The sequence below is a fragment of the Panthera pardus genome, unplaced genomic scaffold (genome assembly GCF_024362965.1).
Source record: "Panthera pardus isolate Hobbes unplaced genomic scaffold, ASM2436296v1 HiC_scaffold_7, whole genome shotgun sequence".
Classification (NCBI taxonomy): domain Eukaryota; kingdom Metazoa; phylum Chordata; class Mammalia; order Carnivora; family Felidae; genus Panthera; species Panthera pardus.
Genome location: NW_026527002.1, coordinates 78,495,318 through 78,639,496, shown reverse-complemented (window position 1 = coordinate 78,639,496; position 144,179 = coordinate 78,495,318). Strand labels below are relative to the sequence as shown.

General features: G+C 46.7%; 1 long non-coding RNA gene across 1 annotated transcript; it reads right to left on the bottom strand.

Moving 5' to 3' along the window:
• Positions 1-98,821: 98,821 nt before the first annotated feature.
• On the bottom strand, positions 98,822-102,468 carry LOC109273255 (uncharacterized). The gene is made up of 3 exons (XR_002082944.2): positions 102,237-102,468; positions 101,264-101,358; positions 98,822-99,385 (listed from the first exon to the last, which is right to left on the bottom strand). It is a non-coding gene; the product is annotated as an uncharacterized LOC109273255 (long non-coding RNA).
• Between the last annotated feature and the right edge of the window lie 41,711 nt (positions 102,469-144,179).

Sequence of the window (144,179 nt, the reverse complement as noted above, 5' to 3'; positions counted from 1 at the left end):
AGAGGAGAATCACTTAATCAGGAGAATTCTGTGCGAAGGTCCTCGGGTTGGACTCTGACTGATTTGTTCTAGAAACCGTCCTGTGGCCAGTATCTGTACAGTGGTGAGGGGAAGGAATTAGGGGGCGCGGCCAGAGAGGTTACTGCCAGGGCACCTGGGCCCTTAAAAGGCTTTGGCTTTTCCTTTATGGGATTGGAAAGCCCCAGAAGGGTTTGAGCAACAATCTGACTTACACTCTCAAAATACACACTACAAAAGGAGTTTTCAACATGCGTGTGCTCCCTGGATCAGCAGAATCAGTGGAACCTGAGAATTTATTAGAAGGACCCATTCACAGACGTCACCCCCGACCCCCTGATTCAGGGACCACACAGTGCGTTTGTCACCAAGCCCTCTGGGGAGGACATAAAACACCGCACGCCCAGGTAAATTTGAGTATGTCTGAAAAACAGTGAATAATGTTTATGTAACCGTGTCCCATGCAATATCGCATACTTCTACCAAAAAAAAAAAAAAAGACTTGTTTACCTGCAATTCAAATTTACCTGCGTGTCCTGTATCTACTAAACCTGGAAACCCCCCCGCAGATGATTCTGATGTGTGCCGAAGTCTGAGAATCACCATTCTAGAACTGTTGATGAGCCACCCTGGTGCCCTTCCCCTGGATGCCGGGGCGACCATCCCTGGCCCCGCGAGTGCTGATGGCTGATGGTGCTCAGCTGCTGCCCTCCGTGGCGTATTGCCCACAGCTGACCACAACCGCCCTCGGGACAAGCAAAGGGCTCAGAGCGTTCTTGTGCCCAGGAGTGAGGACTCTGCTATGCGGTTCATTCTTCCCAGTGCTCCCCCACTGCGGATGGGCTGAGGCCACACTTCACCGAGACCCCGTCCTGGCTCTGATCCGTCCCCTCGTGCATTCTGTGCCCCCCACTCCCTCACCGACGTTTTCCCCTGAGAGAACTCCTTCAGTCTGTCCCGTGCACCCACACCCGCCTTGCAGGCCCTGCTTCGAGGGGCCGGGCGTGAGCTGCAGGGTCACTTTGTCTGCTGTTTCGAGGACAGCCTCTTGAAGCAAGAGAAGCAGTGAGGGGTTAGCGTCTTTGTGCACGGACCCACTGGTCTGGACATGGATGTGGTGGTGTCGGGCTTAGGGTAAGTCTGCAGGCGACTGGGCTTGCCGGTGGGCCGGAGGGGGTGTGCAGGAAGGACGCCAAGGGGGCCGCAGGAGGTTGGCACTTCCCCTGGGCGGGTAAGACCGGGAGAGGAGCAGGTGTCTGGGGGCAAGATCCAGACTTCGGTTTCTGACCTGGCAAGTTTCAAATGCCTTCTCCTGCTCTCACACACTACACTCACACACGTGCTCACGCACACATTCCCACACATTCCCACACATTACATACTCACCCCACACTACACACTCACTCAGGCTCTCACACACCACACTTGGACATTCATACCCTCACACACCACACGCACACACTCATGCTCGTGCACACCACACTTGCACACACACACACATCTCTCACACTCTCCATGCTGATGACCGCACCACACCCAAGAGCACCTCCTCGGGCGGCAGAGGCAGAGAAGGGGCAGTAATAGGATGACGGGGCACAGAGGAGAAAAGGGAGGGGGGACAGAGGCAGGGGACAGAGAGATTTGAAGGTGCTGGGCCACTGGCTTGAAGACAGAGGAAGGAGCCACAAGCCCAGAATTGCAGATGGCCTCCAAGACCCGAAAGAGACAAGGACAGGGATTTGACCTAAAGCCTCCCGAGGGAGGACAGCAGGTGGGTCAGAGTTGGAGAAGAAGAGATTTGTTGTCAGCAGTGGAGATTAGCACGCTGGGGCCGAAGCCAAGGGAGGCAGGTGCCTCTAAAAGCTGGGAAAGGCAGGGAACAGACTCTCCCCAGAGCCTCCGGGGGGTGGGAGGGGGCGCGTCTGCCAGCACCACGTTGGAGCCCCAGGAGGTGCCCGGTAGGACTTCCCACCCCCAGAACTGTGAGAGAGTAACTTTGTTTCATTTGAGGGCTCTAAATTTGAAGCTATTTGTTACAATCGCAAGAGGAAACTGATCCAGGAGGAGCCAGTGTTCCCCATCTGAGGGCGACGATGGGAAACACAGACCTGGGCACCGCATCAGAGGTAAGTAAGGCTGCTCTTCTGGCTAATTAATTGGAGAGGCTGGTCCTGCCTCGCACAGGCTGGTTCGCAGTCTGCCTGCCCTCCCGGGAGCTGGCCTGGACTTTCTCGTTCCGTGGCCTTTGGTTTCCCTCTGCAGGGGGCCCGAGCCTGGTTTGCTTTGCCGTCTCACGAGGCTGATCTCTGGTTTCTCAGTGGGTGCCCTTCAGTGGCTGTTTGAGGATTCCCTGCGCTCATAACATGCATCATTTCTGCTCCAGGTATTACAAAGCTGAACCGCTTCACCTCGGAGGAATTCAGCCTTGGAAAAATAGCCAGAATACTAATTACCACCAATTTCTGAGGACGGCTGTCTGCAAAATAACCCAAGAGGACTTTGCCTGCATTTAACACCTTGTCTCCTCAAGTTTCCAGGGGGCTCCACGAGCCGCAGAGGGATGTTTTGAGGGGCAGGCCCGTTCGCTCGCCAGTTCGGTACGGGTCTGCAGTGATAAAGGGCCCGATGTGGAGCCCGTGAGGACCCGTGCCCTGGCGGTCCCGCACACGGGAAGGACATAAAGATGGGACCCAAGAGGAGCTGGGCTGGAATTCTGTATCCTCAAGACTCACTAGTTTGGGGCGCGGAGGCTCCAAACGCCTCTCTGTACCTGCTCCAGAGCAGCGTGGACGCGTGCGGGTCAGGGGTCAGCCTGCCCTCCCTTTAAGAGGGACTTGGCCACGGGGAGCGTGTCAGCCTCCAGCCTCCGCACCTTCGGGACCTGCTGCAGTTTTCACCCAAGGCCCTCCTTTCCTTCCCTCTGTCACCCCTATCACACTCCCCCTGGAAAAGCCCTTCTTAGCGTCTGCTCCCTGAAGGCCTGGACAGTCACGCCTACACGTGGCAAAGTGCCTGTTTCATCGGGGTGCAAATCAGTGAGTCTTTACAAGGGGGATGCACCCCCGTAAGCTACACAGATCAGGAGAAAGACATTCCCAGTGCCAGGCAAGTCTCCTGGCATCTCCTGGCAGTTTCTACCCCCACCCAGAAGTGACCACCACCCTGACTTTATTAGCATAATCTTGATACTGAAGCCTGAGAAAGATATTACCAGAAAGAAAAGAAAACAACCAGAGGCCACCGCCTCTCCTGAAGATAGATGCAAAATCCTTGACATATATTAGAAGATTGAATCCAGCCATATAGGCTTTTATAGCCAATAATACATCTGGAGGCTTGGCATCTCTTGAAACTATTGTTTCGTTATAAATACAATTTGGAAACTTCACTGTGGACTTCGAACGCTCCCTCACCGGGGATCCGTGATGGTTATGACAGCCTCTTGGCTTGTCACCTTGGCTGGGCGGAACAACTCACCCATCACTCAGTGAAACGCTAATCTAGATGCGGCTGTGCAAACGCTACGACGTGGTTAAAGACCACACTCAGCTGCCTTTAAATTGGGGGGATCATCTTGAGTGGGCCTGACCTAATCAGGGGAGACCTTAAAAGAGGGCTTCTGCTTTCCCTGGGGAGAAGGGGGGGAGGGCAACTCCTGCCTGTGCACACGTGCCTGTGGGGCCCCAGCCCACCCTTGATCTTCTCTTCCTGTGGCCTGCCTGTCCCACTGCCTTCACACTGGTTGGCTGGTCCTTGGAGTTGTGTGACCATTGTCCTCGCCCCCTCTGCCTCCCCTCCGTCTGCCCCTTGCTTCCCCTCCCCTCTCTCCCACCCTCCCATCCCTCCCCCTCCTCCCTCCCCTCCCCACCTTGCTCTCTCTCTCCTCCTCCATCCTTCTCTCCCTCCCCTTCCCTCCCTCTCTCCCTCCATCTGGCCCTCCCTCCCTCTCCCCCTCTGCTCCCCCTTCTTCCCTCCTTCTCCCCCTCTGTCCCCCCTCTTCCTCCCTCCCTCTCTCCTTCCCCCTCCCTCTCCCTCTCTGTCCCCCCTCTTCCTCCCTCCCTCTCTCCTTCCCCCCTCCCTCCCCTCCCATCTTCTCCCTCCCTCTCTCTTCCTCCCTGCCCCTCCTCCCTCCCCTCTCTACCGTGCTCTCTCTCCTTCTCTATCCCTCTCTCCCTCCTCTTCCCTCCCTCCCTCTCTCTCTCCACCCTCTCTCCCATCCTTCTCCCCCACCCCCTGTCCCCCTCTGTCCCTCCCTGCCCCGCCTCCCTCCCCACCCCTCCCTCTGTCCCCCCTCTTCCTCCCTCCCTCTCTCCTTACCCCCTCCCTCCCCTCCCCCCATAGTCTCCCTCCCTCCCCCTTCCCCTCTCTACCTTGCTCTCTCCTTCTCCATCCCTCTCTCCCTCCCCCCTCTCTCCTCCTCTCTCCCCCTCTCTTCCTCTCTCTTTCTCCCTGCCCCTCCTTCCTCCCCTCCCCCTCCATTTGCTCCTCCCTCCCTCCTCCCCTCCCCCTCCCTCCCACTTTCCCTCCTCCTGTCTCCCTATCTGCCCCTCCCTCCCTTCTCCCACCCTCTCATGCTCCCCATCATGCTGGCTCCGACTCTCAGATTGAACCTTGACTGATAGAATTACTCTGTTGCTGTTGCCAAGTCAATTACTCTCCTTGCAATTTTCTCAAAGCCTTTGAGCAGAGATACTTTTATTTTAGACAAAGTCATACCCTGAGTCACTGGGTTAACAAGGTGGCATTGTGGAAAGCCGTCAGGAGACAGAAGTTCCCAGCCCACCAGTTTCACTAACTGAACATGTGATCACGGACAAGTCACTTAAATTCTTGGGTCTGTCTTTCGTGGGGAGCACCGAGAAGGTGCTGGCTGAGCTGTTCTCTCCCGCCCAGCCCCCACGGCCAGAGCCTGCCAGAGGACAGAGGGCAAAAAGATGCGATTTTGCAATTTCACTTGGCTAGTTCGAGGTTTCAAGGTTGCTCTTTTCTTCGATGACCTCTTCCATTCATCTTGTCATTTTCGACTTTTGGCTTTTTGCCCAAGCCAAAAAAAAAAAAAAAAATTTTTTTAAAGGTGAATATAAAGGGATCAGTTTGAGGATGTTAACTGCATGTCAATGGCTGGTGATAAATAGCACATCTGATGCAATCGATGACGAAGTTATAGATCTTATTGTTTTATACTTTGGATTCACTTGACTTGCTCAGAGTTTCCAGAACATGAGTAATGACCCTTTTACAGTTAAGTGTCTAACCTTTATTTGGTAAATGGGATTGCATAAAGAATCTTAGGGATGATTTGAGCGACAAAACAGGAATTTTTGACTTGAGTTTGGCGACCCAGGAAAGGGACAAGCTCCCGCCCTGCACATCTTCCCAGATTTCCAGGAACTTTTTCCATCTGGGGCTTTGCTCAGTCTATTCCTCTGGCCTTTCCTTCCAACCCCCTGACTATGGCTGTGGGCAGGTGAGCTAACGTCTCACAGCCTCAGATCCCTCCCCCATATGACACGGGGGCTGGGGTGGTGACCCCTGTGGCCCCTCACTGCAGCTGGGACAATGGCTGAGCATGAAATCTCAATATGAAATCTCAGCACCACCTGTCTTTGAAAAGTGGAAAACAGAGTGATGAGAAAACTGCTTTGGCTATTATTTGAAAATGAAGGATTGGGAAGGTTGATGTGTTTGCCCCAAAGGAAAACAAGCTTGGCCGTAGGGTAAGGTGTGCCCTTTGTGGCGCTGTGAGTCTTTCAAGATAGAAGACATGACACGCTCTGGGGCTTGTTGGTGACTCGAGGCATGGGATGTGTTCCTGGCCCATGGCAGGACTGAGAAAGCAGTGAGGCAGGCGGCCCGCAGTCCTGGGTGCACCTCTTAACACAAGCACACACAACACACACACACACACACACACACACACACACACACACACTGGACTCCCACGGTCACGGCCATCTTGTTCTTTCTCCTTGCCATCTGGGTCAACCTCCTCACCCCTGTATTTGAGCCTCCACCCGCCTCTCCCCTTTGTCCTGTTGGCTCACTCTCTTCTTCTTCGGGCCAAGGGAAGGATGCCTTCTGCCAAGAACCCCAGAAGTAATGGCATAGGGAGTGAGTAAAATGCCAGCTGAGTCCGCAGAGATGTATAAATGGATGTAGACTCAACCACTATTTATCATACACTCACTGGGGGCTGCGCTTCGCCGGAGCTATTAATCTGCTGCGTCACAGCATCCCTGTGGTGGGGGCAGTGGGCTGAATGGTGACACCCCTCCCTGTCGAAAAGTTCTATCCACATCCTAGTCCTCACAACCCGTAAAGCTTATCTTAGCTGAACAAGGGTTTGTTGCGGACATAATCAGGCTAAGGGTCTCGGGATGAGCTCATCCTGGGTTATCCGGTGGGCCTAAATCCAGTGAGCGTGCCCTCATGGCGGGAGGGGGTGCAGAGAGAGGGTTGGTCCAGACAGAGGCATGTGGCCAACGAGGCAGAGCGGAGTGGTGCAGCCCCCAGCCCAGGAACTCCAGGAGCCCCCAGAAGCCAGTGGAGGTGAGCAGCAGGTTGTCCCCTAGAAGCTTTGGAGGAAGCGTAGCTCTGCCCACACTTGGATGTTTTACGCAGGCCTCAGAACTGTGATAAAATAAATTCCACTGTTCTGAGCCGCACGCCGTGGTAACTCCTGACAGCAGCCCTGGGAAACTGACGCACAGAGATCTCGACAACCAAGAAGAAGCCTGGGCATCACTGGGGTCAGTGGTCTCCTGACACGTGCTTGTAATGGGATCCCTTTTCCCAGCCCTGCTTCTTCGTAACGGAAACCTGGTGTTTTGTGAGTGCTGTCCTCCCCTAAGCAGCCGCAGGACTCCGGGATTGCATTTATTTCTTGCAAATGAACATATGGCCTCACCCTGCCTGATGAGTTACCAAGTAAAGGCTGAGAAGCCTTCTGGGAAAGCAGTCTTTGGTCCTGATAGTGAAGCAAGAGGTGACGCTTTTCTTCCACAAGGTGTCAGTGGATCACGTGTGAAGCTTGTAAGATTCTAAGCATCTCGTCCTCCTGGCTTGAGGGGGAAATCAACACCGAGGATGGCAGAACGGACAGAATGGAAAGACTTGGTCCTCGTGGCTATTTTCAGGCACCGAAGCCTATGTTACTGCTGGACTTGGTATTGAGTTGACAAATGTCTCTAGTGTTTATGCCAGTTTGACTAGAGATTCCTTTATGGGCTGCCAGAACCTTCCTGATGGGTTGAAGGCTCCCCACTGGTCTCCTGTCTCCTGGCTGGTGTCGCTGATCTTCACGTCAGCCTCGGAAGGAACTTTAAGGATCATCCAGGCTCCAAGAAATACCGCTGGAAGTCATGGACTGAATACACTTCTCCATTTAGGGATGCAGCAAGGTGGAAAAGAGCCCGTGTCCTCCGGGTCCAGAGAACTGTGCCAATTATCCAACCGTATTTTATAGAAATTTTGAAGGGAATATGTTTCGTTTCGTTCTGAGGATGAGACCAGTGTCTGTAGCCTATGCTACCCAAGTTTGACTCAAAATGGTCTGTGTACCAGGAACTGTACAGAAACCACTTAATCTTCCTAATAGCCCAACAAGGCATTAGCTGTTCTACGTGTGGGAAGATGTAGGTTGAGCAGTCCCCTGTTGTGTGCAAGTTCACACAGCTAATAACTCGTGGGGCCCACCCAGAGTCAAGGCCAGGTCTCCGATTCCCAGGGCTGCCTGCTAATTAGCTGAATTAAATAAGGTCGGCGCTCCTCACTTTCTCATCAGACCGTTGCAATTTGTCAAATGTGTATATCTTTTTGAGTATGACTTTACGGGAAAACATTTCAAAAGAACCGAGAGATTTCGATCAAGTTCAGCATTGTGCTGAGAAAAATCAATGAAGACTAATTCGATATCTAGCTCAGGTTGTTATCCTAAAACAAAATAGTGGCAAATAAATTTTGAAACAGTGTATCTAATGAGGGGCAAAGTTGAATCCCGGAGATAGCTAGGATTTGGTTCTGTAAATCTGGCCATTTAAAAAAAAATTTTTTTTAAGTTTATTTATTTTTGAGAGAGACAAAGGCAGAGTGCAAGCTGGGGAGGGGCAGAGAGACAGGGAGACACAGAGGCCGAAGCAGGCTCCAGGCTCTGAGCTGTCGGCACAGAGCCCGACGCGGGGCTCAAACTCAGGAACCGCGAGATCATGACCTGAGCTGAAGTCCAACGCTTAACCGACTGAGCCACACGGTCACCCCAAATCTGGCCATTTTTATCTGAGGAAGGGGAACTGCCTAGAGAGATTTTTGTGGGCACTGTTGTGAGAAAGCAAAATACCAGCAAAAGGGCTCTGTGAAAGACAGCAAAGGACCAGGGGAGTCAGCAGACTGGGGCTTTGAGTTCTTCATCAACCGGCACCTGCAGCCAGTCAGAAGACAAAACCCACACAAGATACTTCAACAGAGATTTTAACAAAGACGACTGCTAGGTAAGCAAAAGGATAGAAAGGGAACTCGAAGGTGTACAGAAGTGGCGACTTCAGGGCTCCAGGATCCAAGGGAAAAGGCTAGAATGAGTTACATTAAAATTTAGACATGAACAGGAAGTAGACAGGAAGTGCGTGGGAGCAAACAGGAAGGAGCAGGTAGCCTCTGTCTCCCCCAGCCTTACATTCCTTTCTAGTGTCCTCCCCCCCCCCCCCCCACCACTGTCACCAGCGCATAACAAGGAACCAGCAGAAATGTGGTTTGCGGTCCCAGCCCCAGCATCACAAAGCAGAGCCCTGATTTAACAGTTGATGCTTGGTCCCCATCCCTAAGTCCTGCAAGGTCCCTGCAAAGGAGTTCTTGTCATTTCCATTTCATGCCATAGGAAATTGTAGTTAGAGACGTTACACTCTGCTCGAGTTCAGCCAGAATGTTCTAGAACCAGGATTATAATCCACTTCTGTTTGACTCTGCAAAAGTCTCTGAGGGTGAGCTTCTGACTCATTTTACTTCATATTCAACTACAATATTCAATAAATATTTATCATGCTCCTAGATGCCAAGCGCTATTATATGGAATGGGGATATGGTAGTGAATAAATCATCATCCTTCTCCTCCTGGAATTTATAATCTTTGTTAAGCATTACAAACACATACACAGAGGCACGCTATTTATGGTATGAGTCTCACAATTTTAAGAATTTAATAACATTTTGAATGTATGTGTAAAAAGAAAAGTAACAGTATTTTACAAATGGTACCAACTAGGAAGGAGATTTTAGAGCAAAATATTAGTGGACTCTAAATTCTACCTCTTCGGGGTGCCTGGGTGACATGGTCAGTTAGACGTCCCACTCTTGATCTTGGCTTGGGTCATGATCTATTAGTTCGTGAGATCGAGCCCCGTGTCAGACTCTGTGCTGACAGCATGGAGCCTACTTGGGATTCTCTCTCTCCCTCTCCCTGCTTGTTCTCTCTGTCTCTCTGTCTCTCAAAAAAAAAATAATGTTAAATTCTACATTTTCAACAGGCTTCTCTGTTATATCCTCCTCTAATTTTTCTAGGTTGTTGAACACTTAATTTGCATATATTTACTCTTTCTTATTTTTTCCCCCTGATTTCAAAGTATACATTTTTTTGAGGGGGTGGTTTCTGTTTGTTCTACAGTTTCACTGTTGGTTTCTAATTTACTATACATCAAGAGATTGATAGTTACAAACTGTCTAAACTCAAACTGTTGAAACATTTTTATGAGATTTGTGAGGGAGAGAGTGTGTGTGTGCGTGCACACGTGTGTGTATGTGTGTGTGTGTGTGTTCATTCACACTTCTATTGTAATCTTGTTACATTAAAATATACCATGGATTTGTCCATTTTTTTCTTTAATTTTTATTGCACATACCTTGAGGTTATGTTTTGTGCACAAAGATGTAAGCAAGGTCCTGCATGTGATATAGGTTGATGGGTAGTTTGTTTTATCCTTTTGTTGAGTTGACCCTTTTATTCTTTCTAAACATTTTTTTCAGTAAATTTTTTTTTAATCTTGATTTTATTTTAGAGAGAGAGAGAGAGAGAGAGAGAGACAGAGAGTGCACATGAGAGTGGGGGAGGGCAGAGGAAGAGAGAGAGAATCTTAAAGCGGGTTCCCTGATGTCAGCACAGAGCCCCAAGTGGGTTGGATCCCATGACCCTGGGATCATGACCTGAGCTGAGATCAAGAGTCAAACGCTCAACCAACTGTGCTGTCCAGGTGCCCTGGTCCTTTTATTCTTTCAATACTTTTCTTTTGGTTCTCTTTTTTAAATCTGGTACTAATTGTTACGAAAATAACTTTCTGGGTGATAGGACTGGAAAGCTGTTTTCCATATTCATTGTCAAATGAGGTCTCTTGAATTTGTAACTAACCCTTAAATAGCGGTTCTATGTGCCCCGCGTGTTCTGAGCACCAGTGCATACACCCACCAACTCACTTAGTACTCACAGCTCCCTCTGTGGTGTTTATAGCCATGCAACAGGTCAGGAAACTCAGGCCGACTGTGCCCCAGGCCCCATAGATAATATGTAGCAGAGCTGGGTTGCAAATCCGTGCATTCTAGCTCCAGAGTCATGCGTTTATCCGCAAGTTTTCAACTTTTCATTGCATATAAATTATGGCTTAGTGAGGCTTTGGGATTGAAAGTTACTTTCCTTTGGCACCTTGAAGATAGTATTCCATTTCTGTGCCTTTTTTTTTTTTTTTTTTTTTTTTTTGCTGATGAAAAATCTGTCCTCAAGAGGATTTCTTTGTAGGTGAACTATTCTTTTTGAAAAGCTTCTGGGATTTTCTGTTTTCTTTATGTTTAAAGTCTCTCGAGACACCTATGCCTTTTGCTTGGAACTCAGTGTATCATCTTTGAACAGGAGAGACTATGTCTTACAAAAGAAAAAATCTTCACTCCTGGAATATTTTTGGTTATTATCTCCATTGTCAACATCCGTTAATTTCTTCCTTCTGGCACTATTGTTGCAGGGACATCAGAGGCTCCTGATCTAGCCTCCCTGCTTCTTGCCAGGCCCGTCATTTCTTTGTAACCCTCCATTGCATTCTGGGCGACTTTCTCAGTATCATCTTCCCATGCATCACCGGCTTATTCTCCGGCTCTGGTCAGGAGTTAATCCTATGGGCTTACTAAAACTCACTTTATTATTATATAATTCACATAGTATAAATTCAACCCATTTAAACTGTACATTTCAATGTGTTTACATAACCATCACGGTTTAGCTTGGAAACTTTCCTTTTTGTATTAAAATTTTTTTAATGTTTATTTAATTTTTTAAATTAAAAAAATATTTTTAACGTTTATTCATTTTTGAGAGACAGAGCATGAGTGGAGAAGGGGGAGAGACAGAGAGAGACACAGACAGACACAGAATTTGAAGTGAGTTCCAGGCTCTGAGCTGTCAGCACAGAGCCCGACGTGGGGCTCGAACTTACAAATAGTGAGATCGTGACCTGAGCTGAAGTCTGACGCTTAACCGACTAAGCCACCCAGTTGCCCCGGCTTGGGAACTTTCTTGGCACTCCAAAAGGAAATCCCATACCCGTTAGTATGGGATTCCCCTGTTCCCTTCAGCCCTCGAGTTCCCTTGAGAGGAACTAATCTTTCTGTTTCTATCCATTTGCTTGTTCTGGACATTTCATATAAATGGAAACATAGACTATGTGGCCCTCTGTGTCTGGATCCTTTTACTTAACATAATGTTTTAAGGCTCACCTATATTGTAGCATGAGTTAGTACTTCATCTTTATCGTGGCAGAATAATTTTCATTGTGTAAATGTTCCATATAGTGTTTATCCATTCATCAATTGAAACACATTTGGGCTGTTTCCACTTTCTGGTTATTATGCATAGTGCTGCTATGAACTTCATGCACACGGTTTTGTGGACTGTTTTCAAGTCTCTTGGGCAGATACCTAGCTGCGGGATTGCTGGGTCCCGTGATAGCGCTATGTGTGACTTTTTGGGGACCTGTCAGACTGTGCCAAAGTGGCTACACTGTTTTACATTCCCACCGGCAGCCTGTGCATCACCGAGTGTAACACAGTCTCCTTGTGGTTTTGATTTGCATTTCTGTAGTGACTAATGATGTTGAGCACCATTTCGTGTAGTTGTTGGCCACTGGTATATCTTCTTTGGAGAAATATCTACTCATTTTTGGGTCTGTTTGAAGTGCCCCCCTTTTATTATTGTAAGAGTTTTAAAAAAATATTCTAGATAAAAATCCCTTATTGACACATGATTTGCAAATATTTTTTTCCCACTCTGGGTTGCCGGTTTACTTTCTCAAGAGTGTCATTTTCACCACCAAAGTTTTTCTTTGTATTGAAATCCAGTTTATCTATTTTTTTTTTCTCTTGGTGCTTTTCTTTGGTTCTGTATCTAAGAAACCACTGTCAACCCCCAGGTCGTGAAGATTTGCTCCTTCTTTTCTTCTAAGATTTTCCAAGTGTTAATTCTTACGTGTAGATCTCTGATCTATTTGGAATCTTTTTATTTTTAATGATATGAGGGAGGGGCCATATGCCTTTCCAGTTGTGATGGCACCATTTGTTGAAAACACAAGCTTCTCCCGTTGAGTTTTTCTGGTACCCCTCTTGCAAACCAATCAGCTGTAAATGTAAGAACTTATTCCTGGGGTCTCTATTCCATTTATTGATCTCCATGTCTACCCTTATGCCAGTACAACATCACCTTCGTGACTGGACCTTCGTAGAAAGTTTGAAAATTGTGAATCATCTAACTTTGTTCTTTTTCAACACTGTTTTGGCTATTCTGGGTCCCTGGCACCTCCAAATGAAATTTAGAATCTTCTTGCCTATTTCTGCAGAATAAAGCCAGCTGTGATTTTGAAAAACATTAAATAAAATCTGTAGATCTCTCTCTAGGGATTATGTTTTACCAATATTATGTCTTCTGATCCATGAACATGGGCTTTCCTTACCTTTATACTGATCTGTAAGTATCATCAACATTTTATACTTTTTGGTGTATAAGTCCGGTACTTTTTTAAAGTCTGTTTTTAAACACTTCAGTTTTTAATGATGTTAGTAATGGAGTTGCTTTCTTAATTTCATTTTAGGGTTGTTCATTGGTAGGTAAGGAAACCATTACAATTTGTGTATTGATCTTGTATCCTGCAAAGTTGCTGACCCCATGTATTAGTCCAGTGGATTTTTAGTGGATTCCTTCAGATGTTCTATTTAAAGATAATGTCACCTATAAACAAAGAAAGTTTTTATGTCTTTCTTTTTTCTCTTTTTCTTGCTTAATTATCTGGACTGGAACCTCCAGTGAAATGTTGGGCAGAAGTGGTAAGAGCAGACATGCTGATCTCATGCCTGACCTTAGAGGCAAACATTCAGTCTTTCAGCTGTAAGAATGCTGGGTGTCTCCTAGATGGACCTTCTGCCATGCTGAGAGGTCTCCCTGTATTCCTACTTTATGGAGTGTTTTTATCATGAAAGGACATTGGATTTTTGTCAAATGCTTTTTCTGCATCAGTTGAGATGACTGCGTGGTTTTTGTTCTTTATTCTATTAATATAGTGCATTACAGTGATTGACAAATCATAGTCCAGATGATAGTTTCATCAGCAGGACTTTTAAGCCTCTCTTCATGGCCTGAGCCTCCCAAACCCAACTGCAGGTCTGAGCAGTGAATGGCTTCCTGCCTTCCGAGGGGACTTGGGAATATTCTCTCAGCCTCTTTTATCTCGGTATCCCTGATATCTAAGAGCAGGGTTCATGGGTCATACTTACCCAAAGAGAACAAGGATTTTTGTTCATTTTTTCAAAGATGGATTCTAGTCACCTAGAGTCATGAAGGAATGACCAAATAAATGAAACACTGAAATTGGTGGGGGGTGGGGGGGGGGATGTGAACATAGATGGGTTGCCCCTGACCCGCTCACTCAGACCTCTGCATCCACGGAGTTTGGTTGGTTTCTTTGAGCTGAGGAGGGTTTCTGTACGTGTGCACCATCAGCATGAGTGGTGTTTCTCAGCTCTGGCTTCTGCAGTGATATCAGGTCTGTTTTGCCTCACCTGGGCTCACATAAAGGTTTTAAAATGCCAGGAATCCGCCTTCCTCTGGAGACACGGGAGAGTTTAGATGCACAGAGTGAAGTGATGGTTCCGGGGTTATGGTGTGGGACAGTGGTTCTCTAAGTGAGTCAGACCAGAAGCAGCAGCCAGAGAAGCAGCCTCCTCTGGGAGCTCATTAGAGACGCCAAGGTGTGAGCCCCACCCCAGACCCCAGAATCCGAATCTCTAGATCTGTGTGTCCAAAAGCCCTCAGGTACCTCTTGTGCAGACCCGCAGGTGCGTGTCCCTGGGAGAGATGGGGAGAGTGCCCAGAAAGGCCAGCGGACTGTTGGAGGTGGAGGCTCTATTTAAATCAGGGGAGATGAAACCAGAGAGGAGGAAAGAGACGTTTCGGAAATAAAGAAGCAGGCCGCGGTGACTGTGCACGTGGGCGGGGAGAAAGGAGACAAGAATCGAGATGGTTCTGGTTCTGAGCGGGGGTGACTTGGCAAGGCCATGGACCAAAATAGGGAACAAGTAAAGGAAGAGGAACAGGTTAGAGAAAGAACAGGATGGGCTGTGTACCTGACTCACCCATATATTTTGGAGTCAGGGGAACTTGCTGAAAATCCCCAGCAAGCCACTCTGGAGCCGTATGACTGTTCAGTGAGTCACTTAAGCTCTCTGAGCCTCCGCCTGCTTCAGCTGCACGGAGGCTATTAATAGTAACGTCTTTGTGTTGTCTTGAAAATAAAAAAAAAAAAGCAAATTGCTGCCTGCAAAAGGTCGTGTTAGGTCTAGAACACCGTGTGTATTTGCCACGTCTCAAGAGTCAGAGGGAATGGAGGTCGGTTCCCTGACTTACCACTTGTTAACAGGAGCCTCGGTTTTTTCCTCTTGTGTTCCTCGAGGGTACCACCTCCATCACCTCCATGGCCGTGTCAAGAGTTCAAGAGGTGATATGGGTAGGCCACTGAGCGCGGAGGCTGGCGCTGGTTAAGCGCTCAGTAACTATGAGCCGTGATTGTTATTACTGAAAGTGACATCGAAGACAGCTTACTTTTAAGTTTACGGTATTGATTCCCAAAGCTTTAGTTTTTACCGAGAACTCGAGTTTAAGTTCAAGTCAGCTTCAGGTTGGCGTTTTCTTCTGAGTGTATTGAGGCTTGGGGCGCCTGGGTGGCTCAGTCGGTTGAGCGTCCGACTTCGGCTCAGGTCATGATCTCACGGTCCATGAGTTCGAGCCTGCATCGGGCTCTGTGCTGACAGCTCAGAGCCTGGAGCCTCTTTCGGATTCTGTGTCTCCTTCTCTCTCTGACCCTCCCCCTGTTCATGCTCTCTGTCTCAAAACTAAATAAACATTAAAAAAAAAATTAAAAAAAAAAGACTAGCACACACAGAAGGTGCCTCAGAGCCCAAACTGGGGCCTTCACCAACTATGCGATTCTTCTCTTTTGAGGTGAGTATGCTTTTGCATCCTATGAAATGGGGATAACAGTGTGAATCTGTGAGTTTGGGGAGGGTATCCAGCAAAGACCCTAAAATTAATTCTGATTATTTTTGCCAGAAACAGGTTGAATCACGGGTCTGTGGCAGGAGCTGCCCTTCTCCAGAGCCCTGCCTTCTAGGACCCATTCAGAAATCACGCTGCACCCATGACATCCATCACCGAAATGTTCTGTGTCTCTCCCGTTCACCTCCACGGCACTGCCACTAAAAGTCACCCAGAAAGCAAAGCCGAAGCCCCTTGTGTAAGCCTCTAATGAGACCCCCAAACTGGGTCTGCAGCCCGAAAGTTTCATTTAAGCCCGTTGTTAATCTGCGTTCCCATCGACACCGTGAACACAACACTCTAGTTTTCCTGCACTCAGGCTGTCTTGTCTCCTGATCTGGAAGAAGCAGGTAACAAGGGTTCTCCCTTGATCCCTTGGGGACCACCGGGTTCTGCTGATGTCCCCAGTCGCCTCTCCCCTCCTGGGCCCTCCTGCTGTGTGCAGTCTGGCTGGACGGTGGCTCTTCTCCCTTGACACCCCCTCCACCCCTCGCTGAGACACACAGAGGGGCCGCCAGCACTTTCTCTGTCTCCCCTTCTGATTGGGCCACTGCTCCATTGCAACCCCCCGAGGGAGTCTGCACTCCCTTGGGAGTCAAATCTAAACTTCCCGGGGAGCGTTCTGGCCCCGCAAACTACTTTTCCACAACTCACCTCCACCTTCCTCTTTTCTTTTATCCTCTGCTTCTTCCGCCTGGATGATTCCACCCTCCCTGAACATCCCGCGCGTGTCAGTTCTGCCCCTTTTCCGTGTGCTTCCACCTCCGGACCCCCACGCTGTCTCTGGGGAATATCACAATCCCAACGGCCTTTAAGACTTGGCTTAAATGCAATCACATTCGTGAGGTCTCGCCTCGTTCCCGCCTCGACCACGGGATTTACATGCTGTTCTCTGCCTTTATGATACCAGGAGGAAACCAGACAGGCCATAAAACAGTGATGCTCACAGAGTCTCAGCCACTTGCCAGAGCTATCTGGAAACAAGAACCATAACTCCTTCCACCTTATACGGTTCTTGGCTCTGGTGGCGGAGGACCCGTTTGCCCTGCACAGACCAGTTTAGACCCAACTATATTCGCATCCTGTTCATTTTAACATTTATCACTGTTTAGCCTTTTTAATGGAGTACGAGTCTTATTACGAGTGGCAACAAAACAGGCCCAGGAGAACCGCGGTCTCAGACATTCTTCTGGGGCGGGTGGGGTTCTGATGCCGGGCAAGGCTATGGAGGAAAAGCCTGAACCCCTTGCTCCCCAGCCCCAAGGGCTCGCTCAAAGACACTGAGCTTGTGGATATAAACAAACTGGCTCAGGGGGGCAGGACTATGGCCCAGGCGAGCATCAGAGGGCTTAGGGTCATCCTTTCTAGAAGGGCCAAGCACGCCTGCCCTGGAACCCGACGGCGGGAACGTCAAGGAAGCAGTGGTTAAGAAAGAGGGCTTCACGCAGGCGAGATGCAGTGACCCCGCAGTGGCGCTCCAAGGGGGTTACAGTGTGGGGTGGCTGGGTCTCTCCACTCCTTCCACCTTACTTAGTAGCAGGGCTAATTCTGTTAGAGCAACTGAACCCCGGGACAAGAAGGAGGTGCTGGATGTACTGGAAAGGCTGCCTTGGGGGCCTCCTGGAGCTGGCCTCACTCAAATGTCCCGAGCTGTGGGCGGGGTCTGGCTGCCTGTACCCTTGCCTCGACTTAATCTCATAAGGATCCCATAAAGCAGGTGCTTCTGGGTACCACTTGCTTTCTAAATCCAGGCCCAGACTCTCCCCAGATTCCAGCTCTGGCTTCAGGCAATGACAGGGGTTAAAGGAAGAAAGTTAAGGTATAAATTAAACAACAGGCGTCTTTCTTGCCTCTACTATAAAATATTTAGAGACGAACAGGGCTGGCTCTGCCTGAAATGTAAATGAACAAGTGAAGGCCTGAAGACCTGCCATTTGGTCAGTGTGGGGGGAGCTGGGGAGGGCTCTCCCGCTCTTGGGAAGCAGCTTCCTGACTCCAGCGTGGCACTCGTCAGGCAAATCAGCCGACCGCGGACCCACCAGAAGGACTGCAATCTGGCCCGACACCGCAGAGGCGACTTGGGCACCTGCCGTTCGCCGCTGGCAATGAGATCTGTGTCTGCATGAAAGTGATCCCTTTGCTAGCACTCAATACTTTTCAAAGTCATTGCTCAATCTTCCGAGCCTCAGAGCCACTTTTTATAGGAGGTGAGTGTGGTTGGCTGCCTTGCCCACACCTTCTGGCCTCTGGAAGCGGACTTTCTGGGCTGGCATCTGCTTCTCACCAATTCCCTACCGGGAGGCCTTGAACAAAGTCCTCAATCTCTCCTGACCTGTTTTCTCACCAATAAGATGGTGGGTGTTTGTTGTTGTTGTTGTTTAGGATTAAATTAGGAGATACAGGTTAAGTGCTTACTACTATTATGCCTGGTCTATTGTAAGTTTTCAATAAATATCAGCTTTTATTAATATCGTTGGGTTGGTATAAGAGTCAGCTGGGAAGATGTATTTGGAAACATTTTGCAAACACAAGTATATAATGAATCAGTTATTATGATTTGTCCTGTTTTCTCCTTATGTGGAGCTGGCACAGATATGACAGGTAATGTTTCTACTGGACACACCAAATACCTGTACACGGGGACCTCGAGGCCCCTTGTCACCTGGCATCTGATGGAAGTGTAATTCCCACATGGTTGCGGGTTCTCTTAGCACGTGACCACGGAGCCCAGAAATCCCAAAGGCCTGAATCTCCAACACCAGAGGCTGGTTTTGGTGGCGCCCCCCCCCCCAACATCTATCATGTCTTACTGTTAACTTTCTCATGACCCCCTCTGTGCGCACCCGCACATGTCTGTGTGCAACAGACCCTGGCCCCTTACCATTTTTCTCAATGAATTAATTTCACTCGAGAATGGTCTTGTTGTAAACTTTCCTATGGGTCTGAGAAGTCACTGGGGACTGCTTATAAAGCAGCCCATTGGTTCCATCCCCCTGGCTCTCGAGCCCCGCACTGGGCTGCCTTGGCAATGGCTCTTATGTCATAGATGACATTCAGATGACATTCACGCCTCCCGCAGCCCCCTGGGAGATGCAGTCCAGCCCCACTGCCTCACCTGGTTAGAGGCGTTCGAGACAGTCAAGGCTGCTAACCTGAGCTCTCCTTCCATGCTCTTCGAGTTCAAATCCAGGCCCTTCAGCTTTACCAACAATCTTGGGCAAGACAGTCAAGTTCCCTGAGCATCTGTTTCCTCCATCTGAAAATGGGACATTTTCTCCTCTGAAAATGGAACCAAAATCTGCAACAGAGATCGAAGCCTGCTTCCCGGTTTCTTCAGCCTGAGCCTGCACCTCTGCTTTTTATTGGAGAACAGCTGAAATCCCTTTCATAATCCGCTGTTATCTTACAAGCACAATTCCATTCCTTCTGCTCGACAGACTCTGAAGGCGGACACATTCCACGGCGGGGTAAATGGAATGAAATTCAGAGAGTTCGTAACATGTTCGCAATCACGTAAGCGTTACGTGTGGCAACCACAACTGGAAATCCCAGTTTCTGCCTCCTGCCTCCAGAACTGGGTTTCTTTTCTCCAGAGAATATAACCAGCCAAGCCAGGAACAACTTGACAGGTGCATTTCCCTCTCTCCTACTAGCCAGCTACAAAGACAGACACACACAGGTACGCATATAGACATAAACGTGTAGATATACACACCATTCACTTCTACAGGGGATGAGAGCATCCAGAGTCTTACCAGTTTACTCAGGGTAATACCTTTCTTTAACCTCTTGAAGTATCTCATTTAAAAGATACGCATTTTGCTTTTGAAATCCTAAGGTTCCAACCAGCTCACTCTAGGTCTCAAAAACTTATTTCGCATTCCCCTTTCTGTTGGAATTTTATCAGTTGACTTGTTGTGTGTGGGCGATAATCTCACGAATAGAACCATATTTACCGGACCCATTATAACTGGGACTGGTACCCGTGCTTTACATGAACCAAACTAATCTTTACAACAATGCTTTGGGTTGTTGCAAAATCTCTGTCCTGATTTTGCAGATTTGGAAAACGAGGCAAAGAATTCTTTTTTTTTTTTTTTTAAGTAGACTTCCTGCCCAGCACAGAGACCAATGCAGGGCTCAAACATATGAACATGAAACCGAGACCTAAGTTGAGATCAAGAGTCAGACACTTAACCGACTGAGCCACCCAGAGGCAAAGAATGTTTCCATTCTTGCTTAGGGTCACACAGCCAGTAAGCGATGGAACTGGATTTAGAATCTGTGAGTCTGATCTTGAGTACTGAGTAGCATATCCACAATCACTACATGCCAACCAGTTGCTGGCATTGTGGTAGTTACTTTCATATATTAACTTTGTAACTATACAAAACCCCAGAAAGATAATGGACCGGTTGGGATAAAACCAGGAAAGAAGACACCATTCTGCTGGGAGAAGGTCATGGAGAGGCCGTGACCACCAGCTGGCCTACAATCTGGCCCTGGGCCAGCAGAGGCTCCTCCCTTGGGACGTGCTCTCTGCCCTCCACCCCCCCCACACACACCCACCCCCATCCTTGTCCCACAGTGGAGCCATTTCCAAGGACTCCACCTTGAGAGAACATGGTGTTGTTGAGAACATCTCGATGGCAGATGTGGTTGAATCAATCCTGTTAAGGCCTCTCTATAAACTGCAGATTCTGGCAGGTGGGTGCAGAGACCTTCTCGTCAGGTGGCGCTCAAGGCAAGCCTGGTAAGTAAGTTCCCTTGCTTCTTAAACCTGCCACCTACTGATCAGGACTGGCCCCCCTTTTCCTTCCATCTCTGTTCAGAACCAACAATGCCAAGTATTTGAGAGGGAATTGAATGCAGGGAGTTGGTTCAACAGGTCATAGGACAGTGGATAAATCAGTAGGCAATGTTGAGCCAGCCCAGATTTAGCAACACCAGAAATCCACTTCGTTTCGTGTTTTGGAGCAAAGAGGCACCATTACTGGATCCCAGTGGCTAATGTTGCTTGGCCAGAACCAGCGTGGACCCATCTGGTGGGAGGTGTAGCCACGCAAGAGGCACAGCCGGTGCAGACACACTGCCCGAGCCACATCACGTGGGAAGAGACATGCGTGAGACGAGACTGCCTCTTTGTAATTGAACCTTCCCATTGTCACTATTTTTATAACGAACCGGGAGCACCTTCCTTATGGATTACACTGGGCCAAGGACAGCTGTTTGGAAATCAGTGCCGTGACTTCCAGGCCTGACATTCTTGGACTCCGGAGAAGAGTCAGGCAAGCAGCTGGTAGGAGATGTGCCTCTGCATGTGTTTGTAGGCTGAGCTCTTGATGGAGTATGTGTGGGACTGTATTACAAAGCACTGAGCAAGCAAATCTCCCTTTGAACACATTTACTCAGCTTCTGTTTGTACCTTCGATAAGGCGCAGATTAATCCTATTTGCATACCTCCTCCCTCACTTTGAACATTTGCCAGCATTCATTAAGGCCACGTCTTGGAGTTAGCAAAAGATCCTTTACTGAACCATTAGAGCTTGCAAGTGTCTCATCGGGTAAGAGGGTCTAGTACTCCTCCTCCGCCGCCCTTATGAACAACACTGGCTGCTGTTTGGGTATTGTGTTGACATGTAGGGTGTTTCAGTGCACACTGGAGGCTAAGCGTGTGTGGTCCACGCAGCAGTGGCCTTCTCCCCACCTCTCGGGTCCGTAGAAGACGGACCATCCGTGGACGGTCCCATGGATGGCAGCTCCCTGTTGCACACTCAGGAAAACCCCTACTTAAGATTCTATACACTTCCAGTGATGAGAGGCGTGTGTGGTGGGGTGGGGAGTGGTTATCTCACATGCTCATCTGTTGCCTCTGGCTCAAGACTCCTGCGTCTGCCGAGCTGAGTTGACACACCGCCTCTCTGTTCTTCCTCCCTCCGTTGCCACATGAGCACTCGCGCACACAGCATTGCACGGTATTTATACCTGGTGGCAACTTGCCTGAGCGTTGGGGAACGGGAGGGAGCCGGCTACACTGACACGGTGTGATCATGACCAAGATTCCCTGAGTGTAGGAGACACGCTGGCCGGCGAGCCTTACTTCCTGGTCTCCCCTCCCCCCACCACTCCTTCTCTGTGTTCCACGTCTTCCGCCTTTCCCTGGACTAAGCATGTAGCTCCCCATATGTTTTTGGACTCTGCTCCCCAAGACTTCAGTGTCTGAGTGTTGACTTCAAGCAGATTTTCAAGGTTTCTTCTGGAACAGAGACCCTTTATCGTGGGGTGCCAGCTGGAAGTCCCTCCTCTCACAGATGCTTATGATCAGTTTGGGTACGGAAAAGCGCAGGTATAGAAGAAGGGACAGATCCTATAGCAGCGTTCTCTCATGGAGGGCAGAGGGAACTCAGAAAACTGGAGGAAGTGAGTTCTGTGATGGTGGTGTGTGCAGAGGAGAGATAATCACCCAAGTTCAAGAGGGGTTGTCAGATAAATGGAAACACATTGGGATGGGATAGACGGTTTTTCGGAACCCTGTTCCATTATTTTAAGAGCTTAATTCTGGTGGGGGAGTACAATGAGGGAAGAGTAGAAATGGATGTGGAATAATGCACATGTTCTTACCTACATCCTGAGTGTGTTCACGGGCTTTCAGCTCAAAGATGAGAGCATCTCTCTTGGAGGGTCAACATGGTTGAGCCAGTGACAAGTGGGAAGTTTGGGGATTAATTTTGAAAACAGAGCTGGCAAGACCTGCTGACAGATTGCACATGGGTAAGAGGAGAAGGGAGCAGAGAAGGATGCCACCTAAGGTTCTGGTGGTGCCAGTGACTCAGTAGGTGAACCTTTGGGAGGAAGGGATGGGGAGTTAGACTTTGGCCTCGAGAAGTCTGTTAACGTCTCAGTAGGTGATGACAGTGAGCACTGAGAAAGTGGAGCTCATAAGTTAGCCCTGTATATAAATGTAAATGATGAGCCCTGGGGCACCGCCATTTACATGAGTAGAGGGAATAAGCAAAAGAGCCACCAGAAAGGCAGAAGGAAATGTCAAGAGAGTGTGGTCTTCCAGAAAATAAGTTCAAGGACACCACGTTCAACCGTGTCAAATGCTGACCAGAGTTGGAATACAGTGAGTCCAGAGAGTTGGCCACTGGCCTTTGCAAGATGGCAGAGGGGTTCCATCTCTCAGGGTGCTGAGGGCAAGGGTCTGAGAAGAGAATCAGAGGTGGAGACATGGAGAAATGATAATAATAGACAATAAGGTTGGGCTTTACCACCAAGAGGATGTAAAAATTATCTGTCTCTTCCAGAAATGATAAAAATATTAACGATAATTAAGAATCCATCCTTTCATTCTGAAATAATACCTTATTACTTTAACTGTATTTTACTGTGAGTTTTATATGCATGTAATTTATTATGGGCTTGTATATCAATATTTCAATGTAAGCCTTTGATTTTTTTCGTATGCTATCTTCATCTGGGTTTGGAAACAAGGTTATATACTGGGTGTAAAGTGTTTCCATATTTCTGTGTTTTAGCCCTGCTTATAAGGGATAAGAATTTTGAAAAAAAATTCACTTATGCCTTGTCTGAGCACTTTTACAGAAGTAATTCCTTAACTCCTTTTCTTTCCTTCCATTTTGGCCCATGGTTGCTGCCCTATTTAGGTTTTCTAATAACTTTATTTAATTGGTTACATTTTTGTATATAAAAATAACTTATATTCGGATTTTCTAGTAAGGCACCAGTTTTATATTGTGGTGTCCTCTGAACCTATTGCTATATCTTTGTTTTCAGATATTAATTACACTACTTTGAATTTTTGTGTTTTCATCTTTCTGCATTTTCTCTGCAATTTGGGGTGGTTTTGCAAATTTTTTATCCATATCACTTATTTTCACCTGCCCCTTTTTATATCCACTTAAAAATTATTTTATAGACTCTGGTCTGACTCTTAAGATAGTTGTTCCCAGTCTCCCTAGTCCCTCTCATCCACGTCTCTCTGTGATGCCTAGTTGACTCAACTTGTCTTATCTTTACGGTTTTCTGCTACTCTTTGTAAGGGGATAAACTTCGTTGTACCTTTTGAAAATTCCCAGACAGCCTTCTGGAATTTTCTACCGCACCGAACTAGATTATTCTTGGCAGAAGACTCTGCGGCTGACCTTGACCCTCCCTGCCCACACCACCCTTCATAGCACCAGTGTATCCTTTTTTCTCCATACTCACGAAGGAATAAAGTTGATATTTTTTCAAATTTCCTTTTTTCCAAAAGGGTGTTCACACCGTGCTTCTCTTGACGTACTGGAGTGATGGTCAGAAACTTCCCCGATCTGCAGCTGGTGTTGGAGTGACCTGTTTTCTAGCAAGCAGGCTCTCAGGTGCTGTCCGGGGCAGCGAGGTTCCCATGCCTGACCTCCCTGCTTCCCTTGGCCAGAACCCTGTCTGTACACATGACTCTTTTCTCTCTCAGTGAGACACCTGCCACTCTAATTACCCGTAACTCCTGTTGAACCTTCCCTCATCTGCCAGTATGGTTCTGAAAAATCAGAATTTCAGTGGCCTGTCTAGACCCATGTACTGTCCGTTTTGACCATCCTTTATACTAAAAACTGACCCTGGATGAGCTGTGTCCCCGATCAATTTCCTGGATAAAAGAATTGCTATCTCAGTAAAGCTGACTGTATTATAAAAAGAACACTCAATCAATATTCCTGTGTAGAAGACCAATATTCCTGTGTAGAAGATCAAATCCCCAGTGGGGACGTCTTAGCACTTACTTCTCTTATCATGGAGACCTGAATCGTGTTATTTACACCTAGTGCTTCAAAAGTGACATAAATATACCAATTCATATCCTACTTCCTACAGGAAGCCTTCCAAGATTACCCAATTCTAATTGCTCATCCCTCGAACCTCTATGTATAGTTTTATCTCCTCAGAGGCAGTATTTAAATTGCACATATTAACTTTTGTTTGGCATTCTATAATTTACAGACAAGATGTTGCATACATCATTATCTTAACACAGCATCTCTTTTAAGTACATAGTGTAAATTGTACTTTGCAGTTGAAGAAATTAGCAGTGAAGAAATTGCCCCCAAGTTTACCAAGTTAGCAAAATGGCTGAGGTGTTGGAAAGAAGTAACTTTGCCAGGTTCTGTGTTATTAACAATTCTGCTCTATAAATGAGGATATCAAGACTTACAGAAGCTAAATAAATCACTCAAATAAACACAGGTCTTTAGTGGGAGAGCCAGCCTTTGAATCTTGGTCTGTGTGGGTCTAGAACCCCTGCTCTTTTCTCTACGTTGGCAAGAACTCGGTCATGCATACAGCCGTGCTGATTTGTGTCTCTCTCATGGGTTTGTCTTTTTCCTTTCAAAAAAAATTCATACAAACAGAAAAAGTGGATATCGTTAACTATGAACATGACTATTGTCATGGTGACCTTCAAGGCTTAACTGAACATATGCCTACTCTGGAATTCGTGCGACTGTCTGGGTCAGAATGAAACGGTTGGGGTCGTCAGGCACTTTGATAGTTGCCTCGTCTCTCAAGGCCAGAATTGCACATGATGTTTGTGCATGTGTCTCCTCCAGCAGGCTCCTAGAGATCAAGTTCTGTGACTCTTTTTTTTTTTTAATTTATTTACTTATTTTGAGAGAGAAAGAGAGAGAGAGAGAGAGAGAGAGAGAGAGAGAGAGAGAGAGCGCACTAGTGGGGCAGGAACAGAGAGAGAAGAGAGAACCCCAAGCAGGCTCTGTGCTGCCAGCACAAAGTCCGATACGGGGCTTAATCTCATGAACCACGAGATCATGATGTGAGCTGAAATCAAGAGTCAGACGCTTAACTGAGCCACCCAGACGCCCCTGTGACTCTTGCCTTAATAGAATACCTTGAACACCTTTAGTGCTCCCTAAATGTACATTGACGGGATATTTAAAACTTGCAGAAACTTGCACACTCGTTCTTTTAAACGCCAGACTTCAACAATTTGATTGATGCCACCATATAAGGGATTTCTGACCACCAAGTCGATTTTGTATCTATGACAGTATTTTAATTATTCTCAGCTTAGATTGTTATTAACAACTAATTGGTAAAGTTCTTGTAAAAAAAAAAAAATAGACTCGGCCATCAGCCAAATAAATGTAATCCATAATTTGGCATCAGAACATCTTGAACAATTGGAATCCCCCCTCAGAGTCCCCAGTAGCTTGCTTTTAACCCTGGGAGACTCATTTCAGACTGGCCACCAGGACTGTGAGAGAATAAACTTGTGTGGCGCTCAGTCACTGCGTCTGCACCGATTGGTTCCAGTGGTGGAAGGAAGGGGACACAGGCAGATGAATGAGCCTGTGCTGACCAGTCTGTTTCGTCCCTAAGTCGCTCATCTGTGCCATCGACGTGACCCTCCAGCATTCTCTCCATCCACCTTCTTCTCCCTCGGGGAACACTGCTAAGCATCCAACTTCCGCGCGGGTCATGATCTTGCAGTCTGTGGGTCCGAGCCCCACGTCCGGCTCTGTGCTGACAGCTCAGAGCCTGGAGCCTGCTTCGGATTCTGTGTCTCCCTCGCTCCCTGCCCCTCCCCCACTTGCATTCTGTCCCTCTCTCTCTCAAACATAAGTACACATTAGAAATTATTTTTCCCATACTCTCTAGCGTCACTTGTTGTGTTCCGCACTGGCTAGTAAACGCTTCTCCTGCCCTCCCGCTAAGAGGATATTCAGCACGGCGCACCGGGGACTGCTGTCCTTTGCGGGGCTCCTCGCCAGGTTGGCGCTTGGCTGGAGGTGGAAACGTGGATTTCGGGAGGGTTCCCACCATCCCCGGAATGGATAAGAGCGGCCGCCGTGCAAAGGGGTTTATTCTCAACAGCCACTTTCCCAGCGGGCGTCTGCAGTTTGGTCTGAGTCATGGCTGGGCCTACACCGCCGGCTCCCAGGGAAAAGGCTGGCCACGGAGCCTCCAGTGAGCTCCCCTGCTAGATACTTCACGCGTGTTCACACCTCCCTGCTGTGGGAACGGGGTGCCTCCTCTGTGCGCCCGCTGAGAGAAGACCCTTGGAAGCTTCTGCCTGCTCCCCTCTGGATTTTGTACACTTCCCCTTGCTGACTTTGCTTTGGATCGTTTTGCTGTTGTAAAGCTTTGCCCCGGGCACATCTGTAGGGTGAGTCCTACGAGTCCTCCTGGGGAATTGTCTTGGGGGCCTCCTTAAGCACACTCACAAGTGGGGACCACATTTGGGGCACCCCTGCTCACCACCCAGCATGGGACATGCACATGCACACCGGTCTCCCCCCTGTTCTGTACAAAGGGGGATGTGTTGGTTACTGTTGAGGGGAAGGGCTGGGGCCCCAGGAGGACAGCAGTCGCAGGAGGGGCACCCCGACGAATTCAACACGCGCGACCTCCTTCCATGTGTACCTAGCAGAGTCCACACAAAGAGAACGATCTGTCTCATCGCTACATGCTAAGCACCTCATGCATATTCATGCGCCCACACTTTGGCTTATTCAGTTCTTTTCCCTGAAATGCTTTCCTCTGTTGGCTTCCATTCTGAACGCTTCGCCCGAACAGAGCTCAGGAGCACCTCGCCCTCTTCCCCACATTGGAACGAATGACGGAAGATTCTTGAGGCTTCGGTTCGGGCAGAGCGTTTGCGGGTTACGGACCGTCAAGGGATCAAGTTCTCTCACCCACCGAGGAGTCGTAGGAAGTAGAGGTCACGGCAGAGCCTGGACAAATGTGGGGATCCCGGGAAACCGCAAAGCCTGCGTGAAGGTAGCTCAGGGGGCCTGTGATGAGCGGTCATCTCCTTGACAAAAATATTTAAAATCATGTTGAAGGCGTTAAAAGCGCCTGAGACTAGGCACAGAAATGAAATGTTTGGGCTCATTTTAGAGGAAAGGGGACATATTTTTGCGTCTGCTTCTTCCAACTCATTATACTATCTCCCACAAGTTCAACAAATTAAAACTTGGCTTGTTTCCATCTCATTAGGGATCAATTTGCATGAATTATAGGTTTGCATTATTCAAGACTTGTGTTTAATTACAAGAATTAGAAAAAAAAGGGGGGGGGTGGTGGAAAGAACTAAGGGAAGAAGTAGCCTTCACCTTTACGTTCTTTAGGCCGGTTTCCCATTTGGCTTTATTAGCAACGCATGGAAAGTGTCTTCAGGGCTAAAAGCAGCTGAAAAAGTGAAGAAACAATCCTTGAAGTGGTCTGCAGGCTTCTCCCTTCTGCATTTTCAGCCCTGCCTGTCTCTGGAGGCCAGGGTCAAGCGCCCGGTCCTCGGCGGGATGCAGAACGCACAAGCACTTGTGAATTATTGGGACTGGAGTCTGACTCCTGGCCTTGCCCCTCTACTCTGACAAGCACCGTTCTAGGCGTCTCCACACGTGCTACACGATTTCATCCTCCCCAGAAGCCTGCAGCCTACGCACCGTTACTCCCGCGTCACGCACGCGGACCTGGAAGCCCAGAAGGTGAAATGACTTCCCCAAGGTCCCAAGAGCCCAGGCGGAAACCCGTGTCTGTGTGCCTGAAGGCAAGCTTCCAGATGGTGCCTGCAAGAGACAGATGGGTGTGCCCCGCTCTCGGGAATATCGCCCCCTCGCCCCTCTAGCTCACACCCGAATTGTCCTCGCCTCCTTCCTGTCCTCACCTGCCATATCCCCACTCTCTGTGCCACCGTCACCTTCTTTCCCTCTCCCTGGGGACGTGGCCTTATCAATAAGGAGAGTAAAACAAAAGCTGTCATCTGTCTGCTGGTTGCCGGCCAGATGGAAGCAGCAAGTAGAGGCAAGTAAGCATTCCCCTGCCTGCGTGCCCTCCGACCGCAGACAAATCCACTACTGCTACTCCCTTAAGCCTCAGAGTTTACCTCTGCACGTTAGCGTCATGAAGCCGACCTCACAGGGTTCTTGTGAGCAGTAATTGAAATGATATCTACAAAGCACTTAGCATAGGAACAGCTCAATAAACAAGAGTCAGAGCTGACGAGCACCCGATTTGAGCTCATCACTCAAACGTTACTGGTAAATGGTATACCGCCATTCGCATCTTACGGGAGAAGAAAAGGAAGCTGCGGGGAGGTTGAGAGATTCAGTGTCACGCCGTAAGCAGGTGGCGGGCCCGAGATTTGAAGCCCCGCTTTTCCCATTCGGCTTCCTCTACTGCCTTTTGAGGTGGTTGGCTAACAAGACCCACCTCCTCCTCCTTATTTGCAGTTGCCTCCTGCTACTGTGTGAAACTGACCTCATCATTCCCCTCCTCGGTGGGGGGACCCTTTGGCCTAAGGCCTAAGGCTTATTTTGTGCAATTTCAACTCTACATTTGGAACAATAATATGTGTGTGCGCACTTATATCAGTGGACTTAGTCCCACTGAAAATAAAAGCAAACACCTCCATGGGTCAGACACCAAAGATGCCCAGCTGTAAATAAGGAATCACTATGCACACCTCCTGCACACACGGATGATCATGTGTTCAAATTCTGCTGTGGCCACTAACACGGGGAACCCAGGCTTAGAGTGTGATAACGGCTCATCCGGGATCATCGCACAAAACAAGGGGCTCATAGTCGAGGGAGGTTTGCCATTGAAAAGAGGCAGATGCAATTTGTGATCGAGGTCCAAGGCTGTGGCCAGAAAGATGCTGCTTTCCCAGAGGAGCAGAAATGAGCAGAGGCAGCCCAAATCAAGAACTGGGAAGAACACTGAAACTTCCCAGTGAGATGACAATATCGTATGTGGTTTTGAAATGGGAACCCTAGGGGACTATGTGGAGAGACCAATACTAAGAAACAGCTGTTATAGGTGAGATAATTTTATATACTATAAAAAATTAAAAACCCTATATTTTAAAATAGTTTTATTCATTCATTCATTCATTCATTCATTCATTTAAGCAGGTTCCACGCCCACTGTGGGGCTCAAACTCACAACCCTGAGATCAAGAGTCGCTCGCATATTCTACTGACTGAGCCAGCCGGGAGACCCTAAACATTTTAAAAACGCTAAAAGAAAACAAAAATGAAAGTGGGCTTGCTTGGAAGTAAAATAAGAAGAAATCAAAAAGGAAAAATTCTATACAGACATGGAGCATTGTATGACAAAAGCAAGAGAGGAAAACGAGGCATCGATAGAGAAGGAACCAAAGCCTTTAGAAATTTGAATTAATAAAATTTCAGTCAACAGGTAGAACAGCTCTAAACTGAACACAGTCAAAGAGAGAATGAAGAATTGGAAGGTAATTGTGACAAACTCACCCAGACCCTGGTGCAGGAGTGTAAAATGTTGAGATGTGAAGCAGATGTTATAGGACATTAGGGACAGATTGTGGGATAACATACACATTATCACACTATTTCCAGAACTAGAAAATAGGCAGAGTGGCAAGTGTAGTAATATTCTAAGAGAAATCATTTCCAGAGTGAAGACAGACATGAATCTTGCTGAGTAGAATAAAACAAGTCCACGCCTAGTAACACTGTGGTAAAATTTCAGGAAGTTCAAGAATAAAGGGAAACTCTTCCAAGTTACCAGAAAGAGAAGCAAATATTATGTACAAATGAACAACAACTAGACTTATATGGGACTTAAAACATTTTTTTAATGTTTATTTATTGTAGAGAGTGCAGAGGACGAGCGAGGGAGGGACAGAGAGAGAGGAAGACACAGAATCGGAAGCAGGATCCAGGCTCCAAGCTGTCAGCACAGAGCCCGACACGGGGCTCGAACTTGTGAACTGAGAGGTCATGACCTGAGCCAAAGTCATATGCTCAACCAACTGAGCCACCCAGGTGCCCCTTATATAGAACTTTTAATCAACTATACTAGATGCTAGATTAACATCTTCAAAATGTAGCAGGGAAATAGATACCAACCTGGAATATTAAACCCAATCTATATCATTATTCAAAAGTGAAGTGAAATGAAGTTGTTTTCACATATACAAAGAGAGTTGACCTCAGTCTGACTCTCGCTGAAACACCCAGATCCATAAGGATATATTTGAGCATGAAAAGAGATGAATCTAGAAATTTGGCTAGGATACAAGTTAAAAGAAGAAGAAAGAGAGAAACCAGTATACTATGTTGGTAAATGTAATTAAATCTTACCTTTCAAAGGGACACATGCACCCCCATGTTTATAGCAGCACTATCAACAATAACCAAAGCATGGAAAGAGCCCAAAAGTCCATTGATGGATGAATGGATAAAGAAGATGTGGTTTATATATACAATGGAATATTACTCAGCAATCAAAAAGAATGAAATCTTGCCATTTGCAACTACGTGGATGGAACTGGAGGGTATTACACTAAGTGAAATTAGTCAGTCAGAGAAAGACAAAAATCATATGACTTCACTCATATGAGGCCTTTAAGAGACAAAACAGATGAACATAAGGGAAGGGAAAGAAAAATAATATAAAAACAGGGAGGGGGACAAAACAGAAGAGACTCATAAATATGGAGAACAAACTGAGGGTTACTGGAGGGGTTGTGGGAGGGGAGGGTGGGCTAAATGGGGAAGAGGCATTAAGGAATCTACTTCTGAAATCATTGTTGCACTAGATGCTAACTAATTTGGATGTAAATTTTAAAAATAAAATTAAAAAAAAACAAAAAACATTAACAACAAATAAGAATGTCACTTATTTGTGTTTGTACAACAGAGGAAAATGCTAGTCAAGTGGTAATAAGAGGTGCATGAATGCAGACAGAATCTGTAGGGTAATTAAAGCATGCCTGAGTTCCAACACTTTTGGCGAGGGGAGAAAGATGCTGAAAATAGTGACATTGAACAACTTCACAAATAGTTAGAAAAAGGTGTATATTTTGAAAATTTAAGAGTAACCACAATGGAAAAGAGATAGAATCATTAATGTAAGGATAAAGGAAAAACAGTAAATCTCCATTAGCCCCAGAGAAAGCAGAGAAAGAGAAAGCATAGTGGTAAAAATAATCTAATGTTATCAGTAATTACAATAAAAGTAAACAGATTATGTGTATGTATTAAAAGACAGAGTATATTAGATTTGATAATGCAAAATAAAAAATGCATCTATGCTGCTTACAAAAGTTCCATCTACAACAAAAGCAGCATATAAAAATAAATCAAAGTAGTTGAAATTGATGGGAAATAGTATCAAAAAACATTGTATCTGCTATTTTCAAGTTATGTGAAAAGGGGTGCTACATAATAATAAAAGGAATAACTTGTCAAGATATAATAATAAATTTGTATGCACATATTAACACAGCCCCTAAATACATACAGCACAGTAAAAGTCAAGGCTTTAATATGGCCCACAATATCCTGTGTGCTCTGGCCAGATAGAAGCTGTCCAGTTTACATCTTCATGCATGCTACATACTCCACCTGTATAAATGCTTGAACATATCAGGCAGCTGTTTCTGCCTGTCCCTTAGAGTTCTAAGCCTTTAAACTGCCAGGTCTCAAATCACTTCCCCTGTGAGAAACTTCCTTTAGCCAAAGAACCTGCTTCTCTAAGTAAAAACTTCCTTAGAAGTCGATTGATTTTTAAAATTTTTTTTTACATTTATTTATTTTTGATAGAGAGAGACAGAGCACAAGTGGGGGAGGGGCAGAGAGAGAAGGAGTCACAGAATCCTAAGCAGGTTCCAGGCTCCGAGCTGTCAGCACAGAGCCCGACGCAGGGCTCGAACTCACAAACTGCAAGATCATGACCTGAGCCGAGGTCGGACGCTTAACTGACTGAGCCAACCCAGGCGCCCCAGAAGTCGATTGTTTTTTTATGGACAGATATGAAGTTGCCCATTGGTGGCAGGAGAGAGAAACCTCAGCTCACTGGCCCTTTAAAAAGCCACTGGGAAGTTCCTCCTGGTCAGGATAGTCCAGAACTGAGTAAAGAACTATTGATCTAGTTCAAGTCTCTTACTCTGCTCATGATGAAACCAAGACCATAGAGAGAAAGTGAGTTTCCCAGGTCCATACAGTGATGTAGATACCAGCATGAGGATTAGAACCCCCACCTCTTGTGGCTCAAGATTCTCTCCTGCCTGCTAGTCTCACCCCAACCTTCAGGCACTGTGGAATGTAGACATTTGTAAATGGAAAAGGCCTTGAGCATCATCTCAGCCAGACCCTCATCCTGTAGATGAGGGCACCAAGGTTCCGAGAAAGGGATCCTCACACAGGGAGGGAAACTCCCATCACTTAGCTGTGATCAACTACCACCATTGGTTTTGGTTCTGAAACTCCACAAGCTTTGAGTCTATATAACCTTGTTTACATACTCAAGTGCAACGTGGCCCTTGTTACATACTCCTCTCTTTATTGTTTGAAAATTTTCCATTATTTTCAATACAAACTAATATATTTTAATTGTAAGACATCAAGAATGAAAACCTGTGTAAGAATCAGAAGCACAAATCCTCCTTTATACATTATCTCCAAAATGAATTCTCCAATCGAAAGGCAAATGCTATTACTTTTTTGTGTACTTTTAAAACATCACCTTCTGCACTTACAAACACACCTCCACATCTTACAAACACCCATGCACACACACGTGGACACTCCCCACATATGCAATGTTGGTGTCTGTTATGGGCTGAATTGTGAACCCCCAAATTCAATGTTGAGGTCCTAACCCCAATATGTCAGAACATGACTGCGTTTAGAGATGGAGTCTTTAAAGAGGTGATTAGGTTATCATGGGGACCATTAGGGTGGGCCCTGATCCCAGGTGACTCCTGTCCTTACAAGAAGAGGAAATTTAGACACAGGTAAGTAGGCACAGAGGGAAGACCATTTGAAAACATGGGGAGAAGACATCCATCCACAAGGTAAGGAGAGGGGCCTCAGAAGGAACCAACCTTGCCAACACCTTGATCTTGGACTTGTAGCTTCCAGAAATCTGAGAAAATAACATCTGTTGTGTAGGCTGCCGTCTTGAGGCAGCTGAGGTGACTAGTGACTAAGACACTGAGTCTGAGTTATCCCAGCTCTTCCAACAGAAGACAAGTTACCGAGCTTGAGTTTCCCCATCCGTTCAATGGAGCAACCATGTCTACCTTTCAAGTTTCTGTGAAGGCTCTCAAGCCAGAGATTGCAAATTTCCCTGAATGGAGAAAGTGTGCTGTCTAGCGCTAAACTCTCTTCTCCCACAGTGTAAAACTTACTCCTCTCCATCAGACGTTCAGCTGAGAACGAGGAATATATACAAAGATCCTTTGTATCCTTCAGTGCATCTTGGGTAGGGATTGATACATCAAATACACCACCCACATTTCCAGATCATTCCTTCTAGTACCTGGATTCACATCATTGCACTGTTAGTCACACTCCACCTTAACATGCTGATTCCTGAAAAAGGATTACAAGCACTCTCTGCATAACCCCAGCTCTCTTGCCCTTTCTTGCTAGGCAGTACTCTCTTGGAAAAGCCCCAGACATGTAAAAGAATTCTTCCCTACTCTGTTCCTGCACCCAGGTAGCTAAATATGGCAGAAGGAGCCCAGAACACCATGGACTTATTTGAATTTAGGACTGAATCTCTATGGTGTGGCCCTCGCGCACTCCCACAATGGTCCTACCTTCCCTGGCCCGGTCTCCCCAACTCAGGACAATGGCATGCCATGCTTCTCTCTTCGGATCTCCCAACACTTCTCCTCCACCCCATCCTCACTCTCGGGTGATGGCCTTTCTTTTTGTTCAAAAAATAGAAGTGATAAGAAAAGAAACCCCACGCACTTCTGCTCCCACACGTCCCCACCTGTCAGCATCTGTAAGCACACCTTCTGCCTTCTCTCCCAGTAGATAAACACCCTAAGAAACATTTGGTGGCCAGCCCATCCCCCGCACAGGGAGGCATCTGCTTTCTCCTACTCAAGGACATGGCCGCAGTAACTTTCTACTCCTTTCTACAGCATCAATTCCTCCTTGTGCTGGGTCATTTTCATGCACATGGATGCACTTCTCCAATCTTAAAAACCTGGTGTTGGTTTCACTTTTCCTTCCGTGCTCTGCTCCATTTCTGCTCCTGTTTACAGCACAACTCCCTAAAATAGTTGTATACCCTTGCTTTTCCAGGTTCCTCTCTTTGTCTCTCTTAGGCGGTTACCATCCCTTTGCCACCACCTGCTAAAGGCATCACTCTTGAAAATATCTGCACTTGTTCCGGGCTGTGGGCCCCTGTGGCCATGTTTTCAGTCCACATCCTAGTGAAACTACGGGCAGCACACGACACAGTGGATTTCACCCTTTTCCTTCAAACTTTTAAATCTTCCTTTCCTTCCAAGATGACACATTACATAAGTCAGGGTCTTGGCAGATCCAGATGAAATGCTCATCGGGAATTTTCAAAGGGGCATTTTAATGAATGGACTATTTGAAAGAGCATGACAGGGTAAAGGGATGTAGATTCACCTGGAGAATAACCACCCCCCAAGAAGCTGTCAGAGCTCCTACACCCCATGGGGTAGAGGATGGAAATGTTGGTACCAGGATCTAGTGGAGAGTTGGGGCCAAGGAAGGGGCAGCTGGGCACAAAGCTTGATCATAGAAGGATACAGTAGCCCCAAACTGCTTTGAGGAAGGATGACATGGGAGGAATAAATATCCCCACCTCTCTCCTGGCACCTTCTGATGTCCTGACAGGGACTCCCACTGGCTAAACCCGAAAGGAATCCCGAGGGCAAGGAAGCCCGTGAAATGCATCACATAGGTGACAGCCTTCCAGGACACATAACAGCTGGAGAGGACAAAGAGCAGAGGGTGGTGGTAGCACCATAGGAAACACACTAAATGCTCTCGCATTTTCTCCTGTCACTGACTGCCCCGTCACCATCTTCTCTGCTGGGTCTCCCTCACCTAAGAGCTGGACTTGCCCATGATTCAGTGCTCAGACCTCTTCTCTTTCCTCTTCACATGACCTTTTCCAACCTCACAGTCTCCAATAATGTCTACATGCTAATGTCTCTATGCTTATAGCCCAAATGGACCTTTCCCCAGAAACCCACCCTGGTATATCCAACCACCTGCTTGACATTGGCCCTTGAGTGTCTACTAGTCACCTGCTGTTTAACATGTCCAAAATTAAACTCCTGAGCAGCACCCCAAAACCTGTTCCAATAATAGTCTTCCTCAACTTAGTAAATGGCAACTTGACCTTTCTAGTGGCTAGGTCAACAGTTTCGACATCATTCTGGCTTTGGGTTTTAACCTCACCAAATATCCTACTTGTCAGCAAATAATTTCTACTCCACCTTCAAGATGGTTCAAGAATTCTGTACTTCCCTTCACCTTGTCTGCTAAGACCCTTGACCAAGCATAGATTATTGCAGTAGCCTCTGTGAGGAGCTGTGGTATGCTACCAAGACCCCTTCCCCCTAAAAACTGAGCTTACATTCCTAGCTGCTGGTAGGGTTGGTGGCTGAAGGTTGTCAGTGAGTCCCTCTCTGGGGAGTGTCCTCCATGGAGGAGAGTTGCTCAGTCCAAGTCACATCTTCACTGTGGGGTCAGTGTACATCCAGAGACTGGCCGCTGTTGGGTAGGAAGGCCCAGCCATCTTGTCTTGAGGTTGGACAGCACTAAAGGGCCATCCCAGCTTCAGAGTCCCATGGATCGGATGCACTTTTTTTTTTTTTTTTTGGCATCGGCATCTCTGTTCAAATCCTCCTTCCACCAAATCCCATTTTCTTCCCTCCCTGGGTACATCCCTCCCCTCAGATATAATTGCTGGTGCGCTGTCTACATGCAGATTTCCATCTTGGAGTCCGGCAGGGAAACATATCTAAGACAGCCTCCTCAGTGAGCAAGAGTGAGTTATCATTCTTGCCTGCCTGTAGTGTATCCCTAACCACTATAGCAAGAGTGCCCTTCTAGAGCTTAAGTAGAGCTTAAGTAGTCTGGCAGTTCCCCCCCACCCCCACCAACTAAACATAGAACTGCCATATCCAACAATTCCACTTCTGGATACATGCCCAAAAAGATTGAAAGCAGGGTCTTGAAGAGATATTTGTACCTCCATGCTCACAGCAGCATCATTCACAACAGCGGAACGGTAGAACCAACCCAAGTGTCCATTTACAGATGAAGAAGCAAAAGGCAGTTTGTTCATACGATGGACAATAATTCAGCCTTAAACAGGAATAATGTTCTGACGCATGCTAAATGAGGATGAACCTTGAGGACGTTATGCTTGCAAAATAAGCCAATCACAAAAGCACATTGTATGATTGCACCAGTGTGAGGTACCTGAAGTAGTCAAGTTGGTAGAGACAGAAAGTAGAATGGGGGTTGCCAGGGACTGGGGGGAGGGGGGAGCAGGGCGTTGTTTAGTATCCATAGAGTTTTAGTTTTGCAAGACGAAAAGAAGGATATGTGCATGTACTTAAGATCACCAACTGTACACTTACAAATGGTTAGGATGGCAAATGTTGTATGTATTTGATCACAATTGAAAAACATTGAACAAAACAAAAACTACTTAAGTTGGATTATGTCATCCGTGCTCAAAACTTCTTAGGGATTCCCCCTTTCACTCACAGCATGGTCAAAGTCCTTACAGCCAGGGTCTGTACACATTTACACATTTCTCTGGTGTCCTTCTCAGCCTCCCGGGCCTCCATGAAGGCCCCCAAACACGGCTGGCACTTCTGAGCACTGCCCTTCTGTTTCCTCCAACAAGAACCTCCTTTCCCGGCAGTATCTGTGTGGCTCATCTCCTCACCCCCTTCACAAGCCTCCACGTGGGCTTTTCTTCTCTAGCTGATTGCAGATGCCCCTTCCCTGCACTCCCTATCTCCATCCCATACTTCCCTCACCTCCTCAAAACTGAGGATTTTCTCACTTGCTTTAAGACTTACTTATTGTAAGTATTGCAGGCTGGCTCTGCTCTCTAGAATGTCCTCTACAAGGACAGCCATTTTTGCCTCTTCTTTCATGGCTATATCACCAGAGCTGGAAAAGTGACCAGCACATAGTAGGTGGTCAACAAATACTTGTAGAATGAGTGTGTTAGGAGCTGGCCATGAATTTTGTTAATGAAACAGAATCTGTTTGCCCCTTTTCCATATTTAGGATAGTTAAGAAGGCTTGTTTAAAAACACTCTGGTGTTTGGAGCACGTTTTTCTTCCGTGGATTTAGTTTCAGGAAGGATGCAATACACAAGTAGTTTTCAAGAGGGACGCTCCTGAAGGTAGACGCTTCGGTACCCAGGGTGGAGACGCTCTTTGATTTTGCTTCCTGGGATCGAAAGAACACAGCTTGTGATGTTTTTGTCCCACTTTTGGATGCATTTGGGCTAAGTTCCTGGAAAGGGAGATGTCCTAGTTAGAGAGGTATGAGTGATGTTTCTAGCAACATGGCAAGGTTTCCAAAGTGAGTGATCCAAGTAGGTCCCCATGAGGTAGAGCGGAGGGAATTGGTGGCAGGAACAAAGAGCTTCACCTCTTACCTCTGGGCCACTGCGATTCCGCAAATCTACTCTTACCCATTTATTTGGCAAATATGACCATTCGAGGGACTACTGTTTACTAGGAACCATGCCAGTCATGCCTTTAAGACTGGAATTTGGTAAAAGGACTCACTGAAGAGAAGACTGTACCATGATTTCAGCTTATTATATATCTTCCAAGCTGTAGAGCTGAGGGAGCAAGGAGGACGAATTATTTAACTTCAAATTATTGGACCATTTATTAAAAAAACTGTAAAGGCATGATGTACGATGCATCTCAGTTTATTACACGTAAAGGTGTTAATCAGTTTTTCTAGATTCAGGGAATTTCACCTCTGTTGGCTGCAGTGTTCAGCCCATGTTTCTGAACCGAAACATCTACATTGAGGATTCAGCCCGTGGACCTGGGCAAGGAGGACTATGCTCTTTGCTAAAGCAGGCTACTTTCATAGTGCAAAGTTTTTCAAGTATTGAGTGAGAAAATCTTGCAATTTCATATTTTGCCCCAAATTTGTCCCCTTATCATTTTTCCCCCCAACTTCACATAGAGGAGAAATTTATCTTCTGGGTTTTGGGGTTTTTTTGCCCTTTTTTTTTTTTTTTTACTAATGAAGGCATCCAACTTATCAGTGTTCCAGACCCTTCTGTTCTAGTCAATAGGGATAAACATGGGGCCTTAAGATAATGAACAGATCCATCACCCCCCAAGCTTCCTCGTGCATCCCTTAGTGAGCTCTCCTTACATTCTTCTTGTTTTCTCAGGTTCCCAGGCAACCACGCATCTGCTCTCTGTCATTAGAGAATAGCGAGTTTTTTAAATGGACTCACACAGCATGTACTTCTTTTGTTTGGCTTTCTTCATTCAGTATAACTATTTTGAGATTCTTGCATATTGTTGGTCACACGGCTTGTCTCTCTCCCTCCTAAGTGGGATTTCATTGTACAGACACACCAAAATGAGTCTATCCATTCATCTGCTGATGGACACTTGGACTGTTTCTCAGTGTTCGCCTACTACAGATAAGGTGGCGTGGCTGGGGGCTAGGTGGTTCAGTCTGTTCAGCGTCCAACCCTTGATTTCGGCTCAGGTCATCATCTCATGGTTTGTGGGTTCGAGCCCCACATCTGGCTTTGTGCTGAGAGCACAGAGCCTACTTTAGATTCTCTCTCTCCCTCCCTCTCTGCCCCCCTCCCCTGCTCAGGCTCTCTCTCCCAAAATAAATAAACCCAAAAAAAAAATTTTAAAACAACAACAACAAGATGGCTAGGGCATTTGTGTATGAGTCTTTATGTGGACATACACTTCCACATTTGGGACAGTGATCTGTGACAAGAATGGCTGGATCATATGGCAGGTAAATGTTTAAAGAAACAGCCGGACTGTCTTCTACGGTGATCACACCAATTAAGTTCCCACCAGCTGCCTCACTGCCTGATGGAGGTAGAAATACAGGATCTCCCTTGGTCTCATCCCAAGGGTGGAGTTGGGAGTTCTGGCTCCCTACATGGTCTCCACTGACTGGAGAAGGGGATCTCATGCCTTGTTCCAGGTGGGAAGGCCATGCCTCTCTACCTGGCCTTCTCTGAGCTAGCCCCTACCCTGAGAAGAGGGAGGCTCATTAGGGCCTCCAAAGGGCAGAAGTCCAGCCATATGAGTTGGTGTGTATGGGGGTAGGGTAGCAGATTTTTCTTATGTTTTCATGGAGCCAACTGGATATTATTTAAAAGGTTTCTGTCTTGCTAGGCTGCCTACTTTCTGGCCCTTGACTAGATGGGACAGGCTTTCGTTGGAGCTTTTTGGGGCTGTAGCTGTTGGTGTTTCTGAGTTGCCATTTTCTTTGGCTCCAAGTCTTGGATAAATGAGGCAAAAAGAAAACGCAGGGAACTCATCACCATGTCATTCCTTGGGTCCTGAGATTCCTAGACAGTCTGCCTTCTTCCCTCTACTTCTCAGAATCCCGCCACGTTTATTTTACACATAAGGTCCAAGGTGCCCAGGTGCCCTATTGGGAGAAATAGGGCAAAGCACATGTTTTCCATCTTCCTGAAAGTGGTGGTTTTAAACGATAATTTTTTGACAGTTTTAGTAGATAGAACACAATTTTTAAATTTATCCTATATCCTATAGCCTTGATAAGCCCATATTAATTCTCAGGTTGAAAAAGTACTCTTCTACTTCTGGTTTGTTGAGTGTTTTTATCATAAAAGCCTTCTGGGTTTTGTCAGATGCTTTTCTTCCATCTGTTGAGGTGATTGTGGTTTTTGCCCTTTCTTCTATTAATATGCCATACTGTGTGTTGAATCTTGTATTCTTGGGATAAATCCCATTTGGTCATGTTGTATGATCCTTTTTATAGGTTTCTGGATTTGGTTTTGTAGTAGTTTGTTAGGGTTTTGCATTTATATTCACAAAGGATATTGGTCTAGTGTTTTCTTTTTTTGTGATGTCGTTTGATTTTAGTATTAGGATAAACCTGGCTTCATAGAATGACTTGGGAAGCGTTCTCTCTTCTGTTTTTTGTAAGAGTTTAGGAATAATTGGTTTTAAGTCTTTAAATGTTGGTAGCATTCACCAAGAAAGCTGTCTTGTACTGGTGTCTCTCTTTTGGAAGTCTTTGGTGACTGATTCAGTCTGCTCTTGCTATGGGTTTATTCAGCTTTCTATTTGCTTGACTCAGTTGTAGAAATGTGCCCATTTAGAATTTAGAATCTGTCTTTTTAGAAATGTGTCCATTTCATATAGGATGTTTAATTTGTTCGCCTAAACTTTTTCATAGTATTTCCATACAATCCTTATTTCTGTAAAGCCCACAGTGACATTCCCTCTTTGACTCCTGATTTTCGTTATGTGAGTCTTCTGGGGTTTTTTTCCTGGTCAGTCTGCATAAAGGTTTGTCAATGTTGTTGATCTTTGCAAAGAGCCAGGCCTTGGTTTTTCTATTGTTTTTGTATCCTCTGTTTCATTTATTTCTGCTCTAATGTCCTTCCTTTTTCTTGGTTTGGGTTTAGTTTGCTCTTTCTCTATTTGCTTAACGTAGGAAGTGGGGTTATGCTTCAGATCTCTCCTTTTAAAGACAGCAGTTACAGGAACATATTTCCTCCTAAGCACTGCTTCGACTGAATCCCATAAGCTTTGGTATGTTGTGTTTTTGTTTTCATTCATCCCAATGTATTTCCTAATTTCCCTTGAGATTTTCTTTCCTTTGACCCGTTGGTTGTTTGGGCTTGCATTGTTTGATTTCTACATATTTGTGAAATTTCCCAGATTTCCTTGTGTAATTGACTCCTAATTTCTTAGCATTGTGGCCAGAGAACACACTTTGCATGACTTCACTTCTTTTAAATTTATTCGGATTTGTTTTATGGCCTAACAAACAGCCTGCCCTGGAGAACGAGCACTTGAGAGGACAGAGCTGCTCTATGAGGGTCATTAGCCTGGCGTTGGTTGATCGTATTCAAGCTGTCTGTTTCCTCATCGATCTTCTGTCTAGTTGTTCTGTACACGTGTGGTATTAAAATATTCAACAGCCGAGGCACCTGCGTGGCTCAGTCACTGAGCGTCCGACTCTTGATTTTGGTTCGGGTCATGATCTCAGGGTCGTGGATTGGGCTTCATGCTAGACGTGCAGCCTGCTTCAGATTCTCTATCTCTCTCTGCCCCTCTCCCCAACTCTCTCTCTCTCTAAAATAAAAAAAATACTCAACTGCTTTTGTTGAATTGTTAATATCGACCTTAAAATCTGTCCATTTTTGCTGCTTTTTTTTTTTTTTTTGCTTTGGTTTCTTACTCTCTACTCTTCATGACATTTTCTGAAGGTAAAGCTCATAACTATGCATCTTCACATGTTCCTGAAGTTTGAGAGCCATAATTCAAGTGAGATTACCTTATTTCAGATGCTGACAGGAGTGCTGATGAGAGCAGAGACCTCCCGTGTTGACATCTAGTCCAGGTTTAGCCTGGTGAATTGCACCAAAAGTGGACCGAGCACGGTTGAAGGCTCTGTTCTTACCTTGAGAGAATGAGCAAACACAGAATCAGAACCAAAGAAAAATTATAGAGGACACACCCCATTAAAGCCATAAGAAAACAAAAAAGTTCTAAACGATGACACTGACGTGATGGAGAAAGTTATTTTGCTGGAATGAAATGTCTGATTGTGATGTGGAGGACCATGGGCTCTGCTGGACAATTTCTGGTGATTTGTGTGTCTTTACTTTTTATTGCCATACGGACACTTAATTTCCTCTCACATCTTACTCCAAACTACTGAAAAACTTAAAAGGATATAGCTTACTATAAAATCATGTCCTTTTACTTGTCCAGACAGACAGACACACACACACACACACACACACACACACACACACACACACACACACATGCCATTTGCATGTTAATCTGCCTTATTCTTTCCTCATTAGTCTGAGACAATTCGGGCAATGGTACTTAGCTTCCTGGTGCTAATATGGTCACAAGCAAAAATGATTCTGCCTTGATCATGGGTTCTAGCAGATCAGATGTTTCAGAAGTGTGCCTGCACTCCCATAGCATTTAGTATGAAGCATCTCATCTTAAGTACATTCCTACAATCGAATCAGAAATGAAAACAGAAGGACCTAGTGGAGCCAAGAGGTCTTAAGAACAAGTCTGTAAATAAAAGCATAGTTGATTTGCTAATTGTTCTTCCCTTTGGAAGAACTACCTTATGAAATAAGTTTGTTTTCCACGTTTAGGGGCAGATTGGTGTTAATTAGCTTTTTCTACATACAAACCATCCCAAGATGTAGTGGCTTAACAGGACATCTTCTGTTGACTTCATGAGTCTCTTGGTCAGTGACTTCCCCTGGACTCAGCTAGGCAGTTCTGTTTATCTCCCCGGGCTCAGCTGACCTCAACTGGGGCTTGTAAATGAGTCTGCTTGGCATCCAGAAACTCAGCTAAGGCTCCAGGGTTCTCCTCCACGTAGAATCCCATCCTCCAGCAAAGGAAACCAGGTCTGTTGCCATGGAAACTGGCTCTCAGCATAAGAGGAGGCTCGCATCTCCTCCAGGGGCCCAGGCTCCTGATGATGACATCACACCATTTTACTGGCCAAAGCAAGTCAGAGAGTGGGAGCCTAGTTTCACTCTTGATGGGAGGGCTGAAAAGGAGGATGACCTTTTCCTCTCCCCAGTCTACCACAGAGGTCTGCCTAAGAAGTCTAAACAGTTCTGAGTCCCAGGATAATATGTACATGAACGTTTCGAATTCTAGATTCTGGACAAAAACCTTTAAAGATCCGGGTTGGCAAACAGAGCCCATGAGTTGAACTGAGCCTGCTGCCTGATTTTGTAAATAAAGTTATATTGGCACACAGGCACTCGTCTTACATCATCCGTGGTGGCTTTCGTGCTAGAACAGCAGACGTGGGTTGTTACAACTGAGAAGGGATCGCTCACCGAGTCTAAATATTTATTATCTGGCCCTTTGCAGATATGAAAGGTGACCCCTGTTCAAAACCATCGTGCAATATCAGGGCCCTGCGTGCATTTTTGTTCATGACCCATCTGGCACCAGGTGGCTGGTAAGATTGCACATCATACTGTTGAAACTATTTTCGATGTATTCCAGTTTCTACCTGGAAGGATAAGTCCTACCCAGTATTCTTTTCCAACACATCTTGGCCAGCATCCTCTGTGCGCTTATTTCCAGACGAACGTTAGAAACCCTTTGTGGCATTTCACCACATCGCACTAAGATTTAGGTTGGAGTCATAGAATCGTAAATAGACTTGAAAAGAACGGATAATGTGTAACACTGAGTGTGCCCACCTGGGAAGACAGCACAGTTCTCTCTTCAAATCTGCTGGATACCCATCAAGAAAACTTGGCCAGATTTTCGTGTGTGTGTGTGTGTGTGTGTGTGTGTGTGTGTCTGTGTGTGTCTGTGTGTGTCTGTGTGTGTGTTTAGTTTTCGTTATTTTGTTTGTTTTCGGATATGATGTGTTCATTTATTTTAAGGCTGTTGAGGTAGTTCATCCTTTTTATTGCTCTTATGAGAGAAAAATGTTTTAATGTACTTAGTGGTGAATGTTCAGGCACATTAGAAGCCATCAAGAAGCACTTAATGGGGTAATTTAATTAAAGCCAGTTCTCGGAGGCCCTTCTACGCATCCCTGTATTAGCTGTCTTTGTATATCCGCATGCATTTGAAAGTAGAAAATTATATACCTCTTAAAAGTATTTAAAACACCCATCTCGCACTGGCATTGGCATCACAGAGCCACAACTAATACCACTCTCCAAAAGTGCCTGCACATAAGTCATTCAGACTTCTTTCTGCTGGGCACTTTGAGCCTTTCTCAGTGTTGCCTGCAGTGTAGAACCGTGCCTTCTGGTCCTTTTGCTGAAGCCACTCAAAATTCTTCAGTGACTTTTACGGGAACCCTGTGGTCACACATCCCCATTTGGGATCCAACTTGGCTGGGGAAATAGCACCTTTCCTTCCTCTCCTTGGCAGGGACCTTGCCGTGGCCTTGACGATGATTTGGACTGACTGGAACCTTGGGGTGCACGGGATGACAGCCAGGGAACGGGAGAGACGAGGAGGGGGCCACGTGTCCCTCCCCACTGTTCTAACAGGCCAGCCAGAGCCAGCCTCCCCGGGAGCGCTAGCACTGCATGGCGGGCTCCCCTGTCCACACCGTGTGCTGGAGCGTGTGGTAGGGTTGGAGCTTCCCACTGGACTCTTCCTTCCTCGCGGCTTTGCTTCGAGAGAAGATGCCGACTCTAGGTTCCTCTCAGGTGCTCTCATTTCCATTTAACAGATGGTGGTTTCCACTCGGCTGCTTCGTACATCGGCAGCCCAAGTCCATGTACAGGCCACTCCCGGTATGTCTTTGGCTCAGGGAAAAGGCAAACTGTTGGTGAATAATTTCCTGTGCCTACGAATTGGTAAAGATGCCAAATTATACTCATTTCAAATCATGCTTGTCCATTTTTAAAGGATGGTCTTACTAACTGGACCAGGCAACTGTCAGTTAACCTAATTTTAGTGTAATAAGGAGGGACGTTGGAATTATTGTCGTATAAAGATGCTCTCATGATATGGTAGTTGCTTTATCTTGAGACACTGCAATATGGACATGACTGTCCTCTAACAGAACTTGAAGGACATTCTGGGGATACAAAAAAATACTCTGTCCATGCTGCTCCAAAGACAGGGCTATAAAGCACTGAATGAATATTCTAAAATAACATTTGTTTTCCATATAAAGAAGATTCATTTTGACAAATTCAGATGTTCAGAAATGGAAACGGCTTATCTGAGCGGTAGTGAGCTCACTAGCAATGGAGGTATTTAAGCAGGGAAGAAAGGCTTTGCTTGGGATCCCCTGCTATCATTTCCTAGCGTGGAGCGTGCTATTTTGCACCTAAGAGGCAGTACAGAAGAGCAGAAGTAAGGCAGGAACTGTGGAATCAGACCCACCTGGTTACAATCTTCCATCATCTACACTGGGGCAAATCACTTAATTCTCACCAAGGCTTAGCTCCCCTTCTGTAAAATAGAGGTCATCCAGATGTCACCTCTGCATTTTCATCTGCCAGCGCAGCAGTAACAAAATACCAAAGACCGGGTGGTGTAAACAACGGAAATTTATTTTCTCATAATTCTGGAAGCCAGAAGATAAAGGCCACGCGAGGAATCAGCAAGGTTGGCTTCCTCTGAAATCTCTCTCCTTGAATTCTAGATGCCGCCTTCTCGCTGCGTCCTCTGCATGGTCTTTCCCCAGTGTGTGCCCGTGTCCTAATCTCTTCTTCTTATAAGGACACCACATTGGATCAGGGCCCACTCTGCTGACCTCACTTTAACTGCATGACCTCTGTAAAGGCCCTCTTTCCAAATACAGTCACATCTGGAGGTCTTGGGGGTTAGGGCTTCAACAGTGTGGGGGGGGGCGGGCGACACAGTTCAGCCCATTACACTTCCTATCCTTGGGTCACTTTTTGTCCACATGCACTGTCCTGGCGTTCATCCCATTACTAACCTGGACAGAGAACAAAGTGCATCTTTATGTCTGGCTAGAATAATCCACCTGCAGAAAAAGCTTTGGATGAAGATTTCCCAGGATGGAGGAGGGGCTTCAGGCACACACCCCTCCACAGCACGTGACCTATAGTCACGAGTCTGCTTTTCTCTTTGTGACACAGGGGACTCAGAAGCCAGTGTTTCCCTCAGGGAGAGACCCCTCTCTACTTGAATGCCTCCGTGAAGTTAACTCCGTGAAATGTCCTCTTAGAAATTTCGCCCAGTTTCTTGCAGCATGCCGTTGGGGGAGCCTGGAAGGAATATTTTCTTCCAACACCCGCTCCTCTTCTGGGATTGTTTAGTTGTATGTGGTTTTCCTGTTTCCTCTCCTCCTGCAGCCTCAGGAGCAACAAGCTTCCACTCCCTTCTCTGTAGATCCCACCTCCGATTCCATTGCCAAAGGCGCCCTCTTCCATTAGTCAGAGATGAGCCTGTGTCCCGGGCTTCCACCAGCGCTCTGCAAACAAAGGGGCCGCGTCTCAGCAGAGCACCCCCTTCCTAGAAGGCAGTTTCCAGGGACCTTCAGAGACTCGTGCCCCCTCCCCACCCCATCCCCAGGCGGCTCACCTTGGATTTCTCCTGACTCCACGCAGGGCTGCACGCTCTTACTGAGTGAATTCTGCTGACTACACTTCCATCTTGGTTCAGCAGGCTAATAACTGCATGTGTCTCAGGTGGGAAGAGTGGAGGGGTGGGGGCAGGCAGGAGTGTTAACCAAGCTCAGTAAGGCTTTTTGTTTGGTTTTTGAATGAATGTGCGACTAGATGAATGCTATAAAAGAGATTCAAGGATTCCAAAGGGTATTGTACGCTGGGAGTTGGCCCTGAGATTACTTTGATGTTCTTTTCTCATTGTGGAATTCAGAATTGCTAATTCTGACTTGCTTTCTTCCCATTTCTACAGAGCCCTATTTTTTTATAGCCAGTGCTGATGGAATGCTCACTATGGGCCAGACACGGGTCCAAGTGCTTTAGTTATATTGACTCATGTAATGCTCCCAGACACTGCGTGAGGACAGACTCTCACTATGCCCCCTTTTGTCCTGGGGAAACTGAGGCAAAGAGTGATTAATAACCCACCTAGGGTCACGCAGCTCGTTAGAGGCACACCTTGTTCACATTCAGGCTTTCTGGGTCCAGAGCCAGTAGGTGGGGCCCACACCCCTCTTCTAACAATGGTGTGTCCTTTGTTTTGAACTCACCCAAAGGTCCACGATCGGGGGTATCTTGGGTCCACACTGAGTGAGGAGTTGATCAAGTGGCAGCCCAGAGGAAGCACAGCAGCACTGGGGAACAGATCATAAGTGGAAGCTGGTTGGCAATGACATTCACGGAATCTGGGAGCCCCAAAAGTCACTCTCGGTTCCTTAGTCCCACCATCCCACTGGCCGCGTGGCCCTTCCTGCTCAGCATGTTTCTGTAGCCTGTGAGTGATCCAAATAGCAGGGCAGTCCTGCCAGCTGACCGCAGGATGCTATGCATACCTCCGCCCCCCACCCCCCAGCCTCAGCTGCACCTTCTCGTTAATTAATTACCTGACTAAGGGTCCTGGTGAGTTCACAGAATAATACCTGACTAAGGGTCCTGGTGAGTTCACAGAATAAAGCTATTAGCACAATGTCTAGAATACAATATGTACTGCATAATTGTTAACCGCAGTTAGCATCATTATCCTCATCATTTGGCCAACATTTCCCAGTTAACATGGAACGCTCATGCACTCTGGTCTTGTAGGAGGTAAAAAATAAATCAATAGGCTTATTATCCTCATGTTCGAGATAAGTTATCTGAGTCTTAGGAAGGAAAGGGCTCAAGGTTATACCCATTTATAGAACACTGATTAAGACCATAGGTTTTTGGAAGAACCCTGACCAAAAAAGTCAAATAAAAAAAACCTATATTGTGCATGGATATTTTCTGCATTGTTAGTAGCAATACAGAGTCTCAGAAAATTACCTACTTTTTTTTTTTCAAGGAAGCTAAGCTTTTAAGTGGTAGAGCTTATATGCAATTTTAGGTCATTGGTTCAGCCTCTGAGCCCTTTGCTCTCTAGGACTTCCTTCGTTTGTTAGGTGGCTCATTCAGTCATGTGACCGCACGCCATTTATGCCTGGCACTCTTCTAGATGTTGGAGGCACAGCTGCGAAGCTGGCGGAGGGAAGAGCTGGGCACAGAGATCTTAGCTGAACGGGAAATGCCCGCAATACTCCTTAAGTGCATTTGCAGCAGCAAGAAAGAAACGGTTGCCTTGGATTTGCGTGAACAGGGGTGAGCTCAGAGAGGTGGAGGGGCCCAGTGCACAGAGCCTTTAACTCAAAAGACAAATCTAGCTGCTAAACTCTTTATATGTGTGTCATGCATTTATTTTCATGGGTCAGGGCCCCACATCAAAGAGACTTAAATTTTTTCGAAGAGGAATTTACTGCTCTACTTTCTGGAAAGCTGTCTGGGGCAGCTCAGGGAGCCAAGGCAGGACCTCAGGAAGCAGCCCCAAGGACTTGAGCTGAGGATCTCACACTCACCTGACCCTTCCCTCCATCCACTTCCAGACCTTCTGCCTCTCTGTGCAAGTGGCTTGTGGCCGCCCCCTCCCCCGCCCCTCTACCAGGCAGCCCCTCCCTCCAGCACGCAGGGGTGCGGACCCAGGGATGAATGATGGGCCACTTGGGTCATGTGACCTGTCCTCCGTCACACCCCTTTTCAGGCTGTAAGGTAATAAGCCCTGATAAGCCCCACCTGTCCGGCTGCTGGTAGTGGGAGGGAGGCCAGGTGTGTGCGCAGAAAAGGATCATCGGGCTTGCTGGACACATCACAACGGGTCACTCTTGCAGCCCAGGACACCACAGACCTGGGGGAATCCACGGCCCAGGACGAGCCCTGCAGCAGCCACAAAACGACAGTCCCTTGTTCACGAACTTTGCACGAGAGGCCTGTCCTGTCCGGCTGAAGGTGGCTTGCACGTCCCAGGAAGCGGGAGCCAGGCCCGCCTGTTCCTGTCCTGCACCTGACACTGGCACCAGCGAGGCTGGTGTGGAAGGATGTGACAGGAGGAGGTGCAGAATGTGAATGGAAGTCGCTCTCCCTTTCCCTTAGCTCGGCTTCAAGCCTTTAATATGTAAATGCGGTGGAGCTCCCGAGGGAGTCCGAGCTCAGTAATGGGTGCGGGAAAGGCACGGCTTGCTCAAGAAATCAGAAATAAGCCGGGAGGGTGCACAGGCAGGAGCACTGGCCCTGGGATTCAGGGCACGCATCTGGGTGGGCGGGGGTGCCCTTAACCAGGCCCTTCTGGGGAGTGTGCGCTCCGTCTGCCGGCCAGTGAGGCCTTGGGCGGACCTGTGGGTTACACCGTGATTCGATTTGTGGTCTGCAGTGTTTTTAAAATAATGCTTTCTCTCCCTTGATCAATATTGTTTATGCTGATTTCTTAATTCTCGGTGCTCTAGGGGTGCACGATTTGCCTTAAAGAGGAAGGGAGGAATTTAAACGTCCATCCGTGGTGAAGAAAAACCCACGCCATGGCACGGGCACGGCATTACAAATGACAGAGGCACCTTCCGGACATAGGAAGACCGGCAGGCATATTGGAAAGTGTAAAGAACACGTTGAGGCAAGGCCAGGAATGGGAATTTCCCACTTACTGTTCTGGAAAGGAAGGGAAATTCGGGAACAAGGAAAGGTAGGGAAGGGAATATAGAAACCATGTGTGGTGAGCTTCTGGGCCACAGATTGGGCCTGGACTGTTCACGTCAGCCACAGAGGAGACAACGGACGGCCAGGGTCCAGGATGGTCTCCAAGGGGCCATGAGCTCTGGAAACTGGAATTGAATCAAGGCGCACATGTGCGTTTTTTCTGGGAAAGAGATTTTTACATCCACCGCATTTTCAAAGGTACGGAGAGGCACGGTCTCACAACAGTGCTCAGAAGTACGGCTCTCCAAAATAGATGCTGTCCTTTTCCAGGAGGCTGACCCTGGAGAATGCTGATTTTCTTTTCCCTGGAGATCTGGGTACGAGGATTTGATTGTGACAGTCTGTGGTTGCTATTCAGTGCCCAATAATCGGATTATTTTGGCAGAAGGATACTTCACTGTTAATTGGCACAGGGAAGGTGCCAGGAGCCAAGGTGTCCAGCTCGAGGAGGGAGGGGAAAATTAGAGAAAGCTTGAACACTGAGAGGTGCCTTTGGAGGCTATTAAATGGGTCTGAGAGGGAGCCTGTCACATCTGGTTGTTGTGATAATTAGATTAGGAAGCAGAGAGAAGCAGAGAGCAGGCGCCCAGTGTAATCTGCACAGACACTGCCAGAGGCCCGGGAGGTGGATCTGAAAATAGCTAGTCTGCAGAGGTGACCTCCGGACCATCACACGGCCCAGAGCCCGGGCTCTCAGGCCCCAGGCTTAGAGGGCATCTTGCCCTGTAGCTCCCAACCTCGTCCTGGAGCCATCTAAGGATTAGACTTCCCTGGGGTGCTCGTTTGCAAATACAGGCTCCCAGTTCCTGCCCCTGCACATTCCAGGCCAGGAGACCTGGGCTTGGCCCCAGGGGTCTCCATTGTAAACAAGTTCCTTGATTAAATGGGTGGATGTCCAGTTTAGTTGTCACTGACCTCGTTCAACATCCTCATTTGAGAGACCGGGAAGCGGGGCGGGGACATCTGCCTGGAATCACATCCCAAGCACAGCGCCACCCACACTGTGCCATGCACATCACATATGTTCTATCTTATTTACTCTTCCGGGATGGCCCTGCAATGGTGACTTTATTTACTGTAGTTGACAGACAAGGGTACTGAGGTTCTGGGAGGACCAGAGACTTGCCCAAGTTTGCACAGCTAATGAGTGATGAACACATGGCCCGGCTGCCTTCCAGGACCCCACAGGGCATTGTTGTATGGGCTTCCCGCCACGGTCTACAGAGCCCCCACCTGCGAGATGGCAGGGTAGCCCCTCACCATGTGAGGAGGTCCCAGCTGGTCCCTGTGAAGGAGCCCAGTCAGTGTTAGGCACTGCCCCCCAAGGTCCAGGCTCCTGACTCCTTCAACCTCCTCCCCCCCCTCCCCTGTTATGCATATAGTGGCTCAAGTTTTGTTTGTGGCGAGAAGAAGAACCCCAAACTCTTAAGTCCTCGCTCATGATCGTCTCCATAAAATCACGTACTTTCTCGTCAATAGCGTTTGGACCCAATTCCTGTGTCCTGGGAATAGCAGCTTCTCATTCAGGATCTATTTTCCCCACGAAACCACGACGGGGCAATGTATCCTGGTTCACTATCGAGAGTGCTGTTTCTTTCCAGGGCTGATATTCAGGAATTCTAGATGTGATATTTCTGCATGGCCAGGTAATATTATGAAAACTTATTTTTGGTCATTGTTAAACTATGAGAGTGTGCCTTGTACAGCACAGTTGAGAAGTTCGAGTTTACTCTCTAAAACATCTTTTTTGTTTTCCTGACGTTCACGATGTAGGTATGATGTCAGGTTCAGTCACATGGGTGAAACCAGCTTTTATAATAAAATAGGCTGACACGTCCGTTATTTCAACCAATGGCGGTCAGGGTCCCAACAGGAAAAAGGTGGTACGCTTAATTTCTTTAAATAGTGGGTTTATCGTGATGTAACTTACATCCCATAAAATTCACCCTTCTGAAGTGTTTAATTCGGCAGGTTTTAGTACATTCGCACAGTTGTCCAACCATCACCACTATTTAATTTTGGAACATTTGTATCACTCCAAAAAGAGATCCCGCACCCATGAGCAATCATTTTGCATTTCTCCTCCCTCCAGTCCCTGGCAAGCACTTTATGTAGTGATCTGTCTGGAGATTTCATATAAATGAAATCCTATCATCTGTGGTCTTTTCTGACTGGATTCTTCACATAGTCCACTGGTTTACAAGTTGGTCTATGTTGTAGTGTGTATCTGTACTTTACTGTTTCTTCTTTTCTTTCTTTTCTTTTCTTTTTTGAGAGAGAGAGAGAGAGAGAGAGAGAGCGAGCGAGCAGGAGCAAGGCAAGGGAGGGGCAGAGAGAGAGAATCTCAAGCAGGCTCCATGCCCGGCCCAGAGCCCGATGCAGGTCTCCACCTTACAACTGTGAGATCATGACCTGAGTGGTAATCAAGAGTCAGACCCTTAACCAACTGAGCCACCCAGGCGTCCCCTGCCTCTTATCGCCAATATCCTGCGGTATGAACACGTCCCATTCTGCTCATCTACCCATCAGGTGATGTACGTTTGAATCGTTTGCACTTTTTGATTTTTACGAATAATGTTGCTATGAACACCAGCGTACAGGCTTTGGTGCAGCCGTGTGTTCCCATTTTCCCTGGTATAAGCCGAGGAGTAGAGCTGCGGGGTCGTATGGCAACTCAGGGTTGACCTTTGGAGGAAGAAGGGCTTTGTATCACTCCCCCCACAGCAGGTGTAGAAGAGCTCCGATTTCTCCACCTCCTCATCAATACTTGTTATTATCCTTCTGTTTTACTTCATCTACCCTAGGGAATATGACGTAGTATTCCAGAGTGTTTTTGTTTTTCATTTCCCTGATGACTAATGGCACTGAGCATCTTTTCCTGTGTTTATTGACAATCTATGTAACTGTATGAGAGGAATATCGAGTCAAATGCTTTGCCTGTTTTTAACTAGGTTGCTTGTCTTTTTATTGTTGAGTAATATTTTTTAAGATATATGTGTTCTGGATACTAGACCTTTGTCAGATATATGATGTTCGAATGTTTTCTTCCATTCCGTGAGTTGTGTTTTTACTTTTTAATGGTGTCTTTTGAAGCACAAAAGTCTTACATTTTGAAGTCCAACTGTACTTTTGTTATCACCTCCAAGGAACCATCCATCGCCTGACCCAAGGCCACAAAGGTTGGCTCTTAGGAGTCTCTTTAAGACTTGTGTAGTTGCACACTTTTCATTTAGGTCAATGAAGCACACCTAAAATTCAGGAGAATTTGCTGCAGCAAATGTTTACAAAGGTGTGGGCAGGGTGAAGCAAAACCAGCAGGGGCGGTGCAGAGCCTCTGGGCTCAGGGCTATAGACGAAGTCTGGCCCATCCCAAGACCTGCAGAACAACTGCAGGGAGTGGAACACAGAGACATTCTGAGGACAGACTGACCCATGGGAGCTGTACCTTAGGTTGGTTGATCCAGAGTGACTCAGCAGCATGGGGTGGGGGGACCAGGAAATGTATTCCCTGACCCACTTTTCCTTCCTTCTTCTGGTCTTGTCTGCTGCTCTCCATTGGCTGACCCCATCCAGAAGCCAGAATTCATTCAAGGGAGCAGAGTCACTCTGAGACAAGGGAATAAAGACTTCATTATCAGAATTAGACCTCGTCATTTGTTGGAGCAGGTGCAGAATGTGAGTCCAGAAGTCAGAAAAGGAGGCACTAACCAGTCAATCTGAGACTTGTTTGTCCTGCTTCCAAAGTGGTGCTGAAGGGCAGAGCCCATAGAGCAGTCTGTGCGTGACCACAACTGGGCTTCTCCTGGGGGCCCCAGAATTGCTGTGGGTCAGCAGAGAGGGAGGAAGAGCAGGACAGGGTGGAGGAGAGTGTGAATGGCCTGGAGCCCAGAGGGCATCTTTGCATCTTTCTGTCACATCCACAACCCCTCCAGAGAGTTATGGCGGCTCAGGCACTTCTCCTTCCAGACCTTGAGTATGTTCTTCTTTAGGACAACTCTAACCTGGAATCATTCAGAGGAGAAAATTATGGGGAATCCAATCCCCAGCTCAGCAAAATCAGCACGGTCTACTTCAACACTGTCCATTCCTTGACAGCCTCTTTAACACATTTACTCTCCAAGTGAAAAGACAAGCAAAATCCTGCTTCTTCCTAAAATGAAGCACCTAACCTTGTGCAAGTGAAAACATGCTAACTCTCTCTCCAAAGGAGAATTCAAAGTTCTATGTGTTCAAGTTATCCATCTGATGGTATCCATTGCCATTTTAGCTGAGTCATACTCCCCTTTGATAGCCTGTATCTCACTTCCTGCAAGACAAGGTTAACTGCTAAGAATATATCTTATGCTAAATAGTTGGAAAATGGAAGAGAGACAGAGAGAGGGAGAGACAGAGAGAGATCTGGTTAATATTACACAAATTTGCTTATATAAGAGCAAGAAAGAAAGACCCAAAACTTTAGCAATCCTCATTTCTGACACTGGCCACGGGTTGTTGCTAGCACTTACAAACTTCCATCATCTACAGCCTGTGAATTTTCCCTTTCCCCTCAGCAAGGACCTCAGATGCTTATGGTTCCTTAATTGGTGGGATGATCCAAACCCTAATTCTTGAAATGGCTATACTGTTTTCAGTTTTGTCAGTATTGTGTTTTGCAGTATTTTATCAACTTTCTTTAAGGGATAAAGGAATGTTAAGAGGTACCCAGATCTCTTGCATTCCAGACATATTTCTCCTTGCCCCTGTTGTTTGGTAGCAGCCCCCAGTCCCCTTGATAGTCAGGGTCAAGCAGCCCAGCCCACACAACAGCCCTATATTTGCCTTCTGATTCAGTGTCCAACCAAATTTCCAGGTCAATGGAATGGTTACTATGTCCCTTGATAGAAGCATCCCTCCCTTGGGAACTAAACTCTTTTTTTTAAAAAAATTAATGTTTATTCATTTTTGAGAGAGAGCATGAGCAGGGGAGGGGCAGAGAGAGAGGGGGAGACACAGAATTCAAAGCTGGCTCCAGGCTCTGAGCTGTGAGCACAGAGCCCAACATGGGGCTCAAACCCACGAACTGTGAGATCATGACCTGAGGCAAAGTTGGATGCTCAACTGATGGAGCCACCCAGACGCCCCTTGGGAACTAAAGACTCTTTAGGCAGGAAAGTGGAAAGTTGCAGGGATGGGTTACAAAAACATGGCTAGTGGATCATTAAGGGAAAATATGAAGAACTACTCCTATTCCACCTTGTATCCAGACCTGGCAGTCCTGGCAAGGAAGAAACTACTGGATATCATTTGCTGATTCTGAGCATATACCTCATCCCTTCCGAGTGTTGCCCACTGCCCCGATACCAAACAGAGACTTTCAAAGACCATATCACCATTCTGTAGAGCGAGCTGATCCATGGAACCATGGTAACACTGGTAACTTACATGCATCTGAGCCCGTTGCTAACCTCTATTTGCTACGAGATCTTGCTTGGTCAGAAATAATGAAGTATGGATTACCATGATGGTCAATAAGGTAGCTAATGAGTCCAAAGATGCTGGTTTGGGCAGAAGCACTGTGGACAGAAAGGGCAAATCCACATCCAGGGAAGTCTTTCTTTCAGAGAGAACAAAGTGCTGCTTCTTTCATGATGGAAGTGGTTCTATTAATCAACCTGCCACCAAGTGGCAATCTGGTCCCCTTAGGAGAAAGGAGCCAAATTAGGGGCCTATTGTTGGTCTTCCTGTTGGCAGGTTGGGCATTCAGCAGCGACAGCAGCCAGATTGGCTTTGAGGAATGTAAGTCCATGTTGCTGAGCCCGAGCAGAATCTCCCTCCCTGCCACCATGCCCTCTGTTCAGGAGCCCATTGCTTAAACAGGGTGACTTTGGAATGAGATGAACTGACATCCTAGAATTAGTCATTTCATCCACCTGATCGTTCAGATCTACCGTTGATTGCTCTTTAGTGAGCATTCACACATGAGACAAACATCCTCACAGTTGTAAACATTCAGAGAGGTCTATGTACATTCCTCTCCCACAGACCTTCTTGTCAGAAATTTTCCAACCATCTTACTTTCAGGTCCAGCCAGCTTAGTCAGTGTTCATGAGCCAGTGTTCACGAGATCTCCGACAATCTCTTCTTTCAGGCAAATTGAAGGGCCACAGGTGCATCGCCGGCAGTTCTGACCATTGTGAGGGCTTCTTTAATGCCTTTACTGTCCTCTGGGTCAGCTCCTCAATGTGGCAGAGATGTTGTTGCTGCCCATTCTTGGATAGTGCCAGAACCTTGTGCAGAACTCTCTGTAAACAAGGCTGGAATTTTTTCTTCCTCAGCTGATTGGTCGTAGGGAATGGCCCATGAAGCAATGGGTGCTCACCTGAGGGAGAGGAGGGAATACAGCAAGCGTAGGAGTTATGGGAATTGGAGCCACTTGTCCATGAGATTCACTTGAGTTCAGACCCTGGGAAGCCAATCTTGTATCTACCATTCCCACTTGATGATGGAGCGCTACAGGGCACGCCGAATATTGTAACGTGTTGGATCAGACAACATCCAGTTCGTGGTGGACACCTGGGGTTGCCTAGTCATTTGGAGAATTATGGATGGGCATTTGTTGTCCACTAGGGCCTGTCCAAGCCAGGAACTGTCAACAGAATAGTATCTGGAGAGGATGAGCTTCACTCTAAGTTCTTCAAGTTTTATGCTGGGATTCTTCTATGAGACCTGCTCAGGGTTCCACAAAGCATCAGTATCTACCACAGGCACTTTAAACACCATCAGATTTGCTGGTTATATGGCCTAAGGGCTATAGCAGCTTGAATGACAGCCCTGACCAGATCCAGTACCTTTCTTCCTCTGCTGGTTAATCGAAGTGGGCACCCTTTATGTTACTTGGAAAACGGGTCAGAGCAGCTTGACCAAATACAGTATATGTTGCCTCTAAGATCCAAGGAGACCCACTAGGTATTGTGCCTTCTCATGGGTAGGGGGGCCAGAGAGAGAAATGCGTAGCTCACCTTGGAAGGAATATATCAATGTGCCTCACACTACTGGCCCCTAGAAATTTCACCAAATTTTCTGGGAATATAAGATTCTGTAGGTCAGCAATTTGCAATGGGCTCAACTGGCCAGTCTTCTGCTGGTTCGGCCTGAGTTTGCTCAGGTGGCTGCAGTCACTGACAGCTCACCTGGGGCGGGAGAATCCCTGCTGGACCACAGTTGGGTCTTGGTTGAAGCCCTATTCCTACGCAGCAACTCCATCAGGCGGCCCTTCCCTACAGCTTCTGGTCTTGTTGTCTTCCAGCATTAGTGTCTTCCTTTCCTACTCCCATCCACAGGGTCACAATGACTTCTTCCCATTGTTTGTACCTTCCTGTCTCACCATCTCCTGTGATTTTGCACAATGCTTCCTTCATCTTTGTTAATAGGCTACTTTCTCCACAGTTATCATTCATCCCTTTGAACTGAGTCTCCGTGTTTCCTGTTTAACCTTGACTAATACAGTGATCTCTAAGCATAAAAATCCTTTAGTGATTAAAGTTTATATTCCTCAAGGAAACACATTAAAGCCTTGACATCCAATGTTTGGAAAAAATGGCTTTTGTCTGTTCTGTGTGCTTATTTCTGCTGCCTTCCCCTTTCAGCAGTTTGTGTGAATGGTTTACATGCCACGTCTTCTCATCCCGATCTCCTCTAGATGGCTCGATTCTTTCTATTTTCTCTGACACAGCGAAGATAGCTCCTGGACTCCCTGGTCACCTCAGGAGAGGGAACACTTTTTCTCTGACACTCGGAGAACAGATTCTGCCTACTTTTGTGACTTACGGAATTACCGGAGGTTAAGTCATCTGAGATGGATTGCAGGTCAATGTTAGAAAAAACTGAGTTCAGCACTTTCTTTTGGGATTTGATTGTCTGGTGCCAGGTTTCACTCCACCTGGTTGGAAATAGTAACTGATTCCACAGAGGGTGCTCCGGGCTTCATGTTTTCCTTTCAGTGTAGCCTTGCTATCCAATTTCCATCAGAGAGAGACAAAAGTGAGTCACCTCTGTGGAAGATTAAAGAGAGACATGAAGTGTTTTATACCCTTCTCATTGAAAATGGGGTTGGGGCGCCTGTGTGGCTCAGTCAGTTGAGCGTCCGACTTCGGTTCAGGTCATGATCTCACGGTTCGTGGGTTTGAGCCCCGCGTCGGCCTCTGTACTGACAGCTCGGAGCCTGGAGCCTGCTTCGGATTCTGTGTCTCCCCCCCCCCCCCTCTGCCCCTCCCCTGCTCATGCTCTCTCTCTCTCTCAAAAATAAATGAACATTAAAAAAAGATTAAAAGAAAAGAAAATGGGGTCTATTTCCATCTTCTTGAGCCCATCTGGCCCAGTACTTCTTTTGCCAATAGAGTGCATGAGAGGTGGCCCAATGGTCACTGGGGCCACTTTTTAAGAAGACTGGCAGCTTCTGCCTTGTTCTTCTGGAAGGCAGCCGCCATGTAAGGACAACTATCCTGAGATCCCCATGCTGTGAGAAGCCCAAGCCACATGGAGAAGCCCTGGAAGATGAAATGTCATGTGGAGACAGAGAGGCCAGAGGACACAGAGATGCTGAATATGTGAGTGAAGATGCCAACCTGGAAGCAAATGAGGCCTCCCCCACCCCCCACCCCACCGCCACACCACTGGAGGCCACATGGGTAAAAGTCAACCTGCAGAGTCCAGGCCTTCCTGAATTACTGACCCACACAGTTGTGAGAAAAACAAAATGTCTTTTTTTTTTTAGTTTAGGTATTTATTTTGAGAGAGAGAAAGAGAGCATGGGGAGGAAGAGCAGAGAGAGAAAGAGGGAGAGAGAGAGAATCCCAAGCAGGCTCCACGCTGCCAGTGCAGAGCCTGACTCGGCGCTCAGTCTCATGACTGTGAGGTCATGACCTGGGCCAAAATCAAGAGTCAGATGCTTAACCGACTGAGCCGCCCAAGCGCCCCCAAAATGGCTCTTTTAAACCACCAAATTTGGGGGTAGCTCATGATTCAGCAATAGATAACCAGAACAGCCTCTTTCAACAATTTTGCCCCAGCAATTATTTCCAGTACTTTCCAGTAAGATGGGAAGACAGAATTCCCATTCAGTTTGCTTTCTGTCTGGACTTGGGGTTGATTCACCGGTCCTGCTTTATGGCTAAGTGTGGGATTGGGGGCAGTGCTATGCCGTACTCCTCTCTACAGGGCAGATCTGGGGGACACGGAAGGAACAAAGTCTGGGAAAGGAGGCGAGCATGAAGGAAACATGGGCACTTAAAAAAAGGCGGGGAAGATCTTTTATTAACTCCTTTCCTAGCTGGCCAACGTTTACGTACCACCTGTCACGTGCTAGACAACGTGTAGACATACCTCACTTTATTACGTTTCACTCTATGGCGCTTCCCAGACACTGCGTGTTTTACAATTGAAGGTTTGTGGTAACTCTGTGTTGAACAAGTCTATTAATGCCATTTCTCTAACTGTGTCTGCTCACGTGGGGTCTTTGTGTCCCATTTTGGTAATTCTTCCACTAGTTTAGGCTTTTTGATTATTATTTTTGTCATGGCGATCTGTAACCAGTGATTGCAACTTGCTGAAAGCTCAGATGATGGCTAACATTTTTTAGCAATAAGGTATTTTTTAATTAAACTTTGTACATTTTTTAGGCACAATATTATTGCATACTTAATAGACTAGAGCAGAGGATAAACGTAACTTTTAGATGCACTGGGTAAAATTTTCATTTGACTCACTTTATTGCAATATTCACTTTATTGCAGGAGTCTGAAACCAAACTTGTAACAGCTCTGAAGGATGCTTGGACTAACCACAGGAATAAATAGATGAACAACAAAGAGGGCCTGCCTTCCAGAAGCTTGCAGATTAAGGAGAACACAGACACAGAGACCAATGACTAGGCGTCATGTTAGAGTGCTTTTTGTACAGGTACAGGCAAGAGGGATCCTGTGCTTCCTTAGGGGATAAACACTGAACTGAGTCTAGGCAGCGGTGCATATAAGCTGGGAAAAGGAAATACATTACAGTCAGAAGGAAGATCGTGCAAAATCAAAAAAGTATAAAAGCTTTCGGAGCTATGGTTTGGCTAGGACATAGGTAGAAACTTGATTACGGGCTGTGGTCTTTATCTCATGGGTAAAGGGTATATTCAGCAATGTGCTGGAAACCTGGCTTCAAACACAAAATTCACTGATTTGTAGAATTTGCCCTTTTATTTTCTAGAGTAAGTAGTCCTGCCAGGATCATTTTCAAGCAAACAACAGCTTAACAATTGGCTTGTGAGACTTCTGAGTATTAACAATTCACTCAGAAGCCAGTATGAACAGACTGCAGCATACCACTGGGCCAATTGAAGGATTTGGGAGTGACATAAACTGAATTGTATTTTACGGTATCATTTTGGTAACTATTCAGGAGCCCATTGTGATCATCTGGATGAAAGATTCTTGAGGTCAACTCTACACACACACACATATATAGTTATATATAGTCTATATATAATAAATAAAATAAATATCAAGTATTATTATAATATAATATAATAAATATATTTTAAGGCATTGATGGCAGGTTAGACACAATGAACAAAGAAAAGGGGCCAGAGATGAGCAGAGAATTTGCAATTTAAGGATCATGTCCTGAAGAACCATGCATGTACATTAAAGGATCTTGTCTTTAGTAGGCAACAGAGAGCCACTGAAAGATTTTAAATAGGGGAAGGAGATGATTGGCTATGTGGTTGTTTCCTGAAGACAAGTGATATCTTTTAGAAAACACTTATAAAGAAAGGCTCTTGACATAGCCCTATGTTAAAATAGTTTAGTGTAATTTGTTTTAATTTTTTTTTAAATCAATTTTGAATGAGAACGTCTTCTCCCAGAAATGCAAAGATGGTGATATATACTATGTTCATGGATGAGTAGACTCACTCTAAGATTCTGATTATGTTTAATCTAAAAATTTAATGCCAAATTGCCTACCTTTTTTTTTTTTTCACTTGGAACTTAAGTTTATTCTAAAACCTATATGGAGAGAAAAGGGCCAAAGAAGTCAGATATTAAATCTTATTACAAAGATGAGACAATCAGAACAGAGTTCTATTAGCATAAGAATAGGAAAATAGACTAATAGTATACATCTCATACAGTTAAGTTTCATAACACAGGTCAGTGCTTAGAAGAACAACTTGACAAATGAGATTTAAACCATAGGCAGCCTGTCTGTCCATCTATCTAATCGTCCACCCCCACCCACCCATTCATCCATCTGTCTCTCCCTCCCCACTGCCTACTTAATACAATTTTTAGGCTTCTCACCTGCATGCCTCCCTTGAATGCATCCACCAGTTCTCCTTCACTGGCTCCTGGACCTGTACAGTTGGGCCTCTGCCCTCACTAAGTTTGTTCTTGGGAAAGTTGCCCATCACTTCTTCTCTCCAGCCCCATCCGGCCTGACATCTGTGCCTGCTTTACTTTTCAGGCTACCTCTCCTTAGTGAAAACCTTCCTCTCCTGGCTCCCGGACCACTACCCTCACCTGCCTTCCTCACACCTGCCTGACCCTCACCTGTCCTCACACCTGCCTGGCTTCCTCTTCATTCTCAACCATGGGCTGCCCTTCCCCTCTCTCAACACTCTTAAAATGTCAGCATCCCCCTGGTTCCTTCTTCAGCCTTTTTCTCTTCTGAAACTCTATTCTGATTGCATGCTTAATTATTTGATCGGTCATGCCTCTGGATGACCTCATACTTCCTTTTGGCATAATTATTTCCAATATGCCATCGACTCTCAGATCCCTAATATCTCCATCCTTACCTGAACACTGACTCCAGAATGTTTACCTTCTGGGCTGACCTCCTCCTCTCCCTGCACACCTGCTCCTCCCCTTCCCCACCTGGTCTCTACAAATGGCCCCACCATCTTCTTCGCCATGTGTACAACCTGTCACCATAGCCTCCCAATTGAAGGACAAATATCTCTGAAGTATGGTGAAAACAACAAGTGTAACGAGGTTCAGTGACAAGGCATTATTTATCAGGCATCGTGCTAAGCATTGTACATCTTCCAACTCTTTGACGTGAGAACACTGTATGGTGGGTACTATCACATCCCACAGTTTTTCAGATGTGGATAATGAGGCTAAGTAACTCGTTGCATGGCTGCAAGGAGGCGAGCCCCTTAATAAGGCATCCTGTCTTCTACAGCCCCACTGCCTGCATCCTCCAGGCAGGCAGAGGAAGTTTCCTAAAGCCATCCAGGCAACACTTTGCTGCCCCCTACTGGCCTCAAACTACCCGTGAGGACAAGAAAATCTATACACTTGCTGTACGTTAACCGTTGGGACTTCATATCACGATTTCTGTGGATTTTATACAGTCGTTCCTGTGGTGGACGCTCTGGCCCTGCTCAAATTCCCCTTCAGCACTAAAGGATCTATTTTGCCAGCTGCTGGGGAGGTGTTGGTTACCAGTTCTCCACTCTTGACATTTTGGGGACTGCTTTGGCTGAACAGCGTTGCCTGTCCCCTGGCACACCCAGGCCAACTCACTGGTGATTGATTGCTCAGGCAGGGGTGAAAAGTCTGGCCCCTCTGACCAGCTCAGACCAGTTCTGATGGGTTATCCCAGCCTCAGAGTTTCCAGCAGGTTCCCGCACTGAAGACTTTTACAGCCTGACCTGAATCCTTTCCTACAGGTGAGGATCCCGAGAGCCCTTCCCAGTGAGTGTCCTGCCCCGTATTTCTGCCTCCGAACCTGCTGCTGGGGACCTGGGCCTGGGGCCACCACCCTGGGGTGCATGATTCCCAGACTTGCTTCCGAATGCCTGGAGGGGCCCTCGGAAGCTCCATTTTGGGTATGCACTCAGGTGGTCCTTGTATTCAGGAAGGTCTGTGAAAGCCCCCTGGGGAGAGACCCTGAGGTGGATGTCAGCCAGACCTGGGTCCCCGGTCCAGTTTTGCCACTGCCTTGTCACCCCCGGCAAGTCACTTGACCACAACGCTCTCTTCTCACCTGAAACAAAACCAAAAAACCAAAACAACCTCCCTCCCCAAGATTTCTTAATACTTGCCTCAGAGGATCCTTGCGAAGTTTGAGTAAGATCATGCTTAGCAGCTCAGAGGCGTGCTGCACACAGAGCCAGTCGTCCACAAGTGCGGGTCTCTTGCCCTCCTGAGAGGCAGGGAGAAAATGGTGAAGAGAAATCGTGACCTGAGAAGCAATAGGCAGAACATACCAATCCCAGTGGTCCTGCAGGATCTGGGCTCAGGCTGTTTGAAATTCCTTCCTTTGGTTTCAGACCTTGTCTTTCACCCTTGTTAACATGCGCATACCCTCTGGGTGAGATCAGTTGTCACTCAAAAATTCCTGAAACCTTTGGAAGGTTTTCCATCTTAGCCACCACTGTGCCAATCAGACTCTCTCTGGGGCTGGTTTCAGGGGAGGTGGGACCAAAAGGCACTAAGTACTGGGGAGCGAAGTCACTCTGTGAACGCTTAAGGCACCAGTGGGGCCTCGGGGAAAACTCAGGAAGAGGAGATGTGACTATACTGTAGCCAAAGTTCCACACCGCCCTCCTGACTCCCTGATCAAGTCAGTCCCAGAGACCCCTATGGTCCAGAATAGATTCTGGGGGAATGACTCTAGGGCCTGGGGTGCCATCACCACCTTGAAAGGCGAATGGCATTGGTAAAGGGGTGCCGGCAGCAACCTCTAACTGCTCAGAACATGACCACCCGCTTGGCGTTTTCAATCCTGAGATGACCTCTCTGCGGCTCCTGAGGTCCCAGCTGGCCAGCCCTCCCATCACCAGATGGTGTCACTGATCTGCCTGCTGGGGGTGCCCGACCTACACCTGTGTGGAGCACCATAGCTGATGTCCAACGAAAGAAGGAAGGGAAGCAGGTGCAGAAGGAAAATGGGTCAGTTCGGTATGCACACACTGACATGGGGTTAGGCACAGGAGACGCTTATCCGGGGTGGGGGTGGGGAGGGGAACGCGTGCAAGGTCAATGGGGCCAAATGGGATTGGGGAGGAAAGCACTCAGACCCCAGTACAGGTCTGACACCTGAGACAGGAAAGCAGAGGATGCAGACCTGAGCAGAGAGCATCTCTGTCTGCAAGGCGAGTCTGAACCGAAGGCTCCACCAGTCCACGCAGAGGTCTGGAGCAAAGACGAGCCACATTGGGTGAACATGGCAGACCCCACTCACTGCCCTGCCCAATCGCTGCCATCCAAAGGAGCTATAGCTGGCGGCTGCCAGGAGACAGTGGCCCTCGCAGTGGATGGGCAAGTCCCCCCAAGCCGTCACCTCCTCGACGGCCACAGGGAAGAAGGATGATAAATGAGAAAGAAATAAGCGGAGGAAGGAGAAAGATAAAATGGCAAACAGGGTTAGGAATGATCCAGGAACCCAGCGAGGCTGGAAGACACTCCGTCATGTTTCAAAAGGGTCGACTCTGATTCTTCCCTTCAGGGGTCAGAACTCGCAGTGCCCACTCAACAGCATTGTGCCCCCTGGGAAGGGGCAACCAACCCTCTCCTGGGGTTCTAATACCAGCAGGGCCCAATGTCTGTGCAACGTCTTCATTGTCCCAGCAACCTCTGCCTACCTTTTCCTACTTAATAACCATTGCATTGTCGTGTTGGGTTCGAGGGCCACATCTGATGGCCCATTTTGGGGTCAGCAGAATTAACCAGAGAGATGAAGGGGTTTGCCAAAGCCCACACAGAGGCGAGGCAGCAGAGCTGGGACCTGAACACGGGTTCTCGTACTAGAAATCCCGAGTTTCAGTTTGCGGAAGCAACTGCAGGCGGTCCCCCAGCAGGGGTCCTGCACCTCAAGTCCACCTGCCCGTGCCAAGCTTGGTCCCAGTGCCTTTCAGGGGCTGCCCTGCCCCCACCCACGCCGGCCCTGAAACCATCCTGAGAGATTTATCTTAAGCCTTGTGCCTGAGTATCATAAAAACTAGACTTTTTTTTTTTTTGCAAAGTAGCAAATGTTATATTTAAAGTTCCACATGAAAGAAAAACAATAAAAAAACCGTGGTGAAAAAGACACTCAAGGTATCTGATCAGTACACATTAGCAAAGGAACTCAAAATAAAAACAGCTCCTTAGTGGGGAATCTTTTTAAAAAGAATCTCCTGTCTTGATCGTACTTCACTCTTTCCAAAAAAGAAATAAAACAGCACCTGATTTGCCTAGAATAAATTTGTGAAAAATACATGTTTCTGTGTCCCTCCACCCTAGTACGATGCCACCTTCTGGAAGGTGTCTGTGCTTTCGTTCCCATCAAGAGGCACTGTCGGCCCCTCTCACGTCATCCACTGGCCTGTTGAGCACAGAGCACTCATTTACTGACTCATCCTGAGTCAGACATTCAGAATCTCACTGGTTGTTGGCCAGAGACACCAGTTCCTTGCCATGTGGGCCTCTCTGTGGGACAGCTCATAGCATGGCAGCTGCTTCCTCCAGAGGGAGGATGCAGAGAAAGAGAGAATAAGAAAGGACAAGCAAGACAGAAGAGGCAGTCTTTTGTAACCTACTCTGAGAAGTGCCGTCCCATTGCTTTTGCCCTGTTCATCCATCAGAAGCGAGTCGCTAAGTCCAGCCCAGGTTACCCCAGGGTGTAAATATCGAGACGAGATGCTGAGGTCATTGGGGGCCATCCTAGAGTCTGCCCCCCACTGAGTCCTGACCTGAGGAGACCAACGGAACCCAGCTGAGTCCAAGTAGGCCCAGAATAGCAACTGGCTGGCCTAGAGGCCCATCAAAGAGAAAGCAGTGGCCGCTCTCACAAGCCAATGAGACCCGGCCGTTGGTTATCACTCTATGGAAAAGTGGCTAAGACAGTCAGGTGGACACAGCCTCTCCATTCAAAACTTCCTACCTGCCTTTCCTTCCTTCCTTCCTTCCTTCCTTCCTTCCTTCCTTCCTTTTCTTTTTTCCTCTTTCTTTCTTTCTTTCTTTCTTTCTTTCTTTCTTTCTTTCCTTCCCTCTTTCTTTCTAATGTTTATTTATTTTTGAGAGAGAGATAGAGCATGAGCAGGGGAGGGGCAGAGAGAGAGAGAGAGACACAGAATCTGAAGCAGGCTCCAGGCTCCGAGCTGTCAGCACAGAGCCCAACGTGGGGCTCGAACTCACAATCTGCGAGATCATGACCTAAGCTGAAGTCGGACACTTAACCAATGGAACCACCCATGTGCGCCTCCTATTTGCCATTTCTGATCTAGTATTCTCCACGAACCTATATGATATCATATACATAATATAGTATATATTATTATATAATATTATACAAAATATACTATATATTTTCCTAACTTTTGGCTTGTTTGCTGTTTGGCTTTACTTTCCAGAATGTACATCCTAGGAGGGCTGAGATTGTTGATTATTTTTGTCTACTGCTCTATCCCTAGTGGTTTTAGCATTTAGAAAAATGTCTGGAATACAGTATCTCTTGATAAATATTTGTTGAATGGATGAATGAATAAATGCTGAGGCAAGAGACAGGCCTGGGGAATTAATTATGTCAAAGAGAATCTATTCTCAGAAAGAACAATGACCATGTAGACGGTTGGGATTGATGAGGCAAGGACTTTGGGGGAAATTCTGGAAGCTTTTGTCCTCACTTGAGTGAGATGCTCTTTCCCTTCAGAGGCTTTGGGGTATTACTGATAAGCTCAGGGTAGGTGAGAAGTTTACATTAATGGTCCCGCTTGATAGAAGAAGTTTTCATCCAGGAGGAACAACTTAACATTTAGTTGAAAGAGTCATAAAAAAATAAAAGGAAGGCAGACATGCAAAGAGGCCCCTCTATTTTTTTTTAAGATTTAAAAAAAATTTTAATGTTTATTTACTTTTGAGACACAGAGAGAGACAGAGCATGAGCAGGGGAGGGGCAGAGAAAGAGGGAGACACAGAATCTGAAGCAGGCTCCGGGCTCTGAGCTGTCAGCACAGAGCCAGACGCAGGCTCAAACTCATGAACTGTGAGATGATGGCCTGAGCTGGAGTCAGATGCTTAACCGACTGAGCCACCCAGGTGCCCTCAAAGAGGCCCCTCTAAACAGGGCTGGTGGATGCAAGGTTGGCAGTGAATGCCCTTGGATCCCTGACGCCCCTGCAGGTGTTGCAGATGAATAGCTTGTGTGTCCTGTGCTAGACTCCTAAGGCTGGGTAACAAAGAACTACAAATGGGTGGCTTACAACAACAGGGATCTATCCTCATTCTTCTGGAGGCAAAAGTCCAAGGTTCAAGCCAAGTTTGCTTCTTTTAAAGTGTTCTAAGTTCTGTTCCATGCCTCCCTCGTAGCTTCTGGTGGCTGCAACAGTGATGGGCAGTCCTTGATGCACACAACTCCAGTCTCTGTCAGTCACGTGTCCCGTGTTCTCCCTGTGTGTCTCTGTGTCTGTGTCTCTTTTCCTCTTCTTAGAAGGACATGAGTCATTGTGTTCAGACCCATCCTAGTGACCTCACCGTAACCTGACTTTATCTGCAAAGACCCTAATTTCCAAGTAAGATCACATTCCTAGCTACTAGGGGCAAGGACTTCAATATAACTTTGGGGAAGACACAATTCAACCCACAACAGACTCTGCTGTCCTGGACCTTAAGTATGGTTGGTGAGACAGAAGAAGAAAGGCAGCCGTGCAGAGTCTGTGACAGACATCATGGGAGGCCTACAGACAGGAGACTTTGGAAAGCAGAGAGGAAGGGCACGCAACCCCATGGCGTGGAGTGAGGCGTTGAGGTCTGAAGGAGATGACGCCCAAGTTGAGTGCTGCAGGATGAGACATAATTAGCCAGGGGCTGAAGCTGGGTTAGGTAGTAAACAGGTACTGAAGACCACCCTGGGCCAGGCACTGCTGGAGAGCTGGGTGTGCTGAGAACAGGTCATGATGTGGGGAGAAGGTGGCATGTGGCAAGTGTCTGGTGGGGGTGATTACAAGATGCTTTGGGAGCCTAGAAGGGGAACCTGGCCTGGGGTTCCAGGTCTTCTCTCACCCTCCTGGGAGAAAAGATATCTGGGCAAATTTGGAAAAGGTCTAGAATGTAGCTGAGTGTTGAGGAGAGGAAAAAACATTCCCAACAGTACAAAGAATGAGAACAGAGGCCCAGAGACAGAAGTGCATGGCTTATGGGTAGAACTGCAGACATTTGGGCTTTAATAGAACTGAAGAACTGGGGAGTATCTGGAAAGATAGGCAGGGATGGCTTAGCAGTCTGGACTTAGGAACCTGGACTTTATGGGGCTGAGCATGGGGAGCTCTTGGCCCCTTTTGAAATTGTAGGCTGAGAAGTGACCCAACTGGGTTTTTTTTAATTGTTTTTTCATGGATTTGGATTTCAAATAGACTAAGCTAGCTGCCTGTGGAAGATAGAGGAAGAAGAGGGAGGCTGTCACCGAGACAAGAGAAGATAAGGTCCTGCCCCAGAACAGTGGTGATTGAAATGGAGAGCACAGGGTGGGTACGAGAAAAACTTAAGCAGGTTGAGGGGCCACTGAGGAAAACAGAAGAACAGAGGATCAGCGAGGTCAGTGAGTCAGAAAGAGGCTCAAGGAGAGGATGAGGGGACCCAGATGAATTGTGTATGTTTGTATGCGGGGGGCGGGTACCCACAGGGGCTCCACATGGAGATTTCTAGGCTGTGCTCAGCTATCGTCTCCCGGACTCAGGTTCTTAGTTTCTGCAAGCACAGCGTGGAGAGGCACCAGCTTCCACCAGGGGTACCCAACCAGTGACAGTCGTGCCCTCAGAGGACTCTTGCTGGTATCTAGAAACATTTGGGGTTGTCACAACTGTGGGGGCTGGTGCACCACTGGCATCCAGTGGGCAGAGGCCAAGAATGCGGCCAAGTTTCATACAATGCTCAAGACAGTCCCCAAAAAGTGTCATTCGGGCCGGAGTTCAGGAACACGGGCTTAGAGGCAGCATGTAAAACTATGGGCACCATGATCATGCCCTGGGGAGCATGAGGGTGAAAAAGGCAGCCAACAAAAGACAAAAGCGTGGGAATGACCAGCACTGACCTGGCAGACCAAGCTCAGAAAAGCCAGAACATGGAGTGGGGGGGGTGGGGGGGGGATTGAGGGGGAGGACTGTATTTTCTTAGAGGTCTGAGGCCCTTTCCAATGACAACAGCCATGAGAAGACAGCTAGGAAAGAGCTGATGTGCTGAGCACTGCTGCAGAGAGAGCTCCATGCTGCGGCCAGAGGCAGCATGTAGTGCGCGCGCGCGCACGCACACACACGCGCGCACACACGCACACACACCATAACTGAACATTAGCTCTTATTCCTGAGATCAGTTCTGAGATCATAAATCCAGTGCGTTCACCATGTTCTTAAGCAGCCTTTTCCAAACACAAGTCCTGGATTGCCCTCTAGGTCGGTCTTCAGGAAATGAGGGGAGAAGTAGAGGGGCAGAGAGATCCCCTTGCATCTAGCTTGGTCCGATCCCAAGGACACCAGGGTTTAATTAGCAGAGAACATAACTGGGCATGAGGTGGGCAAGGCTTTGGGGATGGACTGAAATCAATATGGCATCTGTGCAGAGACCATTGTCCGTCAGCCTGTTGTTAGCAAACTCCAATTAGACAAGGCAGCTGAGTGGCTCTGTGGACAAGCTTGACTTGGCTTTCCGGGCAGGGTTCCTAATAAGGCTGCTCACGGAAGCACCCACAAACGACCACTTGGAAGAGGAGGCTGCCTTATGGTGGAAAGAAAGCCTTGTCAAGGGGCAGGAAGTAGAATGATTGAGAAGATCTGTCTCCTCCCTCGTCAGGGAAGCGGCTCGTTAAAAGTTACAACTACAGCATAATGTGATTGTTCTTTAAACTACTGCATAAATACCCAAATTCACTGTGTCCTTCAAAACACTGCCCTTTGGACACTCAACCCTTATTCCAATGAAGGGGCCTTTTCCAGCCCGATGCCCCTCCTCTGGGCTCCTCTTGGAAGATTTTCTGGGTGACTCCAGGGCCTACTCTCCTCTCCTTCTTGTAAAATCTTATGAAATGAAAAGTCTACAATTCAGAATTTATTTTCAAGGGGACATTTAATTTGTATATCAGCCCTTGATTCTATTATAAATCACAGGATTTGGTGAAGGGAAGAGTGAGGACTTTCAAGGCTACAGTACTCTACTGCCTAACACCTACCAGAGCTTAATAACTGCCTGACCCTGTTCTACTCACTTGGATTAACTCGAGAAATCACCTCAAACACCCTCTGGAGCAGCCAAAGGCCAGTTACATAACTTGTTCAAAGTCACAAAGCTGGTAAGTGACAGAGCCAGGATTTGAACACTATCCGGGTGATCTAAGAGCCCATATATATTTTTTAATGTTTATTTATTATTATTTTTTTGAGAGACAGAGAGACAGAGCATGAGAGGGGGAGGGGCAGAGAGAGAGAGGGAGACACAGAACGTGAAGCAGGCTCCAGGCTCTGAGATGTCAGCACAGAGCCTGATGTGGGGCTCGAACTCACGAACCGTGAGATCATGACCTGAACTGAAGTCAGATGCTCAACCGACTGAGCCACCCAGGTGCCACTAAGAGCCCATAATCCATCCTGCCTGTCTGACTTTGACTGGTTCTTTCACATCCTGAGCCACAGACCTGTACCAGGAATGTGTCTCTGCCTGTGTGACATCTTCTTTTTGTGTAGTCATCTCTGCCCGTGACCATCCCTGAGCCATCTACTGGGCGGCAGCGTCCGATCATTTGAAAGGCTCTGCCCAGACAAAATCAGAGCCCCTTCCATGGGAATGTGCATGATCTAAGACACGGGGTGGTTGACGCCCCACAGTGGGGCCTGTTCCCTTGGTCTCTAAGCCGGGCTGGGATAGAAGGGAGTAAGAGCCAGTCTGGGAACCAGAGCCCCACTCTCCCTGCTTTCTGGTACAAAATTCAGAGGAATCTGAAAATCCTAAATTTAAACTTAGCCTGGTAGGTGGTTACGACTGCTTATTTGTCGATGTAGGAGAATAGAAAACATCTTATTCGCAGCTTGCCAGCTTGACTCGTAACTCGTAAATAATCAGATACGTGGGCCTCTGTTTGCATCCTCGCTCTGGGTCTTGTGCATGTTGGAGGCTGGCCTGCGTGCGAGCCAGGAGGAGAAAGAAACCAGGCTGGGCAGAGAGTAATAGAGGGGAGTGGCTATTTCAGACGCGCTGGCCAGGAAGGGTGTTGCTGTCTGAGTGGAGACCCAGGGGAAGGGAGGAGTGAGCCACAGAGTGATCTGTAGGGAGAGACCCAGGCAGAGCGAGTACCAGGACTCTGAGATGAGAGGATGCTTGTCAGGTTTGAAAAGGAAAAACCAAAACCCAAACTAGAGTGTGGCCAGGACAGTGGGGCACAGGGAAGGGGGCAGGAGATCAGGAGAGAAATGTGTTCAGCAGCCAGCCTGAAGTCTGGCGGTAACAATGAGCGAGGTGGGAAGTCTAGGAAGTGTTTTCCCATTGAGTTTTCTGGTCGTAAGCCAGTGAAGGAGAGGTGAGCAAAGGAAAAACAACCCAACACAACAAGAAGCCAATTAAAGGGTCACAAAGGACTTAAAATTTTTTTTTAATGTTTATTTATTTTTTGAAAGACAGAGTGTGGGCAGGGAAGGGGCAGAGAGAGGGAGACACAGAATCGGAAGCAAGTCCAGGCTCTGAGCTGTCAGCACAGAGCCCAATGCGGGGCTTGAACTCACGAACCGTGAGATCATGACCTGAGCCAAAGTTGGATGGTTAACCGACTGAGCCACCCAGGAGCATTTCACAAAGGACTTTTGAAACTGTGGCTTCTGCAGACCAGTTTTGTAGCAGTTGGAATAGAGATGACTCCTATGCACATAATGAATTTAATTTCTTACATCACAATTGCTAAATTAGTTGCAAGATCTCTGGGGCAAGAAGGCTTTGGGATTTTCAGACTCCCCTCAATGTGGATTCAGAACCTTGGGTTGACTGCTGTCTACAGTGAACAGTTGAGTGACACAGGCAGTGGGCCCAGGTAGAAGACTTGAGCTGTGAACATGGTCTCTAACCCTTAAATTGTTTTCCTTGCAAAATATTTTAAACATGTAGGAAAAAAACCCAAAACAACACTCACCATCCAGTTCTACCAACCCTCCATGCTTGATACTAAGAAGCATAGATACGGTGGAGGCCTGAGCTATAACAGTGGTAACATTGGATGGTCCCAGATCATTACACATCTGTCAGCTCATCCTGTCCTCACCACAGTCTTCTGAGGTGGCCTCTGAGAGCACCCTCATTTTATATGGGGGAGCAGTGAGGTGCACAGAAATCACATGATTACTTGTTGGGAGGGAAGCCGGTATCTGAGTTCTCACCTACTGCGCTCTGCTGACTTTAAAACATGGAGTAGAGGGGCGCCTAGGTGGCTCAGTCGGTTAAGCGACCGACTTCGGCTCACGTCACGATCTCGAGGTCCATGAGTTTGAGCCCCGCGTCGGGCTCTGGGCTGATGGCTCAGAGCCTGGAGCCTGCTTCCGATTCTGTGTCTCCCTCTCTCTCTCTGCCCCTCCCCTGTTCATGCTCTGTCTCTCTCTGTCTCAAAAATAAATAAACGTTAAAATAAATAAATAAAAATAAATAAACGTTAAAAAAATTTTTAAAAAAAACATGGAGTAGAGGGGCGCCTGCGTGGCTCAGTTGGTTAAGTCTCTGACCGGCTCACGTCATGATCTCGTGGTTTGTGAGTTGGAGCCCTGTGTCGGGGTCTGTGCTCAGAGGCTGGAGGTCCAGCTTCGGATTCTGGGTCTCCCTCTCTCTCTGCCCCTCCCCCACTCACACTCTCTCTCTCTGTCTCAAAAATAAACAAATTTTTTTAATTATAAAAAATAAAAAATATATAAAATAAATAAAACATGGAGTAGATTTTGGGGATCTTTCCAAACTTTATAAAACTGGTATCATACTGGACTTGTTCTTCCTACTTTGTGAGCTGCCTCCGTGTCAACCTATTGGGGCATTCATTCATTTGTCTGAAAACGAATTGAATAGTATTCCAATACTGAAAATTTCCAGATTCATTATTTATGTTTCTGTTGATGAACGTTTATAGTTTCCTTCTTAATTTCTTACAGACGCTACAAAGAATATCCTTATCTCCTTATGAATATTTACATATGTTTCCCTTGGGAAGTGGTTCTCAACTCTGGTGATACGTTAAGGAGAATTTAAAAACGAGAGCATTTTTAAAATGGCAGAATACATGTGCTCTCCAGGCCCGGATATTCCAATTTCGTTAATCTGTCAGTTGGGTTTTGCTTTGATTTTTAGCTTGCCAGGCATTCTAATGTACATACAGACTCCGGAACCACCACCTGAAGCCACATCCCTCCATGCAGAATTACAGGATCATCAAACTTTGTGCACACCACTGACTTGGGCTACACAGTAGTTTTCTCGATTTACTCCCGTATCAGTGATGTATGAAGTTGTATAGTGATTCGCCCCCCAACTTTTTTTTTTTTGCTCAGTGTTGGTAATACATGTTTATTCCCATACTCTTTTTTAAATAGCATTGCTAGGGGATTACCAACACTATGAATATTTTCAAAGAATAAATTTGTGGCTTTGATGATTTTCTCCATGTTACATTTTTTCCTAATCCATCAAATTCTGGGGGTTTTTTTTAATTATTTTATTTCCCTTTTCTTTGCTTCCATTTAATCCCCTTTCCTCCCTAGTTTTGTGAGATAGAATTGGGTCCATACTTTTTATCTTCTCTCCCTTTCTAACATACGGACTTGAGGGTATGCATTTCTCTCTAGGAACTGCTTTGGCTGTATCGCAAACGTTTTGCTGAGTCGCATCCTTAATGTTCAGTTCAACACGTTTCTACTTTGTGTTGTGATTTTTTTGTTTGTTTAATGATACATTATTGTAAAGTGTATTGCTTAACTTACAAATAATTTGGTGATTTTTGAATTATCTTTTGATGTATATTTCCAGCCTAACTTCACTGCGATCAGAGCATTTAACCTGCATAATTGCAGTCCTTTGAATGCTAAGGCTTGCTTTGCAATATGTTATATGATCAACTTTGGGAAGCAGTCATGTATCCTTGTGGACAATGTTTACATCGTGAGTGTGGGCACAGTGTTCCATACGTGTCAAATAATTTAAATTTGGTGTTTTCTTTTGATTTTCTTTCTCTGTATGGAGTTTTTCCTCGGATGACCTATCGCCTACTGTGGGAAGTGTCATAGAACTTCCAGGATCATTGGGAATTTCTTCAGTTCCCCTTTTGTTTTGGTTGGGTGTTGCTCTATAGGTTTTGAAGTTACACTGGTTCAGAACTGTTATTTCCTCGTGATGGTTTGGCCCCTTTTTCATGAAGGAAAGGTGTTTTTTCTTTAGTAATGTTTTTTGCCTTAAAGTCTATTTTGCCTGAATTCACATGACATTAATATAGCTGACATTAATATAGCTAAGCCAATTTTTTCTCTCTTTGGTTAGTATTTGCATGATACACATATTTCACCCTTTGCTTTGTATATTTCTATGTTTTTGTAATAAAGATACAACTCCTACATGCAAAAATATTGCTGCATTTGCTTTTGTATCTGCTTCAATGATCTCAATGTTTTCATCGAAAGAGTATCTATTTACAATTAAAATAAGACTAATAGATGTAGGGTTCTGTCTACCTTTTTACTATTTGTTCTCTTCTTGACACATCCATTTATTGTATGTTTCTATTTCTGTTCTCTTTTTTTTTTGGCCTTCTTTTCAATATATTGTTGTTCCCTGTGCCCATCCATTAAATTAATTTTGCGTTACATCTGTTACTTTTTTATTCTTTTAGTGGTTACCCAGTGATTAGAATGTGGGTCCTTAATCTCTTGTAGTCTAAAATAACAGAAAAAAAATGAAGGTAATCATTAGAATTTGACTATTGCAGGGTCCTCGCATTGTGAGAGAATTGATAAAAGTAATAATCCGTGTTTCATTTGTAATAAGTCAGGGACGCATAGGGGGACACCAGGGTGCTGAAAGGAAACTAACACCATCCTCCAGCTCCATATCGAGCAAAAGCAGCTCCAAAAATGAAGGCAAAGTAAAAACACTTTAGAAGGAAATAAGAGATTAACTTGAATATCAACATAGCTGCACTAAACACCAAAGGCAGAGAAAATGATCCCATATAAAAATAAAGAAATGAGAGAAGAAACGAAGAGCCAAAATGTAATCTATACGTAGAACTGAACAGTCGCGGACAACCCGCTGGTGAGCTGGAGTGGCCGTCTTCCAGTGACACTGACCTGAGATGCTATTTGGGGCATATATAGTTTGGCAAACGTGGAGAGACCTCTTATCTGAGTGTGTCTATTTCTGGAATCCATAACTATGCGTTTGGACTGTTCGTGTCTTCATTACTGTGGTTTTAAAACTAATCTTGTATCTGTTAGATCAACCCCCTCCCCACACTTGCTGTTGTTCCCTATCACTGTCTAAACTCTCCTTGACCTTTTGCCATACAGTGTGTATTTACAGATCAGTCTGCCAAGTTCCTGAAAAGCCCCCGTGAGACGTTTCAGGGTCATGGAGATGTTCTTTTATTTTTATTTATTTTCTATATTTTTATTTTTATTTTTTTATTTATTTTTTTTTTTTCTTATACAGCTTTTATTCAGTGATTATTCTCTACATGTGATTAATAATTTGGAAAATTTTAGTCTGAATTATATTCTGTAACTTTTTCTTAACTGGTGACATTTTTATTATTTCAGAATGATGATATTGAAACGGATATTAACAAGCTAAAACCCCAGCAGGAACCAGGACGAACGATAGAAGAACTTAAAATGTATGAACACCTTTTCCCTGAGCTTGTTGATGATTTTCAGGTATAAATATGGAAAATACAGCATCTTAATTGATTTTAAGAAAAAATTCTTTTTTATTTCTTCCTTAGGCCTATAATCACTGGTTTCCTTCTCCTTCCTGTTTCTTTTTTTTTTTTTTTTTTTTTTTTTTTTTTTTTTTTAATATATGAAAGTTACTGTCAAATTGGTTTCCATACAACACCCAGTGCTCATCCCAAAAGGTGCCCTTCTCAATACCCACCACCCACCCTGCCCTCCCTCCCACCCTGCCCTCCCTCCCACCCCCCATCAACCCTCAGTTTGTTCTCAGTTTTTAACAGTCTCTAATGCTTTGGCTCTCTCCCACTCTAACCTCTTTTTTTTTTTTTTCCTTCCCCTCCCCCATGGGTTTCTGTTATGTTTCTCAGGATCCACATAAGAGTGAAACCATATGGTATCTGTCTTTCTCTGTATGGCTTATTTCACTTAGCATCACACTCTCCAGTTCCATCCATGTTGCTACAAAAGGCCATATTTCATTTTTTCTCATTGCCACGTAGTATTCCATTGTGTATATAAACCACAATTTCTTTATCCATTCATCAGTTGATGGACATTTAGGCTCTTTCCATAATTTGGCTATTGTTGAGAGTGCCGCTATAAACATTGGGGTACAGGTGCCCCTATGCATCAGTACTCCTGTATCCCTTGGATAAATTCCTAGCAGTGCTATTGCTGGGTCATAGGGTAGGTCTATTTTTAATTTTCTGAGGAACCTCCACACTGCTTTCCAGAGCGGCTGCACCAATTTGCATTCCCACCAACAGTGCAAGAGGGTTCCTGTTTCTCCACATCCTCTCCAGCATCTATAGTCTCCTGATTTCTTCATTTTGGCCACTCTGACTGGCGTGAGGTGATATCTGAGTGTGGTTTTGATTTGTATTTCCCTGATAAGGAGCGACGTTGAACATCTTTTCATGTGCCTGTTGGCCATCCGGATGTCTTCTTTAGAGAAGTGTCTATTCATGTTTTCTGCCCATTTCTTCACTGGGTTATTTGTTTTTCGGGTGTGGAGTTTGATGAGCTCTTTATAGATTTTGGATACTAGCCCTTTGTCCGATGTGTCATTTGCAAATATCTTTTCCCATTCCGTTGGTTGCCTTTTAGTTTTGTTGGTTGTTTCCTTTGCTGTGCAGAAGCTTTTTATCTTCATAAGGTCCCAGTAATTCACTTTTGCTTTTAATTCCCTTGCCTTTGGGGATGTGCCGAGTAAGAGATTGCTACGGCTGAGGTCAGAGAGGTCTTTTCCTGCTTTCTCCTCTAAGGTTTTGATGGTTTCCTGTCTCACATTCAGGTCCTTTATCCATTTTGAGTTTATTTTTGTGAATGGTGTGAGAAAGTGGTCTAGTTTCAACCTTCTGCATGTTGCTGTCCAGTTCTCCCAGCACCATTTGTTAAAGAGACTGTCTTTTTTCCATTGGATGTTCTTTCCTGCTTTGTCAAAGATGAGTTGGCCATACGTTTGTGGGTCTAGTTCTGGGGTTTCTATTCTATTCCATTGGTCTATGTGTCTGTTTTTATGCCAATACCATGCTGTCTTGATGATGACAGCTTTGTAGTAGAGGCTAAAGTCTGGGATTGTGATGCCTCCTGCTTTGGTCTTCTTCTTCAAAATTACTTTGGCTATTCGGGGCCTTTTGTGGTTCCATATGAATTTTAGGATTGCTTGTTCTAGTTTCGAGAAGAATGCTGGTGCAATTTTGATTGGGATTGCATTGAATGTGTAGATAGCTTTGGGTAGTATTGACATTTTGACAATATTTATTCTTCCAATCCATGAGCAGGGAATGTCTTTCCATTTCTTTATATCTTCTTCAATTACCTGCATAAGCTTTCTATAGTTTTCAGCATACAGATCTTTTACATCTTTGGTTAGATTTATTCCTAGGTATTTTATGCTTCTTGGTGCAATTGTGAATGGGATCAGTTTCCTCATTTGTCTTTCTGTTGCTTCATTGTTAGTGTATAAGAATGCAACTGATTTCTGCACATTGATTTTGTATCCTGCAACTTTGCTGAATTCATGTATCAGTTCTAGCAGACTTTTGGTGGAGTCTATCGGATTTTCCATGTATAATATCATGTCATCTGCAAAAAGCGAAAGCTTGACTTCATCTTTGCCAATTTTGATGCCTTTGATTTCCTTTTGTTGTCTGATTGCTGATGCTAGAACTTCCAGCACTATATTAAACAGCAGCGGTGACAGTGGGCATCCCTGTCGTGTTCCTGATCTCAGGGAAAAAGCTCTCAGTTTTTCCCCGTTGAGGATGATGTTAGCTGTGGGCTTTTCATAAATGGCCTTTATGATCTTTAAGTATGTTCCTTCTATCCCGACTTTCTCAAGGGTTTTTATTAAGAAAGGGTGCTGGATTTTGTCAAAGGCCTTTTCTGCATCGATTGACAGGATCATATGGTTCTTCTCTTTTTTTTTGTTAATGTGATGTATCACGTTGATCGATTTGCGAATGTTGAACCAGCCCTGCATCCCAGGAATGAATCCCACTTGATCATGGTGAATAATTCTTTTTATATGCTGTTGAATTCGATTTGCTAGTATCTTATTAAGAATTTTTGCATCCATATTCATCAGGGATATTGGCCTGTAGTTCTCTTTTTTTACTGGGTCTCTGTCTGGTTTAGGAATCAAAGTAATACTGGCTTCATAGAATGAGTCTGGAAGTTTTCCTTCCCTTTCTATTTCTTGGAATAGCTTGAGAAGGATAGGTATTATCTCTGCTTTAAATGTCTGGTAGAACTCCCCTGGGAAGCCATCTGGTCCTGGACTCTTATTTGTTGGGAGATTTTTGATAACCGATTCAATTTCTTCGCTGGTTATGGGTCTGTTCAAGCTTTCTATTTCCTCCTGATTGAGTTTTGGAAGAGTGTGGGTGTTTAGAAATTTGTCCATTTCTTCCAGGTTGTCCAATTTGCTGGCATATAATTTTTCATAGTATTCCCTGATAATTGTTTGTATCTCTGAGGGATTGGTTGTAATCATTCCATTTTCATTCATGATTTTATCTATTTGGGTCATCTCCCTTTTCTTTTTGAGAAGCCTGGCTAGAGGTTTGTCAATTTTGTTTATTTTTTCAAAAAACCAACTCTTGGTTTCGTTGATCTGCTCTACAGTTTTTTTAGATTCTATATTGTTTATTTCTGCTCTGATCTTTATGATTTCTCTTCTTCTGCTGGGTTTAGGCTGCCTTTGCTGTTCTGCTTCTATTTCCTTTAGGTGTGCTGTTAGATTTTGTATTTGGGATTTTTCTTGTTTCTTGAGATAGGCCTGGATTGCAATGTATTTTCCTCTCAGGACTGCCTTCGCTGCATCCCAGAGCGTTTGGATTGTTGTATTTTCATTTTCGTTTGTTTCCATATATGTTTTAATTTCTTCTCTAATTGCCTGGTTGACCCACTCATTCGTTAGTAGGGTGTTCTTTAACCTCCATGCTTTTGGAGGTTTTCCAGACTTTTTCCTGTGGTTGATTTCTAGCTTCATAGCATTGTGGTCTGAAAGTATGCATGGTATAATTTCAATTCTTGTAAACTTATGAAGGGCTGTTTTGTGACCCAGAATATGATCTATCTTGGAGAATGTTCCATGTGCACTCGAGAAGAAAGTATATTCTGTTGCTTTGGGATGCAGAGTTCTAAATATATCTGTCAAGTCCATCTGATCCAATGTATCATTCAGGGCCCTTGTTTCTTTATTGACTGTGTGCCTAGATGATCTATCCATTTCTGTAAGTGGGGTGTTAAAGTCCCCTGCAATGACCACATTCTTATCAATAAGGTTGCTTATGTTTATGAGTAATTGTTTTATATATCTGGGGGCTCGGGTATTTGGCGCATAGACATTTATAATAGTTAGCTCTTCCTGGTGGATAGACCCTGTGATTATTATATAATGCCCTTCTTCATCTCTTGTTACAGCCTTTAATTTAAAGTCTAGTTTGTCTGATATAAGTATGGCTACTCCAGCTTTCTTTTGGCTTCCAGGAGCATGATAAATAGTTCTCCATCCCCTCACTCTCAATCTAAAGGTGTCCTCAGATCTAAAATGAGTCTCTTGTAGACAGCAAATAGATGGGTCTTGTTTTTTTATCCATTCTGATACCCTATGTCTTTTAGTTGGCGCATTTAATCCATTTACATTCAGTGTTATTATAGAAAGATATGGGTTTAGAGTCATTGTGATGTCTGTATGTTTTATGCTTGTAGTGATGTCTCTGGTACTTTGTCTCACAGGATCCCCCTTAGGATCTCTTGTAGGGCTGGTTTCGTGGTGACAAATTCCTTCAGTTTTTGTTTGTTTGGGAAGACCTTTATCTCTCCTTCTATTCTAAATGACAGACTTGCTGGATAAAGGATTCTCGGCTGCATATTTTTTCTGTTTAGCACACTGTAGATATCGTGCCAAGCCTTTCTGGCCTGCCAAGTTTCAAAGGAGAGATCAGTCACAAGTCTTATAGGTCTCCCTTTATATGTGAGGGCACGTTTATCCCTTGCTGCTTTCAGAATTTTCTCTTTATCCTTGTATTTTGCCAGTTTCACTATGATATGTCGTGCAGAAGGTCGATTCAAGTTACGTCTGAAGGGAGTTCTCTGTGCCTCTTGGATTTCAATGCCTTTTTCCTTCCCCAGTTCAGGGAAGTTCTCAGCTATAATTTGTTCAAGTACCCCTTCAGCACCCTTCCCTCTCTCTTCCTCCTCTGGGATACCAATTATGCGTATATTATTTTTTTTTAGTGTATCACTTAGTTCTCTAATTTTCCCCTCATACTCCTGGATTTTTTTATCTCTCTTTCTTTCAGCTTCCTCTTTCTCCATAACTTTATCTTCTAGTTCACCTATTCTCTCCTCTGCCTCTTCAAGCCGAGCAATCGTGGATTCCATTTTGTTTTGCAATTCGTTTAAAGCGTTTTTCAACTCCTCGTGACTGTTCCTTAGTCCCTCGATCTTTGTGGCAAGAGATTCTCTGCTGTCCTGTATACTGTTTTCAAGCCCAGCGATTAATTTTATGACTATTATTCTAAATTCACTTTCTGTTATATTATTTAAATCCTTTTTGATCAGTTCATTAGCTGTTGTTATTTCCTGGAGATTCTTCTGAGGGGAATTCTTCCGTTTGGTCATTTTGGAGAGTCCCTGGCGTGGTGAGGACCTGCAGTGCACTTCCCCTGTGCTGTGGTGTATAACTGGAGTTAGTGGGCGGGGCCGCAGTCCGACCCGATGTCTGCCCCCAGCCCACTGCTGGGGCCACAGTCAGACTGGTGTGTGCCTTCTCTTCCCCTCTCCTAGGGGCGGGATTCACTGTGGGGTGGCGTGTCCCGTCTGGGCTACTTGCACACTGCCAGGCTTGTGTTGCTGGGGATCTGGCGTATTACCTGGGGCGGGTAGGCAAGGTGCACGGGGGCTGGAGGGGCAGGCTTAGCTTGCTTCTCCTTAGGTGATCCACTTCAGGAGCCCTGTGGCAGCGGGAGGGAGTCAGATCCGCTGCCGGAGGTTTGGCTCCGCAGAAGCACAGAGTTGGGTGTTTGCGCGGAGCGAGCAAGTTCCCTGGCAGGAACTGGTTCCCTTTGGGATTTTGGCTGGGGGATGGGCGGGGGAGATGGCGCTGGCGCCTTTGTTCCCCGCCAAGCTGAGCTCTGCCGTCCGGGGGCTCAGCAGCTCTCCCTCCCTTTGTCCTCCAGCCTTCCCGCTTTCCGAGCAGAGCTGTTAACTTATGACCTCCCAGACGCTAAGTCGCGCTTGCTGTCGGAACACAGTCTGTCCGGCCCCTCCGCTTTTGCCAGCCAGACTCGGGGGCTCTGCTTGGCCGGCGAGCCGCCCCTCCGCCCCGGCTCCCTCCCGCCAGTCCGTGGAGCGCGCACCGCCTCGCCGCCCTTCCTACCCTCTTCCGTGGGCCTCTAGTCTGCGTTTGACTCTGGAGACTCCCTTCTGCTAATCCTCTGGCGGTTTTCTGGGTTCTTTAGGCAGGTGTAGGTGGAATCTAAGTGATCGGCAGGACGCGCTGTGAGCCCCGCGTCCTCCTACGCCGCCATCTTCCGGCACTCCCCTCTATATTTTTAAAAATTTACACCCAAGTTAGCATATTGTGCAACAATGATTTCGGGAGTATCTGAGCCTCTAGTGGTGTCATGATCGTGCCGATGTAGATGTTTGTACAAATTCATCGTATGCTTGGAAATAAATGCATTTTGTTTCATGGAAATTACAGCACAAAACACCGATTTAAAAAGAAAAGCCAGCCAACCAACCAACCTTGTCAGGATTTTTTCTGGGGCGCTAATGACCGTGTGCGTACCCTGTGGGGAGGACTGACTTCTTTCCAAAGAATTCACTCCAGCCTGGATATATGGGGCATCTGCTATATGGTGGCCCATTCTGCAGGTCCCAATGGTAAATCTTCCCGCTCTTGACCAAGGTGTATAGGTCTTCATTTCTGCAGGCCTTTTTTTTTTTTTTTTTTTTTTTTTATTTTAAATCTTTTTTCCTTACAGTCTTTGTGATGAACTTGCACACATGTGGTCAGATTTTCTCTTGGTCGACCTGTTTTGTTGCTATTGATGATTGAAACCATTTAAAAACGTAGATGTCTACTTGGTTATTATTGTTGTTTAGAAATGCTCTTGATTATTGAGTGGATTTCTCTTCAAAGTAAACGTCTTTCAGAGCATCGTTTCCTGCAGTGGTAAAATATGCACGTTGGGTTGTTTGAACTGTAAGGTCCTTTTCAGCAACATGATGCTACTTTTTTCCTTTTCTTTGGGCTTGCTAAAACCTTTAAGAATGTCAAGGACACTTTCAAAATGACATCATCAAAAGACCTTTCTATTTATGTTTAAAGCATGCCTGGTCCCAGACTGGGTCACATTAGGGCAATTTCCTTTGCGATCTATTCCTATTGTCTAAAGAAACCATTGTCTGCAGAGATTTTGCTTTTTAAAGAAGGAAAACAAAACAAACTTTATTTTCTTTTCAGAAAAGGCAAAATGTACCCATGCAAGATATTTGTGACATACAGAAAGGTACACTAGGAAAAGCAAAATCCTCTTGAAATTCCATCTCATTGAGATGACTGTTCTAATCAGTTTGCTATCTGTTTCTTACAAGTTTGGGTGCTTATACCATGTGTATGTGTTTATACATCCAACAAGCATCGTTGATTTTCTGTCTTGAGAGTCAGATTTCTTTCTTATTTCCCAACACAGAGCACATCACTGCTACCCTCACTTAATGCCTCCAGTGTCTTCCCATGATTTGGAATGAAGGAAGCCCCAGACCTCAGCCCCCCAGCCTCATCTCGCTCTGCCCCCCTGTTCCCTCCCCCTTTCTGAAGCCTCCCTGGCATCTTCTCATTCCCTTAGAAACACCATGGTCCATCCCAGCATCGGGCTCCCGCATATGCCATTCCTGTCCCTTAGTGACCCTCCTTTTCCTCTTCTTCCATCTTTAGCTCATGCCAGTCCTTCAAATCTCAGCTCAGCTTCCCCAGGTCATGCTCTGGTACCCATCTTCCTAAAGACGTGCCCTTTGATTTCTGGACTCTGCTGGAAACTTCCATCCCTCCCCTTCCCCATCATCAGCCTCAGCCCTGGACCTCATGTTGACACATGTCTTGACACCTATCCGGATGTCATCCCCTTGTAGAATGCCCACTACTTTCACCTCTCCTGGGCCGGGATGCCTGGTTTCTAGTGCAGTCACTTGCCTATCACCACCATAATTAATTGTTTCCTCCCATCAGATTGAGCTCCCACCTTTTGTGGGTTATATGCAGGGTCAGGGGGCAGCCCTTGCCAGGCCAATCCCTTTGGTGAACACTTTATAGACCTGCATAATATGGGACATCATCCAAAAGCCAGGGGATTGCAGATGTTGGCATCGGGGGGTTTGCCTATGGTACTTGCTGTAGAAAGATAAACAAGGGCAGTTCTCCTTAGGGAGGCAGATCAACCAAGTTGGGGATGCCTGGGAGTCGGCAGATCATGGAATCATTTCTTATATGTTCTGGTGACTTTGGAGAAAGGCGGTAGCCTGCACACACTCCTGGAGTTTAAAAAAACAAGTCTAATTGATTTCAGGGGCAAGGCGAAAGATTAAATTAAATGCATTGCCAAGCCCTTGAGATATTTCTGGATCTGTCTCTATTCTGCAATGACAAGGGCTCCTGAGGTCCCCGAGGCAGCCCTCATTCGCTTCCTGCAGGGCAGAGGCGGCTGCTGAGAAGCAGGTTGGGGTAGCGTGAGCTGTGCCCAGGAAGGTCTGGGGTCCAATCCTTGCTCTGTCATTTAGGGACAGATTCTCCAAGTCTAAAGCCACGTTGTAAATCGTCTCAACTTATCCTGCCTTTCCTTGTAAAGAATGACTTGAGAAACAGCTTGACGAAGATGACTGGATGTTTAATTAGCTTGCTTTGCAGATCTTTGTGCTGGATGACAGTAGAGGGAAATATGTAAACACAGACTTTGAAGGTAAAAACTCATCATTAGATCTTGGCTGCACCATATTCCAGCTGTGTGATATTTTTCCTACATTTATCCAGTTCATCCTTCCCCCTTTGTTAAAAACGTATTCTTCTCTGCAGCGAAATGCTACACAACAAATTACGTATATGACTTGGTCTATGACTTCGATCCATTCATCTCTTTGTGACGATATTACCAATACCACACTCTCTGGATCATGTAGGTTTCTATCAAGTCTCGATACCAAGTTGTATGAGTGCTTCAGAGTTTCCTTCTTCAGGGTCATTCTGCCTATTGGAAGTCCTTTGCATTCCTATTTATTTTAGATACAATGTGTCTCATATTAACAAGAAACCCAGTAGCACCAAATATGGATGGCCAGCATCCATTGGACGTATTACCATCTGTTGAGCAATATGTCAAGCACTTGAAATACATGAACACATTCAGTCTTCAACACAATCCGAAAGAATAGATAAAGGGGTTGAGAAGTACAAACTTCCAGCTATACAATAAACAAGTCACAGAGGTGAAAAGTGCAGCACAGAGAATAGAGTCAATAATGTTGTAATAATGTCCTATGGTGACAAATGGTGGCTACATTTATTGTGATAAGAAGTATGTATGGAATTGTTGAATCGGTATGTTGCACATCTGAAACTAATCTCACATTGCATGTTAATTATACCTCAAATTATTTAGTTATTTCGTGAGAGTGAGCGAGCACATGAACAGGTGAGGGGCAGAGAGAGAGAGAGAGAGAGAGAGAGAGAGAGAACGAACCCCAAGCAGGCTCCATGTTCAGCACTCAGTGCAGAGCCTGACACGGGACTCGATCTCATGACTGCGAGATCATGACCTGAGACAAAATCAAGAGTTGGACACTTAATCAGCTAAGCCACCCAGGTGCTCCCCCACCAAATAAATAATTTTAAAATGTACTCTTGTGGATATAATTTTATAGATGCGAAAATTGAATGTTAAGAAGTTTAAATGACTTTGAAGTTTTAAACCCAGTTTTCTCTTTCCCTGACACCAAGGGTCTTAACCTATATTAAAGGACGCCTCCAAATCCCTCAAACTTTTCCATTGCTTACTATTTTCATTAATTTCCAGTAAATGGGGCATCACAGCCATCACGGACAGATTAAAAAGTTAATCAAATTGAACTCCTCCAAAGATCTTTAAAAATCATAATAAACAAACAGGTACCACCAGTGGTAATTAGCACACCCATTCTGTAGAAAGTCGATGATGGTCTGTGAACGTCACGGTCAAGATAAAATATCTCCTTTCTCTGTCACGACACGCTCAGTAAGTCTCTGTTCCTCCATCACTGTCATCTTCATAGACCTCAAGGCCACATTGAAAATTCATCTCAGTCCTCGATCAGGGAGCATGTTTTGGTGATGCTTCCATGGAAGTTAATGAAGGGTTTACAGAACAAACAGTGGCAGGAAAAACAGAGTTCTTGAAAGGGATTTCAAATTAAACCAATATGTAAAGATTCAGATCTCTTCAACCCCAAACCTTCGGCTCCTACCCAGACCTCTGTTCTGTCCAGAGTGGGAGATGAGTAAAGTTTCTGGAAGAACCAAGTGCTGGCACCATGAGCAAATCATCTCAAGAGCCCTTTTGTAGGGTGGATTCCCCGTCCCATAGGCTGAGTGGGGTATTCGAGGCTCAGCTTGATGGTGTTCTGAAACAGCACACACGCTGGGGACATGCTTCACTAAAGACTGCAGGAAGCGAGGGAAGTCTATTTCCAAATGCACACCTGTAAGACTCAGTTTGGAAATATGCTATCAAAAACCGAGAGTGCTCCTCTAAAACACACCCAAGGAGCCAAGAAGCAGCTTGGGTCTTCCCATGTTGTGAACTTCTGCTTTGGGACAGCTCGAATTATGAGGAAATTCTCCTTCCCATCCACCCGAGATACAGTGACATACAAAATTCCTTCCTTCCTCTGCCCTTTTGGACGAAAATGACAAAGACAACTCTTCTATGTGCCTGGTCTTCTCCATAAGTGAAAAGCATGATCAGGCTTCTCCAAGATGTTGTGTATCATCTCACTGTGCAGCACGCATAGCCGTTTTCCTGGAGCGTCTCATTTCATACCAAAAGCCCATGGGGTGTACAGGTGGTGTAGGAATCCTCCCCACTGTATTGATGGCAGAGAGTGTTTGGGTTCATATAGATGATGTTTGAGAAAAATTCTTGGTTAAAGGTATGAATCTGTAGGCACATAGGGTATAGAGGCTAGATGAGTAAATGAAACTCACCAGTATATATAGACCAAGTGTTCTGAACTCCCTGCAATTGTGGTCTGTATTTCCATATACTTGTTTATGGGACCTTTCTTGGTGAAGGAGTCAGCAATTTTCATAAGGTCCTCCAAGGGGGATTCATGACCCATGAATGGGAGATAAGAATGAAAAGTTTGGAGGCCTGCGGAACCTCAAGACTGAAGGGTCAGGTAAAGCAAGGATAACTTATGAATGAGACTGAAAACATTAGTTTGATGCCCCCCCCCCAAAGTATTTATTAAGGTATTTTTCTGTACATAGGAGTTGGAGGCTACACGGACATTCCTGTTCCTCCCAGATCCACAATTCTCTTTGTCTGATGAACCCTAGGTTCCTGCTAAGGGGGTGCTCTCTCTTGACCCTTATTTGTTCTTCCTGTCTTCCCTCCCCCACACCTCCCCACAGCCATTTTAAGAGGTAGAATCAAAGTTGCCTTTAATGAATAATCCAGAATGAATGCGGCTCATCATTCAGTAGTCACAGAGCTGTCTGGCTTAAGAAGATGGAAAACTCTTTCTACCCTTCCCCCTGCCCTGCTGGCTGCTGATCTCTGCCACCAGCATCTTCTTTATCAGCTGGGTAGAGAATTGGATGCGACTCCATTATCTTTCCTCTTCACCCTGCACGGCCTGACAGACATGCATTCAATGGAAATGAACAGGCTTCTGAAGGCTCCATCATCATTACTGGTGGGCGCATCTGAGGAAGAATCTGAACCTGCTGGGTGGGGCTGTCTCTGTGCGTCTAATATTGGTTCTCCGCAGTATTGCGTGAGTTGCCTAGAACTTAGAGTCCAAAGATTTCTGGAATCAGAAGTCCTGTCTCCTCTCTGAAACTTACCTTCCTCATCTGTATGGTCAGAAATTGGACTAGATGTTTTCAAACACTCCTCTAGCTCTTAGATGCTATCTACTCTAACCGTATCATCTTTGAGATGAAAAACAGAGAGTTGAGCAATTAGCCCAGATCACACAGCAAATTATTAGGAAAGCCTGTATTGGAATCTGGGTGTAGAGTTTCATTAGCGGCAAGTCCTTTATTCAGGTGAGGCTTTCTTTAAGGGAGTTCCTTCCCACCCACCTGCCTCCAGTTTCATTATTAAAGGGAACACCCTTGATACCTAAAGGCCGCTCTGATTGCCATCTGACAGGTTTACGGATCCTTGTTGGGGACGATGTCGTTAGCCACCCACAATTAGTCGTTCATCTTTGACCCAGCGGGTCCGTGTCAGGTTCTGTGAAAGGGGCTCGCTATAGGTTGCCTTGTTCTGTCCTTGTCACAGCTCCCAGGGATGCTTGTCAAACCGCGGCACCACCTGATGCTGCACAGAACAACGGGGATAGATGCCAGCCACAGCCCTCGGGCCTTCCCGGGGAGAACAGGAGCAACACCGGGTCCCCGCACCCCTGCGTCTCGGATGAGGAAACACGGTCAGAGAGGGGAGCAAACGCGGCCAGGCTCACACGAAGGGACAGAGGAGACCCCCAACTCTGCGCAAGCCCACCCGCCTCTCTGTTCCAATTCCGGTTTGGAGCCAGGCCAGTGCTTTCTGGAGGATTCGGGGCAGAAGAAGGAGCTTGCAAGCCTCCTTTTGAGCCGTTGTTCTGTTTCTCAACCTGACACCATCTTGCCTCAGCCACTGGGGGGATTTCAAACGGTGCCTGCTTGCAAGTCAAGGGGCTAATGAAGAGGGTTTTGCAAGCCAGCCTCCAAGAGCCCTTGTCGTTGTCTTTAGGGGAGAGAAAGCCTATCTGCAGGTTCCCACTGATCCTGGCCTGGCCTTACAGGGAGGAGCAGGGGCTGAGGGACAGGCATGAAGCTCCCGGCTTCCAAGGACTGGACAGGACTCCCAGGTGGGACGCATTTTCAGTGGCTGCTGAAGAGAGACCTTGCTAAGAAAGTCCCGTGGAGCAAAGACCCAAAGGAGTGGCGAGGGCTAGACACACTGTATCTGGGGAAGAGCCTCAGGGTCAAGGAAGTGGTGCCTGGGGAGGCTCCGAGGAGCAGCCTGTTGGCGGAAGGAACAGCCAGGAGCCGGGGCCTGCGGGAGTCGGGAGCCGAGTGGTGCAAGATGGGCAGAAGGCCCAGGAGGCAGAGGGCCCCGGGGGGAGGGGGGAGGCAGAGGGCCTGAGGTGGGCGGAGGGCTGGAGGCATCTGGGGTGAGGACTTCACTCCAAGCGCAAGTTAGGGAAAGCACTGGAAGCTGTGAGCTATGGATCCACATGGCAACAGGATTGCTCTTCCCGCGGTGTCGAGAACAGTCTGCGGGGATCAGTGGGCACGAGGTGGGGGTGGGGGCAGTTGGGAGGCTATAAATTAACAACCGAGACACTTCGGTGCTTAATCAAGGAGTGTAGGTGTGCTTATAGCCCACGTGACACCTGATGTGGGTGAGGCCGTCCTCCTTCGTGTTTTAGACCTAGCATCCTGAACACACAGCTTGAAGTTCCCGGCAGCAGGGAAATAGCCGCGGCAGGAGCCGTATCCGCTCGCCCGCGTCTCCACCTGCAAGCGGCCTCATTTCCCCCCACAGCCTGCCAGACAGACATAGTCACTGCGCATCTCCCCCAGGGCCCAGGAAGGACCAGACGCCTGGGCCTGCCTGAGCCCTGCGTTCCCCGGCCCACAACAAAACATGCCTGCAAAGGGCCTAGCACCCAGTGCCCGCCCACAGTGGGTACCTGTCCGTGGCAGCTCCCGTGAGATCTCTTCTGACGTCTGGTCCCTCTCAGCCCCGCGTTGTTCTGGGCCGTCCTCCCCCCTGCCGCCCACCCAAGCATCCGGTGCACACTGGACAGTAGTGTTAGTGAGTCTTAAACCCTACACAGCAGCATGCAGTTTATCAACCGCAATTATATTCCATCCGCCCACAGCCTTCAGCCCACAGTGCTGACCTCGGTGCTCTGTACACAGTCGGCACTTAATGAATATTAGGAATGCCCTCGCCGACTGAATATTTGCCAGGAGGAATCCAGAACTGAGAATAGGGTAGTGGTTGGCCGCTGGGCCCATGGTATTGGATTAAATATTGGGACTAGAATAAACATTTTCAAACACCCACAATCCTGAACACTTAAGGAGAACCCTGTGCTATGCGCTCTCCTAAGGTTCAAAGGTGTTAATTGTTTATTCCTCAAGGTAAGCCACTGAGGAGAGTTTGGTGATCGTTCCTGTTTAGGGATGAAGAGACAGGCACAGAGAGGGTGTTCGATTGCTGAAGGTCACGGAGCGAGTGGGTTGCGGAGCCGGGGTTTGGCTCAAGGGCCTTTTGCTGGCCCCTCTCTATTCCTTCCCCGCATTGCTTGGCTTCCGTCAGAGCCCTGGGAGAGAGTCCCAGGACCTGGTAAAGGGTTAGTGTGTGTCACTGTCCCAGCTGCTTTCCATTTGTGCCAGATAGCAGGCCTGCGCAGTGCTGAGGTATGTGCTGGGCACGCGCAAACTTCATACGAGACAGACGGGCCAGTGGGTGCTGGCCCTGGAACGCGGTCACCCCTGTGGCCCTGCCACCTGCTGTCTGCTGCTCACCTTCTCACCACGGGCCCCTTCCCCCATAGGCTGCGTTTGCCCCCTGCGCACACACCTGTGCCTCCCAGGATGGCCACCTGGCCTTGAGGCCCTGTCCTGGACCAAACAACCCCTCAAACTTTGGTGCCTCTGTTTACCCAACATGGCAAACAGCTGTGTGGATCTCAGCAAATTACAGAAAACCCGACAATGGGAGGTCGTGTTGGAGGATGACCTGGGCTCCCCACCCCCCACCCCCAAGTTCATATGCGAAGTCCTAACCCTTACTACCTCACAATGTGACTGTGTTTAGAGATGGGGTCTTAAAAGAGGTGATTAAGGTAAGACGAGTTCACTGGGGTGAGCCCTGATCCAGTACGACGGATGTCCTTAGAAGGGAACAGAACAGGGGCTCCTGGGTGGCTCGGTCGGTGGAGCGTCTGACTTCGGCTCAGGTCTTGATTTCACGGCTTGTGAGTTTGAGCCCTGCATCAGGCAGTCTGCTGTCAGCACACAGCCTGCTTCGGATCCTCTGTCCCCGTCTCTCTCTGTCCCTTTCCCACTTGGGCTCTCTCTCGCTTTTTTCTCAAATATATACACACTAAAAAAAGAGAGAGAGAGAGAGAGAGAAGTACACAAACACACACGAGGGACCATTTGAGGACACGGGCAGGAGACGCTGTCTACATGCCAGGAGAGAGGTCTCAAGAGGGCCAGCCCTGGGCACACCTTGACCTCAGCCTTGCAGCCTCCAGAACTCTGGGAACACACGTTCCTGTTGTGTAAGCCCCAGCCTGCGGCACATCTATGGTAACCCCGGCAAAAGGCTGGTGTGAACAAACGCGGGCGTGTTCTTACTGGAGGCAGGTTGTCCGGGGCCAGTGCAGCCTACTCGTCAGGGACCCAGAATATTTCTTTCCTTTTAGCTTTTATTTTTACGTTTGCAGATGGCTTCTGCTTTTTAGGTAGTCAGAAAAGGCAAAGGCAAAGGAGGATTTCTTCCCATGTGGCCTTCTCCCCTCATGTGAGGTTTCCCCAAGTGGAGCTGGCCAGAACTGAGTCACACAGCCACCCCCCGCCGTGAGGACCTGGAGAGGTCATTTCAGCTGTGCCCATTCCCTCCCCAGGTCATGTAGGGCCTCCACAAAGAGGTAGAGGGGCGGGCGAATGGGTAGCAAACAGACACACTGTGGGGTCTCCTGCACGAGCTAAGGGCACCTGTTAAAAACTAAGCCACGTGGCAAGACCTCCTCTTGGAGTTAGGGTCACCTCAGCTAAAGGACCATTGGCCTGTGATGTGAACGCACGTGTTCACATGGTAGGGCGGGGGCTCCTCGGGGAGGGCTGTCTGCCCGCTCACGAGGACATCTCTTCACGGAACGTTGTGACAGCAGGATCTTCCGGTTGTGCGGAATGAGGAGCCGTGTTTCTTTGCAAACGGGCAACCGAAGCCCGTGTGAGCCCCTCTCGGGACTTGTGGAGAAGAGGCCAGGCATTCATTCTGTGCTTTAGGGAACGAGAGTTAGCTCCTAGGGGGTTTTGGCCCCACATCAATTTCCAGTTTGGTCATTTACCCTCGTGAGGTATAACCACTCATTAGGCACTAGCCCTGATGTGACAATATCTAGCCCAGACCCCAGGGGTCCCCAGGATTAGAAAAAGCTCCTGCCTAAGCTCCAGAATCCTGCAGGGGTGATTCAGAGGAGACAGCCACTCAGCAGGTAAGAGGCATCCCCTGCGGTGCCTGCGGCTGGCAGGTGTCTGGGGAGCCCTCGTGGCTGGTGGGGAGAGGGCCTGAGGGTAGAGGCTGGGATCCCTGCAGGCTGACCTGGAGGCCAGAGTTTGGAGAATTTCCGCTCATTAGCACTGCCAACCCCCATCAAGCGATGTTCGCATCTCGTGAAGGGAAGTAGCAGTCTGGCCTTGATTTCCATTCTGTGATGTTCTGTTACGTCAGCCCGAGAAGACTGCCACGGGGCTGGGTTGGTCTTTCCCTCAAGTTCACGAAACACTAGCTAAATCACTACCGTCACTGGTGCGTACAAGAACTCTCTCTTGTCTTTTACGTACGGACTGCTGACTCATTCATTCATAATTCACAGTCCATTCCCTTCCCCGCCACTGGAAGAAGCCGCATCAATGTGTTTCATGCGTATCCTTGAGGAGACCATTAATATGGCAGAGTCTACCTTTTCTTACACTTGAATCAGAAAGTAGGATCATGTATACAGTTGGCATTCACACGGCACGGGTAGTGGCGTCCATTTACATGCTTGCCCCAAAGCCGTGTTACTTCTACGTCCCTTGCTGCGGTGGAGTCTGAAGGGATCTGGACCGTTTGGAAATCCCCCCGATCAGATATCGATGACATCAGACCAATTGGACGGGTGAGTAAGAAGTATGTTGGAGACCTTGGTGCGTGCACTCTGTCGGTGTTAAGTCAATGACTGTCGGGGGCCCTGCTCCGTTAGCTAAATTTGGGGTGCAGTGTATGCCCTAAATCAAGGGTTTTCACTGTGAGATCATCACATTTAGGGCCAGCAAGCCTTTTCATTTTTTTATTTTTCTATTTGAGAGAGAGAGGGGGAGAGAGAGAGAACGAACAAGTCAGGGAGGGGCAGAGAGAGAGAGAGAGAGGGAAAGAGAGAATCCCAAGCAGGATCCATATTCAGCATGGACCCAGGGCTGACGCAGGGCTCAGGCTCGATCCCACAACTCTGAGATCATGACCCAAGCCGAAATCGAGAGTCAGATGCTTACCCGACTGAGCCCCGCAGGTGCCCCTGGGTCCAGATAAGACTTTGTCACAGAGGACTGTCCTGTACTTTGCAGGGTGTTTACCAGCTTCCCTGGCTTCAACCCACCATGTGCCAGCGGTACCTCCTCCCCAAGCCATGACAACCAAATACGTCTGCAGATGTTGTCCAATGTCCCCCAGGGGGTAACGCTGCCCCCTTGTCAAACACCATTTCCCAAATCAACTACCTTCAGGCGGTTTTGTGACCCAAAAGGCAGATTCAAGCCCAACAGGGTGGGGGGCATAGCCCTGGGGACCATCACCCAGAGCTCAGCTCTGAGCTGTGTGCCCTGGTTCCTGGAGGGGAAGTGCTTCCATCAGGTGGCATTGGCCAGAAGCATGTGTTTTCATGGGTTGCTGTTTGCAGGGCCAGCTTCACATGTGTCGCCACACATTCACACAGGGCACCGTGCTCAAAAGGGCTCTCGAGGGCTTAAAGTTCTTCTGCTGTCATCTATTTAAACATTTTTGGGGCACCTGGGGGGCTCAGTCGGTTGAGCATCCAACTTTAGCTCAGGCCATGATCTCACGGTTCGTGAGTTCGAGCCCCGCATCGGGCTCTGTGCTGACAGCTCAGAGCCTGGAGCCTGCTTCCGATTCTGTGTCTCCCTCTCTCTCTGCTCATCCCCAGCTCACGTTCTGACTCTCTGTCTCTCAAAAATCAATAAACACACAAAAAAACTTTAAGCATTTTCAGTAAGGGACCTGCATTTTCATTTTGACCGGGTCCCCCAAATTATGTAGTCATTCCTGCTGCCTGGTCACTTTGAGAGCCTCATGCCAAAAGTTTGTCTTTTCTCTACTGGTGTCTTTGATTTGGTTTTAAGAGTATGGGAAGAGGGGTGCCTGGGTGGCTCAGTCAGTTAAGCATCTGACTTCAGTTCAGGTCGTAATCTCGCAATTTGTGGGTTTGAGCCCTGCGTTGGGCTCTGTGATGACAGCTCAGAGCCTGGAGCCTTCTTCGGATTCTGTGTCCCCCTCTCTCTCTACCACTCCCCCACTTGCTCTCTGTCTCTCTCTCTCAAAAATAAATAAAACATTAAAATTTTTTTAAAAAGTATGGGAAGAGATCTCACTTTCTATTTGGCTGTGCTGATTCATGCCAAGACCTGTGGCACAAAAAGGGAAGTGGGAGATTATTGGATTTAAAGAACTCTTGTCACAGGTGGAAAATCCAAGGACCAGAAAGCAAAAGTGAGTTGTCCAAAGTCACACAGCAGAGCCAAGGATGGGGTTGCTATTGTTCAGGTTACTTATCCAGGTGAACTTCCATTCATTCATTCATTCAAACATGCAGGCAAACATTTTAAACATGTGACCACGAGGCCCCTGTTCAGTGTAATCCAGTGACTGAATTGGCCAATAGCAAAGTAGATGAGACGTTATCCCAAGAAACTTAGAGATGTCATCCCAAGAAACACACGCACACTCAACTAACAACCCACGTGATGATATGTCCCAGGGCGATACACAGGACAGGTAAGGTTCAAATTCGGAGGCTGTCACTTAGTGCTGGATGGACCGAGCAGGTTAATTCAACCTACACGAGCCTCAATTTTTTTCCCTCTTTAAATAAGACTGGTAATTGCCAGGCTCACGGAATGATGATGAGAAATCAGCCCATGAAAGGGTTTTATAAAAACCGAAAGGTGGAACTTACCAGAAGGGTTCATTCTGAGAGCAGGCTGTGAGTGTCTGGGCCCAAGCGGGTGCCCCTCCCCCCAGGGGATGAACGCACCATTGGAGTCATGCTCACGGGAATGCAGGGAGGTGGTATTTTGGTCCCACTTCCGACCCAAGGGCAAGTGCTCCCATTCCTTTAAAGGTAACCATTATAAAACTAATTATGAGTTTTTAAACATCTACTTATGAGCAAGGTCCTCTTTGGAAAGTCTTAAATATTTTTAAAAGCACACGGAATCAAAATTTTCAACAATGTTTGCTGGCCCTCCTTCCCTCTTATGGCCCCACAGTGGTTTCTTTCAAAATGTCTGTGTTTCCCTTTTGTGCTTTGGTTACTGGCCCCAGATCAGTGGGGGAGGAAGGTAAATGAGATGTGGGCAGCCTGGGCACTGAAACCACGTGTGGGGACCGGCTGCTCTGAGATGGCGACCTGGGCATCCGTCCCTTGGCAGTCACTGCTTACTTGGTCTGATCTCAAGAGAGTAGTTTTCTCTCCACTTCTTGGGAAACTTTTGTTTATTCTATTTTCAAAATCCCAGCCATAAAGAAGTTACAGTTTTGGCAGTGGGAACAGACACCTTCCAGGCCATTTGGCTCTTTGTGGCCTCATTTAATTAGCTGACCGTCTGTGCAGGCTTGATACACGAGGCACAGACATCAGGGGCTGGGCGGCTTAGGAGAAGAAATGGAAGGAGTGACTCAGGTTGGCGGGTGTTTCCACCTCCTTTGTTGATGGATCGATAACATCTCCACACCATGTGTAGGTGTGATGCCTCACGTCCCTTCCCTTGTCCTTCCCAGAGCACTCACGCTGTACCTGCGGGAGCCCCGGGAGCTGAGTGTCGGCCTGGCTGTGCCTCTTACGAGATTCCTGACCATCCATGCATCTTCTTGCCTCTTTGGCCTCAGCTTCATAGATGTAGCAGGACGGAGCGGAGCTCTGTGATCTATAAACCTTCCTCTAACTCTTCCTTTTGGGACCAGGTGCCAGAGAGGATCTTTTTTGTTCTGTTTTGTTTTGTTTTTAATGTTTATTTATTTTTGAGACAGACAGAGAGACAGAGAGGCAGAGAGAGAGGAGGACAGAGGATCCGAAGCGGGCTCTGCATGGACAGCAGTGAGCCTGATGTGGGGCTCGAACTCATGAACCATGAGATCATGATCTGAGCTGAAGTCGGATGCTCAAATGACTGAGCCACCCAGGTGCCCTGGTAGCAGAGGGGATCTTAATCCATGCCAGGCCCTGGGCTCGATGCCGGGAAACCTCCACCCTGGAACTTACCCTATCAACGGGGAGACAGAATATGCAGGGGTAGGTAAGCAGGTGTGAACAGCACAGCTCCAGGGTGTGACATGTGCTCCGAGTGAAGTGAACGGACAAGAGCCCGGGAATGCATACCTGACCTGTCTCTCCTTGCCCCTCTTGGCTCCTTCCCGTGAGGCCAGGGGCCATGGAGCCAGTGGCTCAGTTCACATCCGTGGGTTTGTTGGACAGAGCACAGAATGGAAGAGGGATGGAGAACAGGCCTGGAGGGGAAAAGCTCACATCTTTCATGTCCTCAAAAGAATTTGAAATGATATGAAGTTCTAAACAACTCATTCGGAGGGGAAATTGGAGTGAACAATCGTCAATATTCTGTACTTTGATAATAATGAAATTATCGCGTACCAAACCATCGTGTTTTATGTTGGGGAAAAAGGCAGGCTTACAGCTGGGGAGTTAAGCTTCAGGCAGTTTGGGAAAAGGCCAAGACAACTCTCCCCTGCTTCCTCTTAATATATAGCAAAAATCTACATATAAGACGAGAATGTAGTGACTTAGAAAGCAAAAATAGAACAGGGCAATATTTGCTTCTCTGAGGTGTCAGTAATTTGGACAACATCTAATAATGCTAACCAAGAAAAAATAATAACCAGTAAACATTAGCGATAGGAATGAAAATTGAACATAACTACAAATGTCAAACATTAAAGATAACTGTGTCAAATGCAGTATGTCGATAAATATAGACAAAATGAAAAATATATATAATTTATATACAAACACATACAAATATATATAATTCCATTTTGATACAAATGCTTCCAGAGAACACAACTCATCCCCGGCTCATTTGTGAGGCATCGGAATGTACATCAATACCCAAACCAAGTAAGGGTGATTTACAAGAAATATAGATCCAAAAATCCTAACCAAGATATTAGCAAACTGAATCTAGACAAGGAAGTTGTGCAGAGAAAAGCTAAGTACTCTGTCCAAGTGGATTGGAGGTGGCTGAACCAGGACTGGACTCCAGAGAGAGGGTCCTGCTTGACAGTGTTTAATAGGATAGTGTTGAGAGATCTAGACCTTGGCAAATCAAGAAAAATCAATGTATTCTCCATATGTAGATGGGACTTTGAGTACCTTCGTTGCTCTTCCATTATTGGTTCTCCAGCAGCCCTTTTGCTGACTGAGGTAGGGTGACCAACTCATCTCGGTGAGACTTCTCCTATTTAGAACAACAAGTCTTGGAGCGCCTGGGTGGCTCAGTCGGTTGAGTGTCCGACTTCAGCTCAGGTCATGATCTCACGGTTTGTGAGTTTGGGCCCCACATCAGGCTCTGTGCTGTCAGCGAGAAGCCTGCTTCAGATTCTCTGTCTCCCTCTCTCTCTGCCCCTCTCCTGCTTTCATCTCTCTTTCTCTCTCAAAAATAATGAATAAACATAGAAAAAAAAAAAGAACTACAAGTCTCACTTCCTGGGTAATCCCCTCCATCCTGGGCAAATCAGGACCATCTGTCACCCTGAATGCTGGCAACCTGGTGTTCTTTATTTTCCTGATCACTCCCTCCGGCAAAGAGAATGGAGTGTGGCAGAAAACTCAGTTTGCTTAGTGACAGCAGAAGACAGAGATGCAGAGATGATTAGAGAGCTAACAGATCATAAACTGTCCAGAACATGGAGTCTGCTGAGCTCTTCCTGGTGCCGGAACTTGATGCAAGCCCTCACTATCCTTGCCAATTATCATGACAACGACCCATCAAGATATGTCTTATCACCCCTATTTTGGATGGAAAAAGAAAAAAGCTAAATGGGCACAAGGCAACAAGAAAGAAAGCGTGAATGAGTTAATCAATTAATAAAGTAATAACTTCATTGCTTCCATTAAAGTGACATCCTTGATTAATATGGTGGCACCTGGCCTTCCCCCTGCTCACAGAGCCCGCTGGAGCTTGACCAAGGAGCCCCAGGTGCCCACGGCACGGCACAGGCTCCCTCCCTGGGCCCGGCTGTCACCTGAGGCCCTCCCCAAAACTTCCCCCTGCTCTCTCCTGAAGCGGGCAGGTGGCCTGGCCTGGTGCTGGTGGCAAGTCAACAGAGAACAATTCCTTCTCCTTGGACAGAAGAGAGGTTGGCCGAGCAGCTCTGGGGGAGCTCCAAGAATACCTGGGACACCTGGCATCAGGGCTTCCGCACTGCAGACTACAGCTCGCGTTCAGAGCCCTCACAAATACTATTTCTAGAAGCACCAGGCTTGGAATTTTCCAAGCTCGTCAGAACTCCTTGGAAACTCGGAATGGTGTTCTCGGAACACTGCAGGGCACAGAGCAGACGTTTGATGGAATTCAGAGCTTTCTGGCTCTGAAGACTTGGCTTTCCTAACAAGCTGGTCATTCATTTCTTTCTGCTTCCAGAGGGGGAGCACCCCCAGACTAGGTGCTTCCATCTTACCATCTCTGTATTCTCTGGGCCCAGCACAGTGGTGGGCACCCAGGGATGCTCAGGCCATGCCCTTTTCCCGTCCCCTCCTGGTGTCACTGGCTGCTCTGGCCTGGTGAACAGCCTCCACACAGTGAGAGTGAGGCAGATACTTGAACTGTCCATGCAAGCATAGACCCTAGTCCACACTGCTAGCCTGGGGTCATGGAGACTGAGGAGCATAGACTTTAGAGCCAAATGGATGTGGGTTCAGTTTCTAGGGACTTATTCCTAAGCCTAATATTTTCATCTGCGATGCAGGGGTTACCTAGCTCAGTATTTTTACGGCTACAGACCATGTTGACTCAAACTGTTATGCAAAGAAGTAATTAAAAAAATTTCGAAGAAGTCTGGGCTTCAATTACTCTTTCTTAAACTGCAGAACTTGTCAGAGTTTCTCATAGTCCACTGGATATCGTAAGTCTCCAAGAGAAGTCTATGTGAGCCCCAAATGCCAAATGTACCGGGTCATTTTGTCAAGGAGCATCTTGAAGGTCTAGGGTTCTTGGAACCCACTTTGGGAAACACTGACAAAGCCTTTGGAAAGCAATAAAATGGGTATCAGCTGTCAGTACACTTTTCATAATTGTTACTGTTGCTTTATTACTTATTTATCCGTTGAAATAATACAAGGGACCTGGATCTGAACAAGCCCAAGATCATGTTTCAAAATTCACAAACGATTTTCTGAATAGAATTTCATGCTGGATTCGCTCAGGCCCATCTCCTGTGAGTTTTGCCAGCTTTAAAACATACACATTGAAAGCAGACAAATCCCTTCTCTCCTTGCTAATTAGGATGACGGATAGTAGAGCAGGGATCATCCCATGTCACAGTAGAGATGATGCCATGGCTTTTAATTAACCATACAGGGATTTGAGTGACGTGAGAGAAGCAGTGACAGTCCTCCAATGCACACGTGCTTACTCACACCCCAGACACACCAAGTCTTCAAGGACCAGTGACAAGGGAACAGTGGATGCCAACACCACTTAGCATTTTCAATTGCCCCTCTTTCCACGAGATGAGGTAGGGAAATGCAGACCGAGAAGAAGAGGCAGATTCACACCGCTGGCCTTTCTCGAAGACTTCTTGGGGGTACGTTCTTATTCCTTAGACACTTTCAGTCCCATTGTCACCTAAGTGGTGAATGGTTTTCCATTATTTCCAAGCACATTCTTGTACCCAGTGAGTACTGCTGGCCTTTAAGCCTGGCCCACATCCCCAGGCTGGGACTCTACTTCTGGGTTCTTATGTAGGGTCTGCTGTTGACTTGCTGGGGCATTTGTGAGTTTCCTTCACCATCCACCTTCCCTTTCTATGAGGCTGGATCCATTCTGCCGTGAGTGCCTTTGGGCTATGGCTGGCCTTGACTGCTTTATCCCAATTCAGCAAACATTTGGTGATCACCTGTTAGTTCCTGGGCCCTGGTTGTATGTAGGAGCCCAAACTCACTTCTAATCTCAAGGCCAAATAGTCTAGTTGGGTAGGGAAACACAGACACACAAAAAATAATGCATATACTGTGTAACTCAAGGGGGCCTGGAGTGGCCTGGTGCCAACCACTGGGCTTCTGCCTGCTGAAAGAGCCACCTATGGCTGCCCACCACCCTCCCTCCCCTTCCCCCACCCCGGCCTCCCCAAGGGTCAGGCCCCCGTGACCCTACATTTCAGGCTGCAGATCACAGGACATGGCTAAGGAGGAGAGAAACTGCCAGTCTGGACTGTTGTGGGGCTCGACTTTACTGGGACTGACGGCCATTCACAGACACCCACATGGAGGCTCAGAGAAGTCAAAGTTTTGTCTGTTGTCACTCGGCTAAGAAGTGGCAGTCTGTTGTCTCATCTCCTCTGTGAGGGACGGGGCTGGTGCTTGGCTCAGGTCTCCTTCATGTGGCAGGTGCCCCCAGCCTCCACAACGGGTCCTCAGCGTCCCCTTCTCCTAACATTTGTCCTTGCCTCAGAGAGTGTGCTCCCTCCCTGGGGACAGCCTGCAGCCAATGACTGGCCGATGAAGGAGCACAGATGGCCAGCCCCCTGCCTGCCGGAGCGGGGAAGCAGCCCTGTGGAGACCCTCCCCACCTGTGATCTGGCTCAACGGAGGCCCCTCCCCTGCTCTGCCTCCCTTACTTCCTGTGGGTCACCCCCTCAATGAGTCAGGTGAATCCCACCCCATGTCTCAGGCTCTGCTCTCAGGGCCTGACCTAAGATATTCTCCAAAACCCAGACCCCTGTCCATGCCATGTTCAGGATTACCACCAGCCTTTCTCTGTCCTGACGTGTGTCCTGGGATGCTGGCTGGTAACAGTGAAATATGTCATGAAGCGTCACTGCCGCCTGTCTTCCAGGCTGTTTGGCCAATGGCTGGCTTGAGGTGAGGGGTAGAGGAGAGAGAGGTTGGGGTATCTGCTCGTCTGCTCCTGCCCTGCCTTGCTGCCCAGTCACGACCTGTACCCATCTCTGCAGGGCTCCAGGTTTGAACCCAGCTCCTAACACCAAGTCTTCCCCTCTCCTCTTCTCTAGGGGTGGCCATGTCTCCCCCACCGACTGCTACTAGTCCCAACTGGTCCCGACTGCTACTGATCCTTTGTTAGGGTCCCTTCCAGCAAGAGTCCCTTTGTTCCTAGTCTCTGCAACGTTCCTGGCTGAGGGGGACATCTCTTTTCTGCCGGGCACCTGACTGCCTCAGCTTTCATCTGACAGGTGGATTCAGATTAATTGCCAGTGGCTGCCTGCGGTGGGGTGTTTTGAAGGATTTGGGTGTTTCCCCAGCAGGGAGAGTGCTGTGATCTATTAGTGATGCCTGTCAGTGTGCAGCAGGGGAGGGTGACATCAGTGCTACCTGTTGGCGGTCCCTGAACTACAGGCTCAGTCCCTGAACTCCCTTCCAGATCAGACTTCTAGACCCATTTATGGACAAAGGGATGAGCTTGCCTGACCAGAGCAGCCTACAGAAGACGCTGGCCAACAGGCTGGCGGCTTATGGTCACGGAAACCCGTGGTGCTGTGGGAAATACCTGTTCTGTGTGGCCGGTTCACCTTGACCTTGTAGTTTATGGACTCTGAGGTGCTGGTGTCAGTGGCGGACCGCCAGGGGGCGGCCTTTCACAGGCTGTTGACTGGCAGGTGAAAAAAAAAAAAAAAAAAAAAAAAAAAAAAACCAAACCAACCAGGTGGTCCACTGAATGCAAACACTTCCCGCTAGAAGTGAAGCTACGTGATGTCATCACAAAGGCACCATTGGAGCCAGGAGCTTGTTTTCAGTTCTTTCTTCTGCCCCCATTATCTCTCATAAATTCATATTTTCATCTAAAACATTATTGGATCAGCTATTCTAGGCTGAATTCTGTGGTATGTTCTGAGGGGGAATAAGAATAACCCCACAGCCCTAAGCCTATGAGGGCAGGTGGGGCGCCCTAATCACACGGGGTCCATTACTGAATTTGATCTCAGTTATGGAGGTGGAGGGGCTCTCGGGTGGCTCAGTCGGTTAAGTGTCCGACTTCAGCCCAGGTCACGATGTCACGGCCACTGAGTTTAAGCCCCACATCGGGCTGTCTGCTGTTAGTGCCGAGCCCGCTTCAGCTCCTCTCTCCTCACCCCTCTCTGTCCTCCCCCCATTCCTGTTCCTTCCCTTCTCGCTCTCTCAAAAATAAATAAATAAATAAAGGAGATTTAGTTAAACAAATAAAGTATGGAGGTGGAGAATGGGGTGGTTATTTTAGACAGGGGGACATTTCCCCCACGGAAGACCTGAGCTACGTGAGCTATGTGTAGGGGTGAGTCAGGTAAGGAGCTGGTGGGTTGCTGGTCCAGGCAGTGGGAGCCAGAGCCAGAAAGACCCTGGGCCAGAAAGATAAAGGGATTGGAAACCAGGCCGGAGCATTTGGACTCCACTGGGACCGAGCAGATCGGTGAAGAGGAAAAGCAGAGGGAGGCAGGTGCATTGGGCCGGCTGGGGCCGGAACACATGCATGCGGGGGGGCTGACCTGGTGCGTCCAGCAAGTGCTCCCTGAAGCTGGGGGTTGCTGAGCAGGAGACACAGTCTCTGTGTGTGATGATGACACCGCGTGTGTCCCAGGCTGTGTGAGGCTCAGTGGGGTTCTGCGTGGGAGCGTGTTCTGTAAGCTCGGGGGCAGAGGTCATGCTGTCAGGGAGCCAGCACCAGAGCCGTTAGTCTCCTGAGTGGCAGCAGGTGAGGTCCCGCTGATGCCCACCCAAGTTCCCTCAGCCCTGAGAGGCCAGACCTCCCGCAATCCGTCCAGAAGTGCATTTCCCCCCTCCCTCCCCTGCCCACATGCATCCACCTTTTGACTTCATGGCTCGGGCTTTTCCAAGCCCCCTGTGTCTCCCTTTCCTCCTCAATCCATCCCCGGAAATGGCTTTAAAAACTCCCTTTGGGGTCTCTCTGACGTGTCTCCTCAGGACCTTGTAGGCTCTGTCTGCCCCAGATACCCAACACTTAACAACTCTGTCTGTGGCGACTGGAGGCCACTTCGGAGGGAGAGTGGGTGCTGCAGCCACGGGGACGTCCCATCCAGGCTCCCAGGCTCTCCTCTGGATGTCCTTGCCTTCTCCTTTACCCTCCAAACTTCTATTTGCTCTTCAGAACTCAGCGGACTGACTTTCTCTGAACCCCCAGGACAACCGACCTGCCCCTCTCTGCACTCCCAGAGCTCCTGTCCCCACGTTCAGTGGAACAGGCAGGTGGCTGTGGGGCCGGCTTCTCCCTGGCCGGGTTAGCTGCCCAAGGGCTGGTGGCGTCTTGTCCAGGGCCCAGCACGGGGCTTGCGCTTAGTGGGGCATCAGCAAAAGCCCATCCGGATATGAATGTGTGAGTCAATGAATAAAAGAACACAAGTCTACGGGGACATTGCTCCCAAAAATGCATGTGGAGAGAAGCCCCCTCGCCCCCTGCCAAAGTGTGGTGTGCTGAGGGACGAGCCCACACATTCTAGGAAACGCCTCTCAGGCTGCAGAGAATCATAAACAGATAAAAATTCCATTTTGTCTTCAGCTCTGTGTTCCTTTGTGAGGCGTCCACAGAGAATCAGCCCAGATTCCAATTAGCGGCCCAGGGCCCAGGACCTGGAGGGTGGCTCAGCTCCCTCCCATTGTGAGCAAGTGAACCAGTAATAAATCCCCAATTAACAAGAGGGAACATTGATTGAACTTTTTTCCCCCTTGTCCTCCACTTTTGTTTGGTGCTCCCTGTAAACAGGCTGTGTGGCTGGCGTTCAAGAGGAAAGAAAATTGAATTTAAAGTTATTTTAAGCTTGCCATGATTAATGTCTTGCCAGGTAAGCCATGAAAAGGGATATCAAAAGACCAGAAAAATAATTCTACTCTTAAAGCAGCAAAAGCGATCTTCCTTTCTGCATATGTATGTATCACAGAGACCCCTGTCTTAGCTCGGGCTGCTGTAGCTGGGACACCACAGGCTGGGCAGCTCACACGACAAATATTTGTTTCTACAGCTCTAGAGTGTAGGGACTCTTGAGGCCAAGGTGGTGGCAGATTTGGGGTGTAGAGAGGGCTGCCTTCCTGGCTTACAGACAGCAGCCTTCTGGCTGTGTGTTCACGTGGCCTTTCCTCAGTGTGTGCTCATGGAAAGAGCTCTTTGTTCTTTTTCTTATAAAGGCCTAATCCCATCATGGGGCTCCCATGGCCTCATCTAAAAGTAATGATCACCCAAAGGCTCTACCTCCGAATACCATCCACCACACTGGGGGCTCGGGCTTCAACATAGGAGTTTTGGAGGGACACAGACATTCAGCCCAGACAGTCCCTTCACAGTAAACAGGTATGAAAACATAAGCCCTCCACGCAGCTGGTAGCACAGTATCTCGACACACCTACGTGATGGGTTCATATCCAACGTACCCATGAAGAGCACAAAACGCATGTGGGTACATCCTATCCTTAGGGCACATGGCACCTAGACGCATTCTACAGACACGTGGTAATAAAAGTCATGGTCAAAAGTCAGGTCAACTTTGCAGCCCTAGAAGCCAGGTTAGGATGGTTACCTTCGCCAAACCCACCGTCCTTGTTTTTAAAATGGTGATGCCAATCCTAGATTTGGTAGGATTTCATGAGATGTTATACATGAAACATTAGCATGGAAGCTGGTGCTACTGCATACGTTCACACACTATAAAGGACACACACTATAAAGGACACGCACTATAAAGACATATATTTCCTCCTTGCATATAAAAGTAAAGATTGAGTTATCCTGTGTGTGTGTATGTGTGTAATAATAACCATATATATATATATATATATATATATATATATATGACCTGACATATATATAACCTGATTTAGAATACTGCTTTCAATAGTATTTCCTCAAGTATGATGTTTGTTACCCATTTCATCACGATTCAAAACCAAGGTTGGGATTTGGACTTGGGTCTGGATCCACATCATGTCTTTGCAGTTTTGCAAGATATTTAGCCTCCCTGAGCTTCAGCCTCCTCCTCCGTAAGGTGGGAAACGGACTTGCCTTAGAGAGCTCAGAGAAGAAACCAGATAGTTTATGAGTTTGTTCATTCCACAAGCATTGCCTTGGTCCCCGAGCCCCAGGGGGAAGAGGATGGAAGGAAAACTACTATGGAGTTCCAGCTCCCAGGACCCCCACCCCACCCGGGGCAAAGCAGGCTTGGGAAAAAACCATCCACTGCAGCCCACGGCAGGTGCAGGGGTGACCAAGAGAGGGGCCAGCAGTTTATGCTGTCACATGATGGACAAGGGGTCCACGGGAGGAAGGCCAGCCCAGCAGATTCCCTCTTACAGAGGCTCTTCCCTAGCAGTTCTTAAAGCCTCCTGACTCCCGGTGTCCCTTGTCTACAACATTAGGAAAGATGTTAAGAGCGACCCCGTTGGTGGCAGGACATCCTCATCGTTTGACCACCATGTCTCCTGCATCCCTGCAAGAGCGCCTCCTGGCCCCTGCTGCACCTTGTCCGGCAGCCGGAGCAATTTTCATAGCATGTAGATCTGGAATCCTGTAACTTCTCCTGATCTCCCCTGGAGAGTCTTGCCTCTCTCACGGTGGAAGCTGGTTTTCTTTCCCTCAGGCTGCCCCACACCCCCTCCTCTCCTGCTGTCTCCTGCTGTCTAGCCTTGCTCGTTTAGCTCCAGCTACACCAGCCTCCTTCTCGTTCCCAGAATAAAGCTGGACTCACTGCCTCCCTGGGGGTGTCTCTGTCCCCTCTCCTGCTGTGTCCTCCACCCAAAGCACCCCTTCTCCTGAGTCCACAGAGCTGGTTTTCTCTCTTCCTTTAAGTCTTTCTGAGTGCAGAGAATACCTGCGGCAGTTCCTGTTCCCCAAGGAAGACACTGAGAGGGGGTGTTCACTCAGGAGGGGGGGCTGGAGCCTGCTTTCAGGGGTGAGGGAAGGTGTGTTGGCAGAACCCAGAGCAGCAGCCAGGATGGTCCTTCGAGTTAGAGGTTTGGGGCCAGGTCTTTGGACCCCAGCACCGACCAGTCACCAGGGAGGGTGGATGTCTTGGGGGAGGCAGCTCTCTCTGGGTGAGGAGGAGCAAATGTTCCATGAGCCCTATGAGACTGGTTCCGGCTGAGGGCACCCCAGTCCCCATGTGTGTCAGTTTCGATGGTGATGATCTATTCCTCCCCCCTCCGCCCCCCCCCCCCCAGGGAGGAAGGGGTCAGGCACAGCTTCACTTGACTCTGAGCAGGTAGTTGATCTCTGAAAAATGGTTCCATAGTAGAGGCTCAGTGCTAATCTTGGTTGTTGACAGGAGGCACGTTTGTGGCTGCAGAATCCAGGGCACCCTTGATGAGAGCAACCCAGGCTTTACCTTCCATCCCTGCCACCATGGTTACCATGGTTACCGTGGTTCCATTTATGGGAAATTCTGGCCACATGGTCAGTTGATGCTCTGTGATCAGGTGTTCCTTCTCAACCAGGACCAACTTTCACCCTGGCAGGTATTTATTGGCATGGCCTTGCTCCAGATACTCGGGTCCACTTTGGGATTCTCCTTATTAGGGCTTGCCAAAACCCTCCTGTGGCATCTTTTCTTACCACAGACACTTCTACTACCCTAGGGCCTGTCACTTCCCAGGGCTCAAGTGGCAGTGTATTGGCAGTGTAGCCTGAACCTTGTTCCGATCCCACTCAAAGCTGGCAGCCTCTGTGTCACATAGTAAATAAATTGGAACAGTATTCCAATGTGCAGAATATGTACTTCCTCTAGAACCTGGTGAAAGCTGTCAGATATAGCGCCTCCTTCTTACTGGGAGGAGGGAGGTGTGAATGCAATAATTGGGCATTTTTCTTTGGTGGGAAAGTCCCAGAATACCCCAGACCACTGGATCCTTAAAATCTTAATATGGTTTATTCCCACCCTTTGGAGCACAGGTTTCTTTTTTTTTTTTTAATTTTTTTTAATGTTTATTTATTATTGAGAGACAGAGAGAGACAGAGCATGAGCACGGGAGGGGCCGAGAGAGGGGGAGACACAGAATCCAAAGCAGGCTCTAAGGTGTCAGCACAGAGCCCAACGCAGGGCTTGAACCCACGAACCGCGAGATCATGACCCGAGCCGAAGTTGGACGCTTAACTGACTGAGCCACCCAGGCGCCCCTGGAGCACAGGTTTCTTACAGAGATCTTATTCAACATTCTTGCTGTATCTTGTGCATCTCTCCCAATTAGCAAGATGCCACTGATGTGTTAAAGCAATGCGGTGTCATGTGGAATGTCCAAACAATCTGGGTCCCTTCAGACTCTGATATTTTCGGGAGGGGAAGGTTAATAGAGCCCTGGGCAAGATTGCAATCGTACACAGGTGTCCTGAAATGAGAAAGAAGTGATTTGAGGTGTCCTTCCTGCTGGGACTGGGGAAAGAGTGGCCCAAAATCAATGGCTGCCCCATGAGCCTGGAGCGCCATTAGGGACTGAAAAGGCAAACCATAGAATAGGAGAAGATATTTGTAAAGCATTCATCCAACAAAGGACTCATATCTGGCATATTAAAAAAATACCTAAAAATCAATAAAAGTAGATATGGAATCTCACAGAAACCCCAAACAAAGGCTTGAGCAGAGACATCACAAATGTACCATAAATACAAGAGAAGATGGTCAACTTTATAGTTATGAAGGAAATAAAAATCAGAGACGCTACAAGATAATGCCAAACATGAAGGACTATGAAACCACTAAGGGCTACACTGGTAAACATTGGCGATACCAGGTGTTGGTAAAGATGCTGAGCAATGGAACTTACACATTTTTGTTGTGGGGACTCATCAGTTCAATAGTTTTTTCCACCAGCATGCTCTAAGACTCCGCAATTCCATCCTCCTGTATCTCCCTGAAAGAGTTGCGCACATATATTCATCAATTCATACTAACACGCACGTTCAGAGCAGCAATTTCATAATCACCCAAAACTGGAAACCACCCAGATGTCTGTCTACAGTAGGGTAAATAAATAAGGTGGTATGTTCAGTTAGTAAATACACTAACAATGAGAAGGCATGAATTGCAACTATAGACAGTACTGTGGGTGAATTTCACAAACTATTTTGAGGGGGGAAACATACAAAAGAGGACATACTCTATAATTCTATTTGAATGAAATTTTTAAAAATATGCAAAACTCACATATGGTGTTTGAAATTAGCCATGTGATCACTCTTGGGGAATAAGCAGTGATTGGAAGGGGGCATGAAGCTTAGATTCTGCTAATGATCTATTTCTTTATTTGGTTATTAGTAATGTAAGTGTCTGGTTTGGAAACTTTGTTGAGCTGGATAATGTTCGCTTTTTTATATGTATGTTGTACTCTGATAAAATCTACTGTGAACAAGTGAACTTCTTCATAATATTATCATGTACTCCCCTGCTCAAAACTTTCAGTGACTTTGTCTTGCACCCCAAAGGAATATCTGAACCCACTGGCCAATCCTCATCAGCTTTTAGGACTTGGTCCAGCCTATTTCTGCAGAAGGCGCGATGATGAGAGGGGTCAGGCCTGGAACACAATGCCTGAGGTAGTACTTGGAACATTTCGTATCGTGTTCCCTCTACTTGGAATTCTCCCACCCTCATCTCAAAATATTCTTGAGAAAGAATATTTCCATTTGACAAAGAGTTCATAGAGGTTAAGTGATTTGTGTAAGATCACATGGTTTGTCGGTGGCAGAATTCAACCTTGAACCCTCATCCTGGGTATTCTAGTCCAGGGCTCACATCAGTTTCTTGGAAGGAAAAGACAAGTGTAAGTTGTTTTGTAAATTTTCTTGTGGCTTAAAAGGCTTAGGAAGAATTTTGATGAATTGAATGGCCTTTTGGAAGTGATGTGCCTCCTGGATGAGCTTTCAGTTTCATTTTGGGGACAACACAGAAACACTCAAAATAAAATAACAGAGGTATATTTCAGTGTCAGGTGAAGAGCATTTGCGAAGCGTGATTAATTACCAAGTGGCCAATGCAGACAATGTTGGAGTTGGAATTGGAGTTGGAGAGATCTTTATGGGCTGGGCCTTGCAGGGAAGGTTCTGGAAGGGACTGGAGCACTAAGCTGCATGGCTGGGGAGGATTTGGAAAGCCACATATGGGGGAACCATTCCCACCTGGACCAGTTGAAGAGCATGAACCACATACTCACAGGGGTGTGTTGTTGGAACAGAAATGAGTTTGCTGGAGGCTAGTATTTACCAGGAGTTAATGGGGAATGTGAAGGGGCAGCAGGCGGAGGTGTAGGTTTTGGAGAAACTTGGATGCTAGATGAAGAACTCTAATTGTATTGCTGATTTAGAAATGTCTTGTTTCATTTTTCTTAAATGCAACTTGAAACAGGATGGCCAGGTGACAAATCCTGGTTTGGGTATCAGTGGTAGAGTGGAAACGAACTCTGCTGAAGTACTTTTATTTGGAATCCCATCTAGACCTGCCCCTGAGGCATAAAACAACAACAACCTATGGTTGATGAGGACATACAATGTGCATGGACACAGTGCTTCCTAGCTTACTACTTTTTAACCCTTGTTGTATCTCTATGAGATTACGGAGCATAGTATGAAGAGAATTGAATGGACTTTGGAGCCCGGCTCCTGGGGTCAAATCCTGGATCTGGCACTTCCTGACATTGCCGGTGGCTGTGTTCTGAATCCACTTCTTTGTGCTGAGGCCACATTTCCCTTGAGCCTCTCGCAGCCAACTACTGAATGAGTGTTGCAGGGATTCGGTGCAGGCAGGCTCTTCTGCAGGTGGAGCCATTTCTCCCTTGGGCCATGTTGGCTGGAGAGCTCCTGCCGTCTGGCCTCACGTTTCTCCTTACTGTAGTGCCTTCTGGGACTCCTCCCATTCCAGAAGCTGGGGCAGGGGACAAGTGGACCCGTGCAATTTTTAACAACAAAATCCAAGAGAGAGACTAAAAGATCTAAATAGATGAGAGATATACCATACTCACAATTGGAAAACTCAGTGTTGTCAATCTCCAGGTTGACCTAGAGATTCAATGCAATACCAGGCAAAATCACAAGTTATGTGAAAATGCAAAGGACTTACTATAAACCAAGACAAGCTTGAAGGACAATACAGTGGAGGGACTTATTCTACATTATTGAAAGGCTTCTTTTAAGTCCATAGTAGTGAAGACAGTGTGATCTTGGCACAAGGATAATTAAACATACAAATGGAAAAGAAAGGAGTGTCTAGAAATAGAACCAGGACTTACTAGAAAGTCACTCCAGTATTTTGGTGGACACAATTATTTCTTTCAGCAAATAATACTGGAGCAACTGGGTATCCATATGGAAAATAGAAACTCTGGACTTTTACCCCCCACCATACATGAAGATAATTTGAAATATATCATAAACCTACATGTAAGATGTAAAACATTAAAGCTTTCAGAATAAAATAGGAGACAATATCTTCATAACTTTTGGGTTTCTTGAGCAGGATGCAATAAGGCATTAACCAAAAATAAAATTATAAATATGTATCTATAAAGCATATATATTGTGGGACCTAAGGAATTTAACAAAAATCCCCTACCCCTGGACAAGCAGAGCAAGACTAACTCCATTTTGTGCTACACCCACCATCTCATGTATAACCCCCACATGACCTACTTATTGCTTAAGACACTCCCCCACCCTAGTCAAGCCACTGAGCACACCCTTACTGGAAACCAGCTCATATAGGAATGCGGAACCCCTAACCACCAAAGAATGTAAACCCCGCCTTTTGCCCGCCAAACTTGCGCACCAATTCTGACCAGAGTGATAGGCTAGTTCAAACAGTTACTATAGGGTAAATTGTAATTCAATTGGCCACCTGCGTGTGGACTGACATGACTATGCAACTTTCTGTGTGTGTTACAATCTCATTGGCCACTGGCCCCTATAAAACTGCTACTCCTCTTAACCTACGGGTCCAAGCCCCTGCTCCGCTGTGTCGGGTATACTTGGGCCCAAGCTTGAGCTTGCAAATAAACCCTTGTGCGTTTGCATCGGTATCGGCTCCTTGGTGGTCTCTCGGATTCGAAATCGGGGGCATTACAATATGTATATAGTGTATACACATATATAGTGTAATTAAAATTAAGAACTTCTGCTCACCAAAAGACATCTCTAAATGAGAGAAAAAGATAAGCCATAGATCAAGAGAAGCCCTTCATAGTACATGTATCTGACAGGAAGCTTGTATTTCAAATAAATAATGGGTACAAATTAATAAGAAAGACAGCAATGAAAAATAGGCAGAGACTTGAATTAGTATTTCACAGAACAGGGTCTCCAAATGACTGATAAGATCACAAAATGTCAAACACCATTATTTTTCAGGTAAATGTAAGTTAAAACTACAATGCCAACTAGATCATCTAAAATGTACTCGAAAAAATTCTGATGGTGCCAGTTGTCGGTGAGGATTTGAAACACCTGGATCATTCATACATTGCTGATGCCGTGTGAGTTCGTAAAATCATTTTGGACAACGCCATGGCATTACCTATTAAATTTAACTACGTACCAGCCCTATGATTTAAAAATATTACTCCTAGGTGTACACATAAGAAAAATAAATGAGTATGTTCGTGTAAGAAGAAATGCGTAAGAATGTTCATGCAGCTTTATTCATAGCAGCACAAAATTGGAAGCAAGGGAGACGTCCATCCATAATAGAACGGAAAAATCAATGATGGTGTGTTTATGCATCAGAAAACCAAACAGAGGGGCTGAGAGCTGGAGCCTTGCCTGGCGCTGGGTGCTGGGCAGCAGTTTCTCCCTGAAGGCTCAGCTGGTACAGTTTCATGCAACCACAGAACACAGATCATCCCAGTGCCTGGAGACTAGGATACGTGTTTTGTGGAAAGGAAGGGAAGACCTATCGCAACTGCTCGGATTCATGACCTTACTACACACTTGTCCATGCACTGTGGACGTACGTAGGGAAGGGGTGCAAGCAGAAAATCTGGACACATGCAGGTAATTCCTTCCTTCTTTCTTCCTCTCTTCCTCCCTTTTGCCCCCTTCCTGTCTACCTTCTCCTTCCTTCCACTCTTGCTCTTTCCTCCCTCCCTCCCATTGTCCCTTCCTTGAAAGGAGCCAACACAAAGGTTAGAGATCCCAGGAAGAAGGCTAGGTAGGAGCAGAGATCGCTATGTGGTGGAAACATCGCAGAAAACAAACCACACTGACTGTACGTGTTCCTGACAGCCCACTCCCAGGCTGTCCAGGGAGGTAGGTGGCTCTGTGGCTGCATGTCCCGGGGCCCAGGAAGATGACAAAGCTCTTCGAAGAGGTGATGGATTTGAATAATGTCTCATCTAAATGCGGGCAACAGCACAGGGGATAATTATCTACCACCTGAGCACTCTTCAGCCCCCAGGCCTTGGAGCTCAGAAATGCCAGGTGGAGGTGAGAAGCCTTCCAGGCCTGACAGCCTGCATGTGGCTCTGGATGGATCCCTCAGTGGCCAGTCCAGAGCTGGTGTCTGGAACTCAGCTTGAAAACTTTTTTGGATGCATGTCAGAGTGAGGGATGGCCCATATAGCTGCCAACTCTGCCCATTAGACTGGACACGTACGATGACCTGTGGGCAGCTCAGATGCAGTGGCAGAAGGGCTGGAGCCTTGGAGCAAAATCCTAGTAAAGATGATATAAGCAGGAACAGTCCCTGAGCACTTGGTCCATGCCAGGCTCTGCACCATAATTGTAAAGCTCTCTTCATGACAGCTGTGATGTGAGAGTTGTTAAGATGGAAAATAACCATTTTAAGATGAAAAATGTCCAGTTTATTGTTTGCTACTGAGACTCACTGTGCTTGCACTTGCGACAGATTGTCTCACTCAGTGCTCACAGCTCAATGATGTAGGTGCTGCTATGACCCCCTTTTAACAAGATGAGAAAACCGAGGCCGACAGACAGGAAATGTCTGTAATTTATGTAGTGTCTGCAACCAAGTCTCCTGAGTCTAAGCAACTGACTGGAACCACAGGGGTGGCATCCTTTGCTGCCTAGTGGCTGAGAATGGGAGGTGGAGCTTTGCAAAAGTAAACCTTGAGATAACCAGTGCATGCCTTGGCCTCCCAATTCCTGGCACCCTCAGTGGGAGCACTCACACCTGCCCTGATGTCATCACTGTTACTATGCAGAGACAGAATGAAAATACAGCAAGTTCCAAGAGCAACTGTTGGTCCTTCTCAGTGTTCATGGCAGTGCCCTGAGCTCCCCAAAGGAAAACCAAACAAGCAACATCCTACACAAGAACACGTATCCACGGGGAGACTGATGCTATTATGGCCTCTACTGTGGGTCAGCCCCTGTGCAAGGGGGTATGACACATTAGTTTCCCACTTAAAGACAGGGGAACTAAGGGTCAGTTGATGACTGATCTTAGGAACATTGTCACTATGAGGCAACCAGGACAATAAAATTTTCACGTGCCAAATCATATGAGAAAATGTAGAGGGATCCAGGGTTGTTTATTACCATTTATAAGAAAATGGTGATGATGATGGTGGTGATGATGATGGTGATAGTGATGATGACGGTTACCATGGTGATGGTGGTGGTAATGATGGTGATGATAGTCATGGTGGTGATAATGGTAATGACGAGGACGATGTTGACATCATTAGCTACCACTTACAGAGAAGTCATTATATGCCAGGAGCTCTTATACATACTCTACTGTACATGTGTTATCTTTTTTTAAAATGTTTATTTATTTATTTTTGAGAGAGAGAGAAAGCAGGGGGGGAGCAGAGAGAGAGAGAGAGAGAGAGAGAGAGAGAGAGAGAGAGAATCCCAAGCAGGCTCTGCACTGTCAGCATAGAGCCCAACGCGGGGATTGAACTCACAAACCCTGAGATCATGACCTAGGCTGAAGTCAAGAGTTGAAGGCTTAACTGAGCCAGTCAGGTGGTCCTGTACATGTGTCATATAAGTGAATCATCACAAAACTCCACAGATGAGCATTATTATTATCCCAATTTTCCTGATGGAGAAATTGAAGCTCAGAGAGGTTTATTGCCTTGCCCAAGGTCACAAGCTATGTTGCTGCTCAGAGAGGGGACTGGGAGTAGGCAGGTCTCTATGCACAGAGGAAGGGCCATCCTGAAGAGTGAGTGGCAGACATGCCCTTCGGAGGAGAGGAGGAGGACGAGGGTAGAACCCGCACAAGCACCTAGTCCTTGACAGACAACAACCATCTCTGCAGCTGCACTTGTTCAGCAAGAGGATGGTCTTCCAGGGAGAGGAGTGGGCACCCCATCCCTGGGGGAGACACGCATGCCAAAGGTAGGTCAACTGAGGCTAGGGTGCTGGGAACAGGCTGCATAGGGTGGAGACAGAGTCTCTGTGCTTCTTAACTCTGTCTGCAGTTCTGTGGTAATGTTTCAGTGTCTTCATGCCAACTTCCTGGGCTTTTTGCAAGAAGCAAGATCAGGGTTAATCTGCTACCTAGCAATGGCAACCATTTGCATGTTCCCTTGGGGAAAATGCAAGATTTGCAAAGTCAAATCTGATTAAGATACACAGACTTCCTTAAGGAACAGTGATTATACATCACAATGAAAGGATAAACAGAGCCCAGAGTGGTGAATTCAACAATAGGCCTTCACAGCTGGGAGCATCAGTCGCCTTTGATAGGGAGCTTATTGTCTGTGCATAAATTCTCCCAATTCTCCCCCAGTGGCCTGGCAGAGGAGTAAAAAAGAACCATTTTTCTAACCTTCTGCAATGAAAAGGAGTCCCAGGCCTCCTATGAATGTTGGCTTAGCAAACACTCCTGTCTAACTGCCACATTTGTTGCCCAGGATTCCTCTGGGGAGCCAGGTTCAGTCTAGAGGAACTCAGTGTCCTGGAAAGAGGAGGGACAGGGGCACCAGCTTAGGCAGGGAATGGCTGTCAAATCACTAATGCCCGAATCAGATCAGCAGCCTCAGAACTGTCTCAGGGGGGCACGTTCATCCTGGACCCCTCACCAGGACAGCATTTCAAAACCCATTCCACACAGAGAAGGGCACAGGAACAGAAAGGACAAAGGCATTCTGTATCTTTGTGCCTTTCCTCATCACCACAGCGGTTCAAAGTTCAGAGGACGGGGAGAATTTTGTATGCTGGAATGTTGCTGGAGACATCGCACGGATGTGGAGCTGGGCTTGAAGGAAAAAGAAGAACTTGTAGAAATGGTGTTTTCCATGCTGTGTGCCATGCACGAGTCCCAGCTCCCTTCTGATTTCTGGGTCTTGGTTTTCTTATCTATTAAAAGAGAGGGTTGTCTTCAAGTGCAGGTTACAAATTCAAATGATAAAGAGGTTGGTTGTGTTCCAAATATGAGAGAAGCCGCCCTAACTACTGGTGCTATACGTATCAAATGACAAACACCCGGGGCTGGGAGGGCAAAGGGCTGTGGCCACTGGGGCTCATATGCCCCTTCTCCAGCAGACAGCAGCCCCAGCCCATGGTGGCCAAGTGGGAAAGTACAAAGTGTTCCCAGACAGTCTCACTTCTAAAGATGAACTTGAAATCTGGATTCGTATGAGAGATATTTTCACTATTAAGTACTGGCCACTAAATCAATTTATCCTTAGACACCCAGAACAAATGGGACACGATCTGGGAGGCCAGTTTGACCTTCAGGCTGCCGGGTTTCGACTTCTGTGCTGGAGGATAAGAATGAGTTCTGTTAAGATGGTGTTATGGATGGGATGCTCTGTCCCCCTCCCCCCACATTCATATATTGAAACCTTAACCCTCAATGCAATGGTATTTGGAGTGGAGGGCTCTTGGGAGGGACTAGGGCATAAAGAGGAAGGAAACTAGCTCTCTCTCTCCTCTGCCATGTGAGGACATAGCAAGACAGCGGCCATCTATCAACTGGGAAGGCGTCCTCACCAAGAACCCAACCTTACTGGTACCCTGATCTGCAAAGCCTCCAGACCCATGAGAAATAAGTGTTTGTTGGGGCATCTGGGTGGCTCAGTGGGTTAAGCATCCGACTTCACCTCAGGTCACAGTCTCACGGTTCACGAGTTTGAGCCCCACATCGGGCTCTGTGCAGACAGCTCAGAGCCTGGAGCCTGCTTCGGATTCTGTGTCTCCCTCTCTCTCTGCCCTTTCCCCGCTCATGCTCTCTCTCTCTCTCTCTCTCTCTCTCTCTCAAGTAAATAAACATTAAAAAAAAAAGGAAAGAAGTGTTTGTTGCTGAAGCCACCGAAGGGTATTCTTTTATAACAGCCCCTCCTAAGGCAGAAGAGTCAGCTTTGGGACCAGCAGATCTCTCCATGACTCCCACTTGTCCACTCTGCCTGTGGGCAGCGGCTCATCTGTTTTCTGCTTTTGCCCTTCCAGAATGCTGTGAGCAGGTGTGTGCACGTGTGTGTGGCCTCCTGGGAGGTCTGGACACAGACTCAAGTCAAAGAGATTTTAGCTCTTCCCCACATTTGCCAAAGCTTCACTATTGGTGCCCAAATGGCTGCTGAATTATCCTTTTGGTCAGCCCCAGAGAGTGCCTGGCGGAGGGACCACTGGGAGGGGCTTTGAGAGGGTGATGTGCACCGAGAGTGGACGTATCCGATCACGTGGCACCCTTGGGGTTCCCTGGGCTGCACAATTAGAAGACTGGCATGGGAAGGGAGTGGGCTAGTAACAGAGCAGGGACCAGGGGTAGATGACAGAAGGTGACTGCAGGTGGCCTGAGCTCCTTGCCTTCAGCTTTCCCTTGCTGTGCCCATGATGCTACTGACCCCAGAGGGAAGAAGATCAACATCTTGCATTTGCTGGACGCTTCTGTATGGCAGAACTTGACACGTTACCATAATAAATCTTTGGAACCACCCCAAGAACTAAATGGTCTAATCATTTTACATTTACAGAGTGATCCGTTGTTGGTTTGGAGCCACATATTAAGCCGTCTGAGCCACAAACCAAGCTTGGGCACTTTCCTTCTCCACTAGCTGGTCAGAAGGAACTGCCTGTAGCTGCTCCTGTGAGCTGAGGGACAGACACCAGGGGGACGTCCATCATGGACACTGGCAGCCTGTTCCAGCTCCTGGCTCCTGCCTTCGGTCCCCATCATTTCATTTGGCATTTGGTTCAGAGCAGGGGGTGGGAACCCCATGTTCTGGAGGCCAGGAGAGCTGAGGACTCTGAGTGTGACGTCCACTTCACAGTGGGTGCCATCAGGCACCCTCAGAGCACCCTCACCCCAGCACCGACTAGAACATACGAGTGGGGCTGCGTGAGCCTCTCCCAGCCTCTCCAGCCTCTCCTATGCCTGGAATGGATCCCCTATCGACACCAGTGCCAGGCAAACTGGAGCCCAGCCCTAGAAACAGACCAGTCCTCTGGATGGAGCAGGTTGAGGGAGACACAAATCTTGACATGGAGCACAGAACAGGGGTCTTCTGGCTAGCAGACCACATGCCTTTATTAGCTTTTTAAAAATTTATTTAAATTCAAGTTAGTTACCATACAGAGTAGTCTTGGCTTCAGGAGTAGAAACCAGTGATTCATCATTGACCTGTAACCCTCAGTGCTCATCCCAACAAGTGCCCTCCTGAATGCCCGTCACCCATTTAACCCACCTCTCCACCCACCTGTTCTGCAGCAACCCTCAGTTTGTTCTCTGTACTTAAGTGTCTCTTGCCTCCCTCTCCATTTTTATCTGATTTTTCCTTCCCTTCCCCTCTGCTCATCTGTCACATTTCTTAAACTCTACATATGAATGAAATCATTTGATATTTATCTTTCTCTGACTTATTTCTCTTAGCAGAATACACCCTAGTTCTATCCACGTTGTTGCAAATGGCACGATTTCATTCTTTCTCATTGCCCCGTAACATTCCGTTGTATATATAAACCACACCTTCTTTATCCATTCATCAGTTGATAGACATTTGGGCTCTTTGCATAATTTGGTTATTGTTGATGGTGCTGCTGTAAACATCGGGGTATTAGCTTTTGTTTGTTCGTTTCTGTCTACCTAATAAACGACCTCGAAACCTCCATGGTTTCCGGCAGCCAAGATTTCTGTTTCTTAAGCGCAGGGCTGAGGGCGGGTTCGGCTTTTCTCCAACGTCTCTGCCCCCAGGCCGGAAGCATCCCAAGGCTGCATCTGCTTCATGAGATGAGGGCATGAAAGGAACAAAGCAGACAAGGAGACGGGACACCTCCTAACACTTCGTGTTGAAATGGATGGATCTTCACAGCCCCACAGTCCCCTGGTCAAAGTCCACATCTGGGCAAGGCTCTTCCCAGGCTTGTGGGCCATGGTGGCATGTGGCATGGCAGAGTGGGTGGTCAGTCTGATACAGGGAAGGAGTGGAAAACCAGGAGCAATGGCCAAGTTCCTGATGTGCTAACATGCAAACACAGTGCAACCGCTTCTGAAAGACCTCAAGCCCGCTGTTGGCTCCCCTGTACCACACCTCTCACCCCAGAACAAATGTCTGGCCTGCTGGCCACCTGGCGGCCCTTCGAGGTAGAAACTGGGGTGGGAATGTTCATCCCCCTGGTCCCAGAGCCCAGCACCGCCACAGGAGAGGCCAGTGTTGTGAGTATGGCAATCACACCCTCAGACCAGCTGGTTGTATTTGTCTCTTTCTTTCTTTCCTCCAAACTGTGAGATTGTTCCTCTTGTTTGCACGTATTCTAAATCACCTACTGGAAATGAGATTTTCTGTGCCCAGATCCATGCATCCTTGGATGCTACTTAAACCCAAACAAAAGAGCAAAAACATGCAAAGGTTTACTTGTAATGTCTCAGCACCCCTTAAAAGAAACCCTGTGCTTCTGACCAGCTCAAGTAACGAAGGCTTGTTGAATGTGACCATGTACAGAGGCCGTGACTCTCAGAGGCGTCATGGATTTACCAGGTGCTGTGAGCCTCTACTTCCCCATCTGTAACAAGGGAGCAGTGTCTGTTTTACCAAAAGGAAGGCGGCCAGCAGAGCACTGAAGAAGTGATGTTGGAATCAGACACAGAGTATGATCCTGGGTGGGTGGAGGGCACTTAGACCACTTCTCTATGCCTTGATCTCCTCATCTGAAAAATGGGCATAAGAGGGCCTAATTCATAAAGTTATCCTGAGGACACAAGGGCATGACAGATTTGAAAGGTATTCTTTTTAAATTTTTTTTAATGTTTATTTATTCTTTGAGAGAGAGAGAGAGAGAGACAGACAGAGCACTAGAAGGGGAGGGGCAGAGAGTGAAGGAGACACAGAATCCGAAGCAGGCTCCAGGCTCGGAGCTGTCAGCACAGAGCCCGACGTGGGGCTCGAACTGAACTCATGAACCGGGAGATCATGACCTGAGGTGAAGTTGGAGGCTTAACCAGCTGGGCCACCCAGGCACCCCTGGAAGGGATTCTGTAAAGCATTAACTGTTAGGCACTTCTGATAGGGTTTAATGGTATTAGAATAACTATCCCTGTCAAAAGTTCAGAAGTAACAGAAGGAAAACTAAGAAGTCACTAGTAAAAGTTTATTGTGCACCCACCAAAAGAGTTTGCAAACCAGGAATACGCAAACCAAAACACAGAATGAGGCTCAGGGGTGTAATTTATAAAGCAGCTTAGTGAGAAAGCACGCACTCTATTCTTCATGGTGATTGGTTATGATTTTGGAACTTTCCTAAATGAAAGGGAATTGGCCAGTGGTTACCTCATCCCGACCTTGGGAAACAGTGTAGGTTTGGTTATGATTTCTGGAGACATAACTAAGAAATGACCCAGGTCAACTTAGCCTTGCAAAATAAGCTAAATTAAGCTTTGCTTATATGACTAAAGTGGTTTTGTCTGCTCAAGGAATTTTCAAGGCTGGTCTTCATTTGTTTTTTATTTTAACATCCCTATTGATTTTTTTTTAGAACCAAACAATAAGCTGTGGTTTGCTGATCTGTGGTGAGTATTGGGGTATTTATATTTTTTATTGACCCAGATGCTGGAGCCAGTTTGCACCAGGCAGGGACTGGAGTGATGAAATCTGCAGGTTACCAGCCCAAAGCCTGCCCTCTGTCACTGTACTGCCTTGTGATGCCAGGCTTCTGGAAGTTCACTGGTGTCCTAGTGTGGCAGATTATGAAAATGGCTGCCAAGTCTTCCCCTCCCTGTACGTACGCCCTGGAAATGTGACGTTCCAGACTCTGCCCCTTGGATCTGGGTTGGTTGATTGTGTGACTTGTTTTGGTCAGTCAATATTAGGGACCACGATGTAAGCTAAGCAGAGGTTTGAAAAGTGCTTGCATGCTGGGGCGTGCTCTCTTGTGGCTCTGGAGATCCCACCATCGTGTGACCAGCCAGCATTAGCCTCCTGGATGAAGGGAGACACATGGTCCAGGCTCCCTCATTGCCTTGTCTGGCACTCAGCTAAATCTTGCAGTAGAGCTGTTAGCTGATTGGTCATTGACCACATGAGTGAGCCCCGTCGAGAGCAGAAGCATGGCCTGGCTGAGCCCCACCCACAATGAAACCTATGGAATCATGACTATATAAATAGTGGTTTTAGGCCACAAATTTTGGGGTTATTATATGCTTAAGACTAACTGACACAGTCAATACACCTGGTCCAGACCACGCATCTTCTGTCCTGATAGGGCCCCCTCAACAGGCATGTGACATGTTGGCAAATGGAGTGAGGGCTGTGTCTGGGTCCCCAAGACCACTGTCATGTTCAATGGTTCACTAGAAGGGCTCACAGCACTCAGAAAAGCTGTTAGAGTCATGGGTACAGTTTATCACAGGAAAAGGAGACAGACTAAAATCAGCAAATGAAAAAGGCACAGGGAGAGGAGTCCAGGCGAAACCAGGCACACACTCCCAGGTGTCCACACCCAGTAAAGCCGTCTGGACAGCGATTGGTTCTTTCACGACCACGCATGGCAACACGTGTCTTGGTTACGGGTGAAAGCCCATCGCTGGCAGGAGCATAACTCAGCCTAGAAGCCTCACAGCACAGAAGACGTCAGCTGTGGGCTACGTACGGACAGGAGCTTTGAGTTGGAGCTCAGGTTGCTGTGGACAGTGCTGAATCCTGTCATTTAGGTGGCAGCTATAGGAAACCAGTCTCCAGGCACAGTCTTTTGAAGCTCTTTTGGCCAAGTCTCCTCTCCCCTTGGCCTCAAGTGATCCAGGATAGAACGAGTAGGTTCAATGAAATCACCTCCAAGGCTTCATTTAGTTCCGTGACACTGTGACCCTCCAAACTTGATAATGTCACCTGCAGGAGTCATTGACGTCAGGACTGGACCCTGCCAGTGCCCTTTAAATGTCATAGATTGTGTTTTCGTAGGCATCATGCTAATGATCTACTTGCCTTCCTGTTCATTCAAAATGGAGATGTAATCTCTTTCCAATCCCCAAGATAATCAAGTTTTTAATGTACTTGTGGAAGAATGACCCAGTTAGGTCCACATAAATTACTACACCGCTTGGCCATCTCTTGGAAGTGTGAGAGATGTGGCTATCGTGCGGGTTCACTTAACAAACACATAGTCAGCCCCTGCAAGGGTGCATGTAGGTGGAGAGACTTAACTCGGTGGAGCTGTCAGGTCAGAGACCGAGAGCGACACTAAGTGACATACAGTGCAGGGTGATCAGTGCTTAGCTAAAGGAAGCTTTAGGCGCTATAAGCACCTGAGTGTTTTAGATGAACAGGGGTTGGCAGCGATGTAGGATAGTGTGGAGGTGGCTGGGCAGGTGCACCAGGCCGAGGAGGCAGCCTGTGGCCGCAATAAAGACAACAGCCGTCAAGCCAAGTGTGAAACAGATGCTTATGTGGAGCCCCACAACACACTGGGTTCCTTCCTTTCACTAGTGTAATTCTCAAAAGCCCCCTAGGAGACTGGTACCCTCCTTACCTCCTCTTCATAGAGGTGGAAACGGCGGTCAGGGACGTTAAAAACAGCCCAAAGAGACCAACTCATGTTATTTCAGTGCAGAATCTGCCGCTGAGTCTCTGACTCCAGTTGAGAGCAGGGGACATATTTGGGGAAGTACTTCCTGAGGCTGGAAAGGAAGATGAAAATCTAGGGAGACTGGGAGGTACTTGTGTGAGAGGCTGAGTTCGGTTGGTAATTTTGTGGACCCAACGTGCAACGGGAATGGGCCATAAGCCAGTGGGTGAGACACGGGATGCGACGACCCTGGGGTGGAGCCAGGGGCGAGGAAGACCACAGGGCAGGGGGACAAAGGTGCTGCAGTGGGAGAGCCTGGCTGTGTGAGCTTGGGGTCACTGAGGCTGGGCTTGAATCCAGACTCCGCAGGTCATGGTCTGGAAGGAGTCCTGGACTGTAGTCACAGCTTGCGACGTACTGGCTCTCAGACTGTCACAGAGCTGCTTGGACTTTCATGCCTCAATGTCCTCACTGATAAATGAAGCTAATAGGATCTACATAGAGGTTTTGAGGCTTAATTGCTCTCATGTAGGTTACGCAGGAGATCCTTAGAATTGCACAGCGATAGTAGAGAACGATTGAATGAGTTAATAAGTGAACGAGTGAGTGAATGAATCAGTGAATGAAAAATCTTGAAAGGTAGAGAGCCGAGGATAGAGCCTGATCCCCACCTCTGGACACCTCCCTCCAGGTCGCTGGTGGTACGTTATTCAACATTCTAGTTTAATTTTAGCTGCAATAGTAAGAGTCTGCCAGGATTTACTGCTACACTCTAATTCTTGGGGACTGTGTGACCTTGTGATGAGGGAAACCAAGGCAAGAGCAAGAAAAATGTAGTTTAAGTTAAATTCCCTTACACCCTGCTTGCAGCCCAATGATAGATGTCAAAGGCCTGCAGCCTGTAACGCTCCCCAAAACCTTTATGGCTGCCTTAATGCCTTAATGTTTACACTTCCTTAAAAACGAAAGGCAACCTTATCTTGACAATAGCTAAATCTTCAGGGTCCTGTGAGATCCTGCTTTCAGCATCCAGGAATTCCTTAAAAACGAACTTTATCTCTACACTACCTTCCCAAACCTAAAAGTACATAATCAGTCACTCCTCACAACCCCAATGCAGCTCTTTCTGCCCCCACGTCCTGTCCCCATGCTTCGATAAAAATCACCTTTTTGCACCAAATACGGCTCAAGAATTCTTTCTTGGCCGTTTGCTCCCAAACCCCACTTCAAATTCCATTATCTGGCGCCTGAACGCAGAGCTTTGAGTCTTTTCATCTGGACTCTGAGCCTCGGGGCCAACTTGGTGAGTCCTTTCTCTTTTCTTCCCATCATTTCAGGAGCTTTTTGAGGACTGCGGTCTTACTGGAACACTTTCATGAGATTGCTCAGGCTGCAATCCTCTCGCCCATGGCTACTCCACAGGGAGGAGAAAGCCTGCCGTTTGGTTGGAAGTTAGTACCCTTGCCAGAATGGTCATAAGACCCAGAAACTTGATGCCCTCTCTTTATTCCTGTCCTTATACATAAGTTGTCTGTCTTGGGCTAAGGACAGCCACCCAAGTGACTAGTAAGGCTGCCAATCTTAAAGACTCCCGTGTGAAGTTTCCTCCTCGTTGGTCCAATATGATCCCCTCCACACCCCTGGTTTAGTCACTTCTGGCCGTGAGAACTCCACTGGGAGCCAGCAGAAACCAGTACCCAATGGAATTAAAACCCAACCAGGGACCATTTCCTAGGAAGTTGGCTGTAAAGACTAAATGTGTTGTAATGTTGCTTAGATCATGATGGATTTCTACCTTTACGTTTTCTGTCAACGTCCTCTACTAACTACTTACATTACAAAATTAGGTAATTCCCCCTTGAAAAACTTTTCTAGTGCTTTCCATGGGTTAAAAACAGCACACCCTTCAACGAAGGCATGACCTTCATGCCATGCTCCTCAAGACAAGGTAAACTGAGGCATGGCCTTTTACAGCACAGCCTTATACGGCACGGCTTTCAAGGCAGGGCCCGACCCAGGATTTCGGTCCATATGCCAGGCACCCATTTGTAGCCCAGGATGCAATGGGGAAGTGAAGGAATGCCGGCATCCCTTCTCCAGGGCCCTTAGCAGCTAGGTGGTGGTGATCAGAGCGATTTTGTTTCAGGGATGCCTCCAGTAGCTTTTGACACCAGGAACCTCTGACGTATCCTGTGTGGGATGCCATCTGGGAGTCGGGGGGTGGATTTTTTGGTGATGGACCTTCTCTACTTTTCTGTCAATATGGGACCTTCTTCAACCTCCAAGGACTCTCCCTTGGGATGCTTTGTAACCCACTGGAATCAATTCAGATAGCAAGATCTAAGGGAAAAAATAATTCCTCTTCTTTTGTAATACTGCCTGGCCTCAATATTCCTTAGGAGATGAAGAACAAGGGAACATTAAATTTTAATACAATCTATCAGATCTCTTCTGCAAGAAACAGGGCAAATGGACTGAGGTATCCTATGTCCAGGCTTTCATGGCCCTAAATCAGGATCCAGACATGAAGGCCTCTTGAAGAATGTGTTTGGCCACTAATGAACCCCTTCCTGATATATTGGATGAGTGTTTAAACAGGTGTCCTCAAAAAAAAAAACCCAGGCTGCTGGAGGAAACACAGGTCATCGCTAATGAAGGGGACTCTGACACTTTCTCTCACTGTTCCTCCTTCCTAATAGACTCAGGTTACTCTAGCTGTATGGGGGGCTTCTCCCTCATTCATTTCCTGGGTTAATTACTATGATAATTGGAGCCAATTGTCTCTGGTTAGTCTACCTCCTGATGGAGACTTTGAGGAATATTCCCAAGCAGCTGCCGAAATTCCTTCTGTTTGGGGAAACTTCCCTGTCTTCTCTGGCCCGACATGGACTGCCCACTTTCACTTAGTGGAAAAAAAAAAATCTGCATTTTTCTCATCTGTCCGAGCTGACAGGCTTTAAGACTTGGAGGCCTCTTTCTCTGTCCTCTGGGCTTTTACCCACCTCCAGCCTTCCTGGCTGCACTTCACCTCTTCTGCCTTCCCCTCCCCCTTCTCCTGTTTCTGTACCACTTTGGGTGCAGCCTACATTTTCAATGCCTCTGGTACCATCATCCCCCCCTCCTCCCCTCGTTTTAAGGGAGCAAAGAGCACTCCCTTGGACCACCCACTTAAGATCTCCCCATTGGTGCCCCAGGTAAAAATTGCCAATGGTGAACAAATTACTTGACTTTTAAGCAGACACTGGTGGAATGTATTTGGTATTTAAAGTAATTTAAGTTTGTTGGTTTAAGATAGACATGTCTTTAGAATTATCAGCATTAAATAGGAAACTTTTCCTATTAGGTGTACTGAAGGTCAAATAAGCTCGTATTATCTCTGTTGCAATCTGTCAGCAAAAAGATGACTGAACATGATGGTTAATTTTGTCTGTCTCAAAGTTTTCATGAGTAATTGTTAAGATAGCTTTCAAAATCTTTGGTAACCTGAAATTTTAAAGTTTCACTTGGATAATAAATTGGATTCAACTCGTTGGACATCTAGGTCTTTTCCCAATAGGACAGGATGCTGAAACATTGATTATTGAACATAGGCTTTGTGTTTTTGGCTTCTAATTGCAGAGACACTGAGGATAAACGGTTTTGTTGGTAAATATGTCTTGTGCTTTATTGAAAGATTATACTATGAAAAAAACAGTTTTTTTTAAATTACAACATGTATTTATAAATTTCAATTCTAAAGAATTCTGATGTAACAATTCACAATTACTTTTCACTGGAGACTAAGGTTTCTAAGAGTTAAAATTCTGCTAAGTGTAATTAAGACTGATGGAAACAGGAAAGTAACTGCAAAAGCAGGAGATATGTAAGAAAGATCTATGAAATGGGAATGCATTTTGTTGAAAGCAAAAGAAAACAATTTTGTCCTAAATGAGACTGGTTGTTTGGAGAAAAATGGCTTAGGTTAAAATCTGAATGCAAAAAAGTTGTAGAAGGTTTGTAAAGGGAAATCTTTGGGAAGGAACTTTATATGCAGTCAACACTAAGGTTGAAATGAATAGATTTTAAAAGTACACTGGTATAAGATTAAAATTCTACTTTTCTATCTGTTCAAAGACAAGGTTTTCTTGGATCTTGATCTGCTCTTGATAAGAAATTTTAAACGAAGTTGTTGCTTTTTTTTTCTTTTGTCTGCCAGGAAAACCAAAGCTTTATGTTTTGTTTTTTTTAATCAGGTCTTTGGTTACTATGTAAAACTTCCCAATGATAAAAGAGCTAAGTTTTGCTAACAACTATATAATACCACATATTTGCCTTTAAAACCTCTTATTGCCACCTTGGTTCAATAATTAAGTTTTAAGTTTTATAAAAGATTTTGTTTTAAAGTTTATTCATTTTTGAGAGACAGAGTGTGAGCAGGGGAGGGGCAGAGAGAAAGGGAGACACAGAATCCAAAGCAGGCTCCAGGCTCCAAGCTGTCAGCACAGAGCCCGACACAGGGCTTGAACCCACAAACCATGAGATCTTATCCTGACCCAAAGTTGGACGCTCAACCAACTGAGCCACCTAGGCACTTCTAAGTTTTAAGTCTTATAATGATCTGTAATCCTACCTAGGCACGTGCTTCATAACTTTCTAAGGTTTTTAACAAACTTCTCAGGATTTAAATTGTAAATTAAGTCTTTTTGACCAATTGGGCCTTTTTATTTGGTATATTGCTTGTCGAACAAATCATGGTAAACCTTAGGTTATATTGCTTGGGTAAATGCTATAACTGCTCAAATATACATATAAAACCCCTAAAGTTTTAGTATGTTTTGGTATAAGATCATCACTTGATATTCTGATTATTGAAGTATTATTCGGTGTTGCAGAAATAACTGACTTTCCTTGTCAGTTGCATTATAATCTCTTCTCATTTATAAAATAAGTTTCATCTTCAAGGAGATTTAAGACCAGTAGAGGCATTGACATGCTTAAGATCATAAAATAAATGGGTAAAAATTTCCAGAACTAAAAACCTGCATTCAAACTGAACAAGAATTAGTAACATGGGACTAAATAAACAGGGGAAGATTTCTTGTTGGAAACACTGCTGGTTTTCTAATGTTTGCTCTTTCAGATGAAGAAAACTTTCTCTTAAGATACCTATGACTTATAGAAATGTGATAAAATATTCCTTTGCGAACAAACTGATGTGTTTAACTTTTCTACCGGAACGCTCTGAAATTCAAAAGGTCTCAGTAAATATTCTTTCTTTCATAGCAATTACAGTTATTTGCATGCGTTCAATAAGAATCTGTTCTTGTAATGACACCATTGGAAATACTGGTTATTCTACCGAGGCTTTGACTAAAGTGTCATATTTGAAAGAGACGTGTATAGACTCAGATATGACCCTACAGCTCTAAGGAACTAAGGTTGACTTTCTGAAACATGGAGCCAATAAAGCCCCTTGGAAATGTTGACCTGATACTTCACTTACAGGGTTCCCAGCAGCCTTACCAGGTAAGTACAGAATGTCACTTCTGGGCAGGTGCAGGAACCTCAGGATGTCTTGGGGACCTCGAGAAGAAGAATTCACCCAAATCTACAGGTATTGCAGGCCTGTCTGATGGCAAGTACTTGGCTTGGCTTCTGGCCTGGAGAGAGGCTACTAAAAGCTCAATCTAGAGATTCTTTATAATAAAGTTCCAGCGAAGCAAATCTTAAAAGATCTCTATGACCAATCACTGTTCTTGCTGAGCTCATGTAAATAATTAGGCCAAGTTTGTGAAAAATGGACTCAATCTACAAATGAATGAGTCTTGATTTGGCCATCTCTGGAAATGAGGGTTATTAGAGAGAAAAATTATGTTTCAATAACACATCTTTATGGATGTTAAATTCTAGTTCTGATTGTCTTTAAATGTTTGTTGTTTGCCTAAACTAGACAACCTGAGGTAAACTTCAGAGAAATTGTCACAAAGCTCAAGCATAGATAACCTTTGTGCCTGTTGTTCTATGAGCCATTCAAAAGGATCACCACAGACATTCAAATTACAAACCAGAAAAACCCATCTGATTCCTGCTGCTCGCTCCCCTTCCATCTGAGAGTGCTTCAAGCCTGACATCTAGAAATCTCACTGGCAGACACTCAGTTTATAATTGAACTCTAACTATTAACCTATATTTTCTCTTTCTCACTTCTATAAAAGTGCCTCTTATTAATTACCTGACTGATTACTAAGCAAAACAGAGTCTATATGATGGCTAAACACCACTACACAATCAAGGCCCTAAATGACTCTCAAAATAACATTATATTAATAAACACTAAGAGAGCTCAAATGCATGAAATGGTTCTACCAAATTAAATGGCATCAGATGTTTCCACGGCTGCATGAGGTGGAACTTGTGCTCTCATAAAAGCAAACTGCTGTGTATACATTCCAGATTACCACAAAAATATTTCTGGGTTTCCACCTGATAAATCCTCAAATTGATGCTTTAAATGATCCCTCTCTTTCCTTTAATAATTGGTTAAACTCCTGGACGAAAGGATGATTTTTGTCAACTATCAAAGGGCTTCTTTTTCTTCTTGTTATTTTAATCGTGTTTTGCTGTTTTCTCTCATGTCTCTCCACCTGGTGCCAAGTCTCCTTTGCTGCCATAACTTGAAGCCAACAGATGGTATTTTCTGCTCAGGAAAACTCCCATATGTTATCAACTCCAGATACAGCTGCCTTAGCCTTTCCTAACTCCTATTAAATTCTCAGCTGACCAACCTTGACCCACAGGTAGGGCCATCTGTATGCCCCTTTTCATCAGGAAGAATCTGCAGAAGATGAGACCTTCCGCCTTCAGCAAACTTAAAGATTTAAGGCTCAAAGTTGCTAAGGGGGAAAATGATGAGGGAAACCAAGTCAAGCAAAGTGTAGTTTAAATTAAATTCCCTTACAGCCTGCAGTTCAATGATACATGTCAAAGGCCTGCAGTCTATAATCCTCTCCAAAACCTTTATGGCTGCCTTAATGACTTAATGTTTACACTTCCTTAAAAACTAAAAACAACCTTATCTTGACAATAGCTAAATCTTCAGGGTCCTGTGAGATCCTGCTTTCAGCATCCAGAAATTCCTTAAAAATGAACTTTATCTCTACACCACCTTCCCAAACCTAAAAGTACATAATCAGTCACTCCTCACAACCCTAATGCAGCTCTTTCTGCCCCCACGTCCTGTCCCCATGCTTTGATAAAATCACCTTTTTGCACCAAATACGGCTCAAGAATTCTTTCTTGGCCATTTGCTCCCAAACCCCACTTCAAATTCCATCATTTGGGCAGGAGACTTCCATTGCTCTAAGACCCAGAGAACAGGAGGTCAGTGGCATCTACCTCCTGGAATCATGGGGAGGACTCGTTGACATGATATATGTAAAGCACCCAGCCCAGTAGAGCTTAAAAATTCACAGTCCTTTGAAGACCTAAAAATACGTTTCCCAAATATGAGCTCATGTGATTCTCAGAGCTTCTCTTCGGCATATGTAGGTCAGAAGTTTCCATAGGTGAGAAAAGAGAGGGACAAATATAATGCTATTTTTTTCTGAGGTCAGGAAGACCAGGATTAGATCCTTGGTTCCTTGACCTCAACTCATGTGTCTTTCAATGTGCCTTCCTGGTAGGGCCAGTCCACATGCCCCCCAAGCGTCATCTCCCACAAATTCTTACCCATTCTCTAAGACTAAGAGACTTTCCATGACACTTTCCTTCCACGACATCCTGAAAAGAACCATGTCATTTGTTCCAAGTTCACACAGATGAAATGGGGCATCCAGGTCTAGAAACCCTATCTTCTCCCTCCATAACTGGTGCTCTTTTAATTACACTGCTAGGAAAAATCATAAAAGATGGAAATACACAAAATGGCCCTGGGGTATCCTTCCAGTGGAACACCTGGGCGTTACCTAGCAAACCTGTTGGGGTTATCTGATTGCATAGGGTCTGAGCCCGTCTGAGTTTTTACTTGGCTTACTTTACAACTCTGTAAGTTATAACAGACAAACCAGAGGGTGAAGACAGTGATTTTTTCCATCTGTAAATGTAAATTTCCATATGTAAATGTAAATTTCCATATGTAAATACAAATTTCCATATGTAAATACAGTTTGGATTTTGTCTGGCCGTGACAGAGTGGATTTTCCCACCGCACACAATGGAAGAGCTTATTTCAACAGCACCTTTGGTTGGATAGTGACCAGTTTTGCACCCGTTAGCAAATTTATTCCAGCATTCCTGATTTCTGATTATTTTATTTTATTTTATTTTATTTTATTTTATTTTATTTTATTTTATTTTATTTTTTAACGTTTATTTATTTTTGACAGACAGAGCGTGAGCTAGGGAGGGACAGAGAGAGAGGGAGACACAGAATCTGAAGCAGGCACCAGGCTCTGAGCTGTCAGCACAGAGCCTGACATGGTTCGAACCTGACATGGTTTCGAACCCATGAACCACAAGATCATGACCTGACCCAAAGTCGGACACTTAACCAACTGAGCTACCCAGGTGCCCCATATGTGTTTCTTCTTGAGGTTTTTCTCTTGAGAAATTTTAATATCTGATTGGTTTCCTCATTAACTAATGAACTTAATAAAATCTTTTGACATGTGCTCTTTTTACACCTGTATGCAGTTGTGATTACTACTTTTATGAAAATTACCTTTTAATAGCATCATAGTGGTGTCAGGAGAGAGGGATAAAAATAAATGTATATTTGGAACAGAGAGGTGTAGGTGTATGTTAGAGAGACATACAAAAATGTTTGCAGAATGAATATGTATATTTGTTCATATCTTCAAACGTTTCTTTAGATAAATGCATGCATACATCTCTAAGTACATAAGCTCATAGCCTCTACATTGACTTTGTTTTTTTCAAAGAGTGTACACTTAATATTTGATATTTTCCACCAAAAAAGAGCTGTCCCATTTTACATTTAGATACTGATGAAGGAAATGTTTCCTTATACCTTTCAACATTGGTTTTTGTTAACTACATTACATATTTTATGTATATATATATATATATATAGAGAGAGAGAGAGAGACAGAGAGACAGAGAGACAGAGAGACAGAGACAGAGAGAGAGACAGAGAGATACTTTTATTTCAGGAAATTTTAGCTTCAAGGGCCATAAAGTCCTGTTTGGCTATTTATCTCTATACCTATTGATCTAAGTGGAAACAAATGCAGATAGCCATACCCCACCTGTCTGCCTTGTTTTCACTCCGTGAAGGCCTTGGTAGTAAGTATCCCTACGTTTCAGGTCAAGAGCTATTCTTTAAAAAAAACCAACATTTTACTTTTTCTTTGAACTTTATTGAGATACGATTGACATATAACACTACGTAAATTTAAGCTGTATAATGTGTTGATTTGATATACTCACGTACTGCAAAAGCAGGCATTGTTCTTGGTCTAGGACTGACGTTAACTGGATCTGACCTTCTGTCCTAGCTGCCCCTGATGAAAGCAATTAAATGTAATTGAAACTGTGGCCGAATTAAAACTGTGAGGGACATCATTAAGTGGGGGGAATGGAGGGAGGACAGGGAAATGGTTGGGTCCCCAGCACCATCTGCATAAGGCACCTGCCACTGTTCCAGCTCACGCAGCAGACAGGCCTTTGAGGGTCTTTTTTAGACTCAGGAGCTGAAATAATCTCTGGAATATTAAAGGCAGGGATCCTCAGACTCTAGGATGCATTCTGGAAGAATGCCCGACCTTTGAAGGGCACCCACGAGTGTCAGAGAAAGGAGAAGAGGGAGAAAGCCACTCACATTTATTACACCTCTTCTGTGGCCAGCCCTGAGCAAGACCCTTTTTACACGTTATCTCCACCATCCCTTTCCCCATTTAGAGATGAAAAACCAGAATCCCCGATATATAAATGATAGTGTGTCTTTGTAACGAGGGGCCAAAGAGCCATAAAGAAATCAGTTTGCAAGATTCTTAGTGGCACGAAAATGCTCATGAGATCATGGCAGGTGACAAAAGTCAAGGTGTATCTGTGACTGCAGTATGGTTTCAAGTTTGTCAAACGGGGATAAATAAATAAACGTAGACAAAACCTCTTGCTTTCTTCTTCATACCCTGCCCCAGGATGGAGAGGAGGATGGTTTATTTCACACAAACCTTACCTCATGTTCTTTCTCCTTCTAGACAAGACTGAATGGTGGGAAGGCAATGACATTTTAAGAAAGTTGGGAAGAACTTTTTTTAAAATTTATTTATTTAAGTCATTTCTACACCCATTGTGGGGCTTGAACTCATGACCCTGAGATCAAGAGCCACATGCTCGACTGACTGAGCCCCCCAGGCGTCCCTAGAAGAACTTTCAAGAGCTAGGTACTCCATCTCCAGTTACTGAAATGGTAAGAAGGGCACGTAAACATCTGTATGTCCCTTTCTCAGGAAAACAGTCTGACTGTAGGGTTACTGTTATGCTGCGTAATCTTTCTCCCCATGTAAAAGCAAATGCTAGTCTAAGAGTGAAGGTCATAGTCGGAAGGGAGAAAAGAATATTAAGAAGTCCCAAGGAGTATCTCTATAATATACACATATTCAGCTTTTCTTTAGTTCAGTGGATATTATCTTAGCTCCTGATATGAGCCATGCATTAGGCTTGGAACTGACAGTCTAAGAGGAAAACTCACACTGCCACCGCCTGTTGTGAGTTTCATAGTCCAGCGGCTGCATAAAGAGATAATAAGAAAATCGCAGGACATGTGGTCATTGCTGTGACAATAAGTTCCAGTGCTTTGGGAGCAGAAATGACACCTTAACTCCCCTGAGAGGTTATACAAAAGTCCCCACAGAAGCTGGCATCTAAGCTGAGGCCTGAAGAATGACAGTTTGCCGGTCAAATACAGGTGGGAAGAGAAGCTTGGAGAACACTATGGTAAGTGCCCAGACAGGAGGAAGCAGCTCTGTTTCTCAGTGAAAGGAACAGCTTCGAATCCAAATGACAGCCCTGCCTTAGTTTAAAGTTAGGTTCTCTTTTCTGCTTATTATAGACCTTTGATAAGAAATACAATTGCTGAGAAGTCTGTTTTGCTTGTTGTTTGCTATGAGCATTGTGAGACCTTTCCTGATTGTAACCCGCTGTATAGTAGAATGGGCTGTAAAACTTCCTAAATGTAGTCTGGTATGTAATGGAATGAGTGATTGTACATAAACTAACCGGCATTTCTTGCTTCTGTAAACCTGCTTGCTTAGCACATTCCTCACCTACCCCCTTCCCCCTTTCTTCCTCCCGCCACAAGTAACGGACAAAGCCTTCCCGCCAAAGGACAGACAAAGGACGCCCAGAGAACAACAAATGTCCTTACTTTAAAATCAACTAATCAGGCCCCTCATAATTTGAAACCTCCCCTGTGCTATTTGTCTCTGTCTATAAAAACGCTATACCAACCCTGATCGTGGCCTCTTGCGTCACCGGCGACGAGTGCGCAGAGGACCAGGTTCGAACCTGCAATAAACGACCCTTGCCGCTTGGCTTTGACTTACGACTCTGGTGGTCTTTTGTGGGGGGTTTAGGAACTTCAGGCATTACACTCAGAATATAAATAAGTCCTCGTGGTTGTTAGCATAGATTGTTGTTGGTGCAGGGCAGGGCGAGAGGGCGGTGGATAGCAGGGAGGAGGCTGGACGTTAAGTGACTTTGCACTGAGAAAGACTGGACTATCCAGTGGGTGCTTCTGGATTTACAGCTGAGTGTGCTTGAGAGTGAACACACTCAGTTCTTCCGCAAAAGGAGAAGGCTGTAGAGGGGAGTAACGATGCAAAGCTCTGTAAGCCCATAAAGACAAATGAACTGGGCAGGCATTAGGACTGAGGGATTTCTGGAAGGGGGAGATCAGACCGTTGAGCAGGAACTGGTGCAGCAGGTAGGGAAGCCAGCGCTTAGCGCACTCACTGAGGGGCTCGTGGTTAATGGGGGACACAACCCTCTTTCAGAAAACCGGGGAGAATCAGGGGGCGCCTGGGCAGCTCAGTTGGTTAAGCATCCAGCTTTGGCCTAGGTCACGATCTCACGGTTTGTGAGTTTGAACCCTGCATCAGACCCTCTGCTGTCAGCACAGAGCCTGGAGCCTGCTTCGGATCCTCTCTGTCCACCCCCCTCTCTCTGCCCCTTCCCCACCCACCGTCTAAAAAATAATAAATAAAAAAATTAAAACAAAAAAGAAAAGCAGGGAGGGTCAGGTATTTAAGTGACAGACACGGTGAAGGTCAAGGACAGAAGCAGATCTGAAGGCAAATATATTCGCTGAAAGTGGATATCCAGAACAGCTATGTCCCCTCATCGTGGGAAGCTGTGGAAGGATGTCGTCCAGTAAAACTGGAGAGAAAACTGAGAAGAGAAGATGCCGTGGAACCTGGGAAACCGTGGACTTGACCCAAGGAAGCAAGAATAGCGAGTAAACAGATGGGTAAGCACGAAGATAACTCAACAAGCACTCTTGGTGTTCGACCACAATGAACACATATGTGGTTTAAAAGGCGTTAATAAGACGCCAACGCAAGTGCGTATAAGGTAGCAGGTGTTTGTAAGAATCAAGCTGATACAATTTCTTTGTATTACTTGAGAAATAAAGATACATTTTTGATTACTTTTGCAATTGCATAAAGTAACTTTAATAGTAAAACTTCAAGAACCACCCCTAAAAGATTAGAAATAAACAGGAAAAGTGTAAACAAGTTCCAAAGTGGAAAGTGAAACAAACGACCACAGGAAGTTCCAGAAGGAAAAAAACTCGGAAGATTTAGTAGCTGTTTCCAGAGCCCCCCCCCCACCTCAGCCTACCCTTGAGGGAAGCTGCAGAGGTCACCCAAAAGTCAACGTCCTCGTGCTTCTCTCTGCTTCCGAGTGGCAAGGTTAGCACCCCAGAATCCATGAGGGGTTGTATTCACAGGCACCTACAACAGTATTGCAATGTTCCAGCTCTTGTGTGTGTGTGTGTGTGTGTGTGTGTGTGTGTGTGTGTGTGTGTGTGTGTGTCGGGGTGGGGGGAGGGTCCTCAGTCTTCCTTTACTATTATATTCTCTGAGTTGAATGCATGTGTGTATAATCTTCCTGTGTTTCACATCGTAAAATATTTTTAAATTGTGGCCAAATTTAACATAAAATTTACCATTTTAATCCTATCAAGCACACAGCTGTGAGGCATTAACCACATTCTCTCTGTTGTGCAACTGTCACCACCGGTCCACCTCCAGAACTCTCTTCATCTTCCCCCACTGACACCCTGTCCCCAAGAAACCCTGAGCCCCACCCCCTACCCTCTCCCAGCCCCCGTCAGCCACCACTCTCCTCCTGTTCCTAGGACTTGGCCATTCTAGGCAGGTGCCTCGTATCAGGGGGGTCGCAGTCATTGTCTTCTTGTGACCGGCTTAATTTACCGAGCACAACGTCCTCAAGGTTCATCCGTGTTGTAGCAGGTGTCCGCATATCCTTCCTTTCTGAGGATGGACAATATCCCACTGTATGCATAGGCCACATTTTGTTTATCGTCCCATGATGTCAGCGGACACTTGGGCTGCTTCCAACTAATTCTTGACTATTCTGCACAGTGTTGCTGTGAAAGTGGATGTGCAACTATCTCGTGGACACTCTGCTTTTGATTCTTTTGGATAAATATCCAGACGTGGGATTGCTAGATTATATGATCGTTCCATTTGAGCCCCCATACGAGTTTCCGTAGCGGCTGCACCATTTTACATTCCCACCGGCGGCGTTCAGGGGCCCACTTTCTCCTGCATGATATTCTGAGAGAAGAGGAAGCCACGGTGGACGGGAGTCATCTGCCCCAGACACAGCAGAGGGACAGCGGCACTCGCAGGGGTGAAGTTGACTTGCAGGCATGGCTGCCTCTACCGCGGTGAGGGGCCCCACTGGCTGCCGACTGAACCACAAAAGGCTGCTACCTTCTCAGCCTCACTCAGAGTCAGGGAGACGAGAATGTAATTAACTCCGAGATATGACTTCTGACCATCCAACTGACAGAAATTAATAGGATTTGTAAAATTCATGGCTGGCAAGGGATTAAAGGGAAGGGACTTTTTATATATTGCTGATGGAATTATAAATTACTACGGTCATTTCCGAAAGTAATCTGTTCCATTAAAATTAAAAATGCATCTAACTTTTGACCCAATAATCCACTTTGGGGAATATATACTACAGAAATAAAATTACCAGCATGTAAGAATAGATGTGCAGGGTTATCTTTGTAGTATTCTTTGTGGCAGGGGGAGAAAAACCTGGAAAAATGCAATTATGGTATGCTGACTATGCCACAACTTACTCGCTACTCTGGATAGAAAGTAGCTATGACTTTGTAAAAGGAAAAAAATATGCTTCACAATATATTGACTGTAGACAGCCGTATAATTTTATGAGTCTGGAGAAAAGTCTGGAAGGTACATAAACCAGTGCCTTGGTAGTCCTCTTGGGCTTGTCGCAAAAGAGTTTGCTGTACCAGGGGCTGGATGGCGGCTGCAAATGGTAGGTGCTGTTAAGAAATAGATAGTGATTCCGGGAACCTCCAGCATATGGTTTGATGGGTGGGGTATGTTTCACGGAAGAAAAGACTGGAGTCAAATCCTAACTCAGTGACTCATTAAAATATGTGACCTTCTCTAATGAGAGTGTCCAGCACTGGGTTGCCAGCCTGAAAATTCCTAATCATTCTTTGAAATCCCGTCTGACCATCGCCTGCCTCACAAACACCTCCTGATTCTGGTTCCAAGTGGCAATAACTTCTTGCACAGGGGGACCCTTCTACCCACTGCAGAATTCAGTCCCAGCACTCGTTGTACTGAGTCACAATTCAGTGAATGGCTCTGAAATGCTTCATTGGGCCATAGACTCCTCAAGAGCAGATGTGATTTCACCCCTCATTCATTCATTCACTCATTCATTCATTTCTACTTTGACACTTATGCTCTCTCCTCCTCCCCAGCCAGGATCCAGGCCCTATAATTAAAGATGAGGGATTGGGAACAGCATCCTTCATTGTTATGTAAATTGAAAAGGGGTTTATACCCTCCTGTGAGGCTGGAGAAGGGCAAATCCTCTTTTCATTACAAATTCAAAGCTAGGGGTGCCTGAGTGGCTCAGTCGGTTAAGCATCCAACTTCGGCTCAGGTCATGATCTTACAGTTCGTGGGTTCGAGCCCTGCATCGGCTCTGCGCTGACAGCTCAGAGCCCGGAGCCTGCTCTGGATTCTGTGCCTCCCTCTCTCTGCCCCTCCCCCGTTTGTGCTTGTGCTCGTGCTCTCTCTCTCTCTCTCTCTCAAAAATTAATAAACATTAAATTTTTTTTTGAAATTTAAGAACAAAGTCAAAGCTGTGGCTGTGAATCTCTTAAGTTTTATGAGATATTTTGACAAGAACCTCTGCCTCCCCCAGGATCCCCGGAGGGCTTCTGAGCCCTGATTACTGCTAAGGGGCAGGTAAATTACAGATCCAGGAAGTGGCCTGAAAGCCCATCACCAGGGCTCCAACAAGAAAGTAATGTCCTGTGGAGCACAGGAGAATCCTAACAAACAGACATCGTTGCAATGTTTACTACTGCCAGAAATGGATACAAGGGGTAGGTTAAAAAGCTGCCTAGCAAGCATTTATCCTACTTCCTCCTTGTCTGTGCCCCGGGGGGGAATTAATAGGTGTCACCTCTCCCCTAAACTCCCAGGTGCCTAAAGAGATGCTGACCCCAGTCCCAGCTCCAGGGCAGACCCGGGTTATTCAGGATCCATTTAAGACGAAAGGACTCAGCCGGGTGGATGTGCTTCCTCTGTTTACAAGATTTGTCTCACTTTTGAGAAAGAAGGGTCCTGGCTCTTAAGAGTGATAGGTACCCCAGGGGCCCAGGACTGCTGCAGCCACCTTCCACCCCCGAGGGTAAAGGGTCACCTGGGGGAGGGCAGAGTTGGGGGGAATCACAGAGACCCCGAGCCAGAGCCCTGCCTGACCCAAGGCTGAGCGCTGAGCTGCCCCTGGACGTGTTCTCTTCCAGGGGCCAGTAGACCCCTCATGGAGGCAGGGAGGATGGGAGGTAATCCGCAGTGAGGAACAGAGGAGAGATGTGGCAAAGCCCGAGGTGGGTGCAGGGAGGGTGTGGAGAGGCGGGAACCCAGGCAGGCAGACAGAGCCTTGCAGCCTGGACACCTAGTTCTCATCTACCAGTGGGGATCTAGTCTCCATACAGCACGCTTCTGGCTTGGCCGGGCATGTGCTAGATACTCACTGAGTGAGCCCTGGCTGGGGGCCACCCACACTCGTGCAAATGGTGCCCGGCTCCTTGCCAGTCTGTCTTCTGGTCTCAGGCTGCCAAGCAGTTGCAAGCTAAGGCCTCTCGAGGGTCTACGCCCGTAGTAAATGTTTAGTGACTGTTCAGGGAAAAAAAAGCCCCCATTTGCAGCATTGGCCAATTATCGTGCAGTAAGTACTCCCACTGCGGCCAAATCCGAGCTCCTGATGGGTCGTTGTCACTGGATGGGGGGCTGGGAAGAGACGCTCACACTTGGCTCATTCTGAGCCGGTGCAGAGGCTCTAGGTCAGCCCTGGCTTCCGCAGCCCTGTCCCCGTCACTCTGCATGCCCTAAATGTTTGTCAAGATCCTCTCCCTCCCCCGGCAGGGGTGGGCGAGTGGGAAGCCAGGCGAGGGATGGGAGCTTATGCAATTTGTCAAAATGATTGATAGTCCCCAGCCAGAGGGCCAGGGCAAAGGATGCTTGCACAGCAGACCGGGAAGGAAGAGTGATACCCATAATGCAGAAAGGAACATGCAATTTCGGGAAGTGGATTTATTTTTTTCTTAAACGAGAGGGATAGGTAATGCCACTCCGTAGCCAGGGCGCTCTCTCAGAACCTCAGACATTTTTTTTTTTCAGTCCTTGCCTTTCTAGCTTTCTCTCCACAGCCTGTCATCACAGGAGGGCAGCACCACAACTATCCTTATCCGACGTGCATCCTGTCTGGCAGGTGGATGCGTCGACCTCCAGGCAGCAAGCCTACCCCTGGCGGGTTGGGCGCGCTAAGCAACGTCTTAATCTCCTTGGCTTCTGGCTTCCCACCTGCAGGATGGGGCTCGCGAAACCCACCTCACATTCACTCACTTAGAAATATTTTTGATCCCTATCTTGTTGCTTCTTGGGAATCCCAGCTGTCGAGAGGAAAACACCTTGTAACTCACAGAACGCTCCAAATACACAGTTGTGCTCTGGGGCGCAGTGGTTTCCTGCATTTCCTTCCTGGCTAAGCCTCACTTCTCTGTTCCCATTACCTTCTTCCTCTGTACAGGAGAAAGCCCACATGCCTTTATTGATTAGACTCTTAGTAGTTAAGGTGCTCAGGAAAAAAAAATTTTTTTTTGTATCAACATTGAGGCTGTGCTTCCTCTCTTGGCCAAGTAATGTCATTTCTAAGAATTTATCATACAGACACACAGCAGAGCTATGCACATGGGTGATGTCCGTTGTGGTACTGACAGTAGGAGGAAAAATAAAACGAAAGTACCCATCAGCGGAGGAAGAGCGAAATGAAGAAGGGAATAGCAAAGGTCCGAGAAACCCACCCACCCCACCCCCCACCCCACCCCCCGCTTAGTGAGGCACCTGGCTCGTAACAGGCTCTCGGTAAATATCAGAGAAATGCAAGGCAGTGTGGCCATTTCAAAGAATAAGGATCTAGGTCCACGGAAACTGTTCAGTGACAAGACTGGCAGAACAGTGGGTATAGTTCGTTTCTATTTTCCATAAAAGATCCCCCCCTCCTCTTTAAACACCTTCAGACGTCCAGCAAATACCCTGTAAAGCTGGAGAAGAAAGCACTTTGGCCCTAACTTTCAGAGGAGACTGAAAGTCTGTTTTCATTAAGGATGTGCATTAGACACATTTACATGAAAATAAGCACCCTCTCCATCAGCCTTCCCTGCACTGCCTAATGCTTCACTGCATGGGTGATGGGTCCCATCATTTGTTTTCAGGTTGCCACGTCCCTATAAATAATGCGAGATGAACATTCTTGTGCATATGTCTTTGCCCGCACAGACTACGTTCCCAGGTGCTGGGAGAAGGAGACATTTTTTGTTTACGTGGGACACTCTGTTTCTTGATGACTTCTGAAACCACGCCAATGGCTCGGTCACCAGCTGCCAGAGGGCGGACCAGAAAACCTCCGAATCCCAGTTTCCTCTTTGTGAAATACAAGTATCCACCCTGAGGGGTTGTTTCCAGAGTAAGATACGATTAATGCATGCAAAGCGTTCAGCTCCCAGAAGGCTCGCCGTAAGTGCACACTGTACGACCAGTAGGTGACAGCTGTGGTTATTACTTGAAGTCACCAGGGACAAGAAGAACAGGGCAATGAGAGTGAGCCAACAGCTTAGAGAAGGCAGGGAAAGGTCAAATGCAGCACGAAGCAGGCAGAGCGTGGGGCTGGGGAAGGGGATCACGTAGGTGGCTCAGGTGTTCCTCCTGTTTTCTGGACACGCCGCTTTCTGGATTCTAAGGAGACAGGCCCACATCATGGGCAGTGAGGACAAGTCTCCCACTCCGTGAGCAGCAAAGCAGGGGCAGCTTGGCCAGCGGAAGACACGACACAGCCATGCTGGTCCCTATGTGGAGTCACAGAGATCGCATTGGCATGTCCGTGGGTGTCTGGTCGGGGGGCTTCAGGGGCCTGGGCTGCCAGCCGTCACGGCTAGAGGCACAGGACCATGCATGGATGTGCTGGGCTCCCCCACTGGCCACCCAGAAATCCTAGAGGGATGCAAGGGCAGGAGCAGACCAGGGGCACCGACGATTTGAGATTCAATCCCTGATCTGGGTGGGACTGTGTCTCTCCCCCGAAGCCCGAGGAGTCTGGGTGAAGACACCCACCCTGAGTCTGTCCAGGAGTCTTAGACAAGGCCCGGAGCTACCGTCTATCTCTCTTTTGGCCCCACTGAATGGAGTGGGAAACAGGAAAAGACGCTGTCTTTCTTCAGAAGGAGATTCTGAACTGCTAGGAAACTATTTACCACCATTCTGTCTCAGCCAGCTTCTCAGAATCAAAGCATCTTTGAGCAGGAAGAGGGTCCTTAAGCCGTTTTTCTGGTTGGTGCTCCAGGGGAGCCTCCGTCGCAGATGAGGGGCTCGAATCTGCTTCTGCACCTTTCTAGTCACACAACTCTGGTCACATCGCCGCAGAACTCAGCTTCCGTGTCTCCTCTTGTAACGTGGAGTGAGGCGATCCACCTGCCGTGTCGTGAGCACCAGGCACGGTGCAATCGAGGGGCCCGAGAGACCCCTAGCAGTGGGATGTGGCTGGGCTTATTCTCATCACTTTCTTCCCCCAGTGAACCTTGAGACCCTCAGTAGGAGACAGACGAATGCCATATGAACTTCATTCATTCAGCAAGTACCTGCTGAGCGCCCGCAACATGCCGGGTATGGTTCTAGGCACCGGAGCGTAGCCCCTGCTCTCGTGGAGTTCACATTCCAGTGCGAGATCTCAGATGCCACAAGCACGCTGTCAGGCATGAAGATGGCCCCGGGGAGGGACCACCAGGGCAAGGAGGCAGGGTGTGACGCGGGTGTTGGTGTGCAAAGGGTGGTCCGGGAAGGACGGGGCGAGGAGGGGAGTGTGGACCAGGCCGAATGACCTGAGGACAAGGGATATCTGCAGAAGAGTGGCCTGTGACACCCCGCAGCAGGAGAGGGATTCGCGCTTGGGAAGGACCCGGTGGCTGGAGCACAGGGAGTGCCATGCAGCTGGGACGGGAGTGGGGACAAATCACCAGGAACTCCAGGGACATGGGAAGAACTTGAGATTTGATGTTCTGTGTGAAGGAGAGGCTTTGAAGGATTTCCGGTAAGAGTGATGCCATTTGATTCACTCTTTACAGTGATCCTTCCAGAGGGGGAGCCTGGCCTGGCATGGGGGAGGTGCAGAGGCGGGATCTCCTGGCCTTCCTTTCCAAATAGTCCCCACCCACCCCCTGCAGAGGAGAATGAGACACTGGGGGCCTTTTATCCCATTAAGGTGAAAGCAGAAAAGGTCAGTTGGCTCCCTGGGGAGAAGAATTTACTCAATTTGCAGCCATAGCTGCTTTTGGCCCGACATCATCTGGACACTCGGCTGAGTCCACCCTCCTGTGGGAACCTCCTGGAAACACTGGGCAGGTTCCCCCAGAGCCAGTCAGGGACAATTTCACCACGTCCAGCCCTTGAGGCGTGCTACCCAGGGCCTAGATACGAGCAAGGGCCTGGACAGGTGAGGGCTGGCATCCCATGAGACGGAGACCTCCGGACAACCGATCACTTGCTCCAAACCAGAGGAATCGGGCTCCAGGAGCAAAGAGGCGTTGCAAAGCCTACCTTATGTTTTGCTGGTCACAGATGTAGTTTCTTAAAAGAGAAGTGTGCAATTTTATGGAAAGAGATCAATGGATTCTGACCAAAAAAAAATCTCATCTTTTTGTGCAATTCTCTGCTCTTAAAATGGGAAGAAAATGTAGCAATGAGGGAGCTGGTATTCTACAGTAATAACGGGTCTTTGAAGATTAAAACACCTTCCGTATAATGTCCGTTGGTTAAAAACATAATTACCCTTGTGGAAACCCCCACACAAAGATCGCCAGGAAAGCTTGTGGCCAAAGTCAGGCTTATTATGAACACCCCCTTGGCACAGTCTCTGGACTGTCTCAGGAGCAGGGATGGTTGACGTAGACGTTTTGAGGCAAGACTGAGTCTTACAGTGGTCTGGGCGCAGATGGGCTAGAATTTGTAAATTAGACAAATTTAATCAGTAGCTGATCTGTGGTCTTCTCTTCAGAGCTGTGAGCCCAAGCAGAACAGCTGTGGTCTCGCCGTAGAACACACAGAAATAAAGGAGGAACTGATTTTATGGCAGTTTATGCTTAGATACTTTTTGTTGTCATTGCTAATTTGATACAGTTCCTCCGTCTTGCCAGTTAGGGTACAGTTTATTTGCAAGTTGTGGTTTCCATTTCATTTCTCATCATGTTAGGGGAGCACATTCCTGTGGTTTCTTGGTTTTCCTCTCTGTAAAACAGGGGGGAAGGAGGCTTTTATCTGATATTTAAGAAACGTATGCATTCTAGTATTCTAGAAGTTGGCAAAAGACAATAAGCCCCAAGCTTTCGTGAGGCACCTGTTGTACATGAGACAATTGTGTTAAGTGTCCCCAGAGACGTGAATATTCCCTCTCCTATATAGTTTATATAATTACTAATGACAAAGGTCCTCTTTGTCATTTAAGTATTTTATGTATGGAACTGGTCTAGAAGAGTATACTGTAAACCAAGATAATCACTTACTTCTGTTGATGTGATGAAAGATGTTTGTTTGTTCATTTATTTCCTCTCTACCTACTGCTTCCACTGTGCCTCTCACTCTTTTTCTGTCTTTTAAATAAACCTGATTTGCTTAGTTATTATTACATTTCTAAGCTCTTTCTTTCTGGATCCCAGTCTGGAGAGTACTTATTGGAAATCCTCTTGAGAGGTGGAGCTTGCAACTTTGGGGGCGGGGGATATGCCGACAGGTGACCCCTGGGAGGAGGAGGCCTGTCTAGGGCTGACAGCTTCTATAGGACCCTTCCTGCTGGGTAAGACCTCTGGTTCCCTTCTCTGAGGAGATGGGCCAGGCCTTCAGAAGTTGCTCTGTGGCACCTGTTTGTCCCTGTCATGGCTCATCCTACCCCTGAGCTGACCGGAGTTCACCCCACATAAAGTTCATCTGGAACCCAGTCAGTAGAAATGCACCTGTCGCTTCTGTTGAGAACTCTAAGAAGACCCTGGCAAGAACTTTGGGTTGAGTGGATCCTTTGAAATGTTGAAGCATATTTGGGGAGTTGCTACTTTAAAAACTGATAGCGAGATCGGTGATTCCTTACATAAGCATCTTATAAAAATACACATAGAGGTGGCAGTCAGATACACCAGCCTCTTCCAAACTTCCAGTGAGTAATTTATAGTCCAATTGGGAGAGGCATGCAAAAGAGGGATGGCCTTTCTGGGTTTCAGGTTTATTTTCAATGTACTTTGCAAACTTTGTCTAAATTGGGAGCTCTTACCTAAGAGACCCTCCCAACTTCATCTAAGCCAGAGAGCTTTCTTGAACTATTTCTGTATTGGTTCCACTGTGATCAGAGTCAGAACGATCCTATGTCAAAGGCACCGAATGCTTGCCCAGCCTGTCTTCTTCCCACTCCTGCTGACACTTGGGTGACCCGAAGGCTTTGGGTACAGCAGGTCCCCGGGGATGGTGCTGCCTTGCCTGCCTCTCCAGGGCAGATCTTAATTTAGCCACTGTAAAAGCACCTGTTTCCACATTAACCCTATCAGCCCCAGGTGTCAGATTGGCATAATCTGACCACAGTTTGTCTTTCATTGAAAATTTCTATCCTGGCAGAATTACAGAAAGCCAGTCCTCCACCTGCTAGAATCACCTGGCTTCTTGTCCTGCGGATCTATTCTACTTTAGATGAAAGGGTT